Genomic DNA, 135927 nt, shown 5'->3' on the forward strand with positions numbered 1-135927 from the left:
GAACGACTGAAGAGGGCATGGGATAAAAAGACAAACCAAACTATGCAGACACTATGGCTTAGTTGGTTAGAGCTTGGTGCTGATAACGCCAAGTTTGCAGGTTCTCCATTTTTGTTTTGTGTGTGAGAGGCTTGAGAGTGATGGCTGCATCTCCGTGAACACTGAAGTAGAAGAAGACAGTGAACACTGAAGAAGAGACAGTGTTAGATGACTCTCTCTCTGAACGCAATAGAGGAGAGGAGGGCCAATGTTTCTGTGTGAATGTATGTTGCAGAAAGAAGTTGATGCTCTCCCAAAGAAGACGTCAGGAGAAGACTGCTGGAAGGAGAAAGTGGGAACGTCTCAGAAGGAACTGTGTGGCCTGGCTGGGTCACGGGCAGAAGGTTGGGTGCAAGTCCTGGAAAGAGAGAAAGACGCAGTTCCTTTGAATTTTTAAGGAAGAAGCTGTAAACTTCAGCTAAGAAAAACCAAGCCCATGCTTGGATAAGCATGTGAAGGTAAATACTTTGCATATATTCTTCTTTAGTTATATGTTCTGCGAGTAAAAGCTTTTGAATATTTTAACAAGTGTTTGGACATTGTTTTGATTTCAAGCAAAGAGTCAGTACAGTGCATGATTTGGCTTCTGAGTTGCAATTAGCTAGCCTGCTAACATACTGTATTTAGGTATGTGGGGGAAGCGGGTGGCGCTGTGGTCTAAACCACCAAGCCTCTTGGGCATGCTGATTGTAAGGTCAGCAGTTCGAATCCGCACGATGGAGCGAGCTCCTGTTGCTCTGTCCCAGCTCCTGCCAACCTAGAAGATCGAAAGCACACCAGTGCAAGTAGATAAATAGGTACTGCTGTGGCGGGAAGGTAAATGCCGTTTCCGTGAGCTCTGGCTTCCATCACGGTGTCCTGTTGTGCCAGAAGCGGTTTAGTCTTGCTGGCCACATGACCTGGAAAACTGTCTGTGGATAAATGCCAGCTCCCTTGGCCTGAAAGCGAAGATGAATGCCACACCCCATAGTCGAATTTGACTGGACTTAACCATCCAGGGGTCCTTTACCTTTACCTTTACATAGGTATGTGTTCCACACACCAGGCATGTTCCTCAGTTTGCCCTTGCCTTGGCTTCATTTCTGTGAAGAGACATGGATTTCAGTACTGTATTACTGGGACTTTGACGGTGATTATTCCTAACTTCTCCAGACACTGTCACTGATTAAAAAGCACTGGCCCTGCCTGAGGGCTGACAATTCAAGAGACACAACGTGGAAGGGAAAGGGGGTGGAGAGAGGACATTAATGCAGGAACCAACCTTGAGTGCCTTCTCTGGCCTCTGGAAATACCTTAGAATGGCAGCACACAGAGAGAGAATCAGCGCTGGCTTCGTATTCATGATGCAATATGCAAAAATATATCTCTTCAAAGCAGAACAAACAGAAGTAATACTGCAGGGTCCCCCACTGAGGAGAAATTGAAAACTTTAAAACAAAAGAGATAGGCGCTGTACAACATGAAATAGATGATATTCAAAGGATGGGGAAACTACAGTTTCATTCTCTGGCAAGCTTGGCATCAAGGATAAGTTAATATGCAAAGAAGCAATACAATTTCACTTTATCAGCCAGACTGAATCATGCAGTCCACAGGAGAATTCCCTCTTTTTGCTTCATTCGAAATAACAGTAATTCAGAGTAGCATAGGAGACAAATAAAATAAAAAGCCGCAATTCCCCCCCTTGACTTTTTTTTTAAAAAAAATCCAATACGTATCAGATATTTCTGGCACATTTTCCTTACACATCTGAAGAATACAGTAATAAAACCCATTTTTCATATAGAAGCAAATTAGGTAAAAGATTAAATATCCACAACAGAGGGGGTAAATTTGTTTTAGCAGCGCCTTGCAAGTCCCAAGTTTGGGACGTCAAGGCATCTTGCCCCTGATGACATTGTGATGTCAGGTGCTGGACAGGTGGGTGGCGCCATTCACCTGTCAAATTTGGCTTGTGAGACCAATCCTGGTAAGCATTTGACCTGTGGGGCCAAAAACAGTTCCTCACATATTCATCTGTGATGGCTCCCTCCACACACATATGCTATCACTTGAAGTTGTGGTGCACGAACAATGTGCATGTATGTCTGAACCAGTCCCGCTTGCATAGGACATCTGGACTGATTGTTCCTGGGACACCCCTTGCAATGCATGTATTCCGTGCTTCTCATTGGGATTGTCCTGATAGGTGGTTTCAGGATGCTGTCAGCTGCTCCCGGCTGGTTGCCAGGAGGTTATAAAGACAAGGAAAAGCTTCTTACAGTCTTTTTTATTTCAGAGCCTGCAGAACCCAGAGTACTGTATGATGGCGTTGTCTCAAGTGAATCTCCACCCCCCATCTCTCCCACTTCCTCATTCATCATCATCATCATCATCATCATCACCATCACCTCCTCTATGGGTACACTCTGTCTTCAAGGTCTCTGCTCTCCTACTTCTAAGGCTCGTTTTTGAGTGAATCAGACAACCTCAGAATTTTGGCAAAAAACATGACCTGTGGGTAGGGGCACCAAGGGCTCCTTTTTTTGGCCTAACTGGAAAAGCGGCGTATTCAGCTCAAAACAATTTGCAGGTGTTTTGCACCGATTTTGAGTGAATTGGACAATGTCAGAATTTTGAAGAAACTGTGCCCCGTTGGTAAGGGCACCAAGGGCTCATGTTTTTGCCTACCTGGAAATGCGGCGTTTGCAGCCCCAAATGCTGCATGGGGCAATTTGCAGGTGTTTGGCACCGTTTTCGAGTGAATTTCACAACCTTGGAATTTGGGTGAAAACCGAGGGCTCGTTTTTTGGCCTACCCAGAAACGAGCTGTATGCAGCACAAAATGATGCAGGGGGCAATTTGCAGCCGTTTGGTGCCGTTTTCGGGTGAATTTGAGAATGTCAGAAATTTGGCAAGAACCATGACCCGCAGGTAAGGGCGCCGAGGGCTCAATTTTTGGCCTACCTGGAAAAGCGGCTTTTTCAAAATGCCATTTTCAAGAGAATCGGACGATGGCAGAATTTTGTGGAAAACCGTGACCTTATTACTCTCTCCGTTGTCTTCTCTCCTGGAGTATTATCTGGAGTTGTGCAAGTGAATTTCCACAAGTTATCTTTTGCTGCAAAAGTTGCACAAATGAAACCTACCCACACCAAAGTACTTCAAGAAAACTGTCAGAAATGATATCTGAGAAAAATCTTCAGAAGTGATGGCATCTGAGACAGTGTTTGTTCACAGCTTTCCTGTGTGAAAGGTGTCATAACCTGAAGGAAAAGTAATGTTTCTTTTCTGTTCCAGAGAGACTTGGTACACAATATTACCCCAGTTTGGCTTCAGTTATTTAAAATGCTCATCAAGCCACACTTCTAAAAGATAATCTTGCGTAGCTCTCTAGGCTGAAGAGAGATGGAATGTTTCAAGCATGTTTGTGTGTGCCTGTTTTTGTTGGGTCTTCATAATGTCGCCATTGTCCACAATACATAAACACACACACTCCCCCCCTGCTGTCAGGCGCTTTTCAAATTGGTTGCGTAGGGTTTTTGTTTTTTTTTAATACGGTGCTGTAGCAGGGAAAACTCAATTCCGCCTACAAAGAAGAGAGACAAAGTCTGATTCGACTGTTGCATGTATGACTTTTGCAGACACCTATTGGCTAGTGCCCATTACATCACCAGACAGTTTTGCAATTATTGTAAGGAGCTAAGTTTGGGTTTCCTTTCCTTTCCTTTTCCTTTACAAAAACAGTTAAAGGATTTTAATTGTTTGTTGCTATTACCATGGTCCATAAATGCATGTGCAGCTCTATTTTCTAATTGCATTTTAACTGTTTTCCTCTCTCTTTGCAACCAGGTACTACAAAACAATGGAAAGCAATAGTATTGGTTTTGCTATATTCACAGTTCTCCTTTCCTCCAAGGAGCTGTGATAGAAGGCTTTATTTACAAATTTCTCTATTGGCTTAGCATAAGATGGAAGGTTCACAGTACTAACTACCCCAACAGATCCTGCTCCCCGTTTCGGCCACCTGAACTATAGGATTCTTCCAGAGAGCAACTTAGCCTTCTATGTTCCCCTGGGCTGATAACCACCGACCCTCCAAGTGTCCCTATTTTCCAGGGACAGGCCCGGATTTACAAAAGCCCTCCCAGTTTTTAATGTGATCCTGGAATGTCCCGTTTTTCCTTAGGACATCTCTATATTCATCAGAGAAATATTGGAGGGTAAGGCGCAATGCCGCCCCCGAGCCAAGGAGATAAGTTGCGACACTCATCTCGTTTTATTGGCCGAGGGAGCCGGCGTACATGTGGCCAGCATGACTAAGCCGCTTCTGGCAAACCAGAGCAGCGCACGGAAACGCCGTTTACCTTCCCGCTGGAGCGGTACCTATTTATCTACTTGCACTTTGATGTGCTTTCAAACTGCTAGGTGGGCAGGAGCAGAGACCGAGAAACGAGAGCTCACCCCGTCACAGGGATTCAAACCGCCAACCTTCTGATCGGCAAGTCCTAGGCTCTGTGGTTTAACCGACAGTGCCACCCTTATACATATATATATATACATACACACACAAAGATGCAGTGCCGGATTTACATATAAGCTAAACAAGCTATAATTTAGGGCTCCACTCTCTTGCCCTCCCAAATATACTTCTTCTTAATTGTATTTCACTATTAATATACTTATTCTAAATTGTATTTCAGTTCAACAATTACTTTGATAAATGTTGGAAGTGTAAAGAAACCGAGGGTACCTTTTATCACCTTTGGTGGACGTGCCCGAAGATTAAGGCTTTCTGGGAAATGATATATAATGAAATGAAAAAGGTACTTAAATGTACTTTCCCTAAGAAACCAGAGGCCTTTCTCTTGGGCATTGTCGGCCAATTGGTGTCAAAGAAAGATAGAATTTTCTTTATGTATGCTACGACAGCAGCAAGAATACTCATCGCAAAGTATTGGAAGACACAAGATCTACCCACTCTGGAAGAATGGCAGATGAAAGTGATGGACTATATGACACTGGCTGAGATGACTGGCAGAATCCGCGACCAGGGGAAGGAGACGGCAGAAGAAGAATGAAAGAAATTTAAAATCTATCTTAAGGACTATTATAAACTTGATGAATGTTAGAATGTCGAGGTTTTGAGAAAGAAAGGGTTACAGCGATATAAGATTAGACTGAAGGAAAGACTAAGAGGACATATGCTTGACAGAACTATTTAGAGGTTGCTGGGAAATTTTGGACATTGGGATGCAGAAAGGGGAGGTATGGGGGAGTCCGAGAAACAAGGTTTATGAAAAAAAAAGTTATGAAATTATACGTGTTTGTATGTCTTTTTATATGTTTGTATTGTTTTAATTTTTTTTTGTAAAACCAATAAAAATTTATTTTTTTAAAAAAAACAATTACTTTGATAAAATACATATTTTGTTATGTGCAAATGGCTTTAGATAACCATTAGGACCATAAATTACCATATAGCATATATTCAACTCAAAAAACAGCAACAATTTGTTGTTGACACAGCTGGACATATAAAAGACCCCATTACCTTCAGTAGCTTAGGGCCTCATCAAACCTAAATCCGGTCCTGTATATATGTTGGAAGTCATTCAGATGGACAGGGTATAAACAATAAAATCATCATCATCATCATGGAATAGGATGTCCCTATTTATTGTCCATTGGAGAAATTTTGGAGAGTATGTTCCTATCAGCTAAAACAGGACCTACCAGGACAATGTCTCCCCTAAACCGCTTTTCAGAGAATAGAATAGAATTGTAGAATGGGAAGGGACCCTAAGGGCCATCTAGTGCAGGAATTTCAATATTGCGTGGCAAGTTCCGCCTCCCCGCATAGAAATAAAGACACGAGACACAAGAATTCGAATTAATGGGTCAAATTAGGCCACAACTTTATTGATTATAGGAATTGAGCGGTATTGGCTTAGGCATTGGTCCTAACAACTAACCGGCTTGCTTGAAGACCAGTAAGGGTTAGCCACCAGTAGGGGGAGTCCTGCTCATGCACATCAACTAGGAGCTCCCCCAGGGTCACCGCTCGGGGGCGTGCCATGGGCCCACACCTCCATAGGCTTAGGACAAGGCCACGCCCCCCGGAATCCTTTACCAGACTACCCTTTTGTTTTGGGGGAAGGTGATGCGCTCCTTCCCCCTTCATTTGCATAACAATAGGACTGTAACTCCACCAATGCCTAACCGCCAATACCGAGGAGTTGTGACGGATTGCTACGAGGTAGGCGAAAACCAAGTGGCTGGAGCCAATCTGCCAGATAGAAAAATTCCTACCAGGCCCCTTGACGGTGACCAACCGGAGTCCATAGCAACGTCAGAGAGCCTAGCCTAACGGGTGGGAGGGGAGGGAAAAACCTGGCAAGCTGTAGAGTGAGAAACAGGGAGACCCTGGGCCGCGCCAGACCTTAATACGGTGAGGCCACCCCCCCCCGGGCCAGCCGATTGGCTGGGCTGGAGATGACGCACCCGAGGATTCCCAGGTATCACGGGGGCTGGCGTGGGGAGGGGCGTGAAGCCCACAACCCCACCTCCTCCCTAGCTCAGAAGTGGTTTTCTTGCTAGTGGTGGTCTTTTACAATCAGTCTCTCTGGGCAAGAAGAGATCCTTGGCGGCCATAAAGACCTAACCTGCCCTCCACTCCACAAACCCCTAGTTCAGGCCTACAACTCCCATGAACCCTAGCTAGCAGGACCAGTGGTCAGGGATGATGGGAATTGTAGTCTCAAAACATCTGGAGGGCCGAGGTTGAGGAAGCCTGCCCTCGCTCAAAAATGCTTGGCGGTTTTGTGTCTTCCTCCCTCCTCCCAGGATTTGTCTCATGGCAAGGAAACACGGTGGCGTATTCACATAGCACGTTTCCCCGATTCTTTGCTGGCACAGGAACAGAGGAGATGGTTTGTTGGCCTCGGCAGAAGCTGTTGTGCTGCTTAGAGAAACCGTGCACGGCACAATGGAGAACTGGGGAGCCTGAGCTCTATTTACGGAGGAGCCTGCGGCATCGAGTCACTACAAGCAACACAATAGGCAGCTTGTGTACCTGCAGAGAGGATCAGTCCGTGCTGTATCAGCGCATGTCGATTTAAAATGTATTTTCTATCTCTCGGGAAGAGAGAGGGAGAAAGGGGCTGCATTGCTCATCAGGTTGATGTTAACCAGCAGGGTTTGGGTGCCCTGGTGAATATAGGGGATGGGGGGGGGAGGATAAGTAATTATTCCCAGCATACTCACAAAGCCACAATTTGAGGGGTTTGGTTGGTGTGTTTTTGGAAGGGGAAAATATGCCTATTAGAACACTTTCAACCTGGCCTAAATTTATAGCTTAAAGGTAAAGGGACCCCTGACCATTAGGTCCAGTCGTGGCTGACTATGGGGTTGTGGCGCTCATCTCGCTTTACTGGCCGAGGGAGCCGGCGTACAGCTTCCGGGTCATGTGGTGAGCATGACTTCTGGCGAACCAGAGCAGCACACGGAAATGCCATTTACCTTCCCGCCGGAGCGGTACCTACAGTGGTGCCCCGCAAGACGAATGCCTCGCAAGACGGAAAACTCGCTAGACGAAAGAGTTTTCCGTTTTGGAGGTGCTTCGCAAAACAAATTTCCTATGGGCTTGCTTCGCAAGACGACAATGTATTGCAAGTTCCTGCTGTTTTTTTTTCCTTTCCCCCCTTTTTCTAAGCCGCTAAGCCGCTTATCAGCTGATCCGATCAGCAGATAAGCCGCTAAAAGCCGCTAATAGCGCTAATAGCGCGAATCCGCTAATCCTTCAATGGGCTTGCTTCGCAAGACGAAAAAACCGGTAAACGAAGAGAATCACAGAACGGATTCTTTTCGTCTTGCGAGGCACCACTGTATTTATCTACTTGCACTTTGAGGTGCTTTCGAACTGCTAGGTTGGCAGGAGCAGGGACCGAGCAACGGGCGCTCACCCCGTCGTGGGGATTCGAACTGCTGACCTTCCGATCGGCAAGTCCTAAGCTCTGTAGCTTAACCCACAGCACCACCCGCGCCCCAAATTTATAGCTTAGCTGTGGCCATATGGCACTCCTTGAAGGCTCCTTGACCAGCACATTCAACCCTATTATTCCCTGACCAATTCATCATACCATGAGGATCTTACTTCAAAACAGGGTTCCCTTTCTCCTCCTCTCTTGCTTCTTCACCTTCTGCCTCCAAAGATGCAGATTATAGTGAACTGGGACCTGCATGGCCGTCACACTGTAGGCAGTTTTGTGGGAAATATTTAAACTTAGACAGCAATTCCTTTGGGCTTGCTTGGAACTGCTCTCCACGTGGCAGGAGAATTCAAATGCAGAGGTTTGGGATTGTTAGTTCACTTTGCATGCTAGGTGACCTCGATGCCAGGGGGACAGAAACTGGGAAAGATCTGAGAGATGTAATTCGGATGTGTGCTGTTTATTACGGGGCAGGTAGAGCCTAGCATCTCTTCATTGCCTTCATTGTTCTGCCAGTAAGATGGGAGTAATCAATTAGAGGGTAGATGTGAAGGCAAATACATGGAATTTCATATCTACGTTGAATTTTGCTGCTGCAAAACAAGAGTCTGGAACATTTGCCTCTCTAGCTGTTGTTATACTCCAAGCATGGCCAATGGTCAGGGAAGAAGAAGAAGAGTTTGGATTTGATATCCCGCTTTATCACTACCCTAAGGAGTCTCAAAGCAGCTAACAATCTCCTTTTCCCTTCCTCCCCCACAACAAACACTGTGTGAGGTGAGTGGGGCTGAGAGACTTCAGAGAAGTGTGACTAGCCCAAGGTCACCCAGCAGCTGCATGTGGAGGAGCGGGGAATCAAACCCGGTTCACCAGATTACGAGTCCACCGCTCTTAACCACTACACCACGCTGGCTCTTGTGCTGGGAGTTCTAGTTCAGCTGCATCTGAAGGGCCACGCCTGTTGTAGAAAAAAATATTGTGTGGCTAGTAATATTTTTTACCAGCCTTTTTAAGTGCTTTCTGAAAATCTGGAAAGCAGATGAAAACCATCCCAGCACTGAATGTATGTCCATTATAAATTATCCATGTGGGTTTTTTGACCTTTGAAAGAATAAATAAAATCCTGGTTCTAAAGCACCAGAGTCTATCCAATATGACACTTTTATTTTTAACAAGAAAGAGAGAAAGAAAGAAGGAAGGAAGGAAGGAAGGAAGGCAGAGGGAACGACAAGAGCTTCCATTACTGCCTTTGTATTTTGTTACAAGTGGATAGAAAACACTTCAGTGTTGCTGCTGGCTTTCAGGTACTTTGGAGAAAGCAAAACAAGTGTTCTCATCTTTCCTAGCTATAAATAGGAATGGCTCCTAACTACCAAAAAAAGGGGGGGAGAGAAAGAGGAGGGTGTGCACCACCCCCCATAAAAGTAAAATCTGACATTGTTCATCCTGTTTCACCCAAACCCACTTCTGAATTATAGGTAAAGGTACCCCTACCCGTACGGGCCAGTCTTGCCAAACTCTAGGGTTGTGCGCTCATCTCACTCTATAGGCCGGGAGCCAGCGCTGTCTGCAGACACTTCTGGGTCACGTGGCCAGCGTGACGAAGCTGCATCTGGTGAGCCAGCGCAGCACATGGAAACGCCGTTTACCTTCCCGCTGGTAAGCGGTCCCTATTTATTTACTTGCACCCGGGGGTGCTTTCGAACTGCTAGGTTGGCAGGCGCTGGGACCGAATGACAGGAGCGCACCTCGCTGCGGGGATTCGAACCGCCGACCATGAGATCGGCAAGTCCTAGGCGCTGAGGTTCTACCCACAGCGCCACCCGAATCTTATGCAGTGCTATTATCTCAGCCTTACCCAGTGTATTTTTCTAGAAGAAGAGGCGCCGGAGCTCACCACAAACCTCTCCCTTGTTCTCTTAGATTGGCAATGGTGCCCACCTGAGAAGTGCCAGAGCTGAGCTCCTGTGAGGCGCTGAGGTTCTACCCACAGCGCCACCCGCGTCCCCCTGAATTATATTAGAGTTCAAAATACGAGCAAAGCTGGCAATGGTCCTACCAATGGTCTCTATGGCAGAAGCCCCCAAGGCTCACTTTCCCATCGATCGAGGTTTCGGTGCAAGGAGTTGAAGGGTTCGAAAGGAACCTGCGGAGAGGAAGTCCCAGGTCGTGCCCACCTGGACCAGCCTCCACTTCTGTGGCTTCACTGTATTCTTTGCACAGGGACATATTGGCGACCCTCGTGCCCCATTTCTCTGAGTCCCATTCAGGGCATCTGTGTGCTTGCAGGCTTCTCAACAGAGGCAACACAGTGAACTTGTCCAGTATCTCCCCTCATCCCCACCTGTGGCAAATGATGTGTCTGTGAGTCCCAGAAAGAGGGTACATATGGGAAGGGATGATAGATTTTCTGCCCCTGCCACCATGCCTCTCTTCCATAGAAGCCAACTCCTAGGGGCCATGGGGGGCTTTGACCCCCACAATAAAATATTTGAGGGGGCTGGGTCCCCACAAAGTTGATGTGCATTCTCATTCAACAACAACAATATTTATACCCCACCCATCTGACTGGGTTTCTCCAGACATTCATCCAGCGTCTCTTCCTCCTGGTCCCGGGTTTTGTCAGTCCTTTCTATCTCATCAATCTAGCGCATTAACCTGGTAATCTTATGTCCGAAGCCCTTAAGTCCCTTCCATGTCCCTTCCGCGGCTCTTCTTCATATTTATACCAGTACTTTACTTTGTCTCCTGCTCCTTTCACTCATGGGAACTCCAACTTAACAATGTTTTTGACCCTTCTCAACAAATCAGCCCCTTTTCCATAGTCCACACTAAACTCCATGTGGTATTTAAAAACATATTTCAAAGTCCCTCCAAAATTGAGAGCCCCCACAACCCCAAACATCTCACGGCCCATTGCCAGACTTGAAAAGTCCAAACATCTCTGCATAGGGGGGTCTATCCAACCCCCCATTTCCAAACCAAACCAAACTTTATCTTTCCAAATCTGGCTTTTTCCAAGTTCATTTGTCAAATCCAAGAACTCATGTTCCTGCTGGGCCACAGCTCCCTCCATCTCTGGCGCCCAAGGTTCAGCAACATCCTCTCTCATCTGTTCTGTCAAAGCACACTCCTGATTTAAATCCTGGGTGGGCTCTATATAATTTCCCACTGCCTGTCCAAAATTTCTGATCGCATCAGTCATCAAGTCCATCTTCTCATGTAGCTGTTCCAGTAGGGCACTTGTTTTACAGAAAGCAAGCAGCAGGGCTTCTAAATACATTGTTCTGCAAGGTCTGAAGGTTATTCCCACGATCGTACTCTGTAGCAGCTGCAAGCTCCCGGATTCAGAATTTGAATTTCACAGGCTCCCTCTAGGGGAAGAACTTCTTTTTATTCTTTTCTTTTAAAGGCAGATCTGACAACAAAGTTTCCTTTTTCAGATATTTTGTCAATATTTGTTCCTTTAAAATGCGAAAAGGAACAGTGGAATCACTATGTTTCTCTTCTTTTAACTATCTGTCAAAAACGTTTGTCTCTGGTCAATGAGCTTCCCAAAGAACGTCAGTCCTGACACCCCGCTCCAGGATCAAGACGGTGGAAAGTTACTTTACTTTACACTCACTTCTGCAGGTTTAAACAGTCCGAAAAAAATCCCCCCTCTTCTCCTGCTTCCGAAGGGGGTTCAACAATTTAAAATGATGGAAGTTAATCCTTTACAGGTGATTTTCTGAACTCTAGTTTGCCATGTCTTTGCTTTGATCTATCTACAAAGAAACGGCAGGCTGACTTCCTGTTTAGACCTTCCCATTTCAGTGCCAAATTAAAATAAATTTTAAAGTCCAATTTTCCTTTCTACTCACAAATCTTTATTTAGAGTCCAATTGTCCCAGATTTAAGTACTCATGGGTGATTATTTTAAAAGCCAAATTGTCCCAGGAAAAAAGGCAGTGCTCTCCGGCAACGGCTGTGCAGCTTCGCTCCACGGAAGAAGCAGTTGACTCTCAGCACCGCGACACTTCCCCCTCTTCACTCCGGAGCCCGTTAGTGGGTTACTTTGCGGGTTGGGGGGGGCGCTAAAGGTGCCCGCCGAGTCCCATGGTCACAGGCTTCATCCGCCTGTGATTTTTGAAAGGGTCCCCGCTTCGCCGTAGCGGGAAAGACCCGTTTCCCATGGAGCTGGTCCCTCCAGATCAGAGGGAGTCCGCCATTACCGATGGCGCCACCCCGGAAGTCCACCATTAACAATCTCCCCCCCCCACTGCTTATCTTATTTTCTCTAATTTTTTTAAAGAATAGTAATTTGTTTTCCCATAGTTTTTCGTACATTACAAGCGTTACTCAGATCCTGTCAAAGTTTTTAGTTGTTTACAGTGTTCTCTTAAATACATTATAATTTTCCCCCATTTCTTCTTAAAATTCTTCTCTTCCTGGTTTCTGATTTTCCCGGTCAATTTCGCCATTTTGATGTAGTCCATCATCTTCATCAGCCATTCGTCTCTGGTTGGAACTTTATCTTCTTTCCATCTCATCCCCGCTCTCTTCTTAATTCTACCCCTTTCTCCTTTCAGATATTCGAAAGCTGTGCTGTTGCTGGGTGTTTGAAAGACTCAGGGGTTCAGGCCTCAAGACATCAGTTCCGACTCCATACAAGATAAAATCAGTCTCTTTCTTTATGTAACCACTAAGTAAAGCCTGGGACGCGGGTGGCGCTGTGGTCTAAACCACTGAGCCTTGGGCTTCGGCTTGCCGATTGGAAGGTCGGCAGTTCAAATCCCCACGACGGGGTGAGCTCCCATTACTCGGTCCCTGCTCCTGCCAACCTAGCAGTTCAAAAGCACGTCAAAGTGCAAGTAGATAAATAGGTACCACTCTAGTGGGAAGGTAAATGGCATTTCTGTGCACTGCTCTGGTTTCGCCAGAAGCGGCTGAGTCATGCTGGCCACATGACCTGGAAAAACTGTCTGTGGGCAAACGTTGGCTCCCTCGGCCAGTAAAGCGAGATGAGCGCCGCAACCCCAGAATCGTTCGCGACTGTCAGGGGTCCTTTACCTTTACATTTTAATGTAAAGCCTGCCTTTCAGGGATCATATCGTGAACTGAAATGTGAGTCAACTTTTTGTGAAGACTCTTGTGTCTTTATTCTTTTAGGAGGAATCAAAAGGGGACACCAGGAAATAATCTTAACTAAGAGATTCAAATGAAGTTGCAAACCAGCTCCCAGCTATACTGAGGTGAATCTACTCTGCTGCATCACTTCACAAGCGTGAGTTAAGGAAGGATAATACTCATCCAACATATCCTTTCCTCCTATCTTTAACATTCCCAAAATCTCGACCCTGACTATGACATGACTAGAGTGCCTCTCACCCCCCTTTCTCTTTGTAATTTATTTTTAACCCAACCAGAGTCTCCAAAGGCAAACTCTTGTCAGTCCCATTTGCATGCTCTGTGCCGGGCATGAGAAACTGCTTTCCCATATTAGCTAACACCGCCAGACATTTCCCTAACTGTTGCTGGCTGCAAAGCATCAGTAAGTGCCAGAAAGAACTAGTATTGCGAAGAATATGAGCACAATTCAAAGTGTAGGTGCTGACCTTTAAAGCCCTAAACGGCCTCGGTCCAGTATACCTGAAGGAGCGTCTCCACCTCCATCACCCAGCCTAGACACTGAGGTCCAGTGCCGAGGGCCTTCTGGCAGTTCCCTCGCTGTGAAGCGTGAGGCTACAGGGAACCAGGCAGAGGGCCTTCTCGGTAGTGGCGCCTGCCCTGTGGAACGCCCTCCCAGCAGATGTCAAGGCAATATACAACTATTTCACTTTCGAAAGACAACTGAAGGTGGCCCTGTTTAGGGAAGTTTTTAATGTCTGATGCTGCATAGTTTTTAATATTCGGTTGGAAGCCGCCCAGAGTGGCTGGGGAAACCCAGCCAGATGGGTGGGGTATAATTAATAAATTATTATTATTATTATTATTATTATTAGTGGTTTGTTGTTGTTTTTCACAAAACCCCAAACTCCTCCCTCACCTTGTGCTTCCTTTCAAGTCTTTGCAACAGACTTCAGAGAGGCCTTTTCTTAAAAGAAAGGAAAAGAAAGAAAGAAGCAGAAACAGCAAAAAACAGCGAGGAGCCCTTCTGCCTGTGCAGGGTATCGGGCAGCTAATGGCAATGTCAGCAGGTGAGCTGCAGTCAAATTATTTCTGCTTTTTGGAAATGGGAAGATTTCCACCCCACCCAACCCCTCCATCCCTGGAGCAGCAGAAGCCAATGCGGCCGAGATAAAGGAGGACAAAACTGCTGACCTAGGCTCCGACGCGAGGCCTCGAACTACGGTCCCGCAAGAGCAAAAGGGCTCTGATAGGCTGGAGGATTAAGTCTGCTTATCTATTTTTCTGGGTTTCACTTAGGATTTAGTTAGAATTTCCTACATCTGCATCAGCAAAAAAAGAAATGCCTCTTCCAGGGATTTGGTTTTTTTTTTTTTTTAAGGTCAACAATGGGCCACGGATGTTTTAAACATGCATTTGGAGCCTTTGTAAGCTCCTTGAAAACGCGAAGGCTTCGGGAAATAGTTCTTGGCTTACCGAGGACGTCCAAATCTGCAGGGAAATCTTTTAACGAACACACACACACACACACACACACACACACACACACACATGCTCATTGCTTTTCTCCAGTTATCAGTAATGTTCTCAGTTGAATTGATGGGCTTCTGCCAGCGGTGCCCATTCATTTTCTCTGCGCAGACATTTCCCCTCTCCCAGGATGTCAGCTCCCTTTGAAGTCCATGGACTGAGCTCCTATTGATTTCTTGGCACAGAAGCCGCTCCAAAGATGATGGTTCTTTAAAGTCTCCGCATCCTGAGATTTCAAGGCCTTCGATTGGCCTCTTCCAATTTGCAGGGGGTGGCGGGTGGGGAGAAAGAAAGGGTCCCCCTTCATATGCTGCTCAAAAATCTCTCCGCTTTCAATTTGTTTGCAGGCCTCGTAAGAAGCAGACATACCCTGCAACATTTATCTGATGAAAATTGGGACAATATTTCTATTATTATTATACCACGCCCATTTGACTAGGTTTCCCCAGCTACTCTGAGAGGCTTCCAACATATATAAAAACCTTGTCCTGGCAGGTCCTGTTTTAGCTGATGGTTACAGACCCTCCAAAATTTCTCCGATTAAAAAAATAATAGGTAAAGGTAAAGGGACCCCTGACTATTAGGTCCAGTTGTGACCGACTCTGGGGTTGCGGCCATAGCTGTCAACTTACAGATTTGAAAATAAGGGACCAGCAGCCTTGAAAATAAGGGCTCAGCAGCCAAAATAAGGGACCTGCAGCCTCACCTGTTCCAGGCACTCCAGTCTTCCTGTCCTCCTGCAGTCTGGTCAAACTCGTGCTGGTAGCTTCGAGAACACTGTCCCACCAACTTTGTAACCAGAGGTTCAACTGAATAGAATCTGAATCACATGCACCACAAGGCCTATGCAGCCTCAACTTAAGATGGCTCCCCGGCCTGGCTTTGCACTGCAAAGTTTGCAGCAGCGCGTGCAACAAAATGGCGTCCAGCATTCAAAAACATCCTCAGCTTGCATTAACTAGCCACACACAAGGAATGCAAGCTCCACCCCCAGTCGTTCTTAGACTTCTTATTGGGTGAGCAATGCAGCCAAGCAACACAGTTGGAGCCTCCCTCTTCCCTGGCCGGCAGGGAGGGAGGTAGAGGAGCTGCTTCCTTTTAAATTTAAGGGACATCATTTAAGGGACATCCATCAATAAGGGACAGCAGCGGGACATGGCGCTGGAATAAGGGACTGTCCCTTCAAATAAGGGACACTTGACAGCTATGGTTGCGGCGCTCATCTCACTTTATTGGCCGAGGGAGCCGGCGTACAGCTTCTGGGTCATGTGGCCAGCATGACTAAGCTGCTTCTGGCGAACCAGAGCAGCGCACGGAAATGCCGTTTACCTTCCTGCCAGAGCGGTACCTATTTATCTACTTGCACTTTGATGTGCTTTCAAACTGCTAGGTTGGCAGGAGCAGGGACCGAGCAACGGGAGCTCACTCCGTTGCGGGGATTCGAACCGCTGACCTTCTGATCGGCAAGTCCTAGGCTCTGTGGTTTAACCCACAGTGCCACCCGCGTCCCTTAAAAAAAATAAAAATAGGGACGTCCTATTCCTTGATGATGATGATGATGATTTTATTATTTATACCTCACCCATCTGACTGGATCAGAATTAAGTTAATTACAACTTTGGACAGGTTGTAAGTAAGAAGGCAGGCTGATGGGGTCTGTCTGAAGGCAAACTAAGAGTAATGAGGCAGTGTCCTATTTGCCCTAATGAACTAGCCTCTACTGGGTGTCTCTGGGATGGCATAGATGCTAGCCAATAGGTCCTGCCCCAGGAAAAGAGAGCTTTTCCACATTCGGTATGAACTACTTTGAAAATCTGTGGATCAAATTCCTTCCTGAGGTCACCCCAGGAAAAGGGAGTGGATGGTTATTTAAGAGCAGTATGAAAATGTCATATTGTTCTTCAACCCTAGACCCGCAACCATCTTAGGCTTGTATCGTATAGCTATGACGTTTTTATGTACTCAACAATGTTCCACCTGTGCATTGTTTACAGTTTGGGACAGCTTTTTCCTCATCTTACTAGGTGATCATAATTCATCCTGAAGAATGAGAACTGGGAAATTTATTGGTTTGTTGGGTGCTTTTGGTGTCTCATACAGATATATAAATATATATAGAGAGAGAGAGAAAGAGAGAGAGTATGTCTAGCTATTAAAACAGCAGACGTGTTCTATGATTTCAGAATGTGCCCACCAGAAATATTCTGATAGGTGTGATTTGAAATGTTATTCTTCCAGCGGGCAAAGAAGAACCCGTTCAGATTCATAGTCTGTCTAAAAGCTAAAAAGAGAAATCATTTAAGACATCACATTAAAATGCCATTCCAAGTTGGAAGACTCCATTAAAACTTTTAGAGAGCTTTTTACATTGGTTCCACCCTCTTTACACATTTTGTTCCAGCTATAAGGGTCCCCTGATTTATAATATATTTATTATATTCAAAAATGCTTTTCCTCTGAGTTTAAAATGTGCTTTTAAAAAGCGTTATTTTTTAAGGAAACAGAAGCAAAACAAATACTTTGATTGCTCTTCCCCTTTGCAAAGAAGGGTTTGTTTGTTTGTTTCTCAGGGTTATTTCTTCCCAATATATTTGTACCTTCAGGGACTCTGGGGCTTGTTCACAGATGCATGTTGATACCTTGACAAATGCAACAGGCAGCAATAACTTGTGAGAAACCTCCCGCACAGATCTGTCACCGCAGATAAAACGCTCACATCGCCTTCAACACAGTAGGTGACATTGATTTGTAGAATAGACTTCTGCTTGTGCAAAAGCACTTTCCCTTCCTCTCGCCTCCCGGCAGCCCCCCTCCCTTCCCCAAATTTGCTCCGGATGGTTCATGGACCCTCCCCTTTGGGAAGGTGGGTGCTGCCAGGGGGTTTGGCATTGAAATGCAACTCGGAGGAGAGGAAGGGGAAGTCCTATTGTGTCTGCTTGTGCAACACAGCCCGGTGCCTTTGAATGGAATCAGTAAATTCAGCTGTCAGTCGCCAATGTTTACTGCAATTGAGTGACATACGTGTAATAATAATAATAATAATAATTTATTATTTATGCCCCGCCCATCTGGCTGAGTTTCCCCAGCCGCTCTGGGCGGCTCCCAATCAAGTGTTAAAAACAGTACAGCGTTACATATTAAAAACTTCCCTGAACAGAGCTGCCTTAAGATGTCTTCTGAATGTCAGGTAGTTGTTTATCTCTTTGACATCTGATGGGAGGGTGTTCCACAGGGTGGGCGCCATCACCAAGAAGGCCCTCTGCCTGGTTCCCTGTAGCCTCACTTCTCGCAATGAGGGAACTGCCAGAAGGCCCTCGGCACTGGATCTCAGTGTCCGGGCTGAAAGATGCGGGTGGAGACACTCCTTCAGGTATACAGGACCGAGGCCGTTTAGGGCTTTAAAGGTCAGCACCAACACTTTGAATCGTGTTCGGAAACGTACTGGGAGCCAATGCAGATCTCTCAGAACTGGTGTTATGTGGTCCCGGCGGCCACTCCCAGTCACCAGTCTAGCTGCCGCATTCTGGATTAATTGCAGTTTCCGGGTCACCTTCAAAGGTAACCCCGTGCATGTCTGAACCAGGTTTTCGTAGCACAGTGGTACCTCGGGTTACAGACACTTCAGGTTACAGACTCCCCTAACCCAGAAATAGTACCTCAGGTTAAGAACTTTGCTTCAGGATGAGAACAGAAATTGTGTGGTGGGAGGCCTCATTAGCTAAAGTGCAGTGGCGTAGCGTGGGTTGTCAGCACCCGGGGCAAGGCAAGTAATTTGTGCCCCCTCTGCCCTAGGGGCAGAGAGCTGCGAGTGCGAGCGCCCCCCAGATGTTGCGCCCGGTGCAGCCGGCCCCTCCTGCATCCCCCACGCTACGCCACTGCTAAAGTGGTATCTCAGGCTAAGAACAGTTTCAGGTTAAGAACACACCTCCAGAACAAATTAAATTCTTAACCAGAAGCAGCACTGTATGGCGTTATCCCCTTTTATCCTAGTAACAACTCACTGAGCCATTCAAGCAGAGACCAAAGGATTTGTCCAGTGAGCCTCGTTTCACACTTAATCGGGCAATTGTGCTAGCTGTGATCACAATGATGTAACATTGGTTACAATCATTTGCAACAATGCCTATTCAGGAACAACTGACAGTGGTACCTTGGTTCTCAAACTTAATCCATTCCAGAAGTCTGTTCCAAAACCAAAGCATTCCAAAACCAAGGCTCGCTTTCCCATAGAAAGCAATGCAAAAGGGATTAATCCGTTCCAGACTTTTAAAAACAACCCCTAAAAGAGCAATTTAACATGAATTTTAGTATCCAACGAGACCATTGATCCATAAAATGAAAGCAATAAACACTGTACTGCAGACACACAATCAATCAGTAGCTGAACTGGGCTCCACACAGTCACAAAAACAAAAGAGCCGCAAAAACAAAAATGCAAAATAAATGGCAAAATCAGACCTCAGCGTAACACTCAAAACGGAAATGTGGCACTAAAATCGGAAGCATAACACTCAAAATGGAGCATGTTTGGCTTCTGAAAAACGTTCACAAACCGGAACACTTACTTCCTGGTTTGCTGTGTTTGGGTTCCAAGTTGTTTGCGTACCAAGGCATTTGAGAAGCAAGGTACCACTGTATATCAAATGAAGTAATGTTCAGTAATCTGTGAGTCTTGAAGGCCGCTCCCTGCAAGGCCCTTTCCACCTTGCCTAGGGGGCAGAGCCCAGACTCACCACCTCTACTAAAGAGGCTCTTGGGGGAGATCAGAGGGACATCGCTATGCCAGACAACAAATCCTAATTATTGGATTCTTTTGCCCCATCTTTTTGTGCCTGCCAAACTGCCATTTCATGCTTATGATAATATTTTATTCTCTTGCTAACTATGCTGTTTTAAATGTGCATTTTATAATTGACTTCACTTAGCAATGTTTTCTTTTGAAATGTTTAAGTTTTTTTTTTGGTTAACTTTGTGTTAAATCTGTATTCTGTAGTTGACCTCCTTTGTAATGGTCATATTTTGAAATCTTTAAGATAATATTTTAGTTTCCTGTTAATTATGTTGCTTTGACTGTATACTTTATATATGACTTACTTCAGAAATGTTTGATTCTGGATTGTTTGATTGATGTTTTGATATGCTGTAAACCGCTTTGAGATTTTTCTTAGAACTATAAAGCGGTATAGAAATGAAATTAATTTTATTATTAATAATAATTTCATTTCCATACCGCCTTATATTTCTATGAAAAATAATAGTACACAATAAAGTTAATTCTTAAAACATCAGCAAATAATAATTAAACAGAAATTCATTCTTAACTATTACCATCAATAATTACTAATCTATGATCACTGCAAATAACTGCAAGTCACAATGCATAAAATACCACAATACATTCAAAACCTTGTAAAAGGTTCAACTTGAGAAACGAAGACATACAACTTATAACTTTATACAGGAGATAGGTAAAGGTAAAGGGACCCCTGACCATTAGGTCTAGTCGTGACCGACTCTGGGGTTGTGGTGCTCATCTCGCTTTATTGGCCAAGGGAGCCGGCGTACAGTTTCCGGGTCATGTGGCCAACATGACTAAGCCACTTCTGGCAAACCAGAGCAGCGCACGGAAGCGCCGTTTACCTTCCCGCCAGAGCGGTACCTATTTATCTACTTGCACTTTGACGTGCTTTCAAACTGCTAGGTTGGCAGGAGCAGGGACCGAACAACAGGAGCTCACCCCGTCATGGGGATTTGAACCGCCGACCTTCTGATCAGCAAGTCCTAGGTTTAACCCACAGCACCACCCACGTCCCATATAATGATCCATATATACAGGAGATAAGGCAACTATAATTCCATGTGGGCAAAAGCAGCTTCATTTGATGTATGATGATTTGGGAATTTCGCCCTCTGGTTCTTCTCGATCTGAGTCTCCTTGACCTGAGAGGTGGGTCATCCAGATTTCTCATCCTGGACTCTCTATGGAATGTAATGCTTCAATGAATGGATGCCTTATCACCAGGCTTTCTGGAAAACTGGCTTGCACTCAGCCGTTTCCTAGCTTCGTAAGCCAGTGCGGCCCTTCCAGATGGCTACTGTGTGCATGTCAAGCACTAGGCTGCCACCTCCAAAATGGAAAATGCAGGGATCCTGGTGGTCATTGTGGTGCTCTGTAATGAATGACAGAAGGCCATCGAAACACACTGTTGCCTTCTGAATGGCTGCTGGAATGCTCTGCATTTCCAAATGATCCCTAGACTGCACTGAACCCAGGATGATGACTTGCACCAGGGATGAGGGAACTCCAGATATCACTGGACTGCAACATCCGTCATCATTGACCATTGGCCGTGCTGCCCGGGGTTGATGCAAGTTGGAGTCCAACAGCATCTAGAGCAGCAGCTCTCAACCTGTGGGTCCCCAGATGTTGTTGGACTACAACTCCCATCATCCCTGAGCTCTGGCCTTGCTAGCTAGGGGTGATGGGAGTTGTAGTTCCACAACATCTGGGGACCCACAGGTTGAGAAAGGCTGATCTGGAGGGCCACAGAGTCCACATGAATGGCTTACCATTGAGAGCCAGTGTGGTGTAGTGGTTAAGAGCGGTGGACTCGTATTCTGGGGAACCGGGTTCACGTCTCTGCTCCTCCACATGCAGCTGCTGGGTGACCTTGGGCTAGTCACACTTCTCTGAAGTCTCTCAGCCCCACTCACCTCACAGAGTGTTTGTTGTGGGGGAGGAAGGGAAAGGAGAATGTTAGCCGCTTTGAGTCTCCTTAGGGTAGTGATAAAGCGGGGTATCAAATCAAAACTCCTCCTCCTCCTCTTCTTCTTCTTCTTCCACATAGTACACATGCGCACTCAGCTGCCTAACAGTGTCCGTGTCACCCAGGAGATCGCAACCGCAGAGATAAGAAAAGAAGAGTCGTTCTATTGTCTGGAGAGGTCACTTACTGGTTCGAATGGAGAAGCCGTTTTCAGCAGAGCCCAGCGCTGGAAACACACAGCTGCCTTGAGGCAGCACCAGGTGTTTGATATTTTGCACCCTAAGAATTTTGTGCCTGGGGCAACTGCCCCTGTGGCCCCTGCTGCTGAGCTACATCTCTCTTACTCTGCTATTCCCTTTCCTGTAATCATCTCGGGCTGCATACAAACCACGTACAGTCAAACCTCGCTTCCCGAACGCTTCCATTATTGTACGTTTCGGCTCCCGTATGCTGAAAACCCGGAAGTAAGGGTTTCGCTTTTCGAACGTTTTTCAGAACCTGAACGTCCGACACGGCTTCCGCTTGAGTGCAAGAAGCTCTTGCAGCCAATCGGAAGCCGTGCCTCGGTTGTCGAATGTTTTGGAAGCTCAACGGGCTTCTGGAATGGATTACATCTGACAGCCGAGGTTTGACTATATTTAGAGCACATTGAAAGAACCCCAGGAGCTTGCAGAACTACAGTTCCCAGAATCCCAAGAAACTACAGTTCCCAGGAATCCTTGGGTGCTGCTTTTGCATGCTTTAAAGGTGCTTTAAATGTACAGTGGTACCTCGGGTTAAGAACTTAATTCGTTCTGGAGGTCCATTCTTAACCTGAAACCATTCTTAACCTGAGGTTAACTTTAGCTAATGGGGCCTCTCGCTGCCGCTGCGCCGCTAGAGCACAATTTCTGTTCTCATCCTGAAGCAAAGTTCTTAATCCGAGGTACTATTTCTGGGTTAGCGGAGTCTGTAACCTGAAGCATCTGTAACCTGAAGCGTCTGTAATCCAGGGTACCACTGTATACCCAACATTTGTAGGTCCCCCCCCCCACCTTTCGCTACAGGGTATTCTTTTTAAAACACCGCCACCAAACTCACACCGGAAGATTAACAGTGCAAAGCTAGCCTCCTTTTTCTTACTGAGAGCTGACTGCTGCAGGTAGCGGCAGGCATATCTCGCCTGCCTCTCGTCCCAGCTATGGACCTCCATCGTGACTGGAGAGAAGGATGCACTGAAGTCTCCCATCTAGAAAGAGCTTTAGCCCTTGGCTTTGCCTAAATGAAGACTGCCAGTCACACCGGATTAAGCACCAAGGTGTGTTTTTTTTGCAATGTGAACTGTTAGGTTATTGCTTTGAAAACAATTTCACTTAAGACCTCAAATTTAGACGGGGAGTCGAAGAATCCCCAAAGGTAAAATGCCAGGAGCTTATCTGTTTAGTAGGTTGCCAGCCTCTCAGAAGAATGGGTTGCGAAGCAAACATTAGCACTTGCTCTCCTTTCCCTTTCCTACATCTGCAGAATTTTAAAGCCTTATCAGAACTACAGGCTTCTAAGGGCACAGCTGCCTCCTGCCCTCCTTATCTGTGAGTGGCACCAACATTGCAAGACTTGGGGGCAGATGGCTGGGGTCCCCCCCACTCAGCAAAAAGGGCAGGTGGACCCCCCAAAGCATGAGGGCTGGCTTACCCTGTTATGAAGTGCAACGCTCTTGATTCCTGGAAAGGCCTACGTGAGAGCAAGTACAGTGGTGCCTCGCAAGACGAAAAGAATCCGTTCTGTGATTCTCTTCGTCTAGCGGTTTTTTCGTCTTGCGAAGCAAGCCCATTGACGGATTAGCGGATTAGCACTATTAGCGGCTTTTAGCGGCTTTTAGCGGCTTATCTGCTGATTGGATCACCTGATAAGCGGCTTAGCAGCTTAGAAAGGGGGGGGGAGGGAAAAAAACCAGCAGGAACTCGCAAGACATTGTCGTCTTGCAAAGCAAGCCCATAGGAAATTCGTTTTGCGAAGCACCTCCAAAATGGAAAACTCTTTCGTCTAGCGAGTTTTCCGTCTTGCGAGGCATTCGTCTTGCGGGGCACCACTGTAAAGTGGTACCTTGGTTTTCAAACTTAATCCGTTCCAAAACCAAAGTGTTCCAATACCAAGGCACGCTTTCCCATAGAAAGTAATGCAAAAGGGATTAATCCATTCCAGGCTTTTAAAAACAACAATTTAACCTGAATTTTACTATCAAACAAAACCATTGATCCATAAAATGAAAGCAATAAACAACGTACTGCAGTCACACAATCAAGCAATCAATCAGTAGCTGAACTGGGTTCCACAGTCACAAAAACAAAACAAAACAAAACAAAACAAAACAAAACAAAACAAAAGGGCCACGGAAACAAAAATGTAAAAAACCCCAAAACCAGACACACCTCAGCGTAACACTCAAAACGGAAGTGTGGCACTCAAATCGGAAGTGTAACACTCAAAACGGAGCATGTTCAGCTTCCGATAAAAGTTCGCAAACCGGAACACTTACTTCCGGGTGTGCAGTGTTTGGGTTCCAAGTTGTTTGAGTACCAAGGCGTTTGAGAACCAAGGTACCACTGCAGTGTTTATAACTGGCTCTAAGCTATTTAGGCCTTTCAGTCCAGAGGAAACTCTGAGGCTAGTGGAGTTGACATCAAACAGGAGTTCCACGTTCCGGCTTTCAGGCACCAGCCAAAAGCCTGTCGGCTGTGGTTTGGACAAACTGAAGCTCCCAGATTGTCTTCAAAGGTAGCCCCATGCAGAGTTAATTACAATAATCCAGTCTGGATGTAACTGAAGCGTGGAAGACTACCGCCAAGTCCAGGAACGACCACAGTTGGTGCATTACCTGAAGCTCATAAAAGGATGCCATGTGAACATCAAGGGGATATGAGGGATCCAGTAGGTCCCCCAAGCTGTCAATCATCTCCTTTAGGTACACAGCAATGCCACCTGGGACAGGCTGGGCCAGCTCACAGCTTCTCAATTGTGCCAACCGTTCTATCTCCTAATTTGCTTGATTCTTCCTTTTTTAAATATAGTTTTATTTATGGTTTTCGTTTTTCAAAAATAAAATAAAATAATGTATATCATGTTTCGACTTCCATCCCCCTGTTTCTGCGGTTCCGTATGGTTGTTATACGTTTATAGTGGTACCTCAGGTTACATACGCTTCAGGTTAAGAACTTTGCTTCAGGATGAGAACAGAAATCGTGCTCCGGCGGTGCGGCAGCAGGCAGGAGGCCCCATTAGCTAAAGTGGTGCTTCAGGTTAAGAACAGTTTCAGGTTAAGTACGGACCTCCGGAACGAATTAAGTACTTAACCTGAGGTACCACTGTACTGCATTTCCAAATTATTATTTATCCCATATAATCAATATATATTTTATACCACGTTTTTACATTAATCTTGCTAGCGATTTAATCTGTGCTTGATTCTTCCTTGTTCCTGAGCAAACCTTTCCTTTTACCCCATCTCCCTCCCTCCGTCCGCTAGACCTCGCCGACAGCAGCATTGCGCCGGAGTCCAAGGAACTGAATTCCTGCTCCAGGAATGCCAATTTTATCCCATGCTCATCCACCACATCATGTCCCCTGGATATTTCTTCATCTTGTTGCCTTGGAGGATAATTACTTCAAAGAGCAACCCTGTTGCCTGGTGTTCCAGTTGAACTCGCCGTCATTGTGTTTGCCAAGCCGGCCATCCCAGCCAAAATCTGAATTGAGGTTTCCTGGCAGGAGCGTGGCATGTTCCGCCTCTCTGCTGCTGGCAGAGCATCTAATCTCTCCTGATTGCGAATGCTCGCCACCGTCCTTTTGTGAATTAGCCATGCCTTCGCATCCGGCGTAATGGACACAGAGTCCGCAGGCCTTCGCTCTGAGCTGCCTGTCAAAATGAGGGGCTAATGCTTTTGAATTATGGTGCTGGGAGAGACTCTTGAGAGTCCCATGGACTGCAAGAAGATCAAACCTATCCATTCTGAAGGAAATCAGCCCCGAGTGCTCACTGGAAGCACAGATCGTGAAGCTGAGGCGCCAATACTTTGGCCACCTCATGAGAAGAGAAGAATCCCTGGAAAAGACCCTGATGTTGGGAAAGACTGAGGGCACAAGGAGAAGGGGACGGCAGAGGACGAGATGGTTGGACAGTGTTCTCGAAGCTACGAACAGGAGTTTGACCAAACTACGGGAGGCAGCAGAAGACAGGAGTGCCTGGCGTGCTCTGGTCCATGGGCTCACGAAGAGTCAGACACGACTAAACAACAACAACAACAAATGCGTTTCATTAGAATATTTGCCTGCCATTTTGATAGAAGCAGGGAGCAGTTGGGTGGTGACAACAGGGCAATGGGCAGACAGAAGTGTAGCTCCAGATATCTTCTTGGCAATCGAAAAGTGAGTATGGGGGAGCAATACAGTAATGCTGACGTACAGACACAGGACGGCGTGCGAAACTAGAAAGGCTATTTGTTCCCACACAGTCTAGTAATAGGGAATTAGATGAAAGATGACATTTTTTTGGCTACCGAGCTTACCTCAGGCTTCCAAAAGAAGAGAACATCCTCAAGGAAGCCTGAGGCTACTCCTCATGTAATATTCATTTCTCTCCCTTCCTAATCTAAAGTTTATCACTGTGAAGTATGTATGCATGTGTGTGCGTGTGTTATTTTTAAAAGCCCTCAGAGTAAATCGCTGAGGCAGCAGCAATAGGGATCCCGTTTTTCTGCACGCAGTTACGATAATCACAGTTGTGTGCCATCTTCTGCATACAGGAGCACTGTGGCTCGTGGGAATTCGACATGAGTTTAGTAACAGGCTTTTTAAAACAACAACCGCAACCCCTTAAAACAGGACCCTCAAAAAATGGAGTGAAGCACGAAGCTGTTAATTAAAAGCAGCGGCAGAGTTGGAGGTCACCAAGTGAATGTATTCATCACCAGTAATACGTTTCTGTTTAGACTAAACTCACTCTAAGTGATGCTATGGCTGTTGCTAGGTAACAAAGGGGGGGATTGTTCTGTCCTGTACTAAGCTCTTAAAGGTACATTTATGAAGTGTAATCTTCACTTTTTGCCGAGATTAATTTGCAAATGCATGGATTTAAATTATTTAAGGTCAATAAACTTTTAAAGGCTTCTCCGCAGCATCACTCAGACATTGTCTATCAGGAAACGCTTGACAATGTTCCAAATGAACTCGTATCAGAAGCGAAAATATCTTTGCAACCGAGGTAGCGCCTCTGAATAAATTGACAAACCGAAATGTGCCACTTTTGATTCCATTCCGCCACTACCCACCACCAAAGAACATTTTGCAGCTATTTGCAATGCAAATACAATTATTAGGAGGTCCAAAAATAAAAGGGAACATGCTTAAAGTGGTTTCTGTTTTTAAAAAAATGCACTGTTCCTGCTGGTTCAATGTGATCTCTGTGTTGATGTGATTCATTTAAGGCCTGCTGATGGTATTTTGTCTCCTCGGGTGAAGTAAAATGTTGTAGACTTCTGAGATGAAGCATGGAGAGTGGGGAAAGTGGTGTGTGTTTCTACCCTCTCTTTCCCAATCTCACATACAATCTCACAAATGCCTTGGTACTCAAACAACTTGGAACCCAAACCCTGCAAACCAGGAAGTAAGCGTTCCGGATTGCAAACATTTTTTCCAAAGCCAAATGTCCTCCATTTTGAGTGCCACGCTTCCGTTTTGAGTGTTACGCTGACGATTTGAGTGTTATGCTGCTGCTGCTGCTGCTGCTGCTGCTGCTGCTAATAATAATAATAATAATAATAATAATAATAATAATAATAATAATAATTTATTATTTGTACCCCACCCATCTGGCTGGGTGGCAGCTTCCACAGAGACAAAAAATACACTAAAATGTCGCACATTAAAAACTTCCCTGAACAGGGCTGCCTGACACGATTTGAGTGTTACGCTGAGGTCTGTCTGTTTTTGCTATTTATTTTGCGTTTTTGTTTTTGCGGCTCTTTTTGTTTTGTTTTTGTGACTGTGTGGAACCCAGTTCAGGTACTACTAATAATTTTATTATTTATATACCACCCATCCGACTGTGTTACCCCAACCACTCTGAGCAGCTCCCAGCAAAATATTAAAAACACAATCGGCCATTAAAAACTTCCCAGAACAGGACTTTCTTCAGATGTCTTCTAAAAGTCAAAGAGTTGTTTATCTGTTCTACATCTGATGGAGGGCATTCCACAGGGCAGGTGCCACTACCGAGAAGGCCCTGGTTCCCTGCAACTTCACTTCTCGCAGAGAGGAAGCTGCCAGAAGGCGCTTGGAGCTGGACCTCAATGCAATTTCCTCCATGGCACAACCAATAACAGTCAAGGCATGGGAAATGGCCTTTATAGCAGCAAAGGATGCTTCCTTTCCAAGTGGTGAGGAGTTACAATGAGAGAAGATACCACTTCTATCCTTTTCAGATGTCTCCTCTAATTAAAATAAAATAATCCTGCGACTTCTGCAATTCAGCATTATAGATTCTGAAGGTGATGAAAATGTTTTCATTAAAGAAAGAGAGTGAGAGAGTGAGAGACCCTTCAGTCATGGCATTTCATCTCAAGCCTCTAATAACATTAATAAACTCTTTAATCTCTGCCATGTTTATGACTTAATAGGAATCCTTAAAGAGATGACAGGCTAGCGAGAACTGCCAGGTCCCTTCAACTTCTACACGCACAGCTTTCCCATTCATTTGAAGCAGAAAATTCCTCTGCAGAGAGGAGTAATCCAGACAACTGAAGTTGGAAGAGATGTGTAAACCATTATTACAAACCAAGGGGAGAAGTATTTCATTTGCTTTCTCAGATCTGAGGGAAACACAGTCCCCACACCCCAACTGACCATTTATTGCACTCGCAACTGAAAAATAGGCTTAATTACAAGGCTTGTTCACACGTTACACTGAACACGTGCTTGTGAAAGGGTATGCACTTGTTAATTTGTGCAGCTCAGCTAATGTGTGCACAGACTGTACACTGAATGTTACATATTGGGGACAACTCAACCATTTGTTGTTAAGTGTAGTAATTTAATTCATTGGAATTGCAAATGGTTGGCTGCATTACTTTGGGTTTAAATTTGGTTGTCAACTGAATTCTAGAGCATTCTCTAGTAGTTCTCATGTGATTGGCTAACGTTGGTCACATGGGAGGTATCTAGTGAAGGAGAGACTCCATTTTATGTGAAGCAAGAGGACTGTGTTTTAGAATCCACTGTGAACACTGCTAAGTTGCATAGAGTGTTGGGGTGCTTCTTCTGTGCTTGAGAGAACGAGAGCAAAGTTGCAGGAGGTGAAAGTGGAAATCTCTCACAGGAGCTGCAAGTCGTGGCCTGAGATACAGAAGGCTGAGCTCTGGAAAGAGAGGGAAATACAGTTGCTTAGAAGACAGAAGAAGAGACTATAAGCCCATGCAGTGTGACGCGGCAGCTAAAAAAGCCAATGCAATTCTGGGCTGCATCAATAGGAGTATAGCATCTAGATCAAGGGAAGTAATAGTGCCACTGTATTCTGCTCTGGTCAGACCTCACCTGGAGTACTGTGTCCAGTTCTGGGCACCACAGTTCAAGAAGGACACTGACAAACTGGAACGTGTCCAGAGGAGGGCAACCAAAATGGTCAAAGGCCTGGAAACGATGCCTTATGAGGAACGGCTAAGGGAGCTGGGCATGTTTAGCCTGGAGAAGAGGAGGTTAAGGGGTGATATGATAGCCATGTTCAAATATATAAAAGGATGTCACATAGAGGAGGGAGAAAGGTTGTTTTCTGCTGCTCCGGAGAAGCGGACACGGAGCAATGGATCCAAACTACAAGAAAGAAGATTCCACCTAAACATTAGGAAGAACTTCCTGACAGTAAGAGCTGTTCGACAGTGGAATTTGCTGCCAAGGAGTGTGGTGCAGTCTCCTTCTTTGGAGGTCTTTAAGCAGAGGCTTGACAACCATATGTCAGGAGTGCTCTGATGGTGTTTCCTGCTTGGCAGGGGGTTGGACTCGATGGCCCTTGTGGTCTATTCCAACTCTATGATTCTATGCTTGGAGAAGCATGTGACTGTGAATATTATGTTTTAATTCATTCATTTTCTGTAAGTATGCTTTCTGAATGTTAAAGTCTGGATATTGGTTTGATTTCCAAAGAAGGGTGTCAGTCGTATATATAATTTGAGCTTCCTAGCTGCATTTTCGCTACCCTTACTTCAACATTTGTGTACGCAGGCCCAGGTAGGCGCAGAGGTAGTGCTCTCATTGGATGTAAGAAGTAAACACCCCATACAAGTTCAGCAAAATGCATCGCTGCCACCTTTGGGAGGTGAAACCACCAGAAGCAGACACAGCATTCCAAGAGTGGTCCTCCTGTTTTAAGGCGGGAATGGTCCTCTTCTTGTCTATGGCTACGTCTGCGTCAGGAGCTGTTGCCTCTTAAGAGTGCTGAAAGTTATGAGAATACCCTGTTCCTTTCGCAGAACTACAATTCCCAGAATTTCCTGGGGTGAGAGATGGGCTGTTAAAGAATCCGTAGCTCCTTGAGGGTCTCCTAACAATTCTCAGTACCCTCAAGAAACTACAGCTCCCAGAATTCTTTAGGGGAAGCCATGGGTATTTATGGTGGTATAATAATGCTTTAAATGTTTGGTGCAGACGTGACCCATATTTTAATTTAAAAACACAGCAAGATATCTTCATTGCTTGGCTGAATGTTAAGCTCACAAAATTCCAAATTTGGCAACACCATCCCACTCCTATGCTTGTGTGGAGGGAATCTAGTATAACCGTTAAACTTACTACACAGATGGCATTTCATAAGCATTTATTCCTGTGTCATCTGCTCACAATTGGTTTACTCATGCTGACCACATGACCCGGAAAGCTGTCTGTGGACAAACGCTGGCTCCCTTGGCCTGAAAGTGAGATGAGTGCCACAAGCCCATAGTCATCTTTGACTGGACTTAACTGTCCAGAGGTCCTTTACCTTTTCCCTTTTATAAATATCTGTTCAATAACTGTACTGATGTACATGTAAGGCTGAAGTAACCTCTTCCCTTCTCTCGGCGCTGTAATGGCAGCAACAAAATGGAGAATCAGCACTAAAGCCCTTCGTTTATTTGTGTGTTTTGATGCTGTCAAAGTTGACAGTGTTAATGCAGCATAAGGAGAATTTTAAGCAGGAACATTATGCTTTAAAACCCTCATAAACATCAAAGCAAAATAAACAGTGAGAATTGATTCCTTTTTTAAAATAGGAGAAAGCAAGACTATTTTGTGATGGTCGGGATAATGAAAGGGTCCGTCTCATGACAATTTTTAATAGTGCAATGAAGGTGAATTACTTTGGAATTCCATCAGAAATTGAGCAGCCATTACCATAACATCAGATCTGTTCCCACATAATTAGTATGATTATAAACTGGATATTGAATGAATGCAAAATAGCAGAATGCAACTGATTTTTTTGGGTGGTGGTGGGGTCATAAGTCCTTGGCGGATTTTGATTGCTAGAGCTCTGTGGTTTCCCAAGTTTATAAAGGTCTCTGCAAGCTGTCCCATATTTTTTTTTTTGGGGGGGGGGTCAAACCTGCAACCTTGACATTATCAGCACCGTGCTCTAACCAACTGAGCTATATTAATCAATAGATTGCTGATATCCTTGAATGCTTATACAGTGGTACCTCGGGTTAAGAAGTTAATTCGTTCCAGAGGTCCATTCTTAACCTGAAACCGTTCTTAACTTGAGGTACCACTTTAAGAAGAAGAAGAGTTTGGATTTGATACCCCGCCTTTCACTCCCTTTCAGGAGTCTCAAAGTGGCTAACATTCTCCTTTCCCTTCCTCCCCCACAACAAACACTCTGTGAGGTGAGTGGGGCTGAGAGACTTCAGAGAAGTGTGACTGGCCCAAGGTCACCCAGCAGCTGCATGTGGAGGAGCGGAGACGCGAACCCAGTTCACCAGATTACGAGTCTACCGCTCTTAACCACTACACCACACTGGCTCACTTTAGCTAATGGGGCCTCCCGCTGCTGCCGCACTGCCGGAGCACGATTTCTGTTCTCACCCTGAAGCAAAGTTCTTAACCCAAGGTACTACTTCCAGGTTAGCGAAGTCTGTAACCTAAAGTGTCTGTAACCTGAAGTGTCTGTAACCCGAGTTACCACTGTAGTACCCACTTCTAGGTAAAGCGATGCAGGTTTGTAAGCGAAGGGTTGTGCCCAACTAAGTTTTACTCAGACAGGGAAGACCTGCTGAAATCAATGAATCCAAATTAGTCACTTCCATTAATCTCAATGGGTCTACTCTGCAACCCTGAGTCCTGTTAATGTAAACCAAGGGTAGGCAAACCAAGGCCCAGGGGCCAGATCCAGCCCAATCACCTTCTAAATCCGGCCCGCGGACGATCTGGGAATCAGCGTGTTTTTACATGAGTAGAATGTGTCATTTTATTTAAAATGCATCTCTGGGTTATTTGTGGGGCATAGGAATTTGTTCATCCCCCCCTTCACAATATAGTCTGGCCCCCCACAAGGTCTGAGGGACAGTGGACTGGCCCCCTGCTGAAAAAGTTTGCTGGCCCCTGATTTAAACAGAACCCAGCTGCGTACAATGCCAGGGCCTTTTTTCCAGGTTAACTCCCTGTCAAACATACTCCCTTAATATAGCATTAGCACAATTTTGCACAATGTCTTCACTCTTCTAATTTGCTACAGAGAAGTTCAAAGATGTAATACTTTACCGAGCCGCACAGTTACAGACAATGATTCATTACCATCTGCTTAATTAAAGCTTTGTTGTCCTTTGGTGAAAGACTTGATTCGTTTTAATTGAACAGTGAGATTTCCTTTTTCCTTTCTTTTTCACGCTCGATAGAAAATAAGACGAAAATGATTTTCCTGCCTGCGTATGAGGTAAAGCAACAGCCAAAATGATGTGGACATTTCTCCCCCCCAGGATAGTTCAGTGTTGGCATGGCAGAGGATGGGAAAAGGGAAGCCATCTGGAGGCTGGGTGTATGGCTATGAAAATGGCTATTAGTAATGATAACTGTAATAATTGCCGCCTTTATTTGATAGCACCACATGGCACAGACCTCTAAGCACCGTGAGTAGCATTTAATAAACTAAATGAAGGAATTGACAAAGAAGACAGTGTGGCTGACCTTCCTCTGTTAGACCCCCAAATCTGAAAGGTAATGTGGCCAAACCCAGAAAAACAAGGTCGGAGCTAAACAGTATAAGTTAAGGGCTTTCACAGATGATCTAGTACTTACTTTACAAGAGCCAGACACTAGTACGAAAAGGGTTTTAGAGTTAATTCAAGAATTTGGTCAAGTTGCCAGATTTAAACTGAATAAACAAAAGACTAAGGTTTTGGAGAAAAACTTAACAGTCATGGAAAGGGAGAAGTTCCAGAATGAAACAGGTTTGACAGTGGTGAAGAAGGTGAAATATCTAGGGGTTTATATGACATCTAAGAATGTGAATTTGTTTAAAGATAACTATGAGAAATGTTGGTCAGAAGTTAAAAAGGATCTAGAAATATGGTCAAATTTGAAGCTTTCCTTGTTAGGCCGAATTGCAGTCATAAAGATGAATGTATTGCCTAGAATGTTATTTTTGTTCCAAACATTGCAAATTCTTGACGAGATGGACTGTTTCAAGAGGTGGCAGAAGGACATTTCGAAATTTGTCTGGCAGGGCAAAAAACCCAGAATAAAATTTAAGATTTTAACGGATGCAAAGGAAAGAGGGGCACTTAAAACTGTATTATGAATCAGCAGCGTTCTGCTGGATAAAAGAGTGGATGCTCCTCGAAAATACAGATATCTTAGATCTGGAAGGTTTTAATAATGTATTTGGATGGCATGCATATTTATGGTATGACAAGGTTAAAGCGCACAAAGCTTTTAAAAATCACATTGTTAGAAAAGCATTGTATAACGTATGGATCAGATATAAAGATCTGATGGAAAATAAAACTCCTAGATGGCTGTCGCCATTGGAGGCTAAAGCTGTGAAAAAACTTAATATGGAGGCCAATTGGCCAAAGTATTGGGAAATTTTGGAACAAGAGGGTGACAAATTGAAACTACAGAGTCATGAGAAATTGAAGACTAAAGTACGAGACTGGCTCCATTATTATCAAATAATGGAGGTTTACAAACAAGACAGGAAAATTGGCTTCCAGGTGGAGAAATCAAAATTAGAAACAGAATTGTTAGAACCCAATGCTAAGAATCTGTCTAGAATGTATAGCTTGTTGCTGAAATGGAATACACAAGATGAAACGGTTAAATCAGCTATGATTAAGTGGGCACAGGACATTGGTCATAATATTATGTTTGCTGACTGGGAACAGTTGTAGACCACCGGTTTGAAATTTACGGCTTGTAATGCCTTAAAGGAAAATATTATGAAAATGATCTATAGGTGGTACATGACCCCAGTCAAGCTAGCAAAAATCTACCATTTGCCTGACAATAAGTGTTGGAAATGTAAAGAAATTGAAGGTACCTTTTATCACCTTTGGTGGACGTGCCCAAAGATTAAGGCTTTCTGGGAAATGATATATAATGAAATGAAAAAGGTGCTTAAATGTACTTTTCCTAAGAAACCAGAGGCCTTTCTCTTGGGCATTGTTGGCCAGTTGGTGCCAAAGAAAGACAGAATTTTCTTTATGTATGCTACTACAGCAGCAAGAATACTCATCGCAAAGCATTGGAAGACTCAAGATCTACCCACTCTGGAAGAATGGCAGATGAAGGTGATAGACTATATGGGACTGGCTGAAATGACTGGCAGAATTCGTGATCAGGGGAAAGAGACGGCGGAAGAAGATTGGAAGAAATTTAAAGTTTATCTTAAGAAATATTGTAAAATTAATGAGTGCTAAAATGTCGAGATTTGAGGGAAAAAAGGGGTTTACAGCTGAAAAAGATTAAGTAAAAGGAAAGAATAAGGGATAAATCTGATGAAATTAAGTGTTAGGATTTGCTGAAAAAAAATTGGGAATTGGGATGCAGAAAGGGGAGGTTTGGGGAAGTCGACGAAGTAAGGTTTATGAAAAAAAGGATATGAAATTATACATGTTTGTTTGTTTCTTTATTTGTTTGTATGTGTCTATAATTTTTTTTGTAAAACCAATACAAAAATTATAAAAAACAAACAAACCCAGAAAAACAAAGGCATCCCTAACTCCAAACCCAATTCATCAATCTGCTGTCAGATTATACTATTATATTTCATTTCACTTATTCCTTTCATGTCATGTCTTTTGGCCCAAGAATGACTTCAGATGTTGTTTTTCACATTACTGGGGTGGTTTTCTCTACACCTGCACTATATAAAACCCTACTGAACAGGCAGAAATATGATTTAGAATATGATAGGCAAACATGGAATGAAGAGTTAAGGGGACGAATAACAAATGGTATATGGGAGTCAAGTATAAAATCAACAGAAATAGCCTCTATGGATCTCAGACTAAGACTTATTGAACAGAAAATAATATTCAGAGTCTACTGGACTCCAGTGAAACTATACCAGAAGAAAATAACAAGTGCAGACGACTGCTGGAGATGTGGGAGTAAAAATGCGAATTTAGTACATATGATGATTAACTGCCCGATCATAAGATCATTTTGGTGCGAGGTGAGGGTATTTATAGCAAGAGTAATAAAAAGAAATTGTTATTTAGGGGAATTGAATTTAACTCTAAATTATATTCCGGAAATGTGGGAGATTACAAGGGGTCAAAAAAAATGGATGTACCGTGATATATTAGAAGCAGAAAAACTTGTTTGGATGAATTGGAAGAGCCAGAAAAAGATTCCATTGAGCACATGGATTGATAATATGGATAGATTAGCTACATACGAACGAATTGCATGTCGGCGCAAATTAAGAATGGATCTGGAAGGAATATTTAAGCGATAAGGAGATAGTGGTGGGAAGTAGGGGGAGGAGAGAGAGGTGGGAAAATATTGTTAAAAAGGTGTAGTCGTAGGTATATCAATGTATTCAAATCTGAATTGTCAAATTGTGTTATTATGGTTTTTGTTGTATGTGTCTTTTGCAGTTGATTGTATTGAAAAAATGTTTAAATTTTTTTTTTAAAAAAAACATTACTGGGGTGTGTTTTTTGTTTTTACATGTTTTTGCAGCATGCTAGAGAGAACACACTATTTGAAGGCAATGCCCATTAACTTTCTGGGGGCAGCCCCCTCAAATACTTTAGGGGGAGGGTTGAATAAATCTCAGCCTGTAGGAGTTGGCTCCTTTGGCACCAGAGATTCGGTAGGAGTACAGGATGAAGAAGGCAGAATCTGGATATGGATGCAGAATCCAGCTTTCGGAGAGCCTCTCAATAATTTCTCCCAAAGAAGGCATCACAACTTACTCCAGCTGGGATCTCCCTCTCGCCTCACTCCTGGGCCACCAACTGCCTTGAGGAAAAGGAAAAAGGAGAGCAAGACAGGTAGACGAAAAAGTCAACACAGTTGCCTCCGGATAGACTGCGCCTTTGCCTGCACATCTGACAATACCCTCTATCTCCAGGTGCCGTGTAGGAAGGAGTTGAATGCGATGGTATTTGTTGATATTGCCGTATTGTGTGTGTGTGTGTGTGTGTGTGTGTGTGTGTGTTTTTAAAATGTGCATTGATGTTACTTGCAAATTGCCTTGCCTGGTTTTGTACCCTGAAAGGCAGAGTAAGAATAATTGTAAATAATAATAATAATAATAATAATAATAATAATAATAATAATAATTTATTATTTATACCCCACCCATCTGGCTGGGTTTCGCCAACCACTCTGGGCGGCTTCCAACAAAATATTAAAATATAATAATCTATTAAACATTAAAAGCTTCAATCAATCAATCAATCAATCAATCAATCAATGTTATCCCTCCCAGATTAGGGTGGCCATTTATACATAGCCAAAAAACCAGCCCAAAGGGGGCATAGATTTGCATAACATTTGCATGTGCTGATTTATATGTATAAAATATAAGTAAGTAAAATGATTAATTTGAATAATTTGTATGGATCACAAAATTCATCCCCCCCAAAAAAATAGAAAAGGAAAAGGAAAAGGAAAAGGAAAAAGGAATTTGTATAGCTTGGTGCAAAACTCTCTGTATGTCCGGTATGTGTATATATGGATTACATACATACAGGCTTGGTCAAACTTGCTTGAAGGAAAAATGCATTTAAATGCAATGAATACTATTTCTGTCTCCTTCCACAGGTATCCAGACTTTTAGAATGGCTGATCCACCCATTTGTGGCTACTGCCACCTGTAGCTTAACTTCAGTACTTCACCAGAAAGATAAGTTTCTCTGGGTTTTCTCACATGAAAATTGTTCCGTGGATAAAATATTGCTGATAGGCATTTGTCACTGCAAAATGGCTTTTTGTGTTGAGACGTCTCAGTTGCGCAACTGCAGGGCAACAACATGTCTGCGGTTTGCAAAAAGATACTCCTGAGTTATAGTTTGCTAAGCCTCTTAGCAAAAGGCGGGTGGCGCTGTGGGTTAAACCACAGAGCCTAGGACTTGCTGATCGGAAGGTCGGCAGTTCGAATCCCCGCGACGGGGTGAGCTCCCGTTGTTTGGTCCCAGCTCCTGTCAACCTAGCAGTTCGAAAGCACCTCACAGTGCAAGTAGATAAATAGGGACCGCTCTCCAGCGGGAAGGTAAACGGCGTTTCCGTGTGCTGCACTGGTTCGCCAGGAGCGGCTTAGTCACGCTGGCCACGTGACCTGGAAGCTATCTGCAGACAAGCGCCGGCTCCCGGCCTCTTGAGCGAGATGAGCGCGCAACCCTAGAGTCGGTCACGACTGGACCTTGATGGTCAGGGGTACCTTTACCTTTAAGCCTCTTTTAACTGAGCAGTTCTGTGTTTTGAAACACACAGACGGAACTATGATGAGAACCAGAGAAAAGGGAGAAAAGGACATTGGGTTCCTCTGTGATGTTGTCGAAGCGCTATAAAATACTCTCTCTCTCTCTCTCTGGGAGCTTACTTTTACCTAAGCAATTTTTGTAAAGGCATAAAACATTTTCATTCCAAGGGGCATTGTGAGTCCACGGGAGTTTCTCCTGGAACACTTTTATTGCGGTTTGTTGCGAATAAAATTGTTATTTATTTTAATGTGGTTTGCATAGGAGAAATTCCCAGTGGATTAGAACCATAATCTATTGATCCATTTTAATATTTTGCATTGTGGTTTTATGTTATCTGCTGTTTCGTAAAACCCGGTCGCATTTTACATGTTGGGAATTAAAATATAAACAACCAAACAAATAAATTTTAGCAAGGATGTAGTATTGAGTGACGTGCACTTGAAATCAATGGGCTTAAGTGCCTCTTGACTCTGAGCACTGGATTGGGGCCATTCTGTTTTCTTGCTCTTTAGAATTCTATTTCCAAAACATAGTCTGCTCTAAAGGGCCTTTGATGCTCTGCAAAATACAAGGGCGCATAAAACCTCATATCTTTCATATCGTAATGTATCAGTCCAGCCTGCATACGGTGCAATTAAGTCAACGGAATTCCTTCTGGCTTAACAACTCATTTCATCTGGGTTGAAGAAGCAAGTAGGTAATGGCACAAATAAAGCTTGCAAACACATAAAAAAAAACAAAAAAAAAACAACCCACACATTTGATTCCTTACAGCGGGCTTGTACAGCCTCCATCTTGCATATTTTGTGGCTGCCAGAGTCGGTGCCCTGTGAACACTTAATCATTTTTAGAGGCTAATATACACAAAGGTCTCTTTTTATTATTACTTAAAAATGTAAAACATGCAGAAAGCACTATCTGTTAGCCTCTAATTCAGGTCACATTTTACGCCTGCCTCTCTTAATCTCCGCAGAGCTCTTCCAACCATTGTCGTGAAATCCAGCACACCCAAAACCCTCCACACTATGGGCCAGCGTTCTCCCACGCTCATTTGCCTTTTCAAGCCAGAGATTGATACAGAACCGTTACCTTTTTTAATGACTGATCAGATGCACAGGCAGGTCGTTTTTAAAGCCACTTTAAAGAACATTTGTGGTCATTTTACACACACAAACAACACACACACACCCTGTTTTGTGCCTGGATGATAAAAAGTTAAAGATGCCTGACCGGGGTAAATCAGTCATAGAGGAATCTAGTGACTTCTGCATTTGTTGGGTTTGATTTGATTTAATAATAATAATAATAAATTGGCTGTGGGAAATGCCATCTTCGCCCCTCTCCCTTCTTCTGCTGCTTCTCTCATTTGCATAAGCACTTAATGACTTCACCTACCACCAGGAAAGGTCACCCATAAGCTGCACTGGGAGAGAAATAATAGCAAGCAAAGGTCAGCTCCGAGGCTTCATCCAGATTCTGATCACCCAAGCACAGGCTTCCAAAAGTGGGTTTCACAGGGCTTACTTTTTATTTATATGCCCTGCTTCATGCCATCTTCTGAGCACCACGAAATCACACGGGAGCAGGCTTTTTAGCATGTCCTCTTGGCTGTACAAGACTGCCACACGTTTCCATTAGTAGTTTCCTTTCAAAAATACTGCAAAATTCACATATGTGTGCATGTGTTGCATCTCCAGTGGCATAGTGTGAGGGGGGCACAAGGGTGGCTGTCCCAGGTGCAAAATTGTTTGGGGGCGCAAATTTTCAAGACACAGTGCTGCCTCAATACAGTTGTGTGCTTCTGTTGCTGGGCATGGTTGAAAATGGCTTATCCATGTAACAACAAAGTGATCTCTCTAGACAATGGAACGACTACCTAAACATTAGGAAGAACTTCCTGACAGTAAGAGCTGTTCGACAGTGGAATTTGCTGCCAAGGAGTGTGGTGGAGTCTCCTTCTTTGGAGGTCTTTAAGCAGAGGCTTGACAACCATATGTCAGGAGTGCTCTGATGGTGTTTTCTGCTTGGCAGGGGGTTGGACTCGATGGCCCTTGTGGTCTCTTCCGATTCTATGACTCTTCTTATCTCTGCTGCGGTGCTTTCCTGGGTGATGCGGGCGCTGTTAGGCAGTTGAATGCACATGGGCAGGGCTGTCTTTACCCAGGGGTGCAAGTGGTGCGGTGCACCCGAGCGCCGAATTCTGGGGAGTGCCCCTCACTGAAGCCGCCTAAGCTCTTAACCGTGATCCCCTGGGTGATTGCGGTCGATGGGTCATTTCCGTTCTCTTTTGCAGAAGACCTGCAGAATCAATGTATCCGGCGCTGCCCCCAGTGGTGTCTTTCATTTTCACATGATTGCAAAAACGGAAAGATGGAGTTATTGCTGCCGCGTTGTATTTTTTCATGTTAGCGGTTTTTGCTGTTCCCCTACTTAAAAGCTCAACAACTTTGACTTGGCCCCCTAAAAGAAGCTCAACCTCTTTGACCTGCCCCCCCAAATTTGGGGGCGCTGGGTGGATTTTTGCACCCCGGCACTGCATATGCTAAAGACGGCCCTGCACATGCGTACAGTGGTACCTCGGGTTACATACGCTTCAGGTTACAGACTCCGCTAACCCAGAAATAGTGCTTAAGGTTAAGAACTTTGCTTCAGGATGAGAACAAAAATTGTGCTCCGGCGGCGTGGCAGCAGCAGGAGGCCCCATTAGCTAAAGTGGTGCTTCAGGTTAAGAACAGTTTCAGTTTAAGTACGGACTTCTGGAACAAATTAAGTACTTAACCCGAGGTACCACTGTATTTTGTCCTTTTATCTCCATCGCACCCCACCTTCTGTTAGGTCAACCCACGCTACGCCACTGTATCTCTCTGTGCCAACACACCTTAAACTTTGAAGTGACTGTTCTTTCCAAGAGCTCTCTGGCTATGTCACAGCTCTGAATGCATGACTCCAAACTCAACTAAACACATCTTGCCGAGACAACAACACCCCACAATCCCAGAGCTGAAAGTTGAGCTTGAAGAAGCCACCACTCAAGGGCCATCTAATTGCAGAGTTGTGACCATATTGTCTTACATCATGGGTGGGGAATCTTTGGCCTTCTAGATGTTGTTGAACCGCATCTCCCATGGCCAGGGATGTTGGGAGTTGTGTAGTTCAGCAGCGTTCGGAGGGCCAAAGGTTCCTACCGCTACCATATTTTGAAACAGGACCGAAAGAATCTCTTTTTATTGGCATTTCTCTTTATATAGCCATTTTTTGCAAGCATTTTCCCCTAATATAATGCAGTTTTGTGCGCTATTTATGCTAATATGCACATTTCTTTTGCACAAAATTTCCCCAAATATTTGTACACATTTTTTGGTCGGCGTACTGTATACAAAAATTTGGCTACTGCATAGCATTCGGAAGGCCAGGCTTTTCCCTCACATCCGCACCATAGCTTCAGAGCGCATTTAACACACATTTAAAGCACATACCTTTGCCAAAGAGTCCTGGGGACCGTACTTTGCTAAGGCTGCTGGGAAGTGTAGTTCTGTGAGAAGTAAACTGGAGTGGACAGGTTTCATTAAATGGGCTTCCAATGTATGCCACAGACGTGCCGAATGTCACAGTGTGGGTTTGCCATGCTGATGTGTATCTATATCCTGCCTCTACAGACTACCCTCAGTCAAGCGAAGGGAATCTGCATTCAAGTCTACCTGTAATTGCATGCCTAGTTTAACCCAGAGATCAGGGCCCTGGATGAAAAGTGAACGGGAAATCTCTCAGTCTCTTATTTTGTTCGGATAAAGCTCAGGAAAAATTCATCTTCAAAAGATCTCTAAAGCTTCTTTGAAAACAAAATGATTAAAGGCTGGCTCTCCTCTCATCCTACATCAGACATGCTGTTAACTGCCTTGCTATCTTTCCCCCCCCCTGCATTGTAAATGCACTTTTTTGTCATAGATGCAAGGTTTTTTTTGGTCTTAAAGTGAGAATTAACATACTGTTAAAAGCAACGCTTGTGATTATAACACATCAAAGCAAGTCCCATCATCCTGGTAGTCTTTTTAAATTTAAATTTTAAATACGGGTGTTGGGTATGGACATGAAGATGGACAGGGTGGTTTTTATGGAGTGGCTTAAACTGATCGATTCACTGGTGGAGGGAGAGAGAGAGAGAGAGAGAGAGAGAGAGAGAGAGAGAGAGAGCGCACATGAGGACTGCTATTCTAAGCTCATGTACTTGGAAGTAAATGCCACTGAAATCAGTGGAGCTTTGTTCCAGGTAACATAAAAAAGGTAAAGGACCCCTGGACAGTTAAGTCCAGTCAAAGGTTGCAGCACTCATCTCACTTTAAGGCCAAGGGAGCTGGCGTTTGTCCACAGACAACTTTCCGGGTCATGTGGCCAGCATGACTAAACTTCTTCTGGCGCAACGGAACACTGAGCTCATGGAAATGCCGTTTACCTTCCCGCCGCAGCAGTACCTATTTATCTCTTTGTACTGGTCTGCTTTCGAACTGCTAGGTTGGCAAGAGCTGGGACAGAGCAACGGGAGCTCACTCCGTCGTGGGGATTCAAACTGCCAACCTTCTCATTGGCAAACCCCAAAGGCTCAGTGGTTTAGACCACAGCGTCACCTGCGTCCTTTTGTTCCAGGTAAACTTGCCTGGGACCAGGATGCAATTCTGTTCTCACACAGTGGGGTTTACTTCCAAGTAAATTAGCAAAAGAGCAAATTGCAAGCATCCTCTGGTCCTGATGACAGCTCTCTTTTTCAAACAAAGACACTCATTCCCCCATGTCATACAAGTGATTCTTTTTAAAAATAAATAAATAAACAACTGAGATTGCAGCAGGGGATAGAAGTATTAAGCCTCCCTTCTTACATCATGTGGGGCTGGTGACAGTTGTCCCCTCTTCGATTGTTAAAAGTCCATGATTGCTAATCACACCATTACTGTGTTAGGCACTCCATAAGACATAATGGCTGATCGCCAAAGAATGGATGCTTTTGAATTATGGTGCTGGAGGAGACTCTTGAGAGACCCATGGACTGCAAGAAGATCAAACCGATCCATTCTGAAGGAAATCAGCCCTGAGTGCTCACTGGAAGAACAGATCCTGAAGCTGAGGCTCCAATACTTTGGCCACCTCATGAGAAGAGAAGACTCCCTGGAAAAGACCCTGATGTTGGGAAAGATGGAGGGCACAAGGAGAACGGGGCGACAGAGGACGAGATGGTTGGATAGTGTTCGCGAAGCTACCAGCATGAGTTTGGCCAAACTGCGGGAGGCAGTGGAAGACAGGAGTGCCTGGTGTGCTCTGGTCCATGGGGTCACGAAGAGTCGGACACGACTAAACGACTAAACAACAACAAAGACATAATGGCAAGTAGAGATGAACCAGCAGCCTAGAGAAACTACAGCTTGCAAAGACAGAGATTAAAAAAAGAGAGGTAATAATACTTCCTAAAAAGTTTTTTTTTGGGGGGGGGTGCATTTCTGTATTGTCAAATGAATTTTTGCCCCTGAAATGCCAGCAGATGAGCATTTAGATTAATCTTATTATGCATCGTGACATTACACTGTTATCATATATTTATCCATGTGGTGGTGTGTTATGGTGGTCATCTTTCTTTTGAAAGAGAGCTATGTTGCTGCAACATAATATGGGAACTCAGGCCACTGGGAGAAGCTGAATACTAGAAGATTCAGAGCAGACAAATGAAAGCATTTCACCACACAGCGCATAGCAGAATTGGCTCCTACAAGAGGTACTGCTGTCCACTAACCTGGAGGGCTGTAAAAGAAGATTCATGGACAATTCATGGAGGATAACGTGGGGCTACCTTTAAAGGCGACTTGGAAATGATAGTCAAACCTCGGTTTTCGAGCATCTCGGCTGCTGAACGTTTCAGAAGCTGAACGCCAAAAACTGAGAAGCTGAGAGCCAGTGTGGTGTAGTGGTTAAGAGCGGTAGACTCGTAATCTGGGGAACCAGGTTCGCGTCTCCTCTCCTCCACCTGCAGCTGCTGGGTGACCTTGGGCCAGTCACACTTCTCTGAAGTCTCTCAGCCCCACTCACCTCACAGAGTGTTTGTTGTGGGGGTGGAAGGGAAAGGAGAATGTTAGCCGCTTTGGGACTCCTTCAGGTAGTGATAAAGTGGGATATCAAATCCAAACTCTTCAAACCCAGAAGTGAAAACCCAGAAGCCCTTTGATCCTCAGTTTTCAAACATTTCGGAAGTTGAACGGACTTCCAGAATGGATTACCTCAAACCGGAGGTTCCACTGTACAGTGGTACCTCGGGTTACAGATGCTTCAGGTAAAGAACGCTTCAGGTTACAGACTCCGCTAACCCAGAAATAATACCTTGGGTTAAGAACTTTGCTTCAGGATGAGAACAGAAATCACACGACGGTGGCATGGCGGTAGTGGGCAGCCCCATTAGCTAAAGTAGTACCTCAGGTTAAGAACAGTTTCAGGTTAAGAACAGCTCCCCAGAACGAATTAAGTTTTTAACCCGAGGTACCACTGTACAAGTAATCCAGAATGCAGCAGCTAGACTGGTGACTGGGAGCAGCCATCAGGGCCATGTAACACCAGTCCTAAAGGATCTACACTGGCTCCCAGTATGTTTCTGAGCACAATTCAGTGTTGGCATTGACCTTTAAAGCCTTAAATGACCTTGGCCCAGTATACCTGAAGGAGCATCTCCACCTCTGTCGTCCGGCCCGGACACTGAGGTCTAAGCTCTAAGGGCCTTCTGGCAGTTCCCTCACTGTGAGAAGTAAAGTTGCAGGAAACCAGGCAGAGGGCCTTCTTGGTAGTGGCGCCCGCCCTGTGGAATGCCCTCCCATCAGATGTCATTCAGATCAATGTCTGTTTGACTTTTAGAAGACATCTGAAGGCAGGGACATTTTTAATGGTTGATGTTGTACTGTGTTTTAAATATTTTGTTGGGGGCCGCCCAGAGTGGCCGGGGAACCCAGTCAGATGAGTGGCATATAAATATAATGATAATGATAATGATAAAAAGGCTATCAACAGCCACTGGCCATAGTATCTATGTTCCACCTCCACAGTCAGAGGCAAGATCCCTCCAAGTCAGTTGCTGGACAAGTGAAGAGAGCAGCATTGCACAGTGGAACCTCGGTTTTCAAACGTAATCTGTTCCAGAAGACCGTTTGACTTCCAAAACATTCAAAAACCGAGGTGCAAAGGGCGGCCTGCCAATTCAATAGAGAAAATTGTGAAAAACAACAGATACATGCAGTGGATGCCATTCAACTCTGAAAACGGAAGCATTTACTTCTGGGTTTTCGGTGTTTGGAAACTGAAACGTTCAGCAACGGAGACATCCGAAAACTGAGCCACCACTGTACTCAGGTCTTGCTTGTGGGCTTTCCAGAGGCATCTGGCTGGTCTCTCTGAGAAGAGGACCCGGCAGCCTCTTCTTACATTTAAATATATTTATAGGCAAGCAGCAACCCAGACATTTTAGCAACAGTTTTGAAACTAGCTTACTTTTAACACAAGACAACAGGAATGTAGTTTAAGGGCTCATTTCTGCTTGTGCTGTGTCTAGAAAGCACCAGTCTGAGCCGTTTTCTGCCTGACGCACACTTTCTAGGCATGGGGTCTGAGTGTTTCCCCGCTTGCCTCCCTCTCTTCCAAGGGAAAACCCACTCTTTAGCAACAGATCAGAACAAATGGCAATCTGGGGGAAATCCCAATTGCCATTGAGCGATAAAGCACAGTTTTCCCAGGCACAAGAGGAAGTGTGAATAAGCCCTAAGTCACCCCAGTTGTCAAGAGATGGAGATTTCTTCATGCAGCATCAAGCATTTCCTTGAGGGTCTCCTTTCCACATATTGTCTGCTCTTACCTGTAAGAGTCAACTTAATGGAGCTCTTAGAAAGTCTGAAAGGCGTTTGAAGTATCAATTGTCTCCCTTTGTTTGATATCCTGATAAATTTTAAAAAGGGCCCACTCTTGCCTCTTTGTCTGTCCCCTTCTTGCTCAATTAATAAAACCCGCAAGATCAGCAAGGTTATAATTCTAAGTTATAATTAACACCGCCAGCAAAGCATTTCTTTGACCAATTGCAGAAACCAGCAAAGTAACCCAACTGGTGGCTCCGGGCAAGTCAAAGAGCAGAAAAACCTATTGGATCATGATCGGCAGTGGTGGTGCCCCTTGGGATTGGTGGAGTTGCCAGTAATAGAAAGACATGAAGCTCTTACCAATGTCTTTATTCAATATTGATAGAGAGAGAGGCGTAGAAATCCAGCCCCTTTGGTAGTGGCATTGCTCCGAGTCATTTCCTTCCGCTTCTTAGTTGTCAACAGTTCTACCCCACTTACGGTGGCTGCCGAGGGCCAATTGTCTCTTAGTTCTCTGCTCTCCTTCTTTCATTGCTTGCCAGGTTCTGGGAGGAGCGGGGTCTGGAATGTTCTGTACAGTCATACCTCATGTTATGTTTGCTTCATGTTACTTTCTTTCAGATTACGTCCTGCAGCAACACAGAAGTACCAGAAAGGGTTACTTCCGGGTTTCGCTGCTCGCACATGCACACAAGCGCCAAATCATGCCACTCACCTGCACAGATATGGCACTTCAGGTTGCACTCTTTTCATGTTGCGAACGGGCCTCCGGAACGGATCCCGTTCGCAACCAGAGGTGCCACTGTAGTGATAATGTGACAGCCAGCTGTTCCTGCTTCTCCCATTATTTCCCAGCTTTGCCCCTCTTCTGCCTCTGAGCTGTGACCCTCTGCAAACCACCATTGTAAATCTATACTGTCCTCCTCTTCTCAGGAAGGTTCAGGAGAAGGGGAAGACGGTCTCCACCGTTCCTCCTCTGATGTCCAGGCCCTGACACCTCCCTACAGAGTTGTACCATGACAACAGGGAAACTATGCAAGAGGAAAAAGCTGGCATCCGGGACCACCCTCTAAGACTAGTTGGAAGGCAGGCAAGTGGTGGTTGGCTGGGACAGACAAAGGGATTAGCCACCACTGAAAGATCCAAAGCAACACATGCATAGGAGCTGAGTTTCCTGGCTTTGGCTATAGTCCCGCACAGTTTAGGCTGCCCAAACCTACCACTTTCATTACAGTTTAAGAAGCCTAACACTGTTCAGGAAAGCTGTTTCTGTGCCCACAGCAGGAGGTGCTCATATGGCTGCAGTTTAAATATTGTGACTCGCACAGCTTGCAAATTCATCATGTCCAAAGATAACACACTTGTACTGCACAGCAAATTTAAGAAAGCGGGTTTTTTTCCTCATCACTGAGTATTTATTATATATAACAAATACATGAAAAAGAAAAAGAAAACTATCTTGTGTGATATAAATAGTTTATTTACATTACAGAAAAAACATCAAGACAATGTATACTATTTCAAATATATCCATACATAATCAAATATAGCTGTAGTACATGTTTTTTTTTCATTGGTGTAGATTACCACAAATGCAAGGCAACATGTGTAGATCTTTTTGTCTATAATACTGTATTATTATTTTTTGAAAGTCCAACCTCTCTGCAGTTTACGTTTTGCCATTGTGGAAACATGCTCTCGTTTAAATTAACCTGGTCGATGCTCTTGTTGTGTTGTCTGAACTGTAGTGCCCTGTGTTTTGCTTCTGCCTGTGAATTCTGTTGCTCCTGGGACATTTCCTACAAGCAAGAGGGGAAAGGGGGGGGGAAGAGAGAAAGAGCATGAAATTTGCTTTGCTAAACGACAGTGGAGGTAACGTAAGGATTGCAGGCCACGGAAGGGCAACTGCCAACGACGGCTGTCGGTACAACTCATCATTCCTTAGCGGCACAGCTCCAGAGCTTTGTAAAAAAAGAGTCAAAGGCCTCCTGCACTCTTTCAGAGCCCGTTCTTCAAACAGGAGCCTGAAATAGCCAAAATCATTTCCCGTAGGACACTGCCTGCCTGCAACGAGGGTTATATTAATGCACTGGTTTAAAGACCCACCACAAGCAATGCGGCTATGAGACCTTTGGAAAATGTACACATATTCATCGGGGGCAGTTTAATATTTCTCCCAAACATCCTCCCAGCTAGGAAAGCACAAATAAAAGAAACAATCGTTGTTTTTTCCTACATTGGCTAACTAATAATAATAATAATAATAATAATAATAATAATAATAATAATAATAATTTTTATTTATACCCTCCCCAGCCAAGGCCGGGCTCAGGGCGGCTAACAAGCAATAATAAAAACAAGTTGAATGAATACAACTTAAAAGCAAGATTAAAATACAACATTAAAATATTGAAACATTAAAATATTAAAATGCAGCCTCATCACAAGAGGAGAAAGGAAAAAGAAAAAAGAAAGAGGGGGAGGGAATCAAATTGGCTCCAAGCCAAAGGCCAGGCGGAACAACTCTGTCTTACAGGCCCTGTGGAAAGAAATCAGATCCTGCAGGGCACTGGTCTACCAGTGTTGAAAAGGCCCTGGCTCTGGTTGAAGCTAATCTAACTTCCTTAGGGCCCGGGACCACTAGGGTGTTGCTGTTTATGGACCTTGAGGCTCTCCATGGGGCATACCGGGAGAGGCGGTCCCGTAGGTACGAGGGTCCTAGGCCGTGAAGGGCTTTAAAGGTCAAAACCAGCACCTTAAATCTGACCCTATACTCCACCGGGAGTCAGTGCAGCTAGAAGAGCACTGGGTGAATATGCTCCCATGGCAGAGTCCCTGTGGAGGAGCCTTGCTGCTGCATTCTGAACCCACTGGAGTTTCTGGGACAGCTTCAAGGGCAGCCCCACGTAGAGCGAATTACAGTAGTCAAGCCTGGAGGTGACCGTCGCATGGATCACTGTGGCTAGGTCGGGGCGGGAAAGGTAAGGGAACTTAGAATGTACTATTGCATTTCGGGAAGCACAAAGGCAACTCAGATATAAATGACTGTCAGCTCTGCAAATGGATTCTCTTTGTCTGCTCTGTGTTGGTTCGAAACCTGAATTATTCCCCTATGGGGATACAAGCATAACGATACAACACACGTTTGGAGTATACATATTTACATTAAAAAAACCAAACAAACCAGGAACACTTCCTTGTGCAACAGGAAGCGCTTTCCATTCATGCAATGGTACTGCTGTATCCAAATCGTAGCAAATGTAACTATCCGTGTATTGAAGGAGGTGAGGACAGGTGACCCCACCTAGGCCCAAAGTCACACACCCCCAAAGCAGGCTCAAAGCTTCTCAAAGCTTTTCAAAATCATTTTCTCAGCAGCTAAGCATCTGCTCATTTGCTCTGCTGTTGCAAGGCAAAACCGTTACTTTTATCAGTACAAGAAGGCTTCAAAAAGCTAATGAATAGACTGTCAGAGCAGGCCTGAGAAATGAATCTTATCTCATTCAGTTGCAACATCTTGAACACTCTGAAACCCCTTGGCTTCTCACACCCCCCCCTTCCTGGGAATAGTCCGAAGACAGGAGCTTTCTGTTCATGCTCAGAGGAACTCATGGGGCAGGACTCCTGAGGGAGGAGAAAGGGGAGGGAATTGGAAGGGGAATATATGCTCTGTGCAAATGACTGTGAACTCGTGCTTGTTTGTGAACTATCACACTTGCTCCTTCTACCAGTTCATGGATGGTAGAAATAAAGCTTTTTCTCCGAAACTATTCCTTGAGTGTCTGTTGACTCCCATTTTCCCTTTCCCGGGCGCAATATTTTTCCCACCCGAGGGCAAAGCCTCATAAGGCTACAGTATGACTAGAGAACAGTGCTTTTTTCCTGGGGGGCGGGGCGAAAGGGTACACATACCCCTAAATATTTTGTGAATCTTTGTACTTTTGTCCATTTACTGTATTTATTTCCGCCGATTTTAACTATAAAATGGTGGTTTTCTTGAGCCAAAATGAGAGTACTCCTAAACATTTTATATTTTAGAAAAGAAGCACTGCTAGTGAATAACAGCGTGTAGCTGGGACTCATAGATTTACAGAAAAACAACAACAGCTTCCTAAATTTACCCTGGTTAACGTATATATCCACATACCCTCCAACATGCCACAGAGGGGACTTGTGCGACAGCACTGCCCCCCCCCTCCAAAATGGCCGTCTTTGGAAGCAGAATGGCTTCTGTAATTCCGGTATGTTCCACTTAAAGCAGGACAGTTGAGGGGCATGCATCTAGATGTAGCCCCTTTCTTTTTAATTACCATATTTTTCGCTCTATAAGACACACTTTTTCCCTCCTAAAAAGTAAGGGGAAATGTGTGTGCGTCTTATGGAGTGAATGCAGGCTGCACGGCTATCCCAGAAGACAGAACAGCAAGAGTTATGCAACCCCTGAGCCGAGGAGATGAGTCCCTCCTATATAGGAGGATGGATGGTGGCTAATGGACTGAGATTGAATCCTGACAAGACAGTATTGTTTTGGGGAGACGGGGGGCAGGAGGGTGTGGGGGCCTCCTTGGTCCTGACCAGGATAACTGTGCCCCTCAAGGACAAAGTGTGCAGCCTGGAAGTCATTTTGGACTCACAGCTGTCCATGGAGGCGCAGGTCAATTCTGTGTCCAGGGCAGCTGTCTACCAGCTCCACCTGGTACACAGGCTGAGACCCTATCTGCCTGCAGACTGTCTTACCAGAGTGGTGCATGCTCTTGTTATTTCCCGCTTGGACTACTGCAACATGCTCTACGTGGGGCTACCTTTGAAGGTGACCTGGAAACTACAACTAATCCAGAATGCGGCAGCTAGACTGGTGACTGGGATCGGCCACCGAGACCACATAACACCGGTCTTGAAAGACCTACATTGGCTCCTAGTATGTTTCCGAGCACAATTCAGAGTGTTGGTGCTGACCTTGAAAGCCCTAAACGGCCTTGGCCCAATACGCCTGAAGAAGTGTCTCCACTCCCATCACTCAGCCCGGACAGTGACGTCCTTCTCTGAGGGTCTTCTGCTGGTTCCCTCACTGCAAGAAGTGAAGTTACAGGGAACTAGGCAGAGGGCCTTCTCAGCAGTGGCACCTTCCCTGTGGAACGCCCTCCCATCAGAACTACACAACTTTTAGAAGACATCTGAAGGCAGCCCTGTATTGGGCAGTTTTAAATGTTTGATGTTTTACTGTGCTTTTATATGTATTGTAAGCTGCCCAGAGTGGCAAGGGAAACCCAGTCAGATGGGAGGGATATACATAATACGTTGTTGTTGTTGAATAGGACATCCCTATTTTCATCGGAGACATGTTGGGAGGTATGTATATTTTGTGTCTGCATATTTATTCATTTCTGTTTTCTTGCATTTGTATCCTGCCTTTCTTCCATCATGGCAGCCAAGGTGACCAGGCTTAGCTTCAGTAAGGTGGCAACATCACATGCCTTCAAACCATCTCTCTCCCCCCCTCTCTCTGTGTGTGTTTAACTAATAATGACTGGAGCACCACAATATATTTGTTACTGGATGTAACACGCACCAAGTTTTGCAAAGGCTAAAGAAAAAGGAAATTAAGAGCTCATGCAGATGAAAAAGTTTAAGGGCATTAGCTTTTGGGTATCCTTTTATCTACCACACAGTCTAAATTAAATCCACTGGAAAGGCAGGGTCCATGTAAAACCACACCATTTTCTCTGAACACAAACCGTTAACTTGCGTTATGGCCCGAAGTTAACAAACCTGGAGCCACTCAGAAGATTGCTTGAACAACATGATGTAGTGCCATTTTTCTGTTGAGCAGTTACTTTCCCATCTCCGTCCTTTTTATGTACACTGTATTTCTGGCCGTTTGAATTATCTCCATGTTCCCTGAAACCCACTTTAATATAATGCATTGCCTTCTTGCAGGAGAAGATCTACACTTGAGGGTAGAGTTGATGAACTCAACTAGGTCGGCAAGCATCTCCAAGCTTCTGCAGACATTTTTCTATTATGCCTTTAGGCTGGGAAAGGATATATGAATTATTTTCTACCTTCTTCTGGCCTGAATGTCACGCTTGTCCTCTGAGCGTAGCGGGAGGAGGATGCTTAGATATATTGGTGCTTTTTTTACTTTCTATAGGAGTGTGATGCCTGCTTCTTTTTAAAATTCTCATCTTTTGGGGAAAGGGATTTATTTTTAAGGCGCCTGATTTATTGAAGCAGCTGCAGGACACCTGAAGCAGTTTCACCTTCTCTCACCTGAGGAAGAAGCCCAGGCAAGTCGTGAAGCTGGAGAAAACTCTGAAACTTACCCATCACATGGTAAAGAATGGACATTGGTATTTATGAATGGATGAAACTCACAACTGCCTTACAGAGACTGCCCATTGCTCTATCTCCAAGCTCTCAGTTGCTTGAGATCTTTTTAAGTTGAAGGCTCGACCTGAGTCCTTACCTGTAAGACTGACAGTGTAAACAGCACATATCCTTTTAAATTCCAAAGTCAAGCCCACTTGGCATTCAAATCCATACCAGCATTTGCTAGGCACTCTTTGCATTATAATCACCCGTCTCTTCCTGAAGAAGTACAGAGTAACTCCTGAGAATGCAAACACTGATAATCCCTGAGTTATTAAACAAACAGCTTCCTTTTGAATTTTCTACCATTGGGGAAATCACCTTCCATACCTGTCTGTCTGCCAAACAAACCCCATGTGTTGTAAAAGATTTCGATGCATCTTCTAGGGGGCAGTTATGGAGTGCTTGTCTGGCTTGTGGGCTTCACCAATGGCCCACAGGGACCAAGAGATCATGCTTGTTGTTGTTGTTGTTTAGTCGTTTAGTCGTCTCTGACTCTTTGTGACCCCATGTACCAGAGCATGCCAGGCACTCCTGTCTTCCACTGCCTCCCGCAGTTTGGTCAAACTCATGCTGGTAGCTTTGAGAACACTATCCAACCATCTCGTCCTCTGTTGTCCCCTTTTCCTTGTGCCCTCCATCTTTCCCAACATCAGGGTCTTTTCCAGGGAGTCTTCTCTTCTCATGTGGTGGCCAAAGTATTGGAGCCTCAGCTTCACGATCTGTCCTTCCAGTGAGCACTCAGGGCTGATTTCCTTCAGAATGGATAGGTTTGAACTTCTTGGAGTCCATGGGTCTCTCAAGAGTCTCCTCCAGCACCATAATTCAAAAGCATCAATTCTTTGGCAATCAGCTTTCTTTATGGTCCAGCTCTCACTTCCATACATCACTACTAGAGATCACGCTAGCGCATGCCTAACACTACCATGATGACTCATTGCTGAGAAAGATGGGTGGTGTTAGACAAGTTGCCTTTCAGGGAAGCTTATCTGCCATTGCAGATCTTCAGACCGTCTGGGTGTCTCTATTTTCCAGGGACAGCCCCGGATTTACAAAAGCTGTTCTGGTTTCTGATTTGATCCCAGAAAGCCCCGGGTTTTCGTAGGAAATATTGGAGGGTATGGGGTAATGTGACCCCGGTGCCAAGGAGATAAGTGACTATACAACCTTCAGCAGACATCAGAAGAAATCTGAAGGCAGCCCTGTATAGGGAAGTTTTTTTTAATGTTGAATGTTTTAGTATGTTTTTCTGTGTGATGGAAGCTGATTTTCATCAGCGAAATGTTGGAGGGTATGGAGTTATCTGACACCTGAACCGTATGAAGGCAGCCCTGTACAGGGAAGTTTTTTTTAAAAAATGTTTAATATTTTCTATGCTTGTTTATATGTCGGAAGCCACCCAATGTGGCTGGGGAAACTCAGTCAGAAGGGTGGGGTATAAATAAAATTATTATTATTATTATTATTATTATTATTAGTAGTAGTAGTAGTAGTGTGAATAAAAAAATTCCTTCCAGTAGCACCTTAAAGACCAACTAAGTTAGTTCTTGGTATGAGGTTTCGTGTGCATGCACACTTCTTCAGATACAGTGCATGCACACGAAAGCTCATACCAAGAACTAACTTAGTTGGTCTTTAAGGTGCTACTGGAAGGAATTTTTTTATTTTGACTATGGCAGACCAACACGGCTACCTATCTGTAACTAGTAGTAGTATGGAATAGGACATCCATATTTTCATAGGTTGTTACAATAATCCTGCCTATGTTTTTATCTGTTTATAGTTTATCTGTAAATATTCAATAAACCATTTCCATTCTTTTATTTAAAATGCTTATTCTTTCGGTAAGTTTCACCATTTCTACATATTCCATAAATTTTTGTATCCATTCTCCCTTTGCTGGGACATCTGCTTCTTTCCATTTTGGGGCAAGTAACATTCTTGCCGCTGTAGTAGCATACAGGAACAAGTTTCCATACAGCTTAGGTCGTTCCGTCCCTATAATTCCCAAAAGAAATGCTTCTGGGTTGCTGTTTTTTACAAAGGTTATTTTAAACATCCTTTTCATTTTATTATATATCATTGCCCAGTAAGCTTTAACCTTACTACAAGACCACCACATATGACAAACAGAACATTCTTTCTCATTACATTTCCAACGCTTATTTGATTTAGATTTATACATTTTTGCCAACTTTATCTTGATAAGACCACCTTGGCCTCATTACTAACCTTGTAATGCAGAGGACTACGACACAGATGACAGCAATCTGGATTGTTCCAATCACGGCTGCTATTAAGACGTACTGAAATCGTACAGGGCCAGGAACCACATATAAAACGCTGTAGTCCTTTTTTTCACAGTGTTCTCCAGTGTAGCCTGCGTCACACCTAGAATGGAAAAAGACACGTTGACTCCTTCCCTTGCAGTAGTTCATGGCTGTGTTGCATGAGCCACAAACCAGGCATTGCCAGAGAGATGTTGTGTCGCAACAGCTCAAGAATGGTGTGCGGCAACTTGGTATATAAGAAGGCAGCCATTTCCATTCCAACCAATAATAATAATAATAATAATAATAATAATAATAATAATAATATATTATTTATACCCCGCCCATCTAGCTGGGTCCCCCCAGCCACTCTGGGCGGCTTCCAACAAAACACTAAAATACAATAACCTATTAAACATCAAAAGCTTCTCTAAACAGGGCTGCCTCTAGATGTCTTCTAAAACTTTGGTAGTTATTTTTCTCTTTGACAACTGGTGGGAGGGCGTTCCACAGGGCGGGCACCACTACTGAGAAGGCCCTCTGCCTGGTTCCCTGTAACTTGGCTTCTCGCAGCAAGGGAACCACCAGAAGGCCCTCAGCACTGGACCTCAGTGTCCGGGCAGAATGATGGGGGTGGAGACGCTCCTTCAGGTATTCTGGACCAAGGTCGTTTAGGGCTTTAAAGGTCAGCACCAACACTTTGAATTGTGCTCAGAAACGTACTGGGAGCCAGTGTAGGTCTTTCAAGACCAGTGTTATATGGTCTCGGCGGCCGCTCCCAGTCACTAGTCTGGCTGCCGCATTCTGGATTAATTGTAGTTTCCGGGTCACCTTCAAAGGTAGCCCCACATAGAGTGCATTGCAGTAGTCCAAGAGCGCATTGCAGTAGTCTTTGTCACAATCAGCACCGTTTCCATTCCTCTGCAATTCAATTCCCACCAAATACTGCTTTATTCATTTGGCTGCCTACTACTTATTGTAATCTATGCAAGTACAGTGGTACCTCGGGTTAAGAACTTAATTCGTCCTGGAGGTCTGTTCTTAACCTGAAACTGTTCTTAACCTGAAGCACCATTTTAGCTAATGGGGCCTCCCGCTGCTGCCGCACCGCCAGAGCACGATTTCTGTTCTCATCCTGAAGCAAAGTTCTTAACTCGAGGTACTATTTCTGGGTTAGCGGAGTCTGTAACCTGAAGCGTATGTAACCTAAGGTACCACTGTATTTTCGTATCTTGTAAAGGGTTGTGAATTTAACGTACCACATTTTTCCATGTATAACACACACCCGTGTATAAATTTAGAAAATGGGGAGGGGGGAATTGCCCAGAGTTGTTGAGCTTCTTTTGAGGAGGCAGAGGCATGCCCAGAGTTGTTTTGACAGCAGCAACAGCCAATCGACAGCAGCCCTGGCAACATACACCAATCAACAGCACAATCACCTCTGGGAACCTGCTGCTCACAGCAGCAACCAATCCCCCACCCCCAATCTGCACTATCCATGTATAAGAATATTGCCATCAAAACAGCTCGTCTTATACACAGAAAAGTACCGTATTTTTTGCACCATAACACTCACTTTTTTCCTCCTAGAAAGTAAGGGGAAATGTCTATGCGTGTTATGGAGCAAATGCCTGCGGGTGGCGGGGGGATCTGCTGCAGTCGTGAGCAGAGGATCCATGGTTCCCCTTCCTTCCCTCCTCCGTGGTTACAAAGCATGGATCCACGTGGATCCTCAGGATTTTTGCATTGGGCTACCCCAAACTCACTGTCAGATCACATGTCTGTGGCCACAGCATGAACCACAAAAATCATATATCCACTATTTCGTTTAGAATATTTTTTTTCTTGTTTTCCTGTTTGTTTGGTTGTTGTTGTTGTCTTGCTTTTGTTGTTTTAAGGGATGGCATCCAATTTCGTTGCACTTTGTGCAATGTTGCACTTGTGTAATGACAATAAAGAATCTATCTATCTATCTATCTATCTATCTAGAGCGAAAAATACGGTACGGTAATTGATGACACTATTACTTTCATGCCATTCATTTCAGTGCAAAGGAAACAGAATTGAAAGGTGGAGGCGGGGGGGCGGGACATTGATTACTTATCGTTTGTGGACCAAAAAGAATAAGACCAGCAAATACTGGATTGATGTCTGTTTTGTACATGGGATGAATAAATGAGCACTGACAATTTCTTTTTTCTTCAGAATTCACTGACTCTCCTAGCCCCAGCTACTTTGTATATCTTACAAGATAACCAAGGAACTTTTTTTATGCCTCGGTTACTTTGGGGATATAAGGTGTTGCTGTTGTTCTTGTTTGGTACTTTTATGATGATTTCCCATACCAAAACCAAAATTTTAATGTGTGCCACGCTGATATTTGTGGGAAATGCCTCCTTGAAGAAGCTTAATTTGTTCTAGACAACTGCTCTCATTTTGAAGTTGATGTATTTGATTTATGTATGTATTCTGTTTATGCGTTGCTTCTCATAAAACGTCCCCAAATGATTTAACAATAAAAAGATCAGCAATCACACACACAGAGAGACGTTTTCAAGTCCAATGCAGATACAGACTGAAATAAAGGTTTCCATTTAAAAAGCTAGTTGGAAAAAATGTATTTTTATTTCTTTAATAAGCAAATGAAATGTTTGTTTGTTCGTTTTTTATACCCGGCCCACCATTCAAATTTTCAGGACCGCTTACAATCATTCTAAACATAAAAAACAAGATGAAAACACACATAGTGGTGGCTATGTGCGATCTCCGGTGCCAGAGGCCGGATGCCTCTGAGTTAAAAAGAAAAGAAAAGGTAAAGGACCCCTGGATGGTTAAGTCCAGCGACTATAGGGTTGTGGCACTCATCTTGCTTTTCAGGCCGAGGGAGCTGGCATTTTGTTTGCAGACAGCTTTCCGGGTAATGTGGTCAGCATGACTAAACTGCTTCTGGTGCAACGGACACCATGACGAGTGCCGGAGCACACGGAAGCGCCGTTTACCATCCCCGCTGGAACGGTAGCTACAGTGGTGCCTCGCAAGACGAAATTAATTCATTCCGCAAGTCTCTTCGTCTTGCGGTTTTTTTCGTCTTGCGATGCACGGTTTCCCATAGGAATGCATTGAAAATCAATTAATGCGTTCCTAGGGAAACCGCCTTCAGACCAGGTCCGGGGACAGTCTGTCCCTGGACCTCTTCTGAAGGCTGGGGGGGGGGACAAGGGCTTTTCTTCCCACCCCCAGCATTTTAAAAAACCCCGGGACAGCGGAGGACTTCTCCGCTGTCCGGGCGATCTTAAAATGCTGGCGGGTGGCATTTTAAAATCGCCCCGGACAGCGGAGGACTTCTCCGCTGTCCGGGGCGATTTAAAAGCCCCTGGGAAGGCAGGCAGGGGGGACAAAGACTTTCGCCCCCCGCCAGCCTTCAGAAGAGGTCCTGGACCTCTTCTGAAGGCGGGCGGGGGGCGAAAGTCTTTGCTCCCCCCGCCTGCCTTCAAAAGCCCTCCGGGACAGGCAGGCAGGGGGGAGCAAAGACTTTCGCCCCCCCGCCCGCCTTCAGAAGGTGTCCCCTGCCCCCCGCCCGGCTTCGGAGCACCGGGAGAAGCGATCTCCCCGCAGCGCCTTGCTTCAAAAGAGGTCCGGGGGCAGCATGAAGAGCTTCCCGCTGCCCCCGGACCTCTTTTGAAGCAAGGGGCGGTGGGGAGAAGCGATCTCCCCGCAGCCCCTTGCTTCAAAAGAGGTCCGGGAGGCCGCGGGAAGCGCTTCCCGCTGTCCCTGGACCTGGGGCTGCGGGGAGAAGATCGCTTCTCCCCGCCGCCCCTTGCTTCAAAAGAGAAGACCCGCTGTCCCCGGGGCAAGCTTCGTTTTGCGAAGCAAGCCCATAGGGAAATTCGTCTTGCGAGGCAACTCGAAAACGAAAAAACCTTTCGTTTTGCGAGTTTTTCGTCTCGCGAGGCGTTCGTCTTGCGGGGTACCACTGTATTTACCTACTTGCACTGGTGTGCTTTCAAACTGCTAGGTTGGCAGGAGCTGGGACAGAGCAATGGGAGCTCACCCCATCACGGGGATTCGAAACGCCAACCTTCTGATCGGCGAGCCCAGGGGGGCGCTGCCCATGACGAGCATCACGAGGGTGGGGCGGAAATGTCACCCCCCTTAAGGATGACACCTGGGGTGGACCGCACCCACCGCATCCCCCTTCCTCCACCAGTGGCTGTTGTAGCTCTCAAGTTCTGTCCACTGTTGGGTTTCTTGGGACAGTAGCTGTTGGCTAAGTGTGAGGAACCAACAGATAATTAGGGTTGCTGAGCTTCTTTTTTTTTGGGGGGGGGAGTTTTTTGGGGGGGAGGGGCATGTTTGTTGAGCTCCTCCCCCCTTATTTTGGGGCACAAGTTGTTGAGCTACTTTTATGGATATTTGACCAAAAAACCAACACTTCCAACATACTTTGCTATACGCCCGGGTTTTCCTGGGCATTTTAACCAAATTTTGGAAATTCCAAACGTATGGCAGCCCTTGCGTAATGCCTGCCCAGCAAGCCTGTGCTCTTAGGAGCCTTTTAAGGGCTGCATCAACATACGTTGCAGGAATGCATTTCTAAACAGCTTAATGCTGCTGCATAATTTAGGGCAATTCTACTACATACATTAGGTGCCTCGTTACATAATTTAGATCTGAGTGGATGGGGTCTTGGCAATTATTATTTTCCTTGCTGTATCAAGATAGCATGTGTTAGCAAGTGTGCCTGTTCAGTTTATCATTAGCCACTCGGTTTGGGGAAAGTGTTACCTGCAAGATGGTTCCAGCATATTTGCAGAGTGTTCACATTTTCCATGCATGCAGAAGCCGTTATAGTGTTCTGGGCAAGGAATGTAGATTCCCCTGGCGCTTTCTTCAAGTTTGTTGGCATTCTCTGTAAAGACAGATGAAAAAGAAAACCAACCTGTAAGTTTGTAGCATGGTGAAGAAACAACAACAAAAGACATATTTGCTTCAGTGTACTGCATAACAGATTGAGGTTGAATCCTGGCGAGACAGAAGTACTGTTTTTGGGGGGACAGGGGGCAGGCGAGTGTGGAGGACTCCCAGGTTCTGAATGTGGTAACTGTGCCCTTGAAGGACCAGGTGCACAGTCTGGGAGTCATTTTGGACTCACAGCTATCCATGGAGGTGCAGGTCAATTCTGTGTTCAGGGCAGCTGTCTACCAACTCCATTTGGTATACCGGCTGAGACCCTACCTGCTCACAGACTGTCTCGCCAGAGTGGTGCATGCTCTGGTTATGTCCCACTTGGACTATTACAATGCGCTTTACTTGGGGCTAGCTTTGAAGGTGACTTGGAAACTACAACTAATCCAGAATGCGGCAGCTAGACTGGTGACTGGGAGTGGCCACCAAGACCATATAACACTGGTCCTGAAAGACCTACATTGGCTCCGAGCACAATTCAAAGTGTTGGTGCTGATCTTCAAAGCCCTAAGCAGCCTTGACCCAGTATACCTGAAAGAGCATCTCCACCCCCATTGTTCAGCCTGGACACTGAGGTCTAGCTCTGAAGGCCTTCTGCTAGTCCCTTAGTGCGAGAAGTGAAGTTACAGGGAACCAGGCAGAGGGCTTTCTCAGTAGTGGCGCCCGCCCTGAGGAATGCCCTCCCATCAGATGTCAAAGAAATAAACAACTATCTGACTTTTAGAAGACATCTGAAGGCAGCCCCATTTAGGGAAGTTTTTAATGTTTGATGTTTTATTGTGTTTTTAATATTCTGTTGGGAGCCGCCCAGAGAGGCTAGGGAAACCCAACCAGATGATGATGATTAAAGAACAAATACTTGAGACTCTCATTTAAGTGCAAGAGGGTATACTGCAATAAGTTAGCACTTTTAGAAAGGTGTGTAGATTTAAATAAATATTTCCCGAGAATGAAGTAACATGCATGAGGAGGGTTGCAAACTTGTACAGTATGGTGGTACCTCGGGTTAAGAACTTAATTTGTTCTGGAGGTCTGTTCTTAACCTGAAACTGTTCTTTACCTGAAGCACCACTTTAGCTAATGGGGCCTCCCGCTGCTGCCGCGCTGCCGGAGCACGATTTCTGTTCTCATCCGGAAGCAAAGTTCTTAACCCGAGGTAATATTTCTGGGTTAGCAGAGTCTGTAACCTGAAGCGTATGTAACCTGAGGCGTATGTATGTACCACTGTATCTCTCATTCCTGGGAATGAGCCTGTCAAAGTAACCCCCTTTTACAACCCATTGATTCGGGGAAAGAGTCAAGCATATTCAGAGCTCACTCCCGCTGGAATTAAGGAAAGACATCAATAGGAACATTGTTAGCTGCTTTATGTCAGTTTGAATTCCTTGTCAATTTATCCCAATTTTGCATGCTCTGGAAGGCAGCAGTTCTCCACAATTTCATTCTCAGTCCCACCAGGAGTTGTCAGGGTGCGAATCTGGGATCTTCTATCACCGAGCTAAGGTAAAGGTAAAGGGACCCCTGACCATTAGGTCCAGTCGTGACTGACTCTGGGGTTGCGGCACTCATCTCGCTTTATTGGCTGAAGGAGCCGGCGTACAGCTTCCGGGTCATGTGGCCAGCATGACTAAGCCGCTTCTGGCGAACCAGAGCAGCGCACGGAAACACCATTTACCTTCCCGCCGGAGCGGTACCTATTTATCTACTTGCACTTTGACGTGCTTTCAAACTGCTAGGTTGGCAGGAGCAGGGACCGAGCAATGGGAGCTCACCCTGTTGCGGGGATTCAAACCACCAACCTTCTGATCAGCAAGTCCTAGGCTCTGTGGTTTAACCCACAGCGCCACCCGCGTCCCTATCACCGAGCTAAGGCTCTTCCTCAAATATACAACTGTATTGCAACAGTCTGAGGCCTGCAAAGGGCAGGTTTGCCTTTACGATCCAAGCTAAGGCAATATGAGATCATAAGTCAAAAGAGGATTCATTCTTTATTCAGGTATATGCACTAAGCAATACTGAGTGTGAATGCAACAGAAAATATTTACTGTTCTCTGGCTGCAATATTTAGATTGATGTAATGTGTTTAAATTCCAAGAGACATCTGTAGCAGCCTTACTAATTTTGCAAAAACATATAGAATCGACAATTATGCTTGATAAACACATTTTGAAACCTCTTCTGGGATAAAAATGCTTAGGTAGGGCACATTTCCCCCCCGATGTGGACTTGTCAATCAGCTCATTTGTATTCTGTTACATGTACATGGAACTGTATTATTCTGTTATGCCTTTTCTAAGGTATAAATGGTGAACATGTGGCCCTCCAGATATTTCTGAACTACATCTTTCATTATTCCTGAGCATTAGGTAAAAAGGTAAAAGGTAAAGGACCCCTGAACCGTTAGGTCCAGTCAAAGGTCATCTCGCTTTCAGACCAAGGGAGCTGGCATTTGTCCACAGACAGCTTTTCCGGGTCATGTGGCCAGCATGACTAAACTGCTTATGGCGCAACGGGACACCGTGACAGAAACCAGTGTGTATGGAAATACCATTTACCTTCCTGCCGCAGCGGTACCTATTTATCTACTTGCACTGGTGTGCTTTCAAACTGCTAGGTTGACAGGAGCTGGGACAGAGCAATGGGACCTCACCCCATTGTGGGGATTCGAACCACCGACCTTCCAATCAGCAAGCCCAAGAGGCTCAGTGGTTTAGACTGAGCATTGGTGCACATTGGCTGGGACTGATGAGAGTTGCAGTTCAATAACAATTAGAGGGTCACAGGGTCCCCATCTCTGAATTAGAGGCACAATGCAGTGTTCTTAGGCGGTAAGGTAAAGGTAAAGGGACCCCTGACCATTAGATCCAGTCGTGACCGACTTTGGGGTTGCGGTGCTCATCTCGCTTTACTGGCCGAGGGAGCCGGTGTACAGCTTCCAGGTCATGTGGCCAGCATGGCTAAGCCGCTTCTGGCGAACCAGAGCAGCGTGCACGAAAATGCCGTTTACCTTCCCGCCAGAGCTATACCTATTTATCTACTTGTACTGGCATGCTTTTGAACTGCTAGGTTGGCAGGAGCTGGGACCGAGCAACGGGAGCTCACCCCATCACAGGGATTCGAACCGCGACCTACTGATCGGCAAGTCCTAGGCTCAGTGCTTTAACCCACAGCGCCACCCGCATCCCCTCTTAGGAGGTTACTTCACTGATAATGGGTTTCTCCTCCCCACTCCCCACTCTGTAAAATCCAACACACCACAGGGCACAAAGTAAAGGTGTAAAAAAGGGGGGGGAAGGTGTGTAGCATTAAGTATATACTAGCAAGACCATGATATTTTGATGTCTGAGGCAAAGGACAAGATATGTCCTGCCAAATTCACATGCAGAAGCTGACAAAGTCTAGCAGTCGAATCTCATTCCAACACTGAACTGCAAGCAAAGCTTAGCTGTATTTTCCACCAGAGGGGAACAGCCAACACCATCAACAATTGCCACCTGAGGCAGCTGCCTCACTCTGCCTCACTCTGCCTGAATAGGGTAACTGTGCCCCTGAAGGACCTGGTGCGCAGCCTGGGAGTCATTTTGGACTCACAGCTGTCTATGGAGGCACAGGTCAATTCTGTATCCAGGGCAGCTGTCTACCAACTCCACCTGGTACGCAGGCTGAGACCCTACCTGCCCGCTGACTGTCTGGCCAGAGTGGTGCATGCTCTAGTTATCTCCCGCTTGGACTACTGCAATGCGCTCTACCTGGGGCTACCTTTGAAGGTGACCCGGAAACTACAGCTAATCCAGAATGCGGCAGCTAGACTGGTGACTGGGGGCGGCCGTCGAGACCACATAACACCAGTCTTGAAAGACCTACATTGGCTCCCAGTACGTTTCTGAGCACAATTCAAAGTGCTGGTGTTGACCTTTAAAGCCCTAAACGGCCTCGGCCCAGTATACCTGAAGGAGCGTCTCCACCCCCATCGTTCTGCCCGGACGCTGAGATCCAGCGCTGAGGGCCTTCTGGCAGTTCCCTCATTGCGAGAAGCGAAGTTACAGGGAACCAGGCAGAGGGCCTTCTCGGTAGTGGCGCCCGCCCTGTGGAACGCCCTCCCATCAGATGTCAAAGAAATAAACAACTACCTGACATTCAGAAGACATCTTAAGGCAGCCCTGTTCAGGGAAGTTTTTAATCTGTGATATTTTACTGTATTTTTGGTTTCTATGGAAGCCGCCCAGAGTGGCTGGGGAAACCCAGCCAGATGGGCGGGGTACAAATAATTAATAATAATAATAATAATAATAATAATAATAATAATAATTATTATTATTATTATTATTATCCTAAGTGACAGGAAGTATATTCTAACCTTCTATAAGTAGTAGTAGTAGTAATAATAATAATAATAATAATAATAATAATAATAATAATAATAATTTGCCCAGAAACACTGGACGGTTTCCAACACATATAAAAGCATAATAAAATGCCAAACATTAAAAACTTCCCAATACAGGGCTGCTTTCAGATGTCTTCTAAAAGTTGTGTAGTACACTCTACTATGGATATCTGACAGGTTCAGAAATGATACAGCCCACGTTTTTACTAATGCTTTTTATGATGGTGTATCTTATAATCTGTATAGGAGAGAACACGATGGATTTCAGAAATGAACCCTCTCCCATCTCTTTTCTGATTAGAGCCTCTTCCACAGCAATTAACTACCAAGCCCTAAGATTTCCCTTTCTTTATCTTATCAAGTGAAAAGCTAGAGTCTCATTGAAAGCCTCATTTCAAAGTGTGATCTGCAATTTTCACTTGTCCCTGGAGCCAGTTGATGATCCTGAACACGATGAAAGCTCAAGTTCACGCAATATTAGGAAATTCCAGAGAAATTATGAGATATGGTGAAACTCTGATAAACTTTGGCCCCAGTCCAGATATAATTGCATGCAGCTAGGCACCAGATCCCGAATTGTCCTGTATCTAAAGTAAGGTGTATTGTCTTGCACTCTGATAAGGTGACACCATGGCCTGTATCTAAGTTATACTCAGAGTAGACCCATTGAAGCTAATGGGCTAAGTTAGTCATGTATAATAATTTCAACAGGGCTCCTCTAACTAATACTGAATATAATAACTACATATTTTAATAAATTTCCGTCTAGCTGCAGATTTACGTCCATATCTGTTCTACAGAATGACAGTGAATAGTAGCATTCCATGCTGATCTATGTTTGTAGATACCTGAATCTGTCCTTTCTACATAGGCATGGCATCATCAGTGTGGCTATATGTGTGCAGCGTAGGTGCTACATCTATGCAGGCTCCCTAACAAAGTGTTCAAAGGTTTTAGTTTTAACCATGAAGCCAAAGCTTTTACTGCAAAGCTCTGTTTGGCTCAAGAGATTGACCCAAGTTTGAACGAAGTCCTCCAATCTGCTTCATGTTATTTTGAGGGGGGGGGGGAACCCTGATTGAATGTGAATTAATACATTGCATTTGGTAGGTAGCAGAATAGGGAGCCTGATTATTGTTCCTTCGTTCCATGGCTCGAGTGAATGGTGGACTGGATGTGGGTGAATAAACTGAAGCTCAGTCAAAATATGTTCCTGGTGGGAGCTGGTATTTCTCCTGTTCTGAACGGGGTCACACTCTCCGTCCCACAAAGGAGTGGAGATGCAGTTTGGGCGTGCTTTGGAGGCCTGGATGTGATTCCAGGAATCATAGGGAGAAGCTATGTCCTGGAGTACATTTTATCAGCTCACACCTAGAGAATGATGCTTAGGCACCATGATAGATGCCTTGGTCATCATCAGGCTGCTCTGCTGTCACTCATTCTATGCCTTTGAAGACTGCTCGGGAACTTCTATTAATTCAAAATGCAATAACCCCACTTATTAATGGGTCAATAACGGCTAAAAGCACATATGCAGAGAAAACTGGAGTGCCTCTCAAAACTGGGGCACAATTAAAGGTTGATTTAAAATAGTAAAGAATTGGTCCATAATATTTCAATACACGCCTCCTCCCACAAGTCTACACGTACACTACAATCACTGGCTGGAACCCCATTCCAGTCCTCCATTTAATTTAATTTTGTTTTATTTTACATGATTTATATCTTGACCTTTGTCAAAAGACCTCAGGGTGGTTCAGAACAATTGAAAACATGTAAACCAGTCAGAAAGTTAGAAACACAGTACATGGTTCAATTAAAAAAACAACCCAGCTCCATTATTGCTGTACAGGTCATTCCCCCTTAGGATATTCAGAGGGTTGAAGGAAGAGGAAGGTGTTAAGTATAGTAATTTAATTCACTGAAATTGTAAATGCTTGTATGCATTGCTATGTGCTTGAAATTGATTGGTTGGCAACTGAATTCTAGAGCATTCTCTAGTAGTTCTCATGTGATTGACTTACGTTGGCCATATGGGATGTATTTAGTGAAGGAGAGAGACTCCATTTTATGTGAAGCAAGATGACTGTGTTTGGAATCCACTGTGAACACTGCTAAGTTGCATAGAGTGTTGGGATGCTTCTTCTGTGCTTGAGAGAAAGAGAGCAAAGATTTAGGAGAAGGTGAAAAAGACATGGCCTAACTGAGATACAGAAGGCTGAGCTCTGGAAAGAGAGGGAAATAAAGTTGTTTGAAAGCTAGAAGAAGAGACTGTAAACCCATACTTGGGGAAGCATGTGATTGTAAAGAATATGTTTTAATTCACCTAGAACTATAGGTTTCTGCAAGTAAAGTTTTTGGATGTTAAAGTCTGGACACTGGTTTAATTTCCAAAGAAGGGTGTCAGTCACATATATGATTTGAGCTTCCTAGCTGCATTTTCACTACTCTTACTTCAACAGAAGGTAGTCAGCTGTTGCCAAAAGATGGACAGTATTGGCTCCAGTTGTACCCTAGGGGGAAAGCATATTCCAAAATTGAGGTGCCATTGCTGAGAAGGCCCTGTGGTGTCACAGACCCTTGAACAACAGCATGTTCAAGGCTTACCAGAAGGGCCTTTCCAGTGGATCTCAAAGCATAGGGAGATCTGTGTATCAGGAGAGGCACTCCTTTAGGTAATAAGCCCAAAGGCAGTCAAACAATACCCCCCACCAAATAATCTTAGGAACTGTGTTTGGGTATGTGCAGAAGCCTAAAGACAGTAATTTCTAAAAGGATAATGTCCAATCCATTTGATTCAAAAATACAATTTCAAGGAGAAACCATTTTGTAAGAAAGTTGTTAGGCTGCTATTCTGAAGTTTGAACATGTACGATTTTCAGGCAGAGCATTTCTAAGATCGTAAAAATACATTTCAGCCTAAAAGAGAGAGGCAGCCCACCACACATACTTAAACTTCACTTTTTCGCTCTTATTCAGAGCCTCTGGCATTTGAGGAGCGCTAACTATATATATTGTAGCACTCCTCTCCTGACAGAGGCTTCCAGCATAATTTGAAAATCTGGTGTTATATATATATTTCCTCACTGAAGATTTTGAGAGTACCTCAGTTACAGTTCTGCTGATAACAATCCCTGGGACTCTGGGATATTGTGGATGTGAGGTGTTTTATTTTAGTTAAAGTTGGTTCCAAGTTATGTAGCTCTCAAGCTAAAGTGGTGAAAAGACACACATGAGTAAAAGATAAGGATATGAAAAGATCATATGGACAATTCTATATCCAGCTGCTCTTTGGCTTGCCTGGCTTAGTATTGATTATGTTAAAGAATAATATCCCATGTCATTATGGAGAATCCTCAAAGTTGCTCATAATTAGGGGAAGACCCACTTCCTCATTTTCCCAGCCTTCACTACAGTTCTCCACATTTCCACACCGGCTTGCAATTTTTAAAAAAGTCCTAAACTTACCAGCATTTTAGTGCAAATTTCTCTGAATATACACATTTGCATGCAAACTTGCCTAATACATGCATTATTGCAAAGCAATTGTCTTTAAAGTGAGGTATTTTTGTATGGTATTTTCATTAACTCATGCATCTTTATGAACACCAAATGCATTTTGAACACATTACTTGGTTTGAGAACTGCATTGCAAAATTTGGAGAAGTGTGATTTTTCAAAGGATGGCTGTGTTCTTTGGTTCTCTTATGGTTTTCGAAAGTGCCAAATTAGGTAGTATCCCCTTTAAATGCGAACTGAATCAGATTTCTCTTTCATTCCCACTCAGAGGCATGGCAAGGTCAGGTGGTAGCTGCTGCGAAAAAAATTCTGTCAACCCCCCACATTGCAATTTTTGGGAACGTTGCCCAGAGTTGTTGAGCTTTTTTTTTTTAGGGAAGGTACCACATAGTTGATGGGACGTGGGTGGTGCTGTGGGTTAAACCACTGAGCCTAGGGCTTGCCGATTGGAAAGTCGGTGGTTCGAATCCCCGCGACGGGGTGAGCTCCCATTGCTCGGTTCCTGAACCTGCCAACCTAGCAGTTTGAAAGCACATCAAAGTGCAAGTAGATAAATAGGTACCACTCTGGCGGGAAGGTAAACGGTGTTTCCGTGTGCTGCTCTGGTTCGCCAGAAGCAGCTTAGTCATGCTGGCCACATGACCTGGAAGCTGTACGCCAGCTCCCTTGGCCAATAAAGTGAGATGAGCGCCGCAACCTCAGAGTTGGCCACGACTGGACCTAATGGTCAGGGTCCCTTTACCTTTACTTTTACCCCATAGTTGCTGACCTTTTTAAAGGGAGGGATGGTCACGAAACAGATATGCCCGCCGATCGCAAAAAAACGACCTTCGAGCTGGCATCCTCCAGTGGCAGGCACTTGCATCCATGATTGGCACAACTGTCAGGACAATCTGCCCATGGATCGCACAAATACACCCGGCGTGCAGCGCTGACAGCCGGGGATGCCAGCACCTCCTGCAGAACATGAAAATATGGCTGCCAATCACATAAGACCGCCTGCTGGGGATGCGAGTGCTGCCCGCCAGGGTGTGTGAATGCCACCTACCGGCAGGTGACGGGCTGATCACCAGGCGTATTTGCGTGACCAGTGGGCAGATTTTCACAACGATGATCGCGCAAATCAGGAAAACCTACCCGTCGGTGGTGCGAGCACCACCATGCCGATCCATCCGGTGGTGACACCTGGGGTGAACCACCCCCCCGGACCCCCCTTGTGATGCCCCTGTTCCCACTCTCAACATATAAAATAATACAAAACAGTATCAGTTGAACAGAAGACCCTAAAACATGCTCAAAGCATTATGAGCACCAGAGTTCAAAGCAGATGAAAATTACATTACAACTGTAGCAGAATGTAGGAGAATGAGATGCTAGAATGTGGAGTTGGTGAAATGGATCACACCACTTCAGCAGGACTGGCCAAAGACATTCTGGCATCTGTGGCAGACCCCAAAATGACGTTTCCTTCCCTGCCAGCGAAGAAGGGGTGAAGGAAGAGCTACATCAGGAACAAGGGGGTAAGAAAAAATTGATAACGGGATCAGCTGCCCCACCGGAACATGCCACCTGAGGCAATTGCCTCACCTTGCCTCATGGGTGGGTTGGCCCTGCATTTCAGACTGTGGATGGGGGATATGCTCCTTTGTGTTGAAAACCTCCTTGAAAGCCTCTCCACCTACCAGACGGGAGGTGTTGTGAGCGGGAGCCGTTCCTGCGTTGGCAGGGGGGCGTATTCAGCCTCCTGCGTCAATTCCCTGGCTGCCGCGCCGTGCCCATCAGCCAGCCAATAGGGCTGGCTTAGGGGCGGGGTTTAGCCGCATTCAAGTGGCTGCGGCAGCCCTGTGTCCCCATTCTGCTGCCTGGAGTCGTCGGATCACCCGCCCTCCCTCCCTTTAGGTCATATTTATGCTTTTGACCTTGCTATGGACTTCAGTTGGTTGCCCTGGTGGCCCAGGGGGCCTGGTAGGAATTTTTATCCATGTGGCAAATTGGCACAAGCCTCTTGGTTTTTCATCTACCTCGTAGCAAATCGTCACAACTTTTCGGGTATTGGCGGTTAGGCATAGAAATATGTGTTGTGGGCCTCGGACGTGAGATCTCCAGGCTGATAGTTGATGGACTGATGGACATTTTTTGGGGATCGAAACCGGGAAAGGGGGGGTGAGAGTTTTGGAATCCAAAGGGTGTATAATTATATATTGGGTTTTTTTTGTTATTTTGTTTTGCAATTAATATAAAAATTGGGAAATTCGTGGAAGGGAATTTGGGTCGACCTTAGAAAAGGGTGTAAAGAATGAGTATTGTTGTTTAAATTGAGGTCTATAAGTTAAAATTGGTTAATTAAGATGAATTAAGTATAATAATAATAAGGTAATAGCTGGGGACAAGAACTTGCTGAGCTAGCTATTGGAATTGGAATACAAGGAGGGGAGGTGTGGGGAAGTCAGGGAAAGATGTTAAGAAAATAAGGACTTGAAACTATACTTGTTATTTGTGTTGTGCTTGTTTGTGTTTTTGTGTCTGTTTAAAATATGTGAAACTTTAATAAAAATGTTTTTTTTTTAAAAAAAGGAATATGTGTTGTGTGTTGGAGGGCAGGGTGTGGCCATCGCCTACCCCTCCCCTTCTTGGGTATTCCATTAAAGGAATCTGGCAGTCGTGGATCCTGTCCGACGCCCTTGCTGGTGGCTAGGGCCATGGCACAACCCCTGGTGACATCAGGGGAAGCTTCAGTTGTATTTGCACCAACAAGCTCCTCCCACTGGTTGTTACCCTTCAAATGACCCCCTGCTGCACGGGGTGGAGTCATATATAGTGTGCTTGATCCAATGCCTAAGCCAATACCACTCACATGCTGTAACTAATAAAGTTGTGGCCTTCTTTTGCCCGTTAACCTAAAATATATGTGTCCTTGTGTCTTATTTATCCCTAAGCAGGTGGTGGGTCCTTGACTCACAAACAGAAGACCAACACATAGCAGGTGAGGCTAGAGTTTGCTTTTCCCGTTTTCAATTTGCAGAGAGGTGTCTTTGTTTTGTTTTGATCCTGCCAGTCTTCCACCTCATTCTGCAGCATGTGTAGTAGATACAGTCTAATTTTCACCTTTCATGTTGAACACATACTGGACTAAAGAAGCGCCTCTAGTCACTCTTCCTCCTTTTTCTCAAGGGCAACAGGGACTGTCAAAGCTGTCAATGCTGGCTATCTGAGTGAGAGCTAAGCAGACATAGGACTGCAGCCTAACCCACTCAATTTTATTATTTCAACCAAAAGCCACGACAAATTCCCTCCCACCGATGTAATCTGGTCATTCAGAAAAACACATTCCATAGACATTCTGTATTAACCATTAGACTGAGGACTATTGCTGTAACGTTTGTAAAAAGCCAGGCTAAAAATGAAACTACTTATTTTTTTTCTGTCACAATATTATAATTATTCACCCAGCAATGTTACAGAGTATGATTTCAACATTAATCAAATTGTGGATTCATTGTGCTTGACAACTCATCTTCAAATGCCAAACTCTCCAAAGTCCTTATTAGACAGGAAGGAATTATTTTTGAGGTAAGAGTAGTAGTAGTTGTTTTTTTGTCCTTTCCTCAAACCAAATTCATACGGAACTAGCACAGAAGCCTCAAAAACTCGCACTAAAACATGTCTCTCTGCAAAAACAGCTTTATCTAAATTGTCTCCTTTCCCCAACATGTTAGCTAATATCTTGGCTTTGGATTTTGAAGCCAAAGCAGCCTCTTTTCTCATCATGCTTAAGTTATTAACCCGATGAACAGGTGAGAGGGAAAATGACGGCAGCAGTGCTAAAATGGAGCTTGCCAAAGAGAAAGTAAAACAGCTTTTGTAGGCTGGGGTGCAAAAGTACCTTCTTTAGATGTGTGACTAATGCCAGTGGAAGCTGGTACCCATAGGACTGGTTGGGTGGAAGGAGGAAGCCCAGACAGTAGGGGTAAAGTTAAAAAGGTAAAGGACCCCTAGACGGTTAAGTCCAGTCAAAGATGACTATGGGGTTGCAGCGTTCATCTCACTTTCAATCCAAGAAGTCGGTGTTCGTCCACAGACAGCTTTCCAGGTCATGTGGCCAGCATGAAAAAACCACTTCTGGTGCAACGGAACACCATGATGAAAACCAGAGTACACGGAAATGCTGTTTACCTTCTTGCCGCAGTGGTACCTATTTATCTACTTGCACTGGTGTGCTTTCGAACTGTTTTGGCAGGAGCTGGGACAGAGCAACGGGAGCTTACCCTGTCACAGGGACTCGAACCACCAACTTTCTGATCGGCAAGCCCAAGAGGCTCAGTGGTTTAGACCACAACCAATGACAGCAGAGCCAACTAATTCTCCCTACTGATGGGTGGGCAATAAATATATTTAATAAATAAAGAAATAAAGAATAAATAGTTGTTCAACAGTGACATTAAGTGCATGTTCACACATACAAACGCAACAGTCCATGACCCCAACATCAAGCAACGCCGATCAAGTAGAGCTTTTGCACCAAATGACAATCAGGAGAATTTGCACGTTCAGCTGAGAAATACTTAGTGATCAATTTTGAAGCAAGGAAGTATTGCATGATGTGTTCTACATATATGTGCAAATCCATCAACCCAGATATTTCAGGAGGCAAGTGACGCCACTTTTGAGAGATCTCCCCTACCCTTTACCTTCAACATTTTGCATTCAAATATTTCCCTTTCAAAATATTTATAGGAAGCTAAAGCTTGATACAGCTTTGTAGTTCTTCCATATTGCTAGGCGACAATGTATTTCTGCTCTTCTTAACTTCCATTAATACTTGAACCAGCTAATACCATTTGTTTCATCTCTAGAAGAGACATTTGAACAGATAATGAATCAAATCCATCCTCTAGAGGTTTGCCTGGCTTCAAGCCGTGTATTGAAGTACAACCATAGACATCACTTTCTTAATAATTAGCAACTGCTTTTTAGTGCTGCTAATAATTTCAAGATTTACAGCACAATTCAGTAGGAGGTAACTGAATTCAATGGGGATTATCAGGTATCACACCACAGTATTACGGTCTCTCTCGAATGTTCCTCATCATTAACTCCCTGGCCACTTAGGTTGCTGTTCATGGACCTGTTCAAGTGTTCCGCTGAAAGTGTGAGGGCATAAAGGGTATAATGGAAATAGGGGCACCCCCATTTGCTCTGCCTCCAATGGTCTTGCCCACTCCACCCCAACCTTCTTGTGTTGAGAGGATAGATCTGAAGGGGGCTTCTAAGCTCATGTGGTTGAACATGCTGAGAAGCCTCTTCAGGACTAGGAATCAGGGTTTGCTGCAGGACACAGAAGAGTTGGGAATAGAATGGGTGGGGCTGGCACATTCAGGGACATGAGGGGCAAGGGTGATACACACGCCCTCACACCCTCTGCACACTTAATGCCCTCACAAGTTTGACTGAATGCCTGAAGGGGCTCTTATTTTACAGTGCATTCCAAGAAGCATCCTTGGTTCATTCTAAATTTGGATGGCAATATTTCCCTCAAGAGGCTTCTAATTCCAGTACAATGTGGCATATTCATTTCCAAAGAACTCACTCCTGCATATATGTTGTTGTTGTTTAGTCGTTTAGTCGTGTCCGACTCTTCGTGACCCCATGGACCAGAGCACGCCAGGCACTCCTGTCTTCCACTGCCTCCCACAAACTCATGCTGGTAGCTTCGCGAACACTATCCAACCATCTCGTCCTCTGTCGTCCCCTTCTCCTTGTGCCCTCCATCTTTCCCAACATCAGGGTCTTTTCCAGGGAGTCTTCTCTTCTCATGAGGTGGCCAAAGTATTGGAGCCTCAGCTTCAGGATCTGTCCTTCCAGTGAGCACTCAGGGCTGATTTCCTTAAGAATGGAGAGGTTTGATCTTCTTGCAGTCCATGGGACTCTCAAGAGTCTCCTCCAGCACCATAATTCAAAAGCATCAATTCTTCGGTGATCAGCCTTCTTTATGGTCCAGCTTTCACTTCCATACATCACTACTGGGAAAACCATAGCTCTTACTATATGGACCTTTGTTGGCAAGGTGATGTCTCTACTTTTTAAGATGCTGTCTAGCCTGCATATATATATATATATATATATATATATATATATATATATATATCGATATATATCTATATGTGTGTGTGAGAGAGAGATACTATGCTCCCACCACCAATGGGCATTTGTTTATAGAAAAGTTCTGTTCTTCAGAATTCTCCTTCCTTTCCTGGTCCATTTCTCCCCGTAATGAAAATGGCGCCTTTATTAGAAACACCCTCCTTTTCTACCTTTTAACCACTTGCAGGCATTTTAGTACACCAGAACATTATTCTGTGCATTTGTATGGGTAAGCCTTTCCTTGTAATGTTTAAACATGTTCTTGAGAAGGTGGGCAAGGTATTTCTTCTTATCAGGAAGGAGAGTGATCTGCTCTCTGCTATCCAAAAACCAAAACAAAGGAAATGGAATAGGCTACATAATGTGTTTAATGGCCTTCAGCCAGAATGCCATCAAAGAGCCTTAGTGGACTGATAATGAACTTTTTCTGTGTCAGGCCAGAACAGCTTTATATTACTTTATGACAGTCATTTTATTTTATTTTTAAAAGGGGTTCCAGTTAACTCTCCCAACAAGATGTGTGAGAGAAAACAAAAACAAGAAACCCCAACTGCTTGCTTTCACTTATTTTGGCCATAGAGTTGAATTAAGTTCATTATGAACGTTTTTAATGCTTCTATCCACTAGGTGCTTCAGAGAAAGTGAAGTTCAGAGCTGGTGCCAGGTTTGAGGGAGCCCCTGTTAAGTTCTACCCAGGTGACCCCTTCAGCTGCCTTCACCCTCTCCCTAATATTCACCAGCCACATCAATACTACCCTCTTGTTTCTCAGTTGCTATAATCTGTGGCTATAATCTCGATGCTACATACAACCCAAGTTCACAGTTAGAAGGAATGATAGGCAGCATTTGTGAAAGCGTGTTCTCCCTAAAATGAGAGCACGTGTTGCGGTGGGATCTGCCAGGCCAACCCTCTGTTGCCAGGCAGGTTAATAGTTATTGCCTGAAGCAATGATTGGCTGACCGGGTTGCTGGGGCAAATTGCTTGTTGCAAATTGGGTGGGTGGGACCAAAGTTTTTAAATATTGGGGGCACACTGCTTTTGCTTTCTCTTTCGCAGAGTGCATCGGATCATCCGCCTGCCCGCCCTGTGATCCTGTTGACCTTGTTATGCCTGTCATGGGGTCGTCTGCCTTGGGGCAGGGGCCTAGTAGGAATTTTATCCATTTGGCTGATTGGCTGGTGCCACTTGGTTTTTGCCTACTACTTAGCAATTCGTCACAACTTGTAAGGTTGCGGTTAGGCATTGGTTAAAAAAATTGGTGGTGGAGGGGTCAGGATAGGCTGTGCCTGCCCCTCCAATGGTGCTGGAAGGGAATTCCGTTAAAGGAATCCTGGGGCTTGCCACGATTTCGTCCAATCCCTCCCTGAAATGGGACCAGGGCCGGCAAGCCTTGGGGAGCTGGTTGGGTGAGCGGTGAGGGACTGTCGCTCAGCTCAACTGATCCCCAACATTGTTATCCCTTCACTGGCGTCCAATGGAGTTTGGATAGTCAGTTCTGTCCCAGGCGGGGGGGTCAGATAGTCTTAACCAATGCCTAAGCAACCACTCACAGATTATGTATTTTAATAAAGTTGTGGCCAAAATAGTGCCAAAAACCTTAAACTAAAATTACATGTGATTTGTGAATTATTTGAGGGGTGGCTTGGGGACCTCCACAAGCAACGTTTAAAGTGAGCATTGTCTCACCTGTCCTTACAATAACAGCCCCCACATGTTCCAAATTAGGCATATGGGAAATGTCTTGGGTGAAATGGCTATCTGAAGGGCCAATTTATGCTTGGAAAATACCTGCTCACCCATTACAGATGTGAGAATAATCTGAAAATCAATTATTGTATCTGAGAACCACTTTGCAAAATTCAAAGAAGTGCAGATTTTGAAGGATGGATTTTTCCAGTTTACACATTGTTTCAGAAAGTGTGAATTAGGCAAGTTCCCCTCTATATGTGAATTTAATCAAATTTTGCGCCAACCCTAACTGTGCTGAATCCAAACTGACCATGCTGTTCACAGATGGGGAGTTCCACTGACAGGAGATTTTCCTTCTTCAAGGATTCAACCAAAAGCACTTTTGAACTTCCAGAACAGATCTTAATAATTATTATAACAAGACAGGCTGTGTTTTTATCCCTATTTTATAGACAGAGGCTGAGGAAGAGACACCATGGTTTTCCCCCAAGGCCACCTAAGTTAGTCTGCAGCTGAGGTGAGATTTGAACTGAGACATACAAGGATTCCTGGTTCACACACCTGGTCTAATGTGTAAGTTTGCTCCCCAGCAAACCTTTGTAATCAAGACTCAGTTCACCAGTCTGTCATATATGAAGTTTGCTAGGGAAAGCTTAACAAACTCTGACAAATTCAGGCAATCCCTTTGTAAGCATATCTTCATTTGGGAATCATCTGCACGAGCTCTCTCAGGTCTGGAAAACGTTAGTGCTCAAACTGATTCATGCACTGTGTTTGCAATATAAGGCTGATTCCTTTGGTGCTGACATAAGGAGGGATAATTCCCGAAGATTTTGACAGCATCGTTACACATGTAAAAATATGAATGGAACACGAGTTAGGCTTTAAGGCCCATGCTGCAAAATTCCCTGCTCGTCTGTGTAATCCACACAGCAGCCATAGCTAACTCGGTTAGGTGATTTTGACTTTAGGAAATAAGGTTCCATGATTCTGCCCAACAATACCCCACTGGTTTAACTTTTTATATAACATTATCTAATTTCTGTATCAAAACAGCCCGGCTGCTGCAGAATTGGGAAAACAGCTTATTTATATGTAGATGAAGCTATATGACATTTTCAAATGCCATATATTTGCATATGAAGGGTTCTTCCTCCTTTCGTTTCTTGAGTAAACAGATTTATTCTGCTGCAACTTCGATGATAATCCCTGCAAGAACAATGCTTTCCGCCTCCAAAAAAAAGGACATACACAAAATAATATTAAGAAATATAATGGCAATAATTATAAAACAACAGCAATCATAATAATGTGTTTACGTGTAGGACATATTATGGCACTGAAGCTCTGGCTATCAGTGGCGAGCTCAGGCCTGTCATTTTGATGGATGGCTGTACCTCAGATGCCAAGCAGAGCACAGAGAGCAAAACTGCATGACCCGAGGATTTCACAGAAAATGGATAGAGGTAATCCGTAACATAAATCAATATTTACAATTCAACTTTGAAGCACATTATAGGATCTTTGTGGACGACCTAAGAAAGGACAGAGGTCAGATTCATTTCACTAACTATTAGAGTTGCATTGATCTCCCACCTCCACTTTGGACAGACTTTCCATTTGAGGGCAGGAATTTGCCCTCAAAAAGGGGCAAGAAGCTGCTCCAGAAGTCACTCTTCAATTCCTACTCCTTTCTGTAATTCTGCAGAACATTAAGAAAAATGGGCATGATCTTGTTCATTGTTTCCAAGGGTAGGAGGAAATAATAATAATACGACCCAGTTTGTGTACAATATCCCCAGCAAACTAGGAAAGAGTGATGGGCCTGTTTTCTTTCCAACCCCTCCCTTTGCACACCAGTTAGCTTGGCCTTGGTCCACAGAATCATAGAATCCTAGCGTTGGAAGAGACCACAAGGGCCATCGAGTCCAACCCCCTGCCAAGCAGGAAACACCATCAGAGCACTCCTGACATATGGTTGTCAAGCCTCTGCTTAAAGACCTCCAAAGAAGGAGACTCCACCACATTCCTTGGCAGCAAATTCCACTGTCGAACAGCTCTTACTGTCAGGAAGTTCTTCCTAATGTTTAGGTGGAATCTTCTTTCTTGTAGTTTGGATCCATTGCTCCGTGTCCGCTTCTCTGGAGCAGCAGAAAACAACCTTTCTCCCTCCTCTATATGACATCCTTTTATATATTTGAACATGGCTATCATATCACCCCTTAACCTCCTCTTCTCCAGGCTAAACATGCCCAGCTCCCTTAGCCGTTCCTCATAAGGCATCATTTCCAGGCCTTTGTATAGTATATCTTTGTTCAGTATATCTGAAGGAGCGTCTCCACCCCCATCGTTCTACCCGGACACTGAGGTCCAGCCTTCTGGCGGTTCCCTCACTGTGAGAAGCCAAGTGAATATTTGGGAGTGTGGATCACGGAAGCCAAGTGAAATATTTGGGAGTGTGGATCACGGCAAAAAACATAAACCTATATAAAGATAATTATGAAGTTACATGGAAAAAAATAAAGAAAGATCTGGAAATATGGGAGAGGATGAAATTTTCCTTTTTAGGAAGGATAGCAGTGGTTAAAATGAATGTTTTGCCGAGAATGTTGTTCCTATTTCAAACTCTTCCAGTTATTAAAGGTTTAAAACAATGTAAAGAATGGCAGAGAACCCTGATGAAATTCATCTGGCAGGGGAAAAGACCAAGGATTAAAATGAAAATATTAACTGATAAAAAGGAAAGAGGAGGTTTTGCTCTCCCAGATTTGAGTTTATATTATGAAGCAGCGTGCCTACTTTGGCTAAAAGATTGGATAAAACTGGAGAACAGAGACCTGTTGGATTTAGAAGGTTTCAATAATTGGTACGGGTGGCACGCATATCTCTGGTATGAGAAGGTGAAAGTCCACAGGGCTTTCTTAAATCATATTTTCAGGGGACCAATATATCAGGTCTGGGAAAGAAATAAGAACCTTCTTGAAAGAAAAACACCATGGTGGATCTCACTGGTAGAGGTCTTAACAAAAAAAAAAACCAACATGGAAGAGAAGACAGCCACTTACGAAGATTTGGTAAGAAAATCAGAACAAGGGCTTAAACTTAAACCTTATGAGGAAATAAAGGATCAATTCACCAGTTGGTTACAGTATCATCAGGTGAATGATATGTTAAAGCAAGATAAAAGAAAAATGGGCTTTGAGGACAAGAAATCAAAATTCAATATAGAAATAATAGAAGGTAAAAACAAAACATTGTCTAAATTATACAACATATTACTGGAATGGCATACAAAAGACGAGGAAGTCAAAGAGGCAATGATTAAATGGGCAATTGACTTCGGCTATAACATCGAGTTTGAAAAGTGGTTGAAATTGTGGAATAGAGATATTAAATTTACGGCCTGTACGAGTTTGAGAGAAAATGTCTGGAAAATGCTCTATAGATGGTATCTCACGCCGGCAAAATTAGCTAAAATCTATAGATCAGAAAATAAGACATGCTGGAAATGTGGTGAAGTGGAGGGAGACCTCTACCATATGTGGTGGCAATGCAACAAGGTGAAGGTTTTTTGGGAAGCAATTTATAATGAACTTAAAAAAGTTTTTAAATATACTTTTCCCAAAAGACCTGAGGCCTTTTTGCTGGGAATTATGGGTAAGGAAATAAAAAATGAAGATAAAAAATTTTTTCTCTATGCCACCACAGCCGCAAGAATTATGCTGGCACAAAACTGGAAAACAGAAAATATACCTAACGTAAGTGACTGGCAGGTCAAAATGATTAACTATGCCGAGCTAGATAGATTAACAGGCAGAATACGAGACCAAGACGACCAGAAATTTCAAAAAAATTGGAGTAAATTTTGGAAATATATTGGAACGGATATATAGGAGGAACTGGCGGTATTAGAAAAACTTTATCAGCTAATAAGTATAAACTTTAATAAACTAATTACGCAATCCGGGATTTATTTGATACTTACCAAAAGGGTGGAGGGAAGTCAAAGGCTAAGTAGAGCCTAATGCTTATATTATTTTTTTTGTATGATTGTATGCTTACTTTTTGTATAGCATGAAAATAGGATGAATAATTTATGTTAAAATGTCTATTTTTGTATTTGTTTGTCCTTTTTTTTTTCTTTTACAAATTCTGAATAAAAATTTACTTGCAAAAAAAAAAAAAAAAAAAAGAGAAGCCAAGTTACAGGGAACCAGGCAGAGGCCTTCTCAGTAGTGGCGCCCACCCTGTGGAACGCCCTCCCACCAGATGTCAAAGGGAATAACAACTACCAGACTTTTAGAAGACATCTGAAGGCAGCCCTGTTTAGGGAAGCTTTTAATGTTTGATGTATCACAGTATTTTAATATTTTTTGGGAAGCCGCCCAGAGTGGCTGGGGAAGCCCAGTCAGATGGGCGGGATATAAATAATAAATTATTATTATTATTATTATTATTATTATTATTATTATTATTAAACACTTTTACAGTGGTTTAATGTTGGTTTACTAGCCAGGATCAAGCATGAAATCACAAGGCTCCATACCAGATATAACCATGATTTGTAGTTTAAGATAATGTAGCAGGTGTAACCTGGCATGCAAAGGAAAAAGCGAGGGAGGATTGGGTGGGCTTGACACTTTATTTATAAATATTTGCATGCCGCTATATCATAAAATATATAAAAGTGGTTTACAAGAATATCTATATGTAATTTTTTTAAGGGGGGCATTTAAAATCAGTGACCATCAGCTAACTAACATGGAAAGATGCTTTCTTAATTGCCTACATAGAAAAGTTTTCAGCAGGCATTTAAAGATTGAAATAAAAGGCTCCTGCTGGATTTCTGCTGGCAGAGCATTCCACAAGGCTGGGTCAATGACACTAAAGGCTCAGTTTCTTTTCGCTGTCAGATAAGCCTTGCCAGCTTGGGAGACAACCAACATCACTCCTGCGGATGACCTCAGTGATTGGGCTGGGATGGGAGGGTTTAGGTGGTTCCTAAGATACCCTGAGCCTAAATTGTTCAGTAATTTATAATTGATTTAATTCGCACAGAAATGGAAAATGTATGTGTATCAATGAAGGTTTAATATGGAAAAAGGCTAATTGTTTATTACTAACATTGGGGTTTTCCCACAGTAGTTTTTTCTAAGGGACTCTAAACTCCTAAATGAGTTAATGATTACCTGTTGGTTGTTTCTCTACTCTGTGCTGAGAGTGAACCTTTGATCATGTGATGAAGGTATTGGGTTGCAAACCTCCATTTTGTTGGGAGTTGCCTTTGTGTCTTTTGTCTCAAAGCTCTGTGAAGTAAGGACATGTAAAAGACCCTTTTTGACTGTGTGAGAGAAAACAGATCCAGGCTAAAATGGATGCTGTGGGGGAGAGACAGACCTCTGCTTCTAGGTCTGTTGGAATTATTTCATATTTTCTCAGATGCTGAGCCTGTGCTGGACAGCAGAAGAATATTTTTGGATGTATCATTTGATGTTTCTGTTTTATTCTGAAGAGCTCTGCTAGTAAACGATGAATAATATTTTAATGGGCCTGGAGAAGGATATCTTCCCCAAAGGCACCAGTTCTTATGCTTCTAGTCACTTCAAACTGCACAATATTAATATCTGCAACAGAATTTGTATGGCTACAGAGAACAAGTTGAATCTTGAGACTGCTGCACCCCCTATTATACGCTGAGAGAAGGAAATAGGGAATAACTCTAGAATGTAAGAACATAAGTAGAATCTTGCTTGATCAGACCAAAAATGCACCTTCCTATTTCCCACAGTGGCACACTTGGATAGCTCAGTTGGTTAGAGCATGGTGCTGGCAACACCAAAGCCGCATGTTCGATCCCCGTGTGGGACAGCTGCATATTCCTGCATTCATTGCAGGGATGGACTAGAATGATTACCAGGGTCCCTTCCAACTCTACAATTTTATGATTCACCAGAGTTCTATGGGAAGACACAAGCAGGTCATGAGCACAGACTCCCTCTCCCTAACTTGTGCTCCTCAGCAACTGATATCGAGAGGCAGGCATTACCACAGCTGGTGCCACTAAACACGGGGATATCACAGTTATTGGAAATCTACAATAGTAGCCATTTCTCACAGGTGCAGGGGCTCCAATAAACAAATGGGGTCTCCAAACTGCAAAGGTTTCGCTGTCCATTTTCAGTGAATGCATTTGCTCCTGGACATATTTGCCTCCTTGAATAAATAAGGCCACCTGTATCTGCAATGGATTTGTGTATCCGATTGACTGCAGATCTCTGGATCAAGGTATTTGTCTCTAACTGGTGTGAAGAAGCAAAACAACAGCAACTGCAAATACTTCTCGAAATCCCTGAGTGTACATTTATTTAAACTACTGGCCCTGTTTTCCAGCACGAGGAAAGAAAGGACATTTTCAGAAACTGAAACCAGAGAAACAGAATTAGCATCTCATAACCAAACGCAATCTGACACAGTATCAAATATATTTCTTGTACAAAGGGACTGTGGTTTCCAAAGGAAAAACCAGGATGGAGAGAACTTGAAAGAATAGGATGACCAGTAAGGATGCCGGTAGATAGCATCAAATGTGACAAATTGGATGAGCTGACAGAAAGTTGATGAACTCTTTTGATATGACCCTAAAAATAGCAAGGGGATGCTTGCTCACTGACACTTCTTTAATGGCAGATGGATATGCATGACCTAACTTTTAAGATAAGTGTCAAGAATATTGATGTGAGGAGTACAGGAGATCATTTTGCTGGCACTGCTGCGGGAGGCGGTTTGCATGATTAATGATGCTTCTTGGGTTTCTTTCTCCCAGAGGAAGAAATGGGATGAACCTCTGTCACCCCAAAGGTACAAAGGAGGTCTGGATGGAGGGGGGAAAGATGGCTTTGCCCACAAAGAAAGTGCCCTTTCCCACACTGGGGAAAAACGAACAGTAGCAAAAAGAGAGCGACGATGCTGATGAAGCAAAGGACTCTGCCTCCGTGCCTGCCTGTGAAGTGCCTCTATCACTGCTGCAAATAAATTTATGAAAAAAATAGCCTCGACAATTCTCAGCTTTGGTTTGTGAAGTTCAAAAACTGTGTTTGAAGATTCCGTGTCCGCTCAACAGGAGGCTGTTAGGAGGAGATGGACAAGAACAGTTTTGTTTGTAGGTGGTGACTGGTGTGGAGTGATACGGTTAGGAAAGTAGGCAGCCTAGGCTAGAATTGGAGAGTACGAAGAAGCAGTCACAAGAAAGGAGAGGAGGATTTTTTGAAAAGAGTTGGTTACAAGAGCCACAAGGTAAGTTCAGACAACTGTGTCAGCCCAAAGCTGTTTCAGATGCAGTGGTGTAGCATAGGTTGGCGGAGCCCGGGGCAGGGCAAGTGTTATGGCCCTCGTGATGGAATGGGCAGCCCAGCAGTGCTGGGCTGTTATGCTAGGAAGCTGCCGCCACAGCGCCCTTGCACACCAGAGCCCAGCAGAATAGAGGCACGACAGGGGAGCAGCGGGGCCCTGCCCTTAGCAGCGTAGCAACCCTGCCGGCACCCGGAGTGGACCAAAGTTGTTGAGCTCCCCCCCTGAAAATCAAAGCTGTTTTAGAAAATCAAAGTTGTTGAGCTATGGGAGGGTTCCCCTCCCATATTCAGCAGCCAGGGCTGCATGCATGAAGCTCTCTTGTCGAAGCTGCAAGGACGTATATTCCAGCTGTCTGAGGAACACCTGTTCACTGAAAGAAGAGTTTGGGTTTGATATCCCTACTTTATCACTACCCTAACAATTGCCTTTCCCTTCCTCCCCCACAAAAAACACTCTCTGAGCTGAGTGAGGCTGAGAGACTTCAGAGAAGTGTGACTAGCCCAAGGTCACCCAGCAGCTGAATGTGGAGGAGCGGGGAAGTGAACCCGGTTCACCAGGTTACGAGTCTACTGCTCTTAACCACTACACCACACTGGCTCTCAGTGGGTGGAGAGAGGACTTCCTCCCCCTATCATAGTACTAGTACCTAGGGTCACCCGGTGAAACTACATGGTGGGGGATTAAGGACAAATGAAAGGAATAGTGCATAATTAAATTATGGGATTCACTTCCACAAGATGTAGTGATGAGTACCACCTCTCCTGGTACTGCCTGGTACCGGGTACCACCTCTCCTGGTATGCCCCACGGAGGACCTTAAGGTCCACAAATGACAACATCTTGGATGTCCCAAGTCGCAAGGTGGTTAGATTGGTCTCAACTAGGGCCAGGGCCTTTTCAGTACTGGTCCCGACATGGTGGAAGGCTCTGTCGCAAGAGACTAGGGCCCTGCGGGACCTGACATCTTTCCGCAGGGCCTGCAAGACAGAGCTGTTCCACCTGGCCTTTGGTTTGGACTCGGTCTGACCCTTATGTCTTCCCTCTCCTTACGGTCTTGATCTATGGGCTACTTTTAAAAGGAGGCTGCATTTTAAAATTGCATTTTAACCTGTATCTTAAATTGGGTCCCCCCCCCTTATTATGTTTCTACTGTAATTTTACTGGAGTTAGCCGATCTGGCCGGGGAGGGTGGGGTATAAATAAAATTTATTATTAGTAGTATTATTATTAGGCTATCAGTGAATACTAGCAGGGGTGCCAACTTGAACAAAATGGGGGGGGGGGAGGTAAGCTCCATCCCACACAATCAACCACACACACCATTTGACTGGCAATGCCAGGAAGGGGTACCAGCCCCTCAAATATTTTATTCAGGGTGTCTGAAGGGACCTTGGCCTCCAGAAATTGGTTCCTATGGCTACTGGTCACACTAGCCATGTTACTTCCAGTATCAATAGCTGATGCCTCTAAATACCAGTTACTAGGGACTATTTTACCAACACCCTGACCCCCGAAAGTGTCTAGGTTTTGGGGGAAAGAGTTGTCATTCTATAATACTTGGGTGTTTTTTTGTGGAAGACACAAGATTTGCCCACACTGGAAGAATGGCAGACGCAACTGATAGACTATATGGAGTTGGCCGAATTGACTGGCAGAATTCGAGATTTGGGAGAAGAGACAATGGAAGAGGATTGGAAAAAATTTAAGGACTATTTACAAAAACAGTACAAATTGTATGAATGTTAAGAAATTGCACGATCGAAAAGAACATGGTACCAGCAATTTAGTTGATATTTGAGACTAAGCAATGTTTAAGAAAAAGATGAAATTTGAAGAAATATTATGTTTGAATTAGAGCGATAAGTATCGGACAAAAATTATTTGAAGTTTGAGACATAATACTTGAGAAGCACAAATTAAGAGTTGAAACAAGGTAATAAATTGCTGTTCATAACTTTAATATTGAGAATGCAGGGAAGGGAGATGTGAGGAAGTCCAGCTAGTTATGTAAAAATGTGTTATGAAATGTGTTTTTTATTATAGATTTATGTTTTTTGTTTATGTATATTTTTCTTTGTTTGTTATTTTTTGGTGAAGGGATTGTATATGTTTGGTGACTTTTCTTTGTTTGAAATTTGCAATAAAAATATTTATAAAAATAATAATAATACTTGGGTGTTTTTTGAAAAAAAAATCCTGTGTAAAAATATACATAATCTGCATTTTTGTTGCCCATATGCTCTCTTGCATGCTTCTGATCAATATTGCCGGTATTGCCTAAGAAATGTGAGCTGCTGCTGCTAACAAGATGACTAAGCGCAGATCAATAAAGCAAGCAGGAGATTCAAGTTGAGAAGCAGCTGAACAAAGGAAGGTTACAGGGCTGCCCCTTCCTCCAGCTAGCCAGAGCTCTGTCTAATTATGACCCCCAGAAAGCAAACCCGAATCGCTTCTCCTTGTCGATACCCTGGTTATTGCGGAAAGCAACATTTGAAGAAGCCTGTGGAGGGACTTCAAACATTTACCACTTTTGTGAAGCATCTCATACGGATCCCTTCCTGCTAGAAGGAAAGATGTGTGGGGAGGGGGCAGGAAGAGGAGGGAGGGAACCGCATTTCGACTAATGTGCATGTAAGAATGCTAGCGAGGTGATTTTTGCCCTGAGCAAGAGCTTCGCTTCAATTCCTTCAACAGCCTGAAAGCTGCTTGAGTCCAGATATGCGCCTAAAATTGTATGTCAATTTTTTTTTTTAAAAAAAGCCCTCATGACGGGCAGCTAACACACCTTTTGTTTGTGAAATACATTTTCTCAAATGTCAATGAAAGAAAATTGAGCGACCGTTGGAACTGAGAAGGAAAGAAACACTGTACTGTATTTTTCGCTCTGTAAGACGCACCTGACCATAAGGCAAACCTAGTTTTAGAGGCGGAGAACAAGAACAAAAATATTCTCTCCCTCTCTGCACAGTGCCTCTCAAGCAAAGCGGGGGGTGAAACGGAAGGGGCTCCATTTCTCCTCCCGCTTCGCTGAAGGGGCACTGCGCAGTTCTCCCTCTCCAGCGAAGTGAAGTCAGAACAGCAAGAGGGATTGCTGCGCACTGATCCCTCTTGCTCTCCTGGCTTCAGCAATAGATGCGCAGCCTGCATTCGCCCCATAAGACGCACACACATTTCCCCTTACTTTTTAGGAGGGGAAAAGTGCGTCTTATACAACAAAAAATATGGTATATATTTCTAGAAAAGTACGCCTATACTTGTATAAAACCGAAACCTCTTACATTAGCAACCTAGATTAATGATTTTAAAATTATTACCGTATTTTTTGCTCCATAAGACTCACTTTTTCCCTCCTAAAAAGTAAGGGGAAATGTGTGTGCATCTTATGGAGCAAATGCAGGCTGCGCGGCCATCCCAGAAGCCAGAACAGCAAGAGGGATTGTTGCTTTCACTGCACAGCGATCCCTCTTGCTGTTCTGGCTTCTGAGATTCAGAATATTTTTTTTCTTGTTTTCCTCCTCCAAAAACTAGGTGCGTCTTGTGGTCTGGTGCGTCTTATAGAGCGAAAAATACGGTACTTACTTTTCATCTTGCAGTCTCTCTCTCTCTATATATCACATATTCTTTAAAGTATCTCCCTACTTCCTGAAACTATATTTCAGGTTGAAATACCTGAAAGGAGGCAGCTGGGGGCAGGCCAGAGTTGGAACTCCTATATTTAGAAATATATAAATGAAAACTTTGATATTCCAACCTGAAGGCAACTTTCATTTTCAGGTCTTTTTGCCATTGAAAACTGAACCTCTCTGAATACAGACATCTCTGTCGCCCTAATTACAAAATAAGAATGAAAGGAAGCATCCAATTTTACACTGTACAAAGAGCTGGTCAATGTATACAAGAGCTAAAAGACCGCAATGTTTTTTCCTGAATATACAGAGAATGGTTGAAAGCTTTCTGTCTCCTTTCTTTAGAGAGGTTCTGTGAGCTGGGAAGTCACTAGAGATGGGACAAATCTGACAATTTCATATGCTTTCATTTTTCCATTTAGGTCTCCCCATTTCTGCAACATTTTGCTTTTTTTTAAACAGCCTTAGGAAAATTAGTCAGAATTTCAATGCTAATTCTCCTAAGAAACACATTTTTTTGTAAGCTGTTTCAACCAATATACATATTTTTGGAACATCTCCTCATTCTAGGGTTGTCATATATCTGGAATTTCCCGACGTAGCTGGGACTTAGCCCTCGTAAACAGTAAATCTGGATGTATGGCAACCCATGTCGGAAGTGTAGATTTTGGTGAATTTCCTTAAAAATAGCTCAAAACTTCCTTTTTGAGATTTTGCAAAACAATCTCAACAATGGTGGAGTCTCCTTCTTTGGAGGTCTTTAAGCAGAGGCTTGACAACCATATGTCAGGAGTGCTCTGATGGTGTTTCCTGCTTGGCAGGGGGTTGGACTCGATGGCCCTTGTGGTCTATTGCAACTCTATGAGTCTATGATTCTATTCTATGATTCTAACTTTGGCCAAGAAGAAAGAAAGAAAGAAAGAAAGAAAGAAAGAAAGAAAGAAAGAGAAGCTCAACAACTTTTGTGTCTGGATTTTCACTCTTTGAAATATGGCAATATTATGCAATACATTTCTGTATGTTATTTTCACTAATATAATGCATTTTTATTCACACTTTCCTGTAATATATAGTGTTGCCATGCTTCAGAAAGTGGGCCGAGGTTGCTGAACTTTTCTTTTTTGTCAACAACAAAAACGAGGTTTTGAGCTATTTTTAATGGTCTCGCACACATTGTTTGGAAAACTGCATCACACATTTTGCAGAAGTGTGACTTTCAAAGAGTGGCTGAAATGTACCCAAGGATGAGGCCAGATTCACTTTAGAGGCAAGGACATTCTCTCACACCCCCTGCCACCCATGGAACACCAGCAGGGTTACAATGCATAATGTGGTAATTATGAGAGGAACAATGGGTTTTGTATTCCGTGCCAGGAGCAGAGAAGATAATGATTCCCTAAAAGTTGCTGGTTTCTTACTGAAGTTTGGAAAAAAGAGTGGCAGTGTTTTAAATAACCCATCCTCCAAATTACCCTCTCTTATCTGAAGTGACAAAAAATGGAATAGAGGGGAAGGAAACGCTTTTCATAACCTATGCCAATATTCTTGGGACTGTGAGATTGCTGATGCCACTGCTTCTATAAAGAAAATTCAAAATGCCCAGGATTAAATGGAAGGAAAACAAGTTTTTTTTAAAAAAAAAAATTGCTCAGAAGCCAAATGGAAGATAAAACAAGCCAAATCAGGCTCCATCAGAGAAGCCCATGCATGCACGTCTAGAGCTGCAAGGAACTTTCATAGAATCATAGAATCATAGAGTTGGAAGAGACCACAAGGGCCATCGAGTCCAACCCCCTGCCAAGCAGGAAACACCATCAGAGCACTCCTGACATATGGTTGTCAAGCCTCTGCTTAAAGACCTCCAAAGTAGGAGACTCCACCACACTCCTTGGCAGCAAATTCCACGGTCAAACAGCTCTTACTGTCAGGAAGTTCTTCCTAATGTTTAGGTGGCATCTTCTTTCTTGTAGTTTGGATCCATTGCTCTGTGTCCGCTTCTCTGGAGCAGCAGAAAACAACCTTTCTCCCTCCTCTATGTGACATCCTTTTATATATTTGAACATGGCTATCATATCACCCCTTAACCTCCTCTTCTCCAGGCTAAACATGCCCAGCTCCCTTAGCCGTTCCTCATAAGGCATCGTTTCCAGGCCTTTGACCATTTTGGTTGCCCTCCTCTGGACACGTTCCAGTTTGTTTCAACATTGCATTACATTACTCTGTACTGTTACTGATAAAGCAGCACAGACTCAGGTATTTTGAGTTTGCCTTATCAAATGCAGTGACTGTGATTGCCTGCTTAGATGTTTGCAGCCAGAGAACTGGGCCGGCTGTTTCAGTGTAGAAAATTCAGCCTTGCTACCACCATCAACAGCTTCTTGGCCTTTATTATCCTCTCGGGGCTGCCACTTCATCATGCTGCAATGATTTCTGCCTGCCGTGCAGCTGATTTGAGGCACAGAGCCCTCCTCTATCCACAATCTTTACCTAGAACTCCATTTGCCAGCAGACACTATTACCCTTATTGCCAGGCATTGCATCCCTGCCCCACAACACCCATCTCGGGAAAACAGCTTCATAGTAATGCACAGAATGGTGAGAGAAACTACACAGAAGCTTCACAGTGCATAATGTTAGCAGAACACACTGGGAAGAGATAAAGCTCTAGGTAGCAGCACCATGTTTGAGCAGCAGAAATGTGTGCAGCTACCGTTCTGTCGCAATGTCATGTTTTAGCTGCTTAACTGCATTCTGCCCTACCAGTCTCAACGGGCAGCAGCCGGCGCTGTCCACGGGTATGTAAACAAAACAGCAAACAAATATATAATAAATAAAATAATGCTTACAAAGAACCCTTTAATCAGACAAGAGCAGAATGAAATAGATGCTGCTGCATCTTACTTATCAGGCATTCATAACAGCACTGCCAGACGATGGCAAAGTAGAGGGGGGAAATAACTATTTGTGGAAGCGAAGAATCAAGGAAGTCAAAGGACGTCAGCTTCTTGCAGTGCCTCCTATTGAGAATAAATTAAACGAAACAGCTGATATTCTGTTGCATGACCAAGGTCATTCCAATCACGGAGATGAAGGAAAGGAAATCTTATTAAATGGTGCTGTGAAAAACCACAACAAACTGTTCGCAAAGGAGCAAGTGAAGAACCCAGGAACCAACTCCCTCAGCCCCTAGTCAAAATGCAACAAAGTCAATCAGTTAAATATTTCAACCTAATAACATGGGTTTTCCCTAAGCGACTTCATATACAGACTTGGCTTGTTTTTCCTGATTCTTGTTTAATCCATTCTCATCATAGCTAGATAGAGCCACATTCCTATTTTTAAATGAAATTGTAAGTGAAATACCCCTGGGAGGGGGTGTTTTTGATGTACAACACACATAGCTTTAAATCTCAGATAATGTGGAGAGAGACAGAGACACACACACACACACACACAGAGAGAGAGAGAGAGAGAGAGAAAGAGAGAGAGAGAGATAGATTAAAAGTCATGAGGGATTTCCCCCCTTTCTCTCTCTCTCTCTCTCTCTCTCTCTCTCTCTCTCTCTCTTTATCTAGTCAGAAATATATTTTCCCATTATGTAATGCTGTCAGGAATTGATAACGCTTGTCATAGCAGGTCTACATTCTAATTCAGTGCACCGCTATCTTTTGGAAATGCGCTGCCACTGATTATGGAACAGTCCGTTGGCACCTATTATATTTAGAGGAAGGGTTATTTATGACATTTCCACCCTTCGTTTCCCTCCAAGGAGCTTAGGCTGGTGCTTTCTCCTCACAACCACCTTGCAAAGTAGTTTATTCTGAGACGGAGGTACTTCTAGAAAATCAATGACAGAGACGGTGATTTGGTGGCATTCAGATCTGGAAACACAACCTGGGATGTAGGAACGTCTTCTTTCTTCTTCTTTCTTTCTTCTTTGGCGATCACTTGTAGCCGAGTAAGATTGTCTTCCATGAACATGGTCTTAAACAGTGAGTCCGCAAGTGACTGTGGAGGCCAATTTTGGATCCACACATCCTTCCACAGTGGGGACATAGGTTTCCAGGTGGGAGTTGATTATGGTGAGAGTTTGCCAAACGTGCCTCCCACACCTTCCTCTAACCATGTTTCTCCCTTTTGTCCTGAGTTTGAGCGTCTTCAAAGCCCATGACACCTTTGGTAAAAGCTGTTCTCCAGTTGGAGCACTTGCAGACCAGTCAGTGTTTACCAGTTGTCGGTGTTTATACTATGTTTTTTTTTAGATTTGCCTTGAGAGAGTCTTTAAACCTCTTTTGTTGACCACCGGCATTACGCTTTCCAGCTTTAAGTACAGAATATAGTAGTTGCTTTGGAAGACGATAATCAGGCATCCAGACAACATGACCAGTCCAACAAAGTTGATGTTGAAGAATCATTGCGTCAATACTGGTGATCTTTGCTTCTTCCAGTACACTGGCATTAGTTCGCCTGTCTTCCCAAGTGATGTGTAAAAATTTTTGGAGACACCGTTGATGGAATCTTTCGAGGAGTTGGAGATGGTGTTTATAAGTGGTCCATGTTTCACAAGCATACAGCAAGGTTGGTAGTACAATAGCATTGTAAACAAGCATTTTGGTTTTCTGCCGGAGCGCAGAGGTGATCACACTAGCTTAGGGTTACTAGACATCCCCGGGGACAGTCCCTGGATTTGCAAATCTGTCCCCAGAATGTCCCCAGATTTGCAAATCTGTCCCCGGGAAACGTGGCAGCAGCAGTCTTATGCACAGCACATCATATGGGGACTTCTGGTGAGGAAAAATGATGGGCACCACGGCAGCGAGCAGCTCCTGAAAGCAGCCAGAGCCAACTGCGCTACCAGGCTGGCTCTGGGCTGCTGCCACTGCCAAGGGGGAACCAGGGACGTCCAACGTTACAGATCTCCTGCCCCCCTTCCCCCTTTGTTTTGACTGATGGGGGAGGCTCAGGAGTTGCGGGCAGCTGGCCGTTGCCTAGTTTTTTTAAAAAAAACTCTGCACATTTATGTTTCACAGGGTGCGAAAGAAGGGCTTTGCACCTTTATACAATATGCATGTGTGCTTGGGCCCAGGGTCTTTTGCCTCACCATCCCCACTACTGATTCCCTGTTGCTACTCAGCTTAAAAAAAAAAGTGTCCCCGGATTCATTGAAAAAAATCTGGTAACCATACACTAGCTTCAACTATTGCCCTGTTCAAATCCAGAAGTACGACACAAGCTAGCTCCATCCCCCTGCATCACCATCTGTGTTACCCACCCATGAGTTGGAGGGTGACTGTCTGAAGAAGAGAGCTGCCAGTATGCATGTTGTTGAACTTTGAGTAATCAGTGTTGTAAATCACCTGAGTAGCCTTCCTGTGCTTTATCTTCATTTATTAAATTTGTATACTTCCGTATACCCACAGGTCCCAGGGCAGTTCACAACATAAAATCATATTATATAAAACACAAAATACATAATAAAAACAAAAACAAGAACAACCAAATAACTGCCCCCCTCCCCAAAACATTTTAAAATAACATTGGATATCAATCTGCCAAAGGCCTGGTTAAAGAGGAATGTTTCTGCCTGGTGGCTAAAGGTGTAGAGTCATACCTCGGGTTGTGAACGCGATCCGTGCAGGAGGCATGTTCACAACCCACAGCGTTCACAGCCTGAAGCGCTGCATCTGTGCACATGTGTGATGCGATTAGGCTTTTCTGCACATGGACGTGACATTATTTTGTGCTTCTGAGCATGCGAGAGCGCAGAAAGCAGCAAGTAACCTGTTCCGGTACTTCCAGGTTCGGCGCGCTCTGCAACCTGAAAATGTGCAACCTGCAGTTGTTTAGTCGTGTCTGACTCTTCGTGACCCCATGGACCACAGCACGCCAGGCATTCCTATCTTCCACTGCCTCCCGCAGTTTGGTCAAACTCATGCTGGTAGCTTTGAGAACACTATCCAACCATCTCATCCTTTGTCGTCCCCTTCTCCTTGTGCCCTCAATCTTTCCCAGCATCAGGGTCTTTTCCAGGGAGTCTTCTCTTCTCATGAGGTGGCCAAAGTATTGGAGTCTCAGCTTCAGGATCTGTCCTTCCAGTGAGCACTCAGGGCTGTTTTCATTCAGAATGGATATTTTTGATCTTCTTGCAGCCCATGGGACTCTCAAGAGTCTCCTCCAGCACCATAATTCAAAAGCATCAATTCTTCGGCGATCAGCCTTCTTTATGGTCCAGCTCTCACTTCCATACATCACTACTGGGAAAACCATAGCTTTAACTTGGTTAAAGCTTTAACTTATAGCTTTAACTTGGTTAAAATTATACAGTCATACCTGAGGTACGACTGTATAATTAAGATGCCAGTTGAACCTCTTTGGGGAGAGCATTCCACAAATGGGGAGCCACTGCAGAAAAGGCCCGTTCTCATGCTGACACTCTACGGACCTCTCGTGGAGGAGGTAAAGTAAAGGTAAAGGACCCCTGGGCAGTTATGTCCAGTCGAATTCGACTATGGGGTGTGGCGCTCATCTCCGCTTTTAGGCCAAGGGAGCTGGTGTTTGTCCACAGACAGCTTCTCCGGGTCATGTGGCCAGCATGACTAAACCACTTCCGGGACACTGTGATGAGTGCCAGAGCACATGGAAACGCCGTTTACCTTCCTGCCTCAGTGGTACCTATTTATCTACTTGCGCTGGTGTGCTTTAGAACTGCTAGGTTGGCAGGAGCTGGGACAGAGCAACGATAGCTCACCCGACACATGGGTTGGAACTGCTGGCCTTACGATTGGCAGGCACAACAGCTTGGTGGTTTAGACCACAGCACCAATCGCCACCCATGGAGGAGGCACATGAAGCAGGGCCTCAGAATATGATCTCAGGGTTCTTATGGAAAGAGGCAGTCCTTGAGGTATTGTGGACCTGAGCTGTTTAAGGTACCTTGCTCCAGACACACCAATTTCCAGAGGGCAACAGATACAAGTGGCACAGGATGGAATTAGCATGTGTTCAATTTCTGGATTTGAATTGGGAGATAGTTGCCTGGAGATTTTAGCCTGTTTTCCCACATCCAAACCTTTGCCATGACTCCTTGCTGGAAAAATTATGAAATGGAATGTGAGAAATTCATTTTCACCTAACTGGGATATTTTCCCCCTCTTGTATTATTTCTGATTGCCAATAGCCACCCCATAAAAGAAAAAAAAAGCAGCTGGGGAAACAAAGTAAACATCATAAAACCCTATGGGATTACATGGCGTGTGCAAGAGGTGAAAGTCACACACACACACAGTGAGGATGGTACCTTATTTAAGCTCATTTATCTTATTGAGCATGGCAGAGACATGGGTTCTGAGCATGCGTGGAGGGACTAACAGGAGGGATGAGCAAGCATTCAAAAGCCTCTAATTTGCTTTGGAGCAGGGATTTCTGCATTTTTAATATGCAGAAACAAGCATAAATGATGCACGAAGTATTTATGAACTGGGGCATAAATGTGCAGCACTGGTTCGTGGCAGCTCAGGATTCTCCTGTGCAATACCATCAGCAGCACTGCAAATACAATTTCTGAGTTTATCCATAGCCGTAGCTAACATAACATAATGTTGCAGATGAGTGGCTACATGATATTATGAGGAAACAAGCAAAGCACAGCAGCCTAAGGGGAATGGATACATTATAGTGTGTAGAGCGTGAGACTCTTAATCTGAGGGCTGTGGGTTAGAGCCCCATGTTGGGCAAAAGATTCCTGCACTGCAGAGGGTTGGACTAGATGACCCTCGCGGTCCCTTCCAACTCTACAATTCTATACGTACATATGGGTTTATCTATGTATCTTTAAATATGAAAGCCTCTGCAACAAAGTTGGTCCCAAGTTCTTTCAATGAATCTTGTCAATGCAAATCCTAAAACAGGACATCCATTCATTGCAAAAATAAAAATAAAAATTAAATAACTGTTATTTGGTTTGACAAATATAGAACTATAACAGTACAATACAAAATACATATCCATATTTAGAGATTTCTTCAAATCTCTGAACTTCCCACCTTCCCCTCCATGGGTCCTATTGTCATCCTTTTCAACTGCATATTATTTCATAATCCATGTTTTATGTTCTCCATTTGTCCATAATATTTGCTACATTACAAGCGTTATTGCAATCCTGCAAGTGCTTACAGCGGTTGCTTAGATAAATTATAATTTCCACCCCCATTCTTTGTTGAAGTTTTGGTCTTCTTGGTTCCTGAGCTTTCCGGTCAGTCTTGCCATTTCGAAATGGCTTTCTTTGCAAAAATTATCCCCCACTTCCTGAAACCCTAAGAGGCAGGGGCACCATCTGGGGGGTGGGGGGGGTGCCGAGGGGCCAGAGCCCCCCAATATTTTGCAAGAAGGGGTCTCGCTCCCCCCCAAAATTATGTGGTGATCCTCAAAAGGATGTTCCAGGACAAAGATGCTTAGCTTAGCCCTGTCCTTTGGAGGACTGCCAGGGATGTAGCATGGCGATCAGCAGGGGTCAGCAACCTTTTTCAGCAGGAGGCTGGTCCACTGTCCCTCAGACCATGTGGTGAGCCGGACTATATTTTGAAAAATAAAATAAAATGAATGAATTCCTATGCCCCACAAATAACCCAGAGATGCATTTTAAATAAAAGCACACATTCTACTCATGTAAAAACACGCTGATTCCCAGACCGTCCACGGGCCAGATTGAAAAGGCGATTGGGCGACATCCAGCCCCCGGGCCATAGGTTGCCTACCCCTGATCTTGACCCTGGCGTGTCCCTTTGAGGATCACCAGAGCAACACCCCAGAAGGCACGGTGGCGATCTCTTCCTGGGATGCACAGGGCAAAATGTCTTTGTTCCAAGTATGCCTTTCATAAGCTAAGGCAGCTGGCGGTGGATGGGTGATGGACTGAGGGGGGTAGCCTGCCTCGTCTGGGTGTGTGTGTGTCACACGTGTGACATCATGCATGTGCTATAACCCCCCCAATGTTGGGTAGAACTTGATGTGCCTGCTAGGAGGTTTCACACCTTCCTTCCTTTCTGAAACATTTCTTCTTTTTCTTCTAGAAAGCTGGGAACTCTCTAATAGCTCACTCCAGCCTTTTATTTATTAAGCTGCTCACGCCAATAATAGTACTACAAGCTGGAGCTTGCACTGCTCCTGCTGTTTATTTATTTCCTTCAGAGCAAATTATAAGACATAGTGCATTTTCAAGCTATGCGCTTGTGGACAAACCAAACAGCTTTCATGTCAATGTTCATTCACCATATAGTTGAGATCTTTCATTAGTGAAAATGAGGCATAAGACAACTCATGTAAAACATGGCCTCAATTCATTAAAAAGGAAATTAAAACATGGTGCCGGACAGGAACCGTCTCAGAAGTCGGCAAAATGTAAGCTGTTCCTTTGGAGCAGGTTGATCAGCCAAATAACATGGTGCTCTTTTGATGATCTAAAGGGCTACCTAAGAAGAAGAGCACTGCTGGATCAATATCTGAGCACAACAGCCTTCCCCCGGCTGGCGACTCCCAGAAACTGGTCTTCTGTCTCCGACAGTGGAGGTACAACATACCTTAGCTCTACGAATCTCTCTAATTCTCCTTTAAGACCACTCAAGTTGCTGGACATCACTCCATCTTGCTGGAAGTGAACTCTGCAAGTACTATCTTTTGCCTGTCCTTAATCTTCCAAATGGACCATAAAGAAGACTGATCGCCGAAGAATTGATGCTTTTGAATTATGGTGCTGGAGGAGACTCTTGAGAGTCCCATGGACTGCAAGAAGAACAAACATATCCATTCTGAAGGAAATCAGCCCTGAGTGCTCACTGGAAGGACAGATCCTGAAGCTGAGGCTCCAATATTTGGCCACCTCATGAGAAGAGGAGACTCCCTGGAAAAGTCCCTGATGTTGGGAAAGATGGAGGGCACAAGGCAAAGGGGACGACAGAGGACGAGATAATTGGACAGTGTTCTCGAAGCTACCAGCATGAGTTTGACTAAACTGCGGGAGGCAGTGGAAGACAGAAGTGCCTGGCGTGCTCTGGTCCATGGGGTCACAAAGAGTCGGACACTACTAAACGACTAAACAGCAACAATCTTCCAAAACTCAGCTTAATTGGGTGGCCAAAGTTTTGTCGCATTCTACTCTAGGTACTTCCTAAGACTTCAGAAGACCAAGCGAGTTAAAAAAAAGCAACCACTTCACCCCTTTGAAGGACAGATTCAATATCATAAGCTGTCCTTGGAAGTTTCACCTGTTTCCAATGTGGTTTTCTATGTGGCAAAACTGTAGAATAAAAGGAATATGCTCTATGGTTCCCATAGTCCCCCGATATGCAATGAGTCTTGAGCACTATGCACAATAGCATTGCATAAAATTATCACGAATGTATGGGATGTACACACATAGTGATCTATGTGCCACTCAGAGGCATACCTAGGCTCCTTTGTGCCCTTGTTAAGGAGTTGTATCAGTGACACCACCATTCCTTGCACCCTTGGCAAGGAGATATGCCTGGCCATCCACAGCAGCTGAGGAATGGTCTGGGGCCACTTTGACCCAAAGTGGAGAGGCATGTTTTTTGCACCTGTGTGGACCTGTGCTTTTTTTTGGTGGTGGTGGGGAAACCTGTCCAACCCCTAGGTATGCACAACACATTTTGTGAGGACACATCTCAGAACAGTGACCATATGGCAGCATGTATAGACTCTGCACACTAGGACAATTGTCTGAAGTGGGCAATGATGTTCATGATTCCTTTTCAGCAGAGGCGCTATCTACAGGGAGCAGAAGGGACTTCGTCCCCCTCAATATTTGTGGGCAGGGGGCTGCGCCCCCCAATACTGAGGGGGCCGCAATCCCTCACCACTGCCAGGCGGGCACTTGTCCACCGGCTGGGGGCAGGAAGCATGGGAGGTGAAGATTACCCTGTGTGCCTCCATCTCCCACTGTTAATGGGAGAGTGCTGGTGTCCTGGGTGGGAGTGGGACACGTCACATGACACCAGGTCCCCTCAGTGTGTGTGGGACGTTGGTGCCCCTGCTTTTTAGATTCCTGAATGAGCTGCATCTCAGTGTCTTCTCTTGTGCTTTGGAAGATATATGTTATGTGAAATTCCCCACCCACTAATATCATAAAGAAAAGAGAGTGTGCCGGATTTACCTTTTATCCTAAAGCAAAGTTACAGGCTGTTATCATTTTTCAATATCTTAGCAAAAAGGTTTGACACATAGTAATTTTTAGTTTTTTAAAAAACTCCTTAATTTGAAGGGACACTGTCAGGTAGTTTAAGCTCAGAATGTGACCTACTTTTAAATGTTACAAATTACAATCTAGGACAGGCTTCCTTTTCAGATTTTTGTTGTTTATTACTAAACATGACAAAGGAACACCGCTGACAGCAAGAAGGCTTTGGATCAAGATTCTCATACATTTGTTCAATTGGGGAGGAAATTCCCACCCAGATGGAGTAACCTAGGATACCTCTGTGAGCTAGACAAGTGCAAAGCCTTCATTTACAACAAGTATTCAAATGGAACCCCTCTACCCTCAAAACTTTATAAATCATGGATGGGGAACCTGAAGTATACCTGAAGAAGCGTCTCCACCCCCATTGTTCACCTCAGGCACTGAGGTCCAGCGCTGAGGGCCTTCTGGCAGTTCCCTCACTGCGAGAAGTGAATCTACAGGGAACCAGGCAGAGGGCCTTCTTGGTAATGGCACCTGCCCTGTGGAACACCCTCCCATCAGATGTCAAGGAAATAAACAACTATCTGACTTTTAGAAGACATCTGAAGGCAGCCCTGTTTAGGGAAGTTTTTAATGTTTGGTGCTTTATTGTATTTTTAATATTTTGTTGGAAGCCGCCCAGAGTGGCTGGGGAAACCCAGCCAGATGGGTGGGGTATAAATAATAAATTCTTATTCTTATTCTTATTCTTATTCTTATTCTTACCCGTGGTGCTGTCAGGCTTCAAGGGATCGCTCCCCTCCAGCAGTAGATAAGCAGAACAAAGGAAAAGGAGTCCTCTTACCAGTTAGAAACTTTAAAGATCACAGCGAGAGAACAAAGAACCCATCTCCTAGAAATGGCGGTGCTCCCAATTAAGGCTCACACCCCCTTCCGACCCTATTAATCTACAACACTCAACATATTGTAATCTGAGTTTGTACCCTCTGTGCTTTCTGTTCTGCCACTTTCTGAGCTCTTCTTGACCTTGGACTGAGAGGAGGAATGCGGTCCAAAGACAGGGAATCTGTTAACTCTCTCTCCCAGTTCTGCTTCTTCTAGCTGTTCCCCATCCAGTACTTCCCAGCTTCTGCCTTCTGAACTACGTCCCTCTGCAAACCATGGTTCCAAATCTATATTGTCCTCCTGCTCCTGGGAAGATTCAGGATCAGGATCAGGGGTTGGCTCCCACCATTCTTCCTCAGTGCAGCCCTCCTCAGCACGGTCCCTGACAGGTGCTTTTGATACTGTCAGACTACTCCCATCATTCCTGGCCATTGGGCATGCTGTCTGGAGCTGATGGGCCCCAGATTCCCCATCCCAGATCTAGAGGGAGATAACCTCAGTTTTCCTGAATGGTCGATCCTGCCAGCATAGGTTCCTCCCCATGCCTCAGTGAGCAACTAGGGGAGCAGGTGGTATCTCCAGGGCCAGGGATGGACCAGGGATGTGCATTTGTTGATCTGCAATGGAAAGAGTTAGGTCCACAGTAGCAAAACACCTTTATTTCCTTGGGAGCTTGCCTAATTTCTGACTGTGGGGGTTACCGTTTTGGGTCCTGAATCATGGCTGAATGCCCCCCTAAAAGAACAAGGAGCTTGATAAGACTGACACAATGCATTCTGAGATCATGCTGTCAAAAAAGGATACTGATCAATGACATGGCCTATATTTCTTAGGGCAGAAAGTATTCCTATGTGATCCCCCCCCCCCAGTAAATGTAACTCAAAATCTGAAATAAGCTGGACAAATCTCCAAAGTGTTCCCAGCAAAACAAACACACCAAGGACCTCTTTTATAGATCCCGAGCGAGTAATCGGAAGACATCATTTCAGGGATGTTATCAAAGAGAAAATGTTGTTTCCTCGTATAGTAATCAGCAATATGAGAGGCATTAAAATTCACTGTGTTAAAGTGCAGAGGCAGCATCCATAAAATAATCTCTAAATACAATCAAAGCAGCGTGGCAGATAAGACGAAAGCTACGAACGGTAAGGAGCCCAGGGTTTTGTAAATGTTTCTAAAACCGAGGTGTGAACTTCTCATGAACCTTGGTTTTACTGTTACCTGATTAATAATTTGCAAAGCGTTTGGCTGTTTTTAACATAGATTCTTTTGACTTAAGTTTCTCAGTGAAGGTTATTCCGTAAAAGCTGTACAGAAAACTGGAGGCCACTTTCTGGATTTTAAGATGCAGGTTCAGAAGAACGCAATCACCATGGATAAAAAGATGGCACACCATCAGGAGTGAGGTCTTCTGTCTGGGAAGTGGGACTTGCTCCTGAGTGGAGATAGTTAGAATTGCAGCCTAAGAGCAGAGTCCAATAAGCTCTAAGTATTTGAGAATGCAACGCCTTATGCATGCAATCCTACCCTTCTGCTTAGTATAACCTAAGAAACTGCCAAGAACACATTGGGCGCAAGGGATACAAAACCCCATGGATTCTCTGAGGGGGTCTGATTCAAAGGAGCAGGGGTGCTAACTTGCATAAAATATAGGTAAGCGCCCTGCTTGCACCACATGGTCAATCACATGACGTGGTGCACACACACCATTCGAATGGCCATGCCCAACAACTTTGCGGGGGCCCTGGCCCCTCAAATATTTTATGGGGGGCAAAGACCCCTTGGCCCCTAGGAGTGGGCTCCTATGAACGGAGGCCAATCTGAGGGTCTCCTAGAGCTGTTTCAGCAAATAATAAGGGGATGGTATTATTCCCTTTTGCTGCGACCAGCATGAGCGACCAGGTTTTGAAATGCAGCAATGGATTCCTCACTCTGTTCCCCAGTTCCCTGGTGCCCGGCATTTTGATTGCTCTGTAACCATTAGTACTGATATTTCCACTCTTGAGCCCCACTTACTGGATCAGGGCAATTATTTCTGAACTCTGCGTCTTGACAAGCTGAAGCCATAATTATGCTTTTATAAATATCCAGCACAAAGGTCCTTTTGAAACAAGGAGACAGTCTTTTTTTAAAAAATGTGCGTTGTACACGCACAAACATAGCCTATTGTTATTTGCACCTCACATCACAGATAGATGGCAAACACCTTGCTGTCTCACGGGGCCAGCAGAATCTTAATAAGTGAACCTCGGCACATGCCAAAAAAATAAGACGCACTTCATCTTTCCATTGTCTGGCACGCCAACGGCAGAAGCCAAGTGTTTGGCTTCAACATCTCCTCTGAAGCTAACGGGGTCTTGCCTTCACAAAACTCCATTTCCCCAACACAAAGGAAACCACAAGCGGAAGCAATTATACATCCCTTGCCATGTTTTTAAATGATAACACTCCAAGTATTCCTATTCTCAGCGCTAAAGTCAAGCTGTGACAATTTGCACAAGCACTTAAGACTCCTTGCAAATTAGTCCTTCTGGTACAGCAGATCTGAAATGAAATGAAATGAAGACACAGCTCTCCGCCCGAAAAGACAACAGTCGATAAGACCTTAAATAACACTTACATATTATATGTAATATTTCAAAAAATGCTATATTAAGCTCGAACTGGGGCTATATTTTACTGGAGTTTCGAGACAAATTAAAGCCATTTATCATTCTTTAAAAAAACACACCCCACAAACCCCACCACAATCTGTTCTAAAATATCTCATTAACTTTGCATCCAAAGGCAAATGTTGTAATGCGTATTTCTGCTCGGTCTGAAGACACAAACAGCCAGAAAAGAGCTATAAGAAATTATTGGTTTCAGCTTCATGACATGCTGGTCTCTTCTTTTCTTTTTTATTGAATGAACTTGAAGCGCTGTGGATGCTGACTTGATTAACACAAATGTATAGGAGGCAGGCGGTAAGAAAAATTGCAGCCTTCTTTGGGGGAGTTTCCTTGTTAAGATGAAAGGAGGTGTCAGATTTAAAAGCAGCGCTGTCAACTGATTAATGATTTTTTAATCTTTGATTATTCTGCCTTTTAACTGATTAATTGCGGCACTTAAATTGCATGGAATTAATTTAAGCATTGCAAACTCAATAAGTGCATGTATTTTGGGGAACGTGAGGGAAGGCAACTTTTAACCTGAAACCTGAGATAACTCACACTTCTCAGTGTATCTGAAGAAGTGTGCATGCACACGAAAGCTTATACCAAGAACTAACTTAGTTGGTCTTTAAGGTGCTACAGGAAGGATTTTTTTTTACTTCGAATGAACTAAGGCTATTATTCACTGATGGAATATCACATAATTTCCCCAGCATATTTGTGAACAGAGAATACACTCCATCTCAGTGACATATCAGCCATCAGGCATCGCCATCACCAAATAAACAAGTTCAAAGCTGGTCAGTATTGTGTAAGGTCCAGGTTTAAAAGCCACTGAGAGATTTCTGAGCTCTCTCAGCGATAGTTACGTGGTTAGGAAGAGCCAAATAGGTCTGTGGGCAGCATAAGGACACACAGAGAGAAATATGATTCAGTTTGTATTCACTTGAAGGGAAATCTTCCTAAATTCCACTTTGTGAAACAATATGTGGACTGACAGTTGCACTGCTCTGAATTTTGCAATGAAGTTCTCCAACCGAATAATGTATGCAAAATTGCATATATGAGGAGAAAGTGTGTACAAATGCAGATAATCAGCGACCAATTCCTTAACTGAAGCTTGGAATCCTCCTTAAGATAACCCTTCATCACCAAGAAAATAGAGATAGAGATAGAGAGATAGAGATAGTGAACTAAAGATGCAACCACCTATGGTTTCAATTTCACAAATACAGCCAAAGGAAATGTGTCCCTCCACCAAATAAAATAAAATAAACTCTTTCTTCCTAGGGTAGCATAGGGTTAACGCTTACCTGCATAATCCGTTCTTGCGTAATGTCCATCTTCTGACTTTGTAGTGGTGGTTGTGTTATCTGAAAGACAAAACATGTGTTCTGTTTTGCTATGTTCTGCTTGGGTATCTCCTGCTCTGCTAAAGTGTTGTCTTGTAGTTTTAAATCACGGCACCAGGCCGTACCCAACAAAGTTGGCCTGTTTTCGTAAGGACTTCTGCTTGTGGAACAGAATGCCTCCTCCCTCTCTTCCCTGAACCTCCACCCCCCAGAAAAACAATCAGTTGGGGGTTCCCCCCACAAGCCTCTGGAGCAGATTAGGGGGATATGGGTCGCACACATGAACAGAGAGGAGATGGAGTGGAAGTTCCATGGTGGAAATGGAAGTCCTTGCATGAATTCCTTGGACTTCCTTGGATACAACTCAAAGCTCCCACAAGCTAACTTTACTGTACCAGTGAATGTTAACATTGTTGACAAGCAACAAAGGAAACGGGGCAATTGGCAGGCCCCCAGCTGTCTCCAGCCCACTGGTCGGTGTGCTGGGCGAGCTCCAGTCCTTAGTGCAGCATAAATCGGCGACCTGAGCTTCAGAAGCTAGGGCACGCTACTCAGCAGAGTAAACGCTGCGCAAACAGAAGTGGCAGGAGAGGCTGTGTGAGCATATTTACAAGCAGTTTATTCAGCGTACATCAGGACAAAGGAAACATGTCTGATCTCCTTCGTGTCCAAAGCAAAGCAGCAAAAGCTATACACAAACGGAAGTTCCCAGCATCCTGTGCTGGAGTGTAAACAGAAATGTGACACACAACAATCATGCCTGTTCCTTAAGGTGGAACAGAATATCCCAACAAACATAGGGACAGTTCATATGCCCTTCTTGCCCGCTTCCTGTGGGTTGTAATCCAGTGGTACAGTCAAATGTAACATTCTGCCAGGGAGAATTGGGAGGAGGAAGTGACAGAAGAGGCGGAGCAGGGGATCGGGGATGTTGTGGAGCCCTTCCACTGCCCAGGGACAGAGGAAGCGGAAGAGCGGGTGGAGATTAGCCACGAGGAGGAAGGGCTCAGGGATGTTGCAGAGCCCTTCCACCGCCCAGAGGCCCGGGAAGGGAGCTCAGACTCTAGAAGGGAGGGAGCTTTCAAATCAGCACAGACAAGGAGGGAAATGAAACATAAGGGTCAAAGACGTCTCGCGTGATTTCCCCGCCTCCTTTGTTGGCTGGGGAATCGAAGGAAGCCACTCCCCAAATCTGACTCAATGGGTTCGGACACATAATCCAGAACTGTAGCTGTTTCTTGTACATATGTAATAAAAATTAAATATCTAGCCAACTGTGCCGAGGTGTGAATGCGAAGGGGAGACACCACCTTTACACATTCCTTGTTTCCCTAGAGTAGGCACAGGCGGGGGACGTCCAGTCAGTATAACTTCCTGTTCCATTGGTGTGCAGCTTCCTCCCCCTGCATGTGACCTGGGAGATGGGTGTGGCTGACTCCTTAAAAGAACCGAGTCATGCAGCCATTTTCTCATTCTGTTTTGTCTTCCTATTGTCTTGCTGTTCTCTTGCTGCCATGCTGCTCTCCTGCAGCCATTTTGTTCTATTAATGTAATTTTTGCTGTCTGCTGGCTCTCAGCCAGCAGCACATGAGTTCAGTCTCCCTATGAGATGAACTCACTGTTTCTTTGTGTAACTACCAAGTAAAGCCTGCCTTTCTGGGATAAATCGTGAACTGAAATGTGAGTAAAGTTTTTGCTACTTTACTCAGAAAGACTGTCGTGTCTTTATTCTTTTAAGAGGCATTAAAGGGGACACCAGGAAATAACCTTAACTAAGAGATTCAAGGGACGCTGTGGGTTAAACCTGCTGATCAGAAGGTTGGTGGTTCGAATCCCCGCAACGGAGTGAGCTCCTGTTGCTCGGTCCCTGCTCCTGCCAACATAACAGTTCGAAAGCACCTCAAAGTGCAAGTAGATAAATAGGTACCGCTCCGGCGGGAAGGTAAACAGCGTTTCCGTGTGTTGCTCTGGTTCGCCAGAAGCAGCTTAGTCATGCTGGCCACACGACCTGGAAGCTGTACGCCGGCTCCCTCGGCCAGTAAAGTGAGATGAGCGCCGCAACCCCAGAGTCGGCCACGACTGGACCTAATGGTCAGGGGTCCCTTTACCTTTACCTTAAGAGATTCAAACGAATATGCAAACTAGCTTCCAGTTATATTGAGGGGAATTTGCTCTGCTACATCACTTCACTAGCGTGAGTGAAGGAAGGATAATACTTATCCAATATATCCTTTCCTACTATCCTTAACATCCCCACACGTCCTTGAAAAACCAATTCAAATGCTTCAGAAAAGCTACTGGTATAGTCCTGACAAGAGTGCACCACCTCAGATAAATTAGCTGAGGTGGCTCAAGGTTAAACACGTCCCGAATGTGTGAAGCTGTCATGTGCATGGGGATTTTTACCACAGATGCTCATTCAGAGCATAATGCTACAGGCATGAGGTCTGCACCGCATGCCTTGCTGAATGGTTGGGTTGGCTCAAAAACATATGTATTGCTGGTTTTTCAAAGAAAATACTCCTATTCACTGTAAAGGAAGGGCTTTTCCATTCACTTGAAGAGTAGTCTCCATGGTCACAGCTATCTGTCTGATTGTTTAACAAAAGGCAGAATAATGGGTAAAGTCAAATATCTCCTTAACAAATACATACTTTTTCAAAAGCAATACAATGACATAATTGTGAAATTATATATTTTCTACTGTTATAGGTCTGGCTTTTTCTCTTTTTCTCTTTTAAAAAAAGAAACACTGGCATTTTCAACAATCACATCCATTAAAGAAGAATGGATTAAAAGAAGTACATAAATGGGTCACAAAAAAAAATAAAATAAGCATTTTAATATGTAGGTGTAGAAGATGTGGCAGGGTCTATGTGTCTGTAATGACCTTCAGCTTCAGTGGAGATGTTAAAGAGGGGGGGGGATAGTTTTAGAAAATAGTTAAAAGGCCTGTTTTGTGACTCTTCCTGCTGCCCGTCCCAGTGCCTGCATTCATTTCTTTTTTCAGAACCGAACAGAATTTAACTTTTTAAAAATGGCAGAACAAAATCACCCCAGTTTTGATACGGTGATAGAAATAACAGTTATAAAAAAGCCCCCCTTTTAAAAAAAATAATAATAATATCAAAAACGAAGCCCTTGCCCAAACCCCAAGTGGACGTTTTCTTAAATTAAGAGGGCATCTGGCAAGTTGTCACACTTCCAAGAATGGACCATCTGCCTCTGGGATTATGAATGAAATGAAACAGAAACCCAGTGGCCCTGTGGATTCCAGTATAGGCAGCACATACAGAAGGTGACTGCGTGCCTAGTAAGGGCCAATGAGTTCAACGGAGCTTTCCCCCAAGTAAGCTCAACTGAAACCTGGAACGCCTCAGGTTGGAAAATGAGGGAGCTGCTCTTTTGCTTCCAGGAGCGGAGAGGTGTTCATTTTATGCTCCATGCAAGCTACAAACTGAGAACATCCAAATCCTGTGCTCAGAGTAACCTACCGTACTTTTCCGTCTATAAGACGCCCCCCGGCGTGTATAAGTCCCATCGCCGGCAGAAGCTGCCAATCACCCGCCCAAACGCCGAAGCATCAGCCAATCAACACCACCCATTGACACAGCAACCAATAACATGCACATTAGCCACTGACAGCCGCGGCAGCAACCAATCAAACGCCTACCCTATGCACTACCCATGTATAAGACACATTTTAGCATGATTTTTAAAGAAAAAAACAGTCTTATACACGGAAAAGTACAGTATCTCTGTGCTCTGTGGTGGGGGTGACTGAGGGCACTGCCCCTCTAACCTCAGCCTGCCCCCGCAGGGCTGCCTTCTTATTTACAACCACTTTTGGTTGAAATGACCAGGATGGTTGCAACAAATAACAACAACAACAACAACAACAACAACAACAACAACAACAACAACAACAACATATTATTTATACCCTACCCATCTGGCTGAGTTTACCCAGCCCCAGCGACTCTGGGCAGCTCCCAATCGAGTGTTAAAAATAATACAGCATTAAATGGTAAAAACTTCCCTAAACAGGGCTGCCTTCAGATGGCTTTTAAAAATAGGGTAGCTGCGCCATCTGATGGGAGGGTGACGGCTCGGGGGTCGGATAACTCCATACCCTCCAACATGTCTCTAATGAAAATACAGGCATCCTACCTGCTGGTGATTGGCTGCTGGTGCAGCAATTGGGAGGGTGATTGGTGGCTGCTGTCGGTGAGTGGGCAGATGATGGGTGGCTTCAGCAAGGCGTGCAATTGGCAGCGGCAGTCAGGTGGGTGAGCAATTGTGGGCAATCCCCCCAAAAGCTTAAGAACTCTGGGCAATCTTCCCCCATTTCCTTAATTTGGGGTCCCAAAAAATAGGGGTCGTCTTATACATGGAAAAAATATGGCAAATGTTATCACAACCATCAGATGAGATAAGATGTCGAAATCTAAGGCACCGAGAGCTGTTAGTACAGAAGAGCAGAATTCAATCACGCAGAACTGTACAATGGATTGTGCTCCTGGTCAACAAAGATACACCCCCATTTCTTCGATGGGATGTGTAAGAGGAGTCTAATAATAAAGCAGTTTCTTGCTTCCATAGCCCCCGCCTTTTCTTTCTCTTTCACTCACATGAAAGAAAATAAAAAAAAGAACAGGGACCACTCTTGGAAATGAATTTTTGCTTGGAGCATTACCTTGACATCGACCCAAAGACATGACTTCAATTTTCTCCTGTTTCTGGCATGACGCTTCTTTGATCTGGCACGCATTATCATAAGATTTCCCATCGGAAGCACAGAGAGGATTGAAGTTGGTCTGAGAACAGTCAATGTTGCACACGCACCTGGAAGGATGAAAAAAAGGCGAGCGTAAAACTCAAAGAAAAAAACTAGCTATTAAGAATGGGTAGTAGCCCCATTCCCGTTTCTGTAAAGCAGAAATGCAGTAAAACAAGGTTTGCAGTGGTAACTTGACAGGAGTTAAGTAGCATCAAATACAGTTTCCCAGACTTGGGTCTCCAGCTAGAATTCCCACTATTCCTGACCACTGGTCCTGCTAGCAAGGGATGATGGAAGTTGGAGTCCAAAAATAGTTGGGGAAACTGTGATCTAAGAGAACAGAAGAAGGATCCTACTGGTTCATACCAAAGGCCCAGCTAGGCCTGCATCCTATTCTCACAATAGCCAACCCAGATACCTATGGGAGGTCTTCAAGCAGGACTTCAGCACAACAGCAACCAGAGGCTCAGATGTGTAAGAACTTTCCAGTCAGTGCTGCCCAGAGAGAGGACCTCTTTGGTGGTAGTACCCATACCTGTCAACTGTCCCAGAAAGAACGGGACACCCCCCCTTTTTTCTTGTGAGAGGATGGCGGCCAAAATGGCCACTGCTATCTTTTGTGATGTCTCTGCAGAGACATCACCCTGCCAACAAAGGTCTGTATAGTTAAAGCTATGGTTTCCCCAGTAGTGATGTATGGAAGTGAGAGCTGGACCATAAAGAAGGCTGATTGCCAAAGAATCGATGCTTTTGAATTATGGTGCTGGAGGAGACTCTTGAGAGTCCTATGGACTGCAAGAAGATCAAACGTATCCATTCTGAAGGAAATCAGCCCTGAGTGCTCACTGGAAGGACAGATCCTGAAGCTGAGGCTCCAATACTTTGGCCACCTCATGAGAAGAGAAGACTCCCTGGAAAAGACCCTGATGTTGGGAAAGATGGAGGGCACAAGGAGAAGGGGACAACAGAGGACGAGATGGTTGGGCAGTGTTCTCAAAGCTACCAGCATGAGTTTGACCAAACTGCGGGAGGCAATGGAAGACAGGAGTGCCTGGCATGCTCTGGTCCATGGGGTCACGAAGACTAAACGACTAAACAACAACAAATCTTTTGTGATTTCGAGCTGTATTCTCACCCCAAAGTACTTTTTCAAGGCAGCAATCTTACGTGACAACCCAAAATGCTTTTCTTTTGGGGGGTCCACCATCTCACACAGGTCTGGGAAAATGGGAGTTGGAGTCCAATACTTGTGGCTACCATTGGCCTAGAAAAGCTGTTGCATTGAGGTCCAGTGCCCTTTCCCTCCCATTCACCCCTTTTGCTGTGGAAGACTCTCCTATCCTCTGCTTTATATATGAATTAGGGCAGACACGTGAACGACAGCCCCCTCGTGTCTCATTCTGCCCCAAGATGGAAGCAAAGAGAATAACGAGCAGAGAAATGATGAAGCATTGCAATCTTGCAATTTAAAGGATCATTGTGGGGTTTGCAATATGCACATGTTCTTCAATGAAAATTAATGACCTAATAATTTATACAACACAGGACCTATTTGCATGCTTAATTTGGCCACAGTGCCAGCTTTTTTAAAAGTTATGCATTTTGATTTCATAAGTTTTGTCACAATGGGAGGCACCGACCAGATGTCCTCTTCCTTTGCTTGGTTGAGCATGACTGACAATTGCACCGATTCCTACAGGGCCCAGAGCTTTGCATATGCTCGGTTGAATGTGCAGATCTCCTCACTCCAACATTTATAGAAATCGTGCCCACACACCAGTGTTCCCATAATGCACCAGCAACCATTGGGTGCGAGCAGACCTGTGCGGCAAAACTCAGGAGACAACAATTCTCTTGTCTTTTTGTCCACTTGTTGTTGTGATGTCGTTCATTGAGAAAACCTCCCTGAGACTTAGCACAGCTCTCGCTCTCTGTGCACACAAGTGTATGGCTTTGTTACCCGAAATCTCTGCAAGGCTGCAAAAATTAAAAGCCGAGAAATGCTAAATCAGCAGCATTATTAACTTTGCCATGTTGCGCGCCCGCCATATAATTTATGGGGTTCATTACAAGGTATAAATGGTAACAAATTAAAGAACAGAAAGAGGCAGTAGCAATAATATCAATTTGCACATTCAAGAGTGAAATAATGGAAGAAGGGGGCTTCTAAATGTACAGATAAAAGACTAGATTTCAGGGAGGAAAGCCTGAACCTTACAAGCCACATTTCCATGGGCTTTCAAGTGAAATTTCCATGCCTTATGCCAGGCACCCCCAAACTCGGCCCTCCAGATGTTTTGGGACTACAACTCCCATCATCCCTAGCTAACAGGAGCAGTGGTCAGGGATGATGGGAATTGTAGTCCCAAAGCTTCTGAGTTTGGGGATGCCTGCCTTATGCCATGCACAAGATTTCCAAGCAGGTTTGTAGCATCTGCCATGCGCATGGGCATTAAGATGTCAATTCTTAAACTCCTGCATCAGCTTCAGCTCTGCTGAAATCAACAGCACTCTACTTCTTACAACCCATTTCAGGGCAACTCTATACATCTACATGTCTGCTGCATGCAGCAAGTCATATCATGTTGGGGTTGCCGTACGTCTGCAATTTCCTGGACATAGCCAGGAAGATACAACGAGATGGAACCTTTAGAAGACATTTGAAGGCAGCCCTGTTTTAATTGACGTTATATGTTGTTTTAGTTTGCTGGATGGATTCTGCATGTATCCTGTCCTGGGGACTGTATGGCAAATAGCTATAGACCCTCCAAGTGTCCCTATTTTCCAGGGACATCCCTGATTTAGACAAGCTGTCCTGGTTTCTGATTTGATCCCAGAATGTCCCACATTTCCCTATTTTCATTCGAGAAATGTTGGAGGGTATGGTAGGATGCCTGTATTTTCATTAGAGACATGTTGGAGGGTATGGAGTTATCCGACCCCCGAGCCGTCTGAAGGCAATCCTGTATAGGGATCTTTTTTTTAAGGTTTAATGTTTTATTATGTTTTTATATACTGTTTTTTTCGCTCCCTAAGATGCACCTCTTCCCTCTTAAAATCTAAGGGAAAATGTCTGTGTGTCTTATGGAGTGAATGTGTGGTCCCTAGGGCTGGGGGGGGGGAAAGCCAGGCTTCCCCAACCACCAGCCCCACAAGCTTTCCCCCTGGCTTTCCCCCACTGCCAGCCCCACAAGCTCGGGGCTCCCCGACCTGCTCTTTGGGGCTGGTGGTAGGGCAAAGCCGGGCTTCCTCCACCAGTCCCGCCAAGCTCCTGAGCAGCTCTGGGGTAGCCCACAAAGCCTCTGCAGGGCAGCGGGGAGCCTTCATCCCGCTGCCCTGGGGAGGCTTCGCGGGGCTATCCCTGGCTTTTGCGGGAGGTGGGGGAAGGCCATGTTCAAATATATAAAAGGATGTCACATAGAGGAGGGAGAAAGGTTGTTTTCTGCTGCTCCAGAGAAGCGGACACGGACCAATGGATTCAAACTACAAGAAAGAAGATTCTACCTAAACATTAGGAAGAACTTCCTGACAGTAAGAGCTGTTTGACAGTGGAATTTGCTGCCAAGGAGTGTGGTGGAGTCTCCTACTTTGGAGGTATTTAAGCAGAGGCTTGACAACCATATGTCAGGAGTGCTCTGATGGTGTTTCCTGCTTGGCAGGGGGTTGGACTCGATGGCCCTTGTGGTCTCTTCCAACTCTATGATTCTATGATTCTAAGGGACAGAGCGAGGATCTCGCACTTCTCCCACCTCCTGCAAAAGCCCCCAAGAGCCGCATTTTTTTTTCTTGAATTCCCCCCTACCAAAAAAGTAGGTGCACTTTATTTAGCGAAAAATACGGTATGTTGGAAGCTGCCCGGAGTGGCTGGGGCAGCCCAGTCAGATGGGCAGGGTATAAATAATAGAATTCTTATTCTTATTCATATTTGTATTTGTATTCTTGAACAGGATGTCCCTATTTTCATCGGAAAAGTGTTAGAGGGTATACGCTTGTGGAATAGAAGGAGTGCCATTTGGAAGCAAAATGTTTTGAGCTGGCTCTGGTAGCCTGAATCAAATGTATGGCCTTTAAGGACCATAAGAACTTCTCTTCAGAGCTAGAAACTGAACAATGGCAACAAAGAGAGTAAAAATGCATTTTAAGGCGATGGCCTCCTTCTGTGGCTTGAACCTTCCTCTTCAGGAATGAAAGCATACGGGCTAACTTCACAGTCTGTTGGTTCCCCTCCTCGCCACTTCATAAATCATACCTTATTATTTATTGAGAGTGTTTTTTGCCTGTGTAAAAAATAGGAAGAATGAGAGACGGACACATTATAAAGCATGAATGGCTGCAGAAGATTGCCCCTGCAAGGCATTGTTGATGAAGGGTGCTTAAAAAAGAAAAATGAAATGAATATATATATATATATATGAATGAAGGTGGATGTTTGGCAATAAAGAATGGGAGATTGCCCTATTTATATTTCACAGATAATTGCCTAGGAGCACAGAATAATCACCAGCCCTGCCTAAGATGATAAAATGGAGCTCTTCTTTACAATTTTGAATTGAACGGTCCTCTTGAACTAATGCTTGGTCCTTCCTTTCCACAATACAATAATCGAGGCTTAATCAGAAACGACTGGATGGTTTCTATGTATATGACAAGCAAGGCTGTTATCCTATAGCTCTGGTGAGGCGAAAACAAATTAGTGAGTGAAACAGCAAGTGGAGTATTATAGGGACTTGTCCACCCATTGATTTTCCTTATCTCCCAGGGATAATTTGTACACTCCTACGTCTTTCTAATCATGTGGAAACATCACCAGAGCACCCAAAACACTTTTGAATCACCTCTCCAAAGCTTAAAGCAGCTTACAATAAAGCTAAGATATCTAAAAGCTTAGAAGTGGCATCAAAACAGGTCCCAAATTCAAGCAACAGCGCCTACAGCAGGGGTTGCCATCAACTCTGGTCCTCCAGATTTATGATAAACAGAAACTGTCCTTCACCTACTGGGTTTGTTCTGATGGTAAGGTAAAGGGACCCCTGACCATTAGGTCCAGTCGCTGACGACTCTGGGGTTGTGTGCTCATCTCGCTCTATAGGCCGAGGGAGCCAGCGTTTGTCCGCAGACAGCTTCCGGGTCATGTGGCCAGCATGACTAAGCTGCTTCTGGAGAACCAGAGCAGCGCACGGAAACGCCGTTTACCTTCCCGCCGGAGCGGTACCTACTTATCTACTTGCACTTGATGTGCTTTCGAACTGCTAGGTGGGCAGGAGAGGTAAAGGTAAATGTAAAGGTACCCCTGACCATTAGGTCCAGTTGCAGACGACTCTGGGGTTGCGCGCTCATCTCGCTCTATAGGCCGAGGGAGCCGGCGTTTGTCCGCAGACAGCTTCTGGGTCATGTGGCCAGCATGACTAAGCCGCTTCTGGCGAACCAGAGCAGTGCACAGAAACGACATTTACCTTCCCGCCGTTTACCTTCCCGGAAACTGTCCTGCACCTACTGGGTTTGTTCTGATGGTACCTAACTAATATCAATAATGAATGTAACTCCAAATTTGGTCTCTCTCCCTCTCTGTGTATGTGAATGAGTAAGAGAGATTATAAACACCACTAAGGTGAAAAAATATTCATCAGGGTACCCAAAATGGTGCACCTCCAGATATTGTTTGAGTCCAGCTGGTGTTGGATTCCAACTCTCAACACTGCACTGTTGAGATGATGGGAACAACATCTCAAAGGTACAACATTGTCCACCCCTGCCTCAGATGCTGGTACAGAAAAGCCATAAGTGGGCAATTCATTGGTCTTTTTGGTAAAAGATGGTCCACACAGAAGTGCATCCCTTTGAGTGTCATGGGATAATAATAATAATAATAATAATAATAATAATAATAATAATAATAATGTATTATTTATACCCCACCCATCTGGCTGAGTTTCCCCAGCCACTCTGGACGGCTCCCCACCCAATATTAAAAACACAATACAGCATTAGATAGACATTAAAAATTTCCCTAAACAGGGCTGCCTTCAGATGACTTTTAAAAGTAAGATAGTTGCTTATTGTCTTGACATCTGCTGGGAGGGCATTCCACAGAGCGGGCGCCACTACCAAGAAGGTCCTCTGCCTGGTTCCCTGTAGCCTCACTTCTTGCAGTGAGGGAATTGCCAGAAGGCCCTCGGTGCTGGACCTCAGAGTCTGCGCTGAACAATGGGGGTGGAGACACTCCTTCAGGTATACAGGACCGAGGCCATTTAGGGCTTTCTTTTTTTTAAAATATTTTTATTGGGTTTTCACATTTTATATAGACAAAAACAAAACACAGAACACCAAAACAAACATAAAAGACAACAAACATGTATAATTTCCGAAAATCTTATTTTCTAACCCTAGTCCTTGACTTCCCCCCACCCCCTCCCTTGCATCCCTATTCCCAAATTTATGTCAGCAAATTGGCATTTCCTTTTCCATCTTAATATTAATCCTTTTATAAAGAAAAGCAAAAATAAATTTTCCCTAAGTTGGACCCCAATTCTCTTCCCTCGATTTCTCATTTTATCTTGAATAATTTTCTTATTAACTAAACCCCCTGGTCTTGAGTGTTGTTTGAATTTAGATCCTTCCCTCCCTCCCATCCCCGATTTGCGTCCTTTCCCAAAACATGTCCAAAATAACAGTTTTTAGCCTGGGTTCCGCACGTCCGAGGCTCTCAAATCTCTTTCAGTCCCTCTCCGCCGGTTTTGTTGGTAGTCCTTTTTGTCGGTCATCGAGTCTCGAAAGAGTTCCTTCACAATCAATCCAATCAATCCATAGTCTCTTCCCATATTTAGAAACAACTGCTGAAGAATTTCCACAAGGCCTGACTCTTGATGATAATCAAAATCAGAGTCTATGTGGAGGCCCCAATTGTACTTCTTTATTTCAAGTTCCTGAATTCCATAAACTCCCAGGGCCTCCACTTTCGTCTTCTGTATCTTTCGTAGGCTTAAAATAGATTTAATCCAATAGTCTCCTTGCTTGTGTTCTCCAGGTGTCAGCTTCTGATTAGTATTTTCCCACTTCACTTGTTCTCTTTCTTGTTTTGTCTTCTCCTCTTCTTTATTTATTATTTCAAATTCAGCTGTGGATTCTTTCTCACTCAGGTCCTCATTACATTCAGCAGAACTACTTGTTTCAGAATTCAAGGTCCTCAGTTGTTTACTCATAGCTGTAGTCTGCTCCTGTAAGATTCCCACCAGTGAAAACATCCTTTCGATTTCTCTCAGTATCTTTCCATCCACAGCCATTGTAATTCCACAGAATTCCCCCTAGAGGGAATCTGGTTACTTAATGTTCTTTTCTCCAACAATCCTCTGTCCTGTTATTGTTTCTTTGTTTCCAACAATTTTGATTCAATTGTAACTCCTTTTAATCCAGAGAGATCTTAAATAGCAATTTTTCCACTGTTAACAGTCCATTTGACAGCTTTGACAGCTGTCAAATTCTGCTCCTCTTATACAGGCTCCAAAGCAGGTCGCTCCCAGGCCCGGGAGGGAGGGTTGTTTACAACAAAACAAAGACACTTCCAACACTCCACTCTCCTGCTCAAATTTACCTTTCCAAATCTTGGAAGTTACTGTCTTTTTGAAACTCACCCTTTACAGGGTAGGCACTCCAGCTTAGCTCTTATATCGTTGCTCTGGATCGTCTGCAAGGGGGGGGGGGTGGGGACTTCCTTTTAGCACCCTCCCCCGGTCGTCTCAAATTCAGAAGGTAAAATTTTTAAAGTTCAATTCCAGATTACTCACGGGTTCTTTTTTTCAGTCCAAATTTCAAGGAAGGAAGTCAGCGCTCTCCAGTCACGGCTCGCGGCTTCGCTCAGCGGCGGTAGCGATCGACTCTCAGTGCCGCGCCGTCCCCCGTATCCCCTCCGCAGCCTTTAAAAAGGCTCTTCGCGAATCAGGGGGGGCGCTTAAGGCACCCACCGAGTCTTCAGTCCGCAGGCTTCCGCGCCTGCGGTTTTTAAGGGTCCCCGTGTCGCCGGCACGGCAAAGACCCATCCACCGCTGAGCCGATTCCCTCCGGAGCTCGGAGGGAATCCGCCATTTCCAGATCGCGCCAACCCGGAAGTCCCATTTAGGGCTTTCAAGGTCAGCACCAACACTTTGAATTGTGCTCGGAAATGTACTGGGAGCCAATGCAGGTCTCTCAGGACTGGTGTTATATTGGTCAATACAGGGTACAGGAAAACAAAACAACCTCTTCAAAGGCTCCCTTTTCAAGAGATCTAATCTAGCTTTCTAAATTGTATATTTTGTTAACTTTGCCCTATGTCCCTGCTCCCTGCCTTAAGTGGTCTGGTGTGTCTGATTTTTGCTGGGATGTTTTTACCTGTTCCCCCTGTTCAAATGTTTGCCTTTGCGAAGAGCGAGAGGAGAAATGCCTTATTCCCTGAGGGGGCAGCTGTACTTATGCATGGCATTTCAATCGCATGCTGTTATTCAAACAATTAGAAATCACACAGACCATGCAAGGAATTATCTGGGCACTGCACAGAGCAGTTTTATTATTAAACAGCGCTTAATGAAAATGATTTGGAGGACCCCAGAAACCTCGTAACGTAAAGAAACCCTGAATAATTGGGAGGTATATTTATTATTATTATAATTAAGGATCACGATAGATGAAAATGCTGGTCACTGGACGTATGTCAAGCTATAATGCACTAACGTGGAGAATGTACTTACTGCTACCCTGCCTTGCATACCAAGTGTGACACAACAGAGTGAGGCCATGGTGAAGAGCCAAGGGTAGGAGTAAGAACCAGGCAGCTGCCAGCGGTCCTCTGCTCTTTGCAGGCAACAAAACAAAAATAAAATAAAATGAAAATGCTCCTTATTCTTAAGGGACCTACATTTACCTGGTAAAGGTAAAGGTACCCCTGCCCGTATGGGTCAGTTGTGTCCGACTCTAGGGTTGTGCGCTCATCTCGCTTAAGAGGCCGGGGGCCAGCGCTGTCCGGAGACACTTCTGGGTCACGTGGCCAGCGTGACGAAGCTGCTCTGGCAAGCCTGCACCAGCGCAGCACACGGAAACGCCGTTTACCTTCCCGCTTATAAAGTGGTACCTATTTATCTACTTGCACTTGAGGGTGCTTTCGAACTGCTAGGTGGGCAGGAGCTGGGACCGAACGATGGGAGCTCACCCCGCCGCGGGGATTCGAACTGCCGACCATGCGATCGGCAAGTCCTAGGTGCTGAGGTTTTACCCACAGTGCCACCCGCGTCCCTTGAATTCAGTGGCTCCGACATCCAAGGCAGCGTGTGCTTGGGATTATAAATGCACTTCCATAAATATCAATAGCTGGTTTTGCAAACCTACTAGCAGAACACCTGCCTTGATGGCCAAAATATAAATGGAAACCTATTCTAGGAATATATGCTGGAAGGAACAGGTGAGCACTTGCATAATAAACAAGCAGACCTCCCCCCCCCGCTTAGCTACCCATTGCCCTGGGTACGTAGGGGCTCACACTTAAGGACACCCCTGCTGGGTTTAATCATGTCATTTTCCCTACATCTGTTGTCATTTTCTTTCATACCAGCCTGATGGTTGCTGTGCTGTGCTGCTCAGCCTCTGCAGGTATATTTGTGTGTGTGTGTGTGTCGACACCTAGTGATGGGGGAGAATTTTGGTTCAACTTGCAATGGCAGTGAACTCTATCTGACGTCAGAACTCTATCTGACGGATCCTGCTCAGATAAGAACACTGGTGTGTGGATTAGGTTGTGTGTCTACAAACCTTTTGGCAGTGTGGTTCCATCTTAATTTGTATGAGATGCTCTGAGGGCTTTCCTTCCTTCCTTCCTTCCTTCCTTCCTTCCTTCCTTCCTTCCTTCCTTCCTTCCACAAACATTTCTAGCTGCTTGTTAGTTCGTTAAATGTCCTGAGAGTTGTCAGGAGACCCCTATCCCGCTCAGAGATCTACAATTCCTTGGATTCCTTGGGAAGAGGGACTAATCATTAACCACTCTGGAAATTGTATTTATGTAGGAGGGAATACGGGTCCCCTAACAACTCTTAGCACCCTTAATGAACTATATTTCACAGCTGGCAACCCCAGAGTCGGCCACGACTGGACCTAATGGTTCAGGGGTCCTTAACCACTTTAGCTAATGGGGCCTCCAGCTGCTGCCGTGCCACCACCATGTGAATTCCATTCTCATCCTGAGGTAAAGTTCTTAACCCAAGTTACTACTTCCAGGTTAGTGGAGTCTGTAACCCGAAGTGTATGTAACCTGGGGTGTCTGTAACCTGAGCTACCACTATACACAATACTTTTTTTCTGTCCCAGTTGGTCCATGTACAACTGCTGATATTCCTTCCCTCTTCCTTCCTCCCACAATCTGACCGCATAATTGTTTCTTTTAATACTGAACTCAGGCGGTTTTGAGCTGACCAAAATTGGGTGGTGGTGGTTGACAAACAAGGAAGGAGGGACTGGCAGTATTGGGTGAACGCCCAGTGATGCAGAAATGAAGAATGTTAGTTAGTTAGTATTAAGGCGACAAGCCTTCTCTCACATCCCCCCTCCAAAGCCAAAGCAAAACACACAACAGCAACAACCCATGAAGGATGGTCTGCAATAAGAGGAAAGTGACTTGGTTGCTTGTGCCTCTTATGGTATTTAGCCTCCTTGAGTTTCAATCACTGCTCTTCCACCTCAATGGTAGGGCACACGTTTTGAAAACAGATTCAAATCTTCGCCATCACCCCTTAGCATGAGCTCAGGTAAAAGGATGGGGCGGGGGACACCTTTCTGAGACCCTGGACAGCCTCTGCAAGTCTGCATAGAGAGATTCCAAACCAGGCATCTTCAAATGTTCACAGTTGTTTGCAGACTTCTTAAAATGGGCTGAGCAAAGCCAGATACCATCACACAGCTCAGACCCAGCCTGTTATCGTATAGACAAGGAAGAGCACTGGCTTCTATTTCTTGCGAAAGGCATTTTTGGAGAATATTTCCCATGCATTTTGGTGCTGATTTCCCCAGGCTGCGGAGCAGGCGTTTCAAGCATCTGTAGAATCAGGGTAAACAAAGCCCATCAAGGCAAGCCAACAGCAATTGATCCCTGTTTGTCACATCTTTCCTCATCTCTTATTAAAATTCCTCGCAATTCCTTTCTCACTTTGCACCCAACTCTAACCCTTTCTTCGGTTCAATTATAATATAACCTTCATCTAGGTTGCGCCTCTCTCTGGAGACCTCAAAGCTGCATTGGCTTGCATGCCACAGCACCTTAAGGGCAAAATAAATGTCTCATTTTTCTTTTGAAAATGGCTTCAATTTAAAAAGAGCTGGGGAAAGTGGCGTAATCACCAGCACTACTAAGTAGATGCGGCAATACCTTGTTGAGAAGCTAGAAAGGGTTAACAGCTCAAGCCTCGTAAGTGATGTTGTCAGGCAAATATATAAATATATATTTATTGTGAAGCAATTAAGTTCTTTGCCTTCAAGTCGTGTGCCTGTTCCTGATTTGCTGCCCAGTTGGCAAGGCTATCCTGGCAGCCTGACACTCGCCTAGGTGGGGCAGTGCCACTTAAGCTGGCATCACTGCCAGTTATGGAGAGCAGAAGGGAGAAGAAGGCAGTGCAGGGCTAGGTGCTATATATGTGCAACAACACACTGTGCCCACACCAAGTTCTCTGCTGCCTTGCCCCTCCACCTGATGAAAGTCCCAGTTCAACAATCTGGATGGTACCATGCTGGGTGCACCAGGGTTATAATAATTCTTTGGGCGTCCATCTGTCTCAAGAGACAATGGACTGTGCCCCAGGGGTGAAGTCAAACCACCACATTAGCAGCACCAAAGTGACCTCCCCGGGGCTTGGGCTTGGGCAGTGTGTATGGAGGTCCTGTGTCCTTTCTTGGCCTCCAAAGGAAAGCAGAGCAACACATTGCCACCAGCTTGGCTGCAGGAGTTGCTGGAAGGAGGCATGTAAGGCACCATTCAACTATCTTAGGAACTTCACTCTCGATTTTTGTAGGGTTTACTCCTTGGCTTTTTCTTCTCCTGAAGATATCCCATAAGGCAGTGGAAGTTTAGGATCAGAGTATTCCTTTCTCCAAGTGGAATATCCCCACGCCTCATAAATAAGAAGAGTACCTCATATTCTCCTTTTCTTTTTATCTATCTATCATCTACCATCTATCTATATCTATCATCTATCTATCTATCTATCTATCTATCATCTATCTATCTTCTATATATCTATCTATCTATCATCTACCATCTATCATCTCTCTCTCTCTCTATCATCTATCTCTATCTGTCTATCTATCTATCTATCTATCATCTATCTATCTATCTATCATCTATCTATCTATCTATCATCTATCTATCATCTATCTATCTTCTATATATCTATCTATCTATCATCTACCATCTATCATCTCTCTCTCTCTCTATCATCTATCTCTATCTATCTGTCTATCTATCATCTATCTATCTATCTATCTATCTATCTATCTATCTATCTATCTATCATCTATCTATCTATCTATCTATCTATCTATCTATCTATCTATCATCATTATCTATCTATCTATCTATCTATCTATCTATCTATCTATCTATCTATCATCTATCTATCTATCTATCATCTATCTATCTATCTATCTATCTATCTATCTATCTATCATCTATCTATCTATCTATCTATCTATCTATCTATCTATCTATCTATCATCTATCTCTATCTCTATCTCTATCTATATCTCTATATCTCTATCTATCTATCTATCTATCTATCTATCATCTATCTATCATCTATCTATCTATCTATCTATCTATCTATCTATCATCTATCTATCTAATCTATCTATCTATCATCTATCTATATCTATCATCTATCTATCTATCTATCTATCATCTATCTATCTATCTATCATCTATCTATCTATCTATCTATCTATCTATCTATCTATCATCTATCATCTATCTATCATCTATCTATCATCTATCTCTATCTCTATCTATCTATCTATCATCTATCATCTATCATCTATCTATCTATCATCTATCTATCTATCTATCATCTATCTATCTATCTATCTATCTATCTATCATCTATCATCTATCATCTATCTATCTATCATCTATCTATCTATCTATCTATCTATCTATCTATCTATCTATCATCTATCTATCTATCTATCTATCATCTATCTATCTATCTATCTATCTATCATCTATCTATCTATCTATCATCTATCTATCTATCTATCTATCATCTATCTCTATCTCTATCTCTATCTATATCTCTATATCTCTATCTATCTATCATCTATCTATCATCTATCTATCTATCATCTATCTATCTATCTATCTATCTATCTATCTATCTATCTATCATCTATATCTATCTATCATCTATATCTATCTATCATCTATCTATCATCTATCTATCATCTATCTATCTATCATCTATCTATCTATCTATCATCTATCATCTATCTATCTATCTATCTATCATCTATCTATCATCTCTATCTATCTATCTATCTATCATCTATCTATCATCTATCTATCTATCATCTCTATTTTTCATCAATCTAGATGAGGCAGCCATCGGGGGTAGCAACAGAACTGACATTCACCATGCTAGAGAAGAAACTATTTTTTTTAGTTTCTTCTCCCATTAGATTCATAAAATGTTTAGGGATATGTGTACCCCTGCGTCTCACCAGAAAAAAAGCACTCTATCTATCTATCTGTCTGTCTGTCTATCTATCATCTATCTATCTATCTATCTATCTATCTATCTATCTATCATCTTCCTAGAATATGTCCCACAAGACAACAGGTACAATTTTCCCTAGGGGTTTACTTCCGAAGCCTTTTTCACAAATATAAGCACAAGGCAGCAGAGGTTTAAGATCAGAATTTTCATTTTCATAGATGGGCTAACTTCACAGGGGCTCATGAGCCCTTGCCCCTAATTAGGGTAAGTACAGTCATACCTCAGCTCCCAAATGCCCTGGCAGTCGAATGTTCCATCTCCCGATCGAAAAACGGAAGTGAGTGTTCCGGTTTTCGAATGTTCTTTTGGAAGCTGGACATCTGACGGGGCTTTCACGGCTTCCAACTGTCTGCAGGAGCTTCCTTCAGCCAATCAGAAGCGGCGCTTTGGAAATGGAACATTTCCAGAATGGATTCTGTTTGACTTCCGAGGTACGACATCATATTTAAATGCTATAATAATTCTCTCAATAATGATAATAAGCAAGAGTCTTGTACAGACAGGCCACTATGAACACTCCCATTTTGCCAGTGAGAGACTGAAGCCATGTGCAGTGCAAACTTATGTACTAGGCGGGTGTACACAGGATCGTAGTCTTTTGTTGCAACCCTAGGTACTAAGTAGAATCATAGAATCATAGAATCATAGAATCATAGAGTTGGAAGAGACCACAAGGGCCATCGAGTCCAACCCCCTGCCAAGCAGGAAACACCATCAGAGCACTCCTGACATATGGTTGTCAAGCCTCTGCTTAAAGACCTCCAAAGTAGGAGACTCCACCACACTCCTTGGCAGCAAATTCCACTGTCCAACAGCTCTTACTGTCAGGAAGTTCTTCCTAATGTTTAGGTGGAATCTTCTTTCTTGTAGTTTGGATCCATTGCTAGTAAGATCCCTCTGATGTTTAACAGAGCTTAGTCCTGCCTCTCACCACTGGTTTGAGCATCTTGTGGCTCTCTCCCTCAGCGACCAGGGATTACACATTCATTTATTGTAATTTCAGTATTTAAAGCATCTTCTGCAGCTGAAGGCAGCTCACATTTTAAGATACATTAAAAACAATAGCAATAAAAATCAGAATAAAAACCACCTCCTGGGCTGCCCATCTGAAAACTATGGGATGCCGTCTCATTAACTGCCATTCTGACCTAACCTGCGATTTTCTGTGCGCCTTCAAGAAACATGAGATTTGTCAATTAGATGAATGAGAACGATAACAGATGGAGATGCTTCGCATTCATGGCAGCGGTTCTCATTTTATTTTTATTTTTTGACCTGCACCTACTATCCCTTCCAAATCCGTCCCATTTTCAGTTTTCTCATGTAAATCCTAAGAATTGTAGTTTATTTTTGTTTGTTATGAATAGCTACATACCCTCCATCATTTTTTTTCCAATGAAAACAGGGACATCCCATTCCATAATGAAAATATCACTATTTATACCCCACACATCATACTGGGTTGCCCCAGCCACTCTGGGCAGCTTCCAACATATAAAAAAACATAATAAAACATTAAACCTTTTAAAAAAACATCCCTATACAGGATTGCCTTCAGACGGCTCGGGGGTCAGATAACTCCATACCCTCTAACATGTCTCTAATGAAAATACAGACATCCTACCATACCCTCCAACATTTCTCCAATGAAAATAGGAAAATCCCAAGGAAAAGTGGGACATTCTGGGCTCAAATCAGAAACCAGGACAGCTTCTCTAAGTCAGGGATGTCCCTGGAAAACAGGGATACTTGGAGGGTCTATAGCTATTTGCCATACGGTCCCCAGGGCAGGATACATGCAGAATCCATCCAGCAGACTAAAACAACACACAACTTCAGTTAAAACCAGACTTTGAAACCATAGTATAAACAATTAGAAAAGAAGAGCAGCACTACAGCAATGGGGGAAACATTCAGTTAATCTTCAACCTCCTCCTCACTGCCCCAGGCCTCGGCAAAGAGGTGCCAACTTATAACAAGCAACTATTTATTTGCAAAACTGCACCCAATCTTCACACATACAATGGAAATTGTAGGGAAATATTCCAAGGGACAGAGACTAGGGCTTGCTGCTCCACCTCTACAGTGGCGTAGCGTGGGGGGTGCAAGGGGGCAGGCCGCACCGGGCGCAACATCTGGGGGGGTGCTTGCTGCCTCTGGAGTCGCCGAAGAGCCTCGGGCACAGGCTGTAGCAGAGCCCCATGTCTCGCGGAACCGACGAGCTGTGCGCGCGCCTGGGCTGAAGGCGCCCGGCAGGCAGCGGCTCTCAGCGCTCATCGCGGAGGACGTGCCAGGCAGCCCTTCCTCACAGCCCCGCCTCCGCCGCCGCTGCAGCTGCTGGGCCATGTTGCATTTTCCTCGCCTCTCTGCCCCCTCCTCCTCCGGGCAAGCGGCGTCGTTTGGGCGGCAGCGCCAGCGGCAACTCGCAGGTTAGGGGTTGGGGGGCGCAAATTACTTGCCTTGCCCCGGGTTAGGGGGCGCAAATTACTTGCGTTGCCCCGGGTGCTGAAAACTCACGCTACGCCGCTGCACCTCTATAGGTTTTTTTTTAACAGAATCCTCTTCAACTGCACCCAGTGTTGGCTGCCATGCACTGGTTAGGGAGGTCAGGGACCAGCACAGGGCTGTCTTAAGCATATGTGGTGCCGGGGTGCAAAAATCATTCCCCCCCACGTCTCCCTGGGTTGTCAACCTTTTTTTAGGGGGGAGGCTCTCTGGGTCGGCCATCAAGGCATGAAGGCAGGGCAAAGCAGGGCACAGAGGAGACCAGGCGCCTCGTCGGGTGGGCAGCACATTCTGGACGGGCCTCTCCATGACCCTACGCCAATCCCAGGCGCACAGGAGGGCAGGGTCAGATGGCCACCTCAGCGCCTCGCTTGCTCGCCCACCCCCAGACTTGCAGAAGAGCCTGACGCAGTGCTCCAGTGAGCGGGCTCTTCCCCAGACTCCAACTCTGGGGCCCCGGACTCTCGGCCTGGCACCCCTGAGAGCCCAGTGCCCGGGTGCCCCGCACCCCTAACTCCTATGGTTAAGACGGCCCTGGACCAATGATAGAACTAACTAATTCGAGTTCTGCTCCTATCTTCTTCCCTGCTGGGTTTTTACAAAGTTAAAACGGAGGCTGAGGGGGAGGAAGCTGACAGGCAAGGCCACTCACTACATAGTGGTATGTAAGCAGGTGAGGGAAACTGAGGTTGGCACCTTTTCCCAAACAGGGCAGCCTCCAGTGCCTCCTTGTTATCATTCTGTAGAGCTGGGATATCATCATCATCATCATCATCATCATCATACTCCGCCCATCTGGCTGGGTTTCCCCAGCCACTCTGAGCAACTTCTAGCACATATTAAAGCATAATAAAACATCAAACTTTAAAAATATTGTTTCTCCATTCAAGGCTTTCTACCACCACCTTGATTCTAACCAGTCTTCAGCCCATGTCTAATGTTCTTAAACTGCATACCCTCCAACATTTCTCTGATTGGAACACCCTACTCCATAATAACAGTAATAGTTTTATTATTCATATCACGCCCATCTGATTAGGTTGCCCCAGCCACTCTGGGCAGCTTTGAACATATATAAAAACATAATAAAACATTAAGCATTCAAAAACTTCCACATACATGGCTGCCTTCAGATGTCTTATAAAGGTTGCATAGTTACTTATCTCCTTGGCTAGAGGGTCGGATAACTCCATACCCTCTGACATTTCTCCGATGAAAATAAGGACGTCCTAAGGAAAAGTGGGACATTCCGGGATCAAATCAGAAACTAGGATGGCTTCTGTAAATCCAGGACTGCCCCTGGAAAATGGGGACACCGGGAGGGTCCGGTGGCCCAATGCACTGGTAGTTGGATCTTACTTCACTGATGGTAACCCAGCAGCATTCTCCAGTGCCAAGATGTAGCAAAAGACAAGGGAGAGCTATGCAGACATTGGAAAAAGTGACACAGTGCTTAGTGCACTGAAGGCAAACCCTGTTCTTTGCTTATATACCTTGCTTCCTGAGCACCAACAGTGACCTGAGAGGTGGAAGGTGGAGCAGAGAGGACCTCCTCATTCCCCCCTTACTGCCACAAAGCGTGTTCTCCTTCATGGAGAGCACGTGTTGCGATGGGGTCTGCTGAGCCACCCCTCTGTTACCAGGCAGGGTCTCTAAAGATGGCCTGGGGCAGTGATTGGTTCACTGGGTTCCTGGGGTAAAGGCTATGTTGCAATTTTGGTGGGAGGGGTAAAAGGTTTAAATACTCTGCACGCAGCCTGGAGCTTTCTCTTTGCTGCGTGCAACGGATCACCCGCCCACCCGCCCTTGAGTAAGGGGTTGTTGCATTGACCTTGCTATGCCTGTCATGGGGTCGTCTGCCGTTGGGGCAGGGGCCTGGTAGGAATTTTGTCCATCTGGCTGATTGGCTGGGCCATTTGGTTTTTGCCTACTGCGTAGCAAATCATCACAACTTGTAAGGTTGCGGTTAGGCATTGGTTATAAATTGGTGGAGGAGGGGTTAGGATAGGCTGGGCCTGCCCCTCCATGGTTGCTGCGGAAAGGGAATTCTATTAAAGGAATCCTGGGGCTTGCCATCTTTTCGTCCAATCCCTGGAATGGGACTAGGGCCGGCAAGCCTTCGGGGAGCAGGCGGGTGACAATTGAGGGTCTGTGACTCAGCTCCATTTCTCCCCGACTTGCTTTCCCCCGCACTGTCTTTCGGTGGTGCCCGGAAGTCAGTTCTGTCCCCAGGCAGGGGGACAGATAGTCTTAACCAATGCCTAAACAACCACTCACGGTTTTGTATTTAAATAAAGTTGTGGCCAAAATTATGCCAAAAACCTTAAACAAAAATTAAGTGTGCGTTGTGAGTTATTTGGGGGGTGGCTTGGGGACCTCGACATGCAACAGGTGAAAGGGGAAGAAGGTCCTTAATACAGCTTGCCAACTTTGCCAGTCCCCCCCCCCCCCGAGCTAGTTTCTTTATATTTGTGAATGGCATTGTGGTTGTTAGTGATATCCGAGCATTGTACAACATTTAGGTTGGCAGGAGGCACAAAAGGACAAGGCAAAGGGTATGTAGATGCGAATTGGCTATTTGCAGCAGCTGGGAAGCAGAGAGGCTAACCAGAGAGTTAACATCTCTGCTGATCCGTCTTGCCCGCGCCTAGATTTCTGACCTACAAAATCGTGCTCTTGCTTTCTTAAACATACTTACATGAAACTCAATACCAACACAATCTATTTATTGCTAAAATGCTAGTTGGAAATTGGAAACGGTATAAATAAGATGCATTGCTGGTGATCCCCCTGCCCCCTGAAGGCACTGTAAGGCTCAAAAACTCACTCGGTTCACGGCGTCATAAAACTGAAGCAATAAATGTCACCCCTTTTTTGATTGCACATTAAGCCAATCGGCTTTTTATTGCGGCTAAATAGGCCGTCATCAAGGCACCAGTCATTTTACTACTAGGGCATGACTTCAGCGAAATGTATAAGCTGATGGGGATGTGTGTGGGAGGATACTTTATTTCCGTATATTTTGCGCGCAGGCAGACAAAGGGGGGGTGATGAAAGGTTTCTCCCCGCCCCCAAATAGTCCAGTCCAAAGCGCCTACCCATGTTCGTTCATGCTGTAATGCCCTGATGTACACAGAAGATTAGGTGTCAATGCACATTAATATTTGATGTGCATTATCATATTATCCTTTATGGGTACTTTCCCAAGCATGCAAAGAAAGGCTCTCTTAAACACAGGGAGTTATATAATAATGTAGCGGTATTTTGCTGAGTTCACTCAGCATGCAAACTCTGCCCTTTGATTTTATGGCAGGGGTGGGGAGCAAGTACCAGCCACTGCAAGATACCCAATCTCATAAAGGAGTGAAATATGGCAAATCAGCCACCGATCCAGTGCTAAGAAAATGGGTGCCAGAACTCACCACGAACACTTCCCTCGTTTTCTTAGAATAGCAATGGCGCCCACTTGAGAGGTGTCACAACAGAATTCTGGCAAGTTCTGGCTGAAAAAAGGCCCTGCAGTAATCCACTTTGTTTTCGAAAAGCACACAGACACGCCACCCCACCCCCACCCCAGATAAGCACATGCTTGCAACATACAGTGGTACCTCGGGTTACATAGGCTTCAAGTTACATACGCTTCAGGTTACAGACTCCGCTAACCCAGAAATAGTGCTTCAGGTTAAGAACTTTGCTTCTGGATGAGAACAGAAATCGTGCTCCGGCAGCGCAGCAGCAGCAGGAGGCCCCATTAGCTAAAGTGGTGCTTCAGGTTAAGAACAGTTTCAGGTTAAGAACGGACCTCCAGAACGAATTAAGTACTTAACCCGAGGTACCACTGTACTGTTAAAAATGAAGAGAGATCCCATCACCCATAATTCAAGAATATTAACATCTTTTGACGCAAACGGTACAGGGAACCTTCTGGAAGCAGAAGTGTTGTTCAGCATGCATACTTGCTTCTTAACATTGAGGGGATGTTTGCTGCCAGAAAGATCTGCTGTGTCCGTTTGCTCATAGAAATTGTGCACGCAGAAGCACTCTTGGGTGAATGTTATTTTATTATTTCCTGAATTTCTTACTCATCATAAGATCCCAGGGTGGATCACAACTGTATAATTGTTCAACTGAGACTGAAGTAGAGAACGGCTATGTGTATCACTGAAGGGTTTTAACCAGAATATTCCATTGAAGCTAAAGAACAGCAGAAAGGGCTCTCTGAGCTCCTAGATGGGTTGATGATTAACTGTTGTTATTCTCTAGCAGCTAACAGGCGAGTGTTTAACCTTGGATTACGTAAGAGGTATTGAATTGCAAATTTACCTTCTTGGAAGGGTGGTGGCTAAGTCTTTGTTCCCAGACTCTGTGGGAATGAGGATGTGTCAATGACTCTCCTGAAGGGAGTGACACAGCTCCAGGAAAAATGGAGGCTGTAAGGAGAGAGAGGGGCCTTTGCTTATAGGTCTGTTTGGAACTACGTTTATTTCTAAGATGCTGAGCCTGTGCTGGACAGCAGAAGATATTGTATGGAATTGTTTGGATGTATCTTTGATGCCTTTGTTGTGTTTTGAAGAGAGTTCTGCAAGTAAACTTTTGAATAATATCCAATGGGTCTGGACAGTATTTCATTCCAAAAGGGGTCTGATGGTGGACCACAATAAACTGATTGACTGATTGATTAATGGCCAGTTTTTATGTACCAAGTTGCTTCATGATATATTAATATCTGCAATGACAACAATATAAAAAATGAATACAGTGGTACCTCAGTTTTAAGAACAGCCCGGTTTAAGAACAATTTGGTTTACAAACTCTTCAAAACTGGAAATAGTGTCTTGGTTTGAGAACTTTACCTCAGTCTAAGAAGAGAATCCGAATGGTGGAAGGGCACCCACGGTGGGAGGCCTCATTAGGGAAAACGCGACTCAGTTTAAGAACAGTTTTGGTCTAAGAACAGACTTCCGGAATGGATTAAGTTTGTAAACTGAGGTACCACCGTACTAAAATCAAATTTTAAAAATTACAATCAGAAGACTAGTGTGAGTCCTAAATATCTATCTATCTCTATCTATCTATATCTATCTATCTATCTATCTATCTATCTATCTATCTATCTATCTATCTATCTATCATCTATCTATCTATCTATCTATCATCTATCTATCATCTATCTATCTATCATCTATCATCTATCTATCTATCATCTATCTATTATCTATATCATCTATCTATCATCAAAGACAAGGGTAATGAGGGGTTTCTTCTATGCCCAAAGTTATACCATGAAGCAGCAAGATACACCTCTGTGGGGAGGGAGTCCAACACTTTATGAGGTGCGACAGAGCAAGTCCTCAACTGGTCTACCATTCCCTGCACTTCTGAGCAAGCACATGACTTGACTGCCATTCTGGATTTGTTCCAAAACCAAACATGAAACCAAATCTAGCAAAAGTACTAATGAAGCAGCTCCACTACTTAAATCAGGGGCGAGAAAGCTGTGCCCTGCCAGCTGGGTTAAGGAGGGTGGGAATTCAGCAACATCTGGAGGGTCTGTTGTTCCCCTGCTCCAATTTGAAGGAAGGGAGAAGCAGAACAGAAACTACTGTATTGCAACTATCTATCTCTGTTTTGAGTCTGTAACGTAAGGGGGAAAAAGGCATTTAATGGATTATAAATTTGCCCGTAGAGCTATACCAATTGCAGGACATCACTGAATGCTGCCATAGCTAGATTCTTCAGAATCTAGCGTGAGAAGGTCACGTAGTTTTTGTGCACCCTGTTGAACATTAGTAAACAGTCAATTCCTGTGTGGTGTACTTGAGCTTTCAAGCTGCCTCTTAGAGCTTTTGCACACCAATCTCAGGATTACATCATCATGTTCAGATGCTATGGCTAAAACGAGCAGATACAGAACCGTTCTTCCAATCTAATTGACGCATGGATTGAGAAGCTGGCAAAAATCAGATATCCATTTTTTTTGCATGTTTCCCTTGCTTTATTTTGGGATATATTTGGCCATAATAAAGATAAATATCGATTGGCTCGAGCAATATTGATTTTAGGGTAGTTGCTGCTGACAGCAGCATGATTTGTACAGACTTCCACACTCTTATAATGGAGTTTATTTGCATGAGAATTTGGTTTGAGGGTATTGATGTGGGCTTTCACTTACTGCACTGGCATGCTGTAGAATTTGCATATAACGTATACCTGCAATTAGGGAATAAATATGAGGTTAAGGGATGGCCGTTTGGTTACATACGCATCCCTGTGGTGGATGGGAGTGGCTCTAAGTGGAATAATGTTTGCATTCACAATAGCCATGTTAGCACAAAGTGACTTGGGGGTGAGGTGGGGATTCAAATTCAGCTGTATCTCCAGGGGCTGTGCAGTCATTAATTTAGCTTTATATTGTGCCCTGCTGCCTCACACTCCTAATCATTCACTGGTTTGTTGTTGTCGCCGCCGCTGTTGTTGTTGCTGTTCTGCTGGTTGATCTCCAGGAAAGGAATTTGAAGTAGCCTATTTATCAATTTATCAAAATGGAGGCAGTGAGAGATTTTACTTTCTTGGGCTCCATGATCACTGCAGATGAAGACAGCAGTCACAAAATTAAAAGACGCCTGCTTCTTGGGAGAAAAGCAATGGCAAACCTAGACAGCATCTTAAAAAGCAGAGACATCACCTTGCCAACAAAGGTCCGTATAGTTAAAGCTATGGTTTTCCCAGTAGTGATGTATGCAAGTGAGAGCTGGACCATAAAGAAGGCTGAGCACCGAAGAATTGATGCTTTTGAATTCTGGTGCTGGAGAAGACTCTTGAGAGTCCCATGGACTGCAAGAAGATCAAACCTATCCATTCTGAAGGAAATCAGCCCTGAGTGCTCACCGGAAGGACAGATCCTGAAGTTGAGACTCCAATACTTTGACCACCTCATGAGAAGAGAAGACTCCCTGGAAAAGACCCTGATGTTGGGAAAGGAGAGGGGACAACAGAGGACAAGATGGTTGGATAGTGTTCTCGAAGCTACCAGCATGAGTTTGACCAAACTGCGGGAGGCAGTGGAAGACAGGAGTGCCTCACGTGCTCTGGTCCATGGGGTCATGAAGAGTCGGACACAACTAAACGACTAAACAACAACAACAATTTATCAATTTATCTATTTCATTTATATCTCAAGAAGCTTGAAGGTGGAATGCATGCAGGGCTATTTTCCTCAACCAGAACTTGCAGGAACTGAATTCCAACATCTCTCATGAGGGCGTCATAGCCATAATAATAGAACAAGTGAGGCCTCAATGGTGAGTTTTGGTACCTCTGCTTCTAGAAAAATAGCACTGATACATGTACGTGTTTCTCTCTCCTCCTCATTTAATCCCCACAAAAACACGGTGAGGTAGATTGAGAGGCCCTGTGTGTCTGGAGGCAATTGGAGAATGGATGGCGGCTAACAGATTGAGGTTGAATCTTGACAAGACAGAAGTACTGTTTTTGGGGGACAGGAGGTGGGCAGGTGTGGAGGATTCCCTGGTCCTGAATGGGGTAACTGTGCCCCTGAAGGACCAGGTGCGCAGCCTGGGAGTCATTTTGGACTCACAACTGTCCATGGAGGCACAGGTCAAATCTGTGTCCAGGGCAGCTGTTTACCAGCTCCATCTGGTACGCAGGCTGACACCCTATCTGCCTGCGGACTGTCTCGCCAGAGTGGTGCATGCTCTGGTTACCTCCTGCTTGGACTACTGCAACGCGCTCTACGTGGGGCTACCTTTGAAGGTGACCTGGAAACTACAACTAATCCAGAATGTGGCAGCTAGACTGGTGACTGGGAGTGGCCGCCGAGACCATATAACACCGGTCTTGAAAGACCTACATTGGCTCCCAGTACGTTTCCGAGCACAATTCAAAGTGTTGGTGCTGACCTTTAAAGCCCTAAACGGTCTCGGTCTAGTATATCTGAAGGAGCGTCTCCACCCCTATCGTTCTACCCGGACACTGAGGTCCAGCACCGAGGGCCTTCTGGCAGTTCCCTCACTGCGAGAAGCCAAGTTACAGGGAACCAGGCAGAGGGCCTTCTCGGTAGTGGTGCCCTCCCTGTGGAACGCCCTCCCACCAGATGTCAAAGAGAACAACAACTACCAGGCTTTTAGAAGACATCTAAAGGCAGCCCTGTTCAGGGAAGCTTTTAATGTTTGATGTATTATAGTATTTTAATATTTTTTTTGGAAGCCGCCCAGAGTGGCTGGGGAGGCCCGGCCAGATGGGCGGGGTATAAATAATAAATTATATTATTATTATTATTATTATTATTAGGAAGTGACTGGCCCAAGGTCACCCAGTGAGCGTTATGGCCAAATGGGGATTTGTTAAGAGTGATGTTTATTTATTTCCATTCCAAAAACAAACAAAAAAAACCTACCAAAAAAAGCCCCAACTCTCCAAGGTTCCACGGAAGGTTATGCACATCAATTCGCCACGTGTACTAAGAGTTCAAGTGTCATCAGCTACGATGCTGATATCGCCATTTATTAATATTCTCAATATTCATTAAAATTCCCCAGAGTGGCTGGGGAAACTCAGCCAGATGGGCGGGGTATGTATATATGTATGTATGTATGTATGTATGTATGTATAAATAAATAAAACCTTAAAAGAAAGGATGCAACTTAGAAAGAGAAGATACGTATTTATTCTTCTGCAAATAAGCAGAAGCTTGGAAGCCACAAAATGTGAGTGCAGACAGCTGGCAGCACCCTAACGCAAAGCTATCAACACTTACTTTAGTAGCTGACATAATTACAAATTCCATATTCATATAGAATAAGAATAATAAGGATTCTTTGCTGTAGCACTCAAACTCTTTTTTTTTAAAAAAGTAACAGATCACACAGTAATTATGAATGCAAAAGGACTGCAAGTTTTTGATCCTTCTGCATATGCTAGAAAGGGGAGGTTTTTTCAAAAGGTTAACCTTCATCTGAAGATAACACCAACCTCTCTCATTTTCCCTTTAAATAAAAGAGCATTTTCATGTGTTATATCAAGCTACTTCAACTCTGAAGAGCTTCTGCCATCTTTATAGATTACAAGTAGTCCAGAGGAACAAGAGCTTCCACTCTTGTTGACCTGTAACAAAACAAGTCTAGGACTTTTTGGCACGCTCATGCGCTGACATTAAGCCACTTTGCAAAATGAAAGGGCTCTCCCTTTGATATGTTCTATTTATACCCTCCCTGAGAGCTCTGAGATGCTTTAAAAACTGAGAGAGAGAGTGTGTGTGTGTCTGTACATGCACATGTGAAGGGATGATCTCTGAAATGCGCCTCCCTGCTCAAAGTCTTAATGCTCTTCTTGCCTGTTTGTGCATGTGTGCTTTTATCAGGGGCGTTACAGTGAATCACTCCCTGTCATCCCGAGTCAATTGTTTTCTTAGCAAGCTCAGAAATAAAGCCCCAAAGCGAGCGACAAGTGAATGCCCGATTTACCGATAGATCGCAATCGAGAGCTTAATAAATGGGCACAGCCACTGGCTTGCTTCAAATATTCATGAAGCCTACTCTGGTGCAAAATGCATTAAAGGTGGGAATAATGCCAGTAATATATGATCCTCTTTTGGAGACAAGGAGCTTTCGCAGATTAAAAGAAGCAAGACGTTAAAGACTTTAAACTGAATAGCCTTTGTTTTTTTAACAGAGTGAAGGATCGTCACTAATGGAATGCTAAACCGTGTGTGCGCATGGTTGGGTGGGCGCCTTCGCACACACATACACACAAATTCGCATTTTGAAAAGAAGTAAGGAAAATGTGCTAATACTCTGCAGCTTGGAGTTACTGCTTCCAATAAGGAATCAGAGTGGATGCTATCTGAAACATGGAATATGGTTAAGGGCCGCTTAGAATCGTAGAATTGTAGAGATGGAAGGGAAGCCAAGGGTCATCTAGTCCAAACCCCCAGCAATGCAGGAATTTCAGCTAAAACATCCATGACAGATGGCCGTCCAACCTCTGCTTAAAAACCTCCAAGGAAGGAGAGACCACAACCTCCAGAGGGAGACTGTTCCAATGTCCAACAGCTCTTACTGTTGGAAATCTTTTCTTGATGTTTACTTGGAATCTCCTTTCTTGTAACTTGATGCGATTGGTTCGAGGCCTACCCTCCAGAGCAGGAGAGAGAAGCTTGTTCCCACTTCCATGTGACAGCCCTTGAGATATTTGAAGATGGCTATCATATCTCCTCTCAGTCTCCTCTTTTCCAGGCTAAACATACCCAGCTCCGCCAAGGGTTCCTTTTTTTTTAAAATGATATTTATTAAAGTTTCAAAAAAGGTTACAAAAATAAGAAAATAAGAAAAAAGAAAAAAAGAAAAAAGAAAAGAAAAAATACAAAATACAGAAAGATAAAAACACTTAAAAACAAATCAATCTTTCCATGTCTTGTCTTTCATTTACTTGTTTCCCTGACCTCCTCACACCTCCCTTTTTTGTATTCCAGTTCAAATTAGTTAATTCAGCAAATCCTTTCCCTCTTTGATTTTATCTTAATCTTTTATCTTAAAATATAATAACTTTAAATTATCACCTGTTAACAATCCATTTTTACATATTCCTTTTAACATTGCTGCTAAAAACCACTTAACTTCAATCCAACATCATTCTAACATTCATTAATTTTGCAGTATTTCTGTAAATAGTCTTTAAATTTCTTCCAATCTTCTTCCACCGACTCTTCTCCCTGGTCTCGGATTCTGCCAGTCACTCCAAGGGTTCCTCATAAGGCTTGGTTTCCAGACTCTTGCTCATCTTGGTTGCCTTCCTCTGCACACATTCCACTTTGTCAACATCCTTCTTAAATTGTGGTGCCCAGAACTGGACACAGTACTCCAGGTGTGGTCTGACCAAGGCAGAATAGAGCAGTACTGTTCCTTCCCTTGATCTGGACCCTATAGCATTACACTGGAGCCTCAGTTTTTGAACGTAATCAGTTCCGGAAGACCATTCGACTTCCAGAATGTTCGAAAACCGAAGATCAATGGGCTGGCTGCGAAGTCAATGAGGGAAAATGAAAAACATGCCTCGACTTCTGAGGCGCATTCAAAAATGGAAGCAATTACATCAGGGTTTTCAGAATTCAGGTTCCAAATTGTTTCTGAGATGCTCGGAAACCAAGGTTCCACTCGTACCTTTTTCCTTGCTGCTGCATCACACTGTTAACTCATCTTAATCTTGGGGCCCACCAAGACCCCTAGATCCTTTTCACATGTATTGCTAGTAAGCCAGGCATCCTCATTTTATAGAAGCAAACCCATTCCATAGAAGCAAACCCAGGAATGCCACAAAAAGCATACACTAGGTATACTATCCCTTCACATAGTAAAGTCTTCATGGAAATTATTGCAATTTTGGGTGGCGTGGGGTAGGGGAAATGCACTGAAAGACTGAAGTAACTTATTCTTCCCAGTTTTTAAATTCAGTTTACATTTGAAACACTCCTTTCAAGAAACAGCTAGTCGATACAGGTAACAGAGCACCCCAGATAATTTTCACAGTAAGAACTGATTGCTCAATTGAGCAGCCACCTGGTTCATGTGATTTCTCTCCCTTTAGGCAGCAGGGAGTATTATCCAGTCCTCCATTTCTTGGAGATTCATGGAGGATAAGGCTATCAGTGCCTACAAGTTTTCAATGGCTATGTTTTCCTCTCCGCTATTGGAAGCAGTGTGCCTCCAAAAACAAGGGAAACGCATGAGAGAAGTGTGCTGTCAAGTCCCACTTATGGGCTTCCCATAGGCATTTGGGTTAGCCATCACAAGAAGACAATGTTGGCTTAGATGGGTTCTTCTTATGATCCATGCCATTTATTTTTATTGATTTATTTCATAAAACTTATACGCTGCTTGAGTGTCAAAAGAGAGAAAGCTCAAAGTGGCTCACAGAAAAAGATAAAACAGTAACGTTATCAATAAGAGGAATGATCAACAATAATTTTAGACAGAAAACTAAAAACTGGTTAAAACTCACACCGACTTTCTAAATATCTGGGTAGGTAAAAGGTAAAGGAGCCCTGGATGGTTAAGTCCAGTTCAAGGTGACTAGGGGGTTCCGTCGCTCATCTCGCTTTTAGGCCGAGGGAGCCAGCATTTGTCCATAGACAGCTTTCTGGGTCATGTGGCCAGCATGACTAAACCGCTTCTGGCACAACAGAACACTGTGACGGAAGCCAGAGTACATGGAAACACAGTTTACCTTCCCGCCACAGTGGTATCTATTTAGCTACTTGCACTGCTGTGCTTTCAAACTGCTATGTTGGCAGGAGCTGGGACAGAGCAACGGGAGCTCACCCTGTCATGGGGATTTGAACCGCCAACCTTCTGACTGGCAAGCCCAAGAAGCTCAGTGGTTTAGACCACAGTGCTACCTGTATCTGGGTAGGCTTGTCTAAACAAAAATGTTTTCAGCAGGCACCAAAAAGGGTACAGTACAGACTCTTGCAGAAGGCTCAGTTTGGACTGGACGGAGGCCCATCTCATCACTTTATCCCCCAACCAGAGTAGAATGTACAAACTACAGAAGGTCTGGTTGACCCACACAACCCTCCTTCTTTTTTTCCTATAATAGGGTGCTCTTTCTTCTCTTCTGCAACTAAACAAGCTCCTCTCTGCCCCACCATGCAAACGTGAATGTCAAGAGTCCTGCACTCCGAGTGGCTAATGCAGCAAAATGTATCAAAGTAAGGCAATTATAATTAATAGCGACAACAGCAGTGAGTATTCATTTTGCCGAGCGGGATTTGGCAGCAGACACAGAGAAGGGTTTGAGTGGGGGAAGGGGAGACTGCAGAAAGGAGCAGACTGTACCCAATCGGAATAATGTTATTTGTTCTTCGAAATCATTAACAGCCCAGCTACATCTGCTGGGAACATCTGGGTCGCCTTTCTCCCCCAGCATCCAAGGCGGTAGAGCAGCGGTTCTCAACCCGTGGGTCCCCAGATGCTGTTGGACTACAACTCCCATCATCCCTGACCACTGGTCATGCTTGCTAGGAATGATGGGAGTTGTAGTCCAACAACATCTGGGGACCCACAGGTTGAGAAGCACTGCAGTAGAGGGAAGAGTCTGGGGCATTCATTCCTGTAGTCTCACAGCGATTGTCGCTATGGGAGCAGGGCTGAGGCCAGCTTTGGATGCCCACCACTATTGCACCACTTTCTCTCTCTCTCCCTGCCCCCCTGTGTCCTCATTTCCATGTTAACC

At 44.3% G+C, this 135927-nt stretch overlaps 1 protein-coding gene across 1 annotated transcript; it reads right to left on the reverse strand.

Moving 5' to 3' along the window:
• Positions 1-46853: 46853 nt before the first annotated feature.
• On the reverse strand, positions 46854-106468 carry LOC309524974 (tomoregulin-2). Its single transcript, XM_082210253.1, has 5 exons — positions 106316-106468; positions 101581-101640; positions 58643-58766; positions 53820-53978; positions 46854-47017 (listed from the first exon to the last, which is right to left on the reverse strand). Exons 1-5 carry the CDS (start codon positions 106335-106337, stop codon positions 46921-46923), a joined length of 462 nt encoding a protein of 153 aa, XP_082066379.1. The 5' UTR covers positions 106338-106468; the 3' UTR covers positions 46854-46920.
• Positions 106469-135927: the final 29459 nt, after the last annotated feature.

The sequence above is a fragment of the Podarcis vaucheri genome, assembly GCF_965113315.1.
Source record: "Podarcis vaucheri genome assembly, chromosome: 1".
NCBI lineage: Eukaryota > Metazoa > Chordata > Lepidosauria > Squamata > Lacertidae > Podarcis > Podarcis vaucheri.

Bases quoted from the DNA above. Each gene is read 5' to 3' on its own strand.
- LOC309524974 (XM_082210253.1), bottom strand. From the start codon at position 106,337: ATGTCTTTGGGTCGATGTCAAG. The intron at 101,641-106,315 runs GTAATGCTCCAA...TTTGTCTTTCAG, and splicing joins GTCTTTGGGTCGATGTCAAG to ATAACACAACCACCACTACA. The intron at 58,767-101,580 runs GTAAGCGTTAAC...CTGTCTTTACAG, and splicing joins CGCAAGAACGGATTATGCAG to AGAATGCCAACAAACTTGAA.